The sequence below is a fragment of the Rosa rugosa genome, chromosome 2 (genome assembly GCF_958449725.1).
Source record: "Rosa rugosa chromosome 2, drRosRugo1.1, whole genome shotgun sequence".
NCBI lineage: Eukaryota > Viridiplantae > Streptophyta > Magnoliopsida > Rosales > Rosaceae > Rosa > Rosa rugosa.
Window position 1 is genome coordinate 11,398,392 of NC_084821.1, and position 113,477 is coordinate 11,511,868.

General features: G+C 38.9%; 14 protein-coding genes and 1 pseudogene across 18 annotated transcripts; 4 read left to right on the forward strand and 11 right to left on the reverse strand.

Moving 5' to 3' along the window:
• Positions 1-3,067: 3,067 nt before the first annotated feature.
• LOC133732725 (uncharacterized) lies at positions 3,068-4,633 on the forward strand. The gene is made up of 2 exons (XM_062160309.1): positions 3,068-4,148; positions 4,241-4,633. The coding sequence occupies exons 1-2, from the start codon at positions 3,299-3,301 to the stop codon at positions 4,606-4,608; spliced, it is 1,218 nt and encodes a 405-aa protein (XP_062016293.1). The 5' UTR covers positions 3,068-3,298; the 3' UTR covers positions 4,609-4,633.
• Positions 4,634-5,907: 1,274 nt separating this feature from the next.
• On the reverse strand, positions 5,908-9,108 carry LOC133730128 (zinc finger CCCH domain-containing protein 66-like). 2 transcript variants are annotated; one of them, XM_062157787.1, is made up of 2 exons: positions 8,921-9,108; positions 5,908-8,487 (listed from the first exon to the last, which is right to left on the reverse strand). In XM_062157787.1, the coding sequence occupies exon 2, from the start codon at positions 8,458-8,460 to the stop codon at positions 6,334-6,336; it is 2,127 nt and encodes a 708-aa protein (XP_062013771.1). In that variant the 5' UTR covers positions 8,461-8,487; positions 8,921-9,108; the 3' UTR covers positions 5,908-6,333. The 2 variants fall into 2 exon arrangements, with proteins under 2 accessions (XP_062013771.1, XP_062013772.1); XM_062157788.1 differs by having other exon boundaries at positions 5,908-8,507.
• A 7,054-nt stretch (positions 9,109-16,162) lies between these two features.
• On the reverse strand, positions 16,163-21,909 carry LOC133728144 (protein SMAX1-LIKE 7-like). The gene is made up of 3 exons (XM_062155557.1): positions 20,265-21,909; positions 18,428-18,674; positions 16,163-18,238 (listed from the first exon to the last, which is right to left on the reverse strand). The coding sequence occupies exons 1-3, from the start codon at positions 21,458-21,460 to the stop codon at positions 16,355-16,357; spliced, it is 3,327 nt and encodes a 1,108-aa protein (XP_062011541.1). The 5' UTR covers positions 21,461-21,909; the 3' UTR covers positions 16,163-16,354.
• Positions 21,910-40,304: 18,395 nt separating this feature from the next.
• Positions 40,305-43,388, forward strand: LOC133730159 (uncharacterized). The gene is made up of 6 exons (XM_062157806.1): positions 40,305-40,401; positions 40,850-40,954; positions 41,222-41,583; positions 41,812-41,907; positions 42,572-42,631; positions 42,714-43,388. Exons 1-6 carry the CDS (start codon positions 40,311-40,313, stop codon positions 42,903-42,905), a joined length of 906 nt encoding a protein of 301 aa, XP_062013790.1. The 5' UTR covers positions 40,305-40,310; the 3' UTR covers positions 42,906-43,388.
• Positions 43,389-44,551: 1,163 nt separating this feature from the next.
• On the forward strand, positions 44,552-47,120 carry LOC133730157 (putative serine/threonine-protein kinase-like protein CCR3). The gene has a single exon (XM_062157803.1). It carries the CDS (start codon positions 44,767-44,769, stop codon positions 47,065-47,067), a length of 2,301 nt encoding a protein of 766 aa, XP_062013787.1. The 5' UTR covers positions 44,552-44,766; the 3' UTR covers positions 47,068-47,120.
• A 14,632-nt stretch (positions 47,121-61,752) lies between these two features.
• Positions 61,753-66,760, reverse strand: LOC133730158 (phosphoinositide phospholipase C 2-like). Of its 2 annotated transcripts, XM_062157804.1 has the most exons (9): positions 65,912-66,478; positions 65,628-65,824; positions 65,364-65,499; positions 65,035-65,196; positions 64,410-64,606; positions 64,143-64,260; positions 63,874-64,026; positions 63,665-63,751; positions 61,753-62,147 (listed from the first exon to the last, which is right to left on the reverse strand). In XM_062157804.1, exons 1-9 carry the CDS (start codon positions 66,221-66,223, stop codon positions 61,845-61,847), a joined length of 1,665 nt encoding a protein of 554 aa, XP_062013788.1. In that variant the 5' UTR covers positions 66,224-66,478; the 3' UTR covers positions 61,753-61,844. The 2 variants fall into 2 exon arrangements, with proteins under 2 accessions (XP_062013788.1, XP_062013789.1); XM_062157805.1 differs by lacking the exon at positions 65,035-65,196 and having other exon boundaries at positions 65,912-66,760.
• Positions 66,761-68,098: 1,338 nt separating this feature from the next.
• Positions 68,099-71,678, reverse strand: LOC133734100 (phosphoinositide phospholipase C 2-like). Its single transcript, XM_062161745.1, has 9 exons — positions 71,223-71,678; positions 70,945-71,141; positions 70,688-70,823; positions 70,355-70,507; positions 70,057-70,265; positions 69,800-69,917; positions 69,527-69,679; positions 69,325-69,411; positions 68,099-68,667 (listed from the first exon to the last, which is right to left on the reverse strand). Exons 1-9 carry the CDS (start codon positions 71,529-71,531, stop codon positions 68,365-68,367), a joined length of 1,665 nt encoding a protein of 554 aa, XP_062017729.1. The 5' UTR covers positions 71,532-71,678; the 3' UTR covers positions 68,099-68,364.
• A 290-nt stretch (positions 71,679-71,968) lies between these two features.
• LOC133730345 (F-box/LRR-repeat protein 25-like) lies at positions 71,969-73,785 on the reverse strand (annotated as a pseudogene).
• A 4,045-nt stretch (positions 73,786-77,830) lies between these two features.
• On the reverse strand, positions 77,831-80,874 carry LOC133732826 (F-box/LRR-repeat protein At3g26922-like). Of its 2 annotated transcripts, none has more exons than XM_062160415.1 (4): positions 80,801-80,874; positions 78,934-79,884; positions 78,652-78,804; positions 77,831-78,579 (listed from the first exon to the last, which is right to left on the reverse strand). In XM_062160415.1, the coding sequence occupies exons 2-4, from the start codon at positions 79,867-79,869 to the stop codon at positions 78,289-78,291; spliced, it is 1,380 nt and encodes a 459-aa protein (XP_062016399.1). In that variant the 5' UTR covers positions 79,870-79,884; positions 80,801-80,874; the 3' UTR covers positions 77,831-78,288. The 2 variants fall into 2 exon arrangements, with proteins under 2 accessions (XP_062016399.1, XP_062016400.1); XM_062160416.1 differs by having other exon boundaries at positions 78,367-78,560.
• A 633-nt stretch (positions 80,875-81,507) lies between these two features.
• Positions 81,508-83,821, reverse strand: LOC133730346 (FBD-associated F-box protein At2g26860-like). Its single transcript, XM_062157959.1, has 4 exons — positions 83,458-83,821; positions 82,366-82,970; positions 82,064-82,222; positions 81,508-81,980 (listed from the first exon to the last, which is right to left on the reverse strand). Exons 1-4 carry the CDS (start codon positions 83,819-83,821, stop codon positions 81,693-81,695), a joined length of 1,416 nt encoding a protein of 471 aa, XP_062013943.1. The 3' UTR covers positions 81,508-81,692.
• A 2,819-nt stretch (positions 83,822-86,640) lies between these two features.
• On the forward strand, positions 86,641-87,201 carry LOC133730347 (NDR1/HIN1-like protein 10). Its single transcript, XM_062157960.1, has one exon. The coding sequence runs from the start codon at positions 86,641-86,643 to the stop codon at positions 87,199-87,201; it is 561 nt and encodes a 186-aa protein (XP_062013944.1).
• Positions 87,202-87,807: 606 nt separating this feature from the next.
• LOC133733804 (F-box/LRR-repeat protein At3g26922-like) lies at positions 87,808-90,839 on the reverse strand. 2 transcript variants are annotated; one of them, XM_062161440.1, is made up of 5 exons: positions 90,602-90,838; positions 90,343-90,453; positions 88,719-89,672; positions 88,407-88,565; positions 87,808-88,301 (listed from the first exon to the last, which is right to left on the reverse strand). In XM_062161440.1, exons 3-5 carry the CDS (start codon positions 89,646-89,648, stop codon positions 88,014-88,016), a joined length of 1,377 nt encoding a protein of 458 aa, XP_062017424.1. In that variant the 5' UTR covers positions 89,649-89,672; positions 90,343-90,453; positions 90,602-90,838; the 3' UTR covers positions 87,808-88,013. The 2 variants fall into 2 exon arrangements, with proteins under 2 accessions (XP_062017424.1, XP_062017425.1); XM_062161441.1 differs by having other exon boundaries at positions 88,191-88,327; positions 90,602-90,839.
• A 12,933-nt stretch (positions 90,840-103,772) lies between these two features.
• Positions 103,773-105,499, reverse strand: LOC133734358 (F-box/LRR-repeat protein At4g14103-like). The gene is made up of 3 exons (XM_062161994.1): positions 104,549-105,499; positions 104,239-104,397; positions 103,773-104,158 (listed from the first exon to the last, which is right to left on the reverse strand). Exons 1-3 carry the CDS (start codon positions 105,482-105,484, stop codon positions 103,874-103,876), a joined length of 1,380 nt encoding a protein of 459 aa, XP_062017978.1. The 5' UTR covers positions 105,485-105,499; the 3' UTR covers positions 103,773-103,873.
• Positions 105,500-107,811: 2,312 nt separating this feature from the next.
• LOC133730348 (FBD-associated F-box protein At4g13985-like) lies at positions 107,812-109,412 on the reverse strand. The gene is made up of 4 exons (XM_062157961.1): positions 109,340-109,412; positions 108,526-109,241; positions 108,204-108,365; positions 107,812-108,108 (listed from the first exon to the last, which is right to left on the reverse strand). Exons 1-4 carry the CDS (start codon positions 109,410-109,412, stop codon positions 107,812-107,814), a joined length of 1,248 nt encoding a protein of 415 aa, XP_062013945.1.
• A 626-nt stretch (positions 109,413-110,038) lies between these two features.
• LOC133733512 (F-box/LRR-repeat protein At4g14103-like) lies at positions 110,039-112,935 on the reverse strand. Its single transcript, XM_062161134.1, has 4 exons — positions 112,678-112,935; positions 111,047-112,010; positions 110,756-110,914; positions 110,039-110,682 (listed from the first exon to the last, which is right to left on the reverse strand). Exons 2-4 carry the CDS (start codon positions 111,992-111,994, stop codon positions 110,398-110,400), a joined length of 1,392 nt encoding a protein of 463 aa, XP_062017118.1. The 5' UTR covers positions 111,995-112,010; positions 112,678-112,935; the 3' UTR covers positions 110,039-110,397.
• Positions 112,936-113,477: the final 542 nt, after the last annotated feature.

Below are 113,477 nucleotides of genomic sequence, written 5' to 3' on the forward strand. Positions count from 1 at the left end.
AAATCATTTTATTTCTGAATAAAAAAAATTTTATGCACAATTAAACAGGGTTAATGGGGTGAATAGGGTTGTCTTTACGTTGGAGGCAATATTATGGGAAAGTCTGGTAGTTTGTGATTTTTCCTGGGCATAAGGGGGGAGGGTCGTGAAGTAGTTTCATATAGTATAGGTAGCAGAATGCATTTCCTGAAACCGGAGTTATAGGTGCATAAGGCATTCGCTGGACGATTTACGTACAAATTGTGAACTTTCTGGATAATAGGTACCTAAATTAGTTGCGTATATTAAAACCCACTAGATGTTAAACACCTGAATGGTAGGCAAATTTATTCAATATTACCTAGGGTTTATGCTACCAAAGTTAGTCAATATATGTAGCACCTGAATAGTAGACAAAATTATGCAATTTTACCCACGGTTTATTGTACCTAAGTTATTCCCTGATTGATAGACACAAAATGTAAACTCATAAATGATAGGTATCTAAATCACTTGCGAATGTGAAAACTTATACGATATTTGACACCTGCACGATAGGAAAAAGTACACAATTCTACCTATGGTTCATCTAGAGATACCCAAAGTAGCAAGTGAACGAACTGTGTATTGAGTGGTGACGTGTGAGAGTATTTCATAAAACTTAACTAATGGAATACAACAACACAACTAAAACACATAACTTCCATAGTAATAGCTGAAATTTCATACGAGACAAAAGACAAAAGGATGTTTAATCACTACATGATAGGAATACCTCCACAAAAGGATGTTTAATCAGATTGAGAAATCTACGAAATCTAATAGGAATATCTACACAACCACATCTACTTTAAAATAGCAAATATAAAGATCAAATCTGAAAGGAAGAGATATACAATAATTAAGGCAATTAATCTTTTTAAATAAGGAATATCTCCACAAACATATCTCCTAAAATATGGCATCAGTTACATACAATAATTAAGGTATTAATCACGTTGACATATTTAATAATAAGATTATCTACACAAACATATCTACTAAAAAATGGCAAATATATAGGTCAAATCAGAAAGGAAGAGATATACAATAATTAAGGCAATTAATCGTTTTTAAATCAGAAAAAATAAATTGATGGTATTAAATTCTAATTTGTGTTTATAACTGATACCATATTCAAATTCAAAAAAAAAAAAAAAAAAAACACCTATATTTGAGGAATATTTTCCTTCTTCAACGAGAAGGGTAAAATAGTCAAACTAAAAAAACGAGAAAAAAACTTAATTATAGACTTAAAACCTATACGGTAGGTTTAATTATATGAATGGGTGTAGATTAAAAGAAAACATAGGATTGGGTTTCTCTTAAAAGGAGCTTCATTTTTTTGGTTTTTTTCTAATTTTCTCTAGAAAGACCCATTTTTTTCAATGAATTGCTTCTTTGTTCTTAGTTTCTATCAATATCTCATACTATGAATTTTTTGGATTCTCACTAGAGATATTTACTAACAAAGGGCATAAAACACTAGACTCCAAAGCTAATTAATTGGTAACGGCAATTGCACTTCATTCTCACTCTTCCCTTTAAATAGAATAAATCATAGTTCTTTCATTACTCACGATCATTTTGATGATATGGAGGTCATTACACCTCTTCTCCGCAAAAGTTTCATGTATAGCTTGTGTTATCTTTATACAATCATAACCACTGCAAGTGGCCTAGTGGTTCTTGCCTAGTTGGGTGTGCTCTCCAACCTAAGTTTGAACCCCGAAGCTGTCAAAGTGGTCAGGCACTGTGCTGCAATGCATAGTTGGAGCATTTCACATGCGCCGAAGGGGTTTATCTTAAGCCTAAAAAGCCTTTGGAGGTTCCTCTTGACAAAGTCAAAAAAATCTTTATACAATCATAACATGGTCAGATGGTCTATACATCAATATTATGAGCAACCTAATTACACTTCCTGGGTGTGTCGAACTGAGATGAGAGATTATATCCCACGCAATATTTGAAGTTTTGAACTGTGCAAAATGTAACAAAGCCTAGGTCTTACATTTCAATGGAAGAAGACATAGCCAGAAACAAAGAATGAGCACCGACCATCCCAAGTTTGAAATAGCTAGCTACAAGCAACACAGTGCCAAACCTTACTGAGTGATTGTGATTTGTGATGGACTTGGGACCAAAGGTGGAGGAAGTTGACATCACAGCAATACCCGGTCGGGTTGAACACTGAAATAGCTTCCGGCCCGACCCAACACTGCTGTACACGTTTTCTCTGAGGGGGGAACTGAGTTTGAAAACAAGGCACAGAAAAAGATGAGCATCTTCTGCTGCAAATCCCCAAAAACAATTTCATCAACGAGACTTCTCCCTCGAAACCCCACGTCATCGTCATTTCTCCAACCCAAATAATAATTTTTGTAACTTCTAAGATGGACCACAAGTCCACTATTCATTTGTAATCACAAATAGCAGAAATTTCTCTTTATTCTTTTCTTTTTTAATCTAAATCACATGTGTTTCGAGCTAACAGTACTTTCAAAGTATTTAATAATTAGCTACTAAATATACATTTTTTCTTCGGTTTGCAAATTAGAAGCTTGAGAACGAAAAAATGATTGTCTCTCATGTTTAGTAAAAAGTATTTCGGCACAACGAAATACCAAAAAATAAGAACATTGAAGCCTTTAAGGTTCCATTGATTCGCAAAATGAAATTGATGGGAACTATTTCATGTTTGTCCCACAAGGATGTCCGTTTGCGATTTTACAACTCAAATGCTACTTAATAGTGCTCGGCGATTGCCTACCTCACTGAAGAGTGAAGACTATAGATCTAAGTGAGCATAGAGAAGTTTTGGGAAGTACCAAAATATAAAAATTGGTGTGAAGCAAATTAGGAGTTTGTCATAGTAAAAACAAAAGAAACATGGTACCCAACATACCTCACCCTCCAATAATTTGAGTCCCAAATCGCACAAATTGACATTACCACGCGCGTGGAAACATATTCCTGAACAAACCAACATCATCCTACTTTGTTGCCCCCATTTCAAATCCAGATCCCGCCACTTTTCTTCACTCTGTCTTCAGTCTTCACCACTCTTTTTGCACTTTGCTACTACAAAACAAATTTGAATTTCTCTCTCTTTTCTTCTCTGCCATTGCTTTTTCTTGTCCCTAATACTATTTCTTTCCACTTTTTCCAACTTGAAAGTTGCAGCAAGCCAGCAGCCCTCCACTAACCCAACGACTCAAAATTACAGTGTCTATCTTCCCACATAACAAAACCCTTTGCCGGTTATCGGTTCAACTTCGACATGAAGTTGCTATCTTCTTCTGAATCCTCTCCTTTTTCTTCTTTTTCTTCGTGTTCATCATCCACCATCACCACCACCACTACCACCACTTTTGATCTAACCAATTCAAAAGGTGCTAGTAATGGATGCATTGCTGGCATTTTGCGCAGAATTCTCTGCTATGGTAGCTTGCCTACATACCCTTCTGATCATATCCCAGAAGAAACCAATTCTGTCGATCAATCTCAAAATGATCGAGCATTCAAGTCGAAAAACAAAACAGAGGAAACAGAGGCATCTGCCACTCCAAGCTTAGTGGCAAGGCTAATGGGGTTGGAGTCAATTCCAGATGCCAACTTGGTCTCCACCCTAAATTCAATATCCTGTAGCCGGTCTCTGAATTCTGCAGACCGGCTTTCGGGAGACCATGATCCAATTGAGGCACATGAGCGCCGACGAGTCAAGTCGTTTAGAGAGATGCCAACATTTATTGAAAATGAGGAATTCCTTGTTCTTAGCTTTGAGAATGGGAGTGAAAGAAAAGAAAGGAGATCGAAGGGGAGGAAACGTGAGACGGGCCACGGAGAATTGAGGAAGAAGAAAGCAGGAAAGAGCAGAAACAAGGGAAATAGAAAACAAAGAGGGTTTGAGAAGGAAAAGAAGCAAGTTCAAGAAGAAAAAAGCAGAAGGGTTTTGAAAGATTTGAATGGGAGGGAAATGCTAAGAAGCAAAACCTCTCATAAACCCAAGAAAGAGACCATCTTTGATATGCTTAAGAATGTAGAATCTGATTGTACCTCGGAAGATTTAAGCCCGGTTTCTGTCCTTGATTGTGGTCAGTTTCTAGTTGATAACGAAGTTCCTACATCAGGTTTGTCCCCTCAATTAAGCTTGAAATAGTTGTTCCATTCAATTATATATAAATTATAGCATGTTCATTAACCTTGACATTTTGTACACCAGAAGAAGATCCAGTCTTGGCGAGTTCATTTCCGAGAAGAAAAGACGACTGTTTAACTTGTGATGCAAGAAAAACAAAGAAAATCGAAGGCATATGTCTTGGAACAAAGAAAGAGTATCATACTGCAGAGTACTTTGAGATTTTGGGTGAAATTTGTACTCTGACTGAAGCTGAATTGGTTGGATCAAATTGGAGCGTACACAAAGGCATCTGGAATAATCATGAAGGTTCTGCAGGAATTGCTGCAGATTTCGAGTCACAAATTCTAGGCCAATTAATAGAGGAGCTCGTGGATCAACTCGCTGATTTTCCTACTGAATATTCAAAACCTGTAAGATTTACGACCATTGTAAATTTGGTATTACTATAAATTAAAGCAACATACTATTGTATCACTTCTTTTACTGTACTAACAAGCAGCATAACTCAAAAGGGTTTGAATTCAAACTCATGTTTTGTGACTTCTAGCACTCTTTGTGATTGAAAAAGGATTTCAAGTTCAAACTTCAAAGTTCAGACATATGGGGTCGTTTCTGGCCAGGATACCTTAATCAAGCCATGTTCATGACTGAAAGTCATGATACTAGACTAGTAGGTCTGTCACAAAAGGACTAGCTCCCACTCTTTCCGTTCCAACTTTTTCTTTTTTCCTTCTCTTTATACGGTAAATATATATGATTGTAAATTTCATACTTTTAACATATCCAAAAACCGATAGCATTTGTAAACTTAACCTCTGTAGTTTATTAGCCTATTGTTAAAGGACGTTTGACAACTAATAAAGCGAAAAATCTATCATAATCACCTGTTTTTAACCTTTGGATTGACATAATCTCCTTTTCCTTTAGAGCATGGATTATTTATCGCCTGCTCATTTGAATTGTATGACTGTAGAAAACCTCATACCATTTACTCCTGCAGAAGCGCATGAGTTACACAGGAGAGCGCACATTAACAATCCCCTAAACATGTGTTTTGAGTGGGTACAACACAACTGAGGCATATCAAAATTATTAGAGGTGGTGTTAGAGACTTATGGGCCAAGCAAAACATCACTGGCTGAGTGGCTGGTGGTACTAAAGCCACACTACTCTTTCTTTTCTAGTGCTGATACCACTAACAAATATTTACCAAAAACGACAAATACCCAACCGCACCCAACAACAAAAGTAGACAAAGACGAGAGAAAGTAGAGCTAGTAAGTCTTGCCATTTTTTGTTTGTGCTCAACAGATAGATTAACGCCATGACAGTTACCACAAACCAGGGATAGAAAAGTAAGAGAGAAGTGAACGCAAAAGAAATTGGTTCTAAAGAGAGAGTGCAGATGAGAAGAAGTGAGCAATCAAAATGGCAAATGCAACCCAGTGAGGAGAAATGTCTGAAATGAGCAAGTAGTCATATAAGAGTCATAGTAGGTCGGCCATTTCCTGTTTGTGCTCAACAATATTCACTAGTTGGAATCAAAGGAAGACAAATGATATGCAAAATTCCGAAAGGAAAAGTCACAATTGCCACTTACTGATCTAAAACAGAAATTAAAGCAAAGCATGTAATCTATGTCCAATTGGTTCTAATTAGAAAGTGCAGATAAGAATTTTGAAGTCCAACAGCTATCTAAATGGCATTCCAGTATGGTGAAATGAGCAAGAGTTCTCAAGACATGAAAATCTCAAAAAGACATCTTTATTAAGTAGGAAAGTGTACAATAGAATCAACATGAGAACATACAGTTGGCCCAATTGATATGAACATCATCAACCAATGACTAATGCATCAGTATCTGTGTAACAGGCCAACAATATCTAAATTAAATATATAAATGACAATCTCATTGATGAAAGGCGATCACAATTCAAGCATCTTTCTGGTTGAGATTCATATAGAAAGTTCAATGAAGATTACAAAATAAAAAGAAATAGTAAGTGCAGAACTTGCATCCTGCACGACTTATCTTTTTTCTCCGTCGGGTTATTTCCCCCATTCTCCAGTTCCTTTGACCTAGATATGATGAATATCAATAAAAATTTAACAAATGGCAAAAAAATATAGTTAAACGTTAACCAAGGAGCAGTCCGTGGAACTTGAATTAAATTTTAAGCCACCATCTGCTCCTGCTCTAAGTACATCTGCTGCTCCACCCAAGCAGGGAGTATCTCTGAATCTCCATTGTCGAGGTGACACTGCTGCTGCTGCTGCTGCTGCTGCTGCTGCTGCTGCTGCTGCTGCTGGTCTTCAAAACCAAGTGGTCCAGGTCTCGACGGTCCTGGTGCATCCTTAACAAGGGTGTTTACCCAAGATACATCAGGCTCATCAACAGTTGGAACGCTGTTTCCATTGTTTCGATATCCAAAAGAAGCAGATTTCCTCAGCTTATTCAGTTCTTCCCCCTGGATACCCCAGTCTAGCTTTCCATTAGGAGAACCCCAATTTGAAAGGTTGGAGGTTTTTGGAGTTCCAGAATCAGCGGGTGAGGAAAACCCATAATTGTGGTTTGCAGCACTGCGCTCAATGAAGCTCTGGCTCCGCTGCTTTGCAAATGCAGCTGACCTGGAACTCAAAACTGCGGCTGCACCAGATGCATCATACCCATGCAAAGGAGAACCCCTAACAGGAGATGAAGCAGGGCTGCCTGAGTAGCTTGATCGGAGTTGCATGTTCATGTTTTGGCGCATCTGGATACCAGTTGGAGATTGCAACTGGGATGCTGTGGTATCCCGTGAAAGCCCCTGTAACTGAGACAACATTGCAGGATCAATTGATCCAAAAGCATCTTCGAGGTTAGTGGGCCTCACTCCTCCAATCCTATTCAATTCCCCTATTCGATTCCCAGAGGCAGCGAAGGCTGAAGGACTAGATAAGCCATTATTCCAGCCGGATGAGGGACTGGACAACTCATCTATCAAGCGCTGCCTGCGACGATGATTTTCCAGGCTAAGGAACTCCATGTCTAAATCCATATCTCTAGCACTTAGAGTAGACTTCAACCTGCTACCTGGGAGATGCAAGGTGGGGGGCGCAATATTTGGCTGATTTTGCCACATGTTTCCATTCATAGGGGAAGAAGCACCGGTTGGAGTCATGGGTGGAGTTGAAACAGAAGGAATCAGGGCAGAAGGAGAGTTGAGGGAAAGTGGACTCAATGATCCCATGTCCAGAGAAGCACCAGCAGAGAATGATCTGGGAGAAGGCACAGCTGAACCTGTTGAAGCATAGAGGGGACGAAGCTCTTCTGTCTTGTGAGCAAAGAAACAGACCCTTCTTGTGCATCCAGTCTCATCCTTGCAAAGACGGGTGCGGTACTGCGCAGGGTGAAGCCAACATTCAAAAATACCATGTGCATATTCACAAGCATCCCCTTGCCTGCAAGTCCCCTTTCTGAACTCTGGGCAAGGAACGCAGCTATAATGATATTTCCTTGGATCACGCCGCCTTGCATTTTCCCCTGGGTGTACAAATGGGCACTCTGTCCAATCGTGTGAGTAAGCCCTAGAGCAAGGCTTCACCTTGAAAGTATACATTCTAAACTCATCTGTGCTATAAATCCCGTTCTTGATGTCAGGAAGGGAAAGATCAACAGGATATTCCTTCCTCTCCATCCCATCCTTTGAGGCACGAGGAGTTGTGATCTCTTGCTGATCTTCACCTTCTGCTTCACTAGCCATCGGCTCAGAGAAATCAAAAGCTTCATCAAAACCCGAATCGCCCTTGAGCATGACTTCCAAAGCTTTCTTCCTCGAATTGAAGGCTGAACTGTAAGCAGGTGCGATCAAGTCCCCTGCTTGGTTTCCATTAACATCAATAGAACTGGCATCCGCAGAAGCAGCAAGCAAGACCTTGACAACCTCAGCTGCAGCACCAGAGCCACCAGCAGCAGCACAGTGAAGAGCCGTGGCTCTATCTGAACCGCAGGCTCTATTAACATCAACCCGACACGTTTGGAGGATATAATTCAACACATTCATGCTGCCAAACATAGCAGCAATCATAAGCGGTGTTCTCTCCTCAAACCCCATCTTCTTGGAGCCAACACGCCTCCCATACCAATAACTCACCTCATCAACATCATGACCATCTTCCTCCACAGCACTTTTGAACCCATCAAGATCATCGGCCGCCGCTAACTCCACCAAAATCGAAAAGCTAAACCTCAACCCTTCCTGTTTCTCATGATCCATGGTCGAGTCAGTGGAACAAGGTTTCCTCTTTGAACCGCTGCACATGGAAATCGGTCTTCAACAGCTCTCTTTCTACAAAATTACAGCACACCCTAACAATTATAAATTACCTTCTTTTCCAACAAATATAAAATCCAATTTTATAAACAGGATTCAAGAAAGGTGTACTAGGCATACGATTCCAGAATAAATATGCTACCCAATTTCAAGCAAAAACGAAACAAAAATCCGTTACAAACCCAACAACCAAAACCAAAAAACAAACACACCCAAAAACTGGATAAAAATGAAAGCACATACAACTACCCTCTCCAGTTTACCATTCAATTTCAAAAGAACTAAACTTTTAAACTCCCCAACTTCTCGATTATTCTCAATAAAGCCACAAACTTTCACAAGATTAAAGAAAACCCAAGTAGAATCCAACCTCAAATCATCCAATAAACCACAGTAACCAACAAAAAAGAACTGAAAAGCTTCAGTTTTTACAGAAGCAGGGGCATACCTTAGAACCAAGAAAATGGAGGAGACGCAGAAGTCAAGAGTGGGTTCAGAAAAAACCCAAAAGCCTTGTTTAAACTAGCCGGCCAAAACTGTAGCAAAGACAAGTACTTTTCCTTTTTTTATTATTATTTTTTTTTTTTTTTGGAGTCAAAAAGATATGAACACACCTACTTCTTCTTCGTCTTCGTCCCCAAATTTCTTTTTCTCTTTCTTATAATTTTCCTGAGAAAAATCCCGAAATCTTTTAATATTCCGGGGGGTGGGTCCCGCGGGGGTTTTAATATCAGACCGCCTTCGAGTGACGGGTCGCCACGTGTAGGGCGATCGTCTGGAGCCGACCTCAGGGAAGGAAAGGTGCGGTGTTCCGATTGAGGATGTTTGACGCTTTAAGGTGCTGTTTGTCATTTTGGGGGGGTGACGTGGACGCACAAGCACCGTCCGTGAGTGGTGGAAAAGATGAACCAATCTGCGTCACTGGATCATGATAAGTGCACCGGCCCGTCACTATAGTAGATATGACAGGCGAAGATACTCCTACTTGTCTAGTCAATCTTTGGTGCAGTCTCATCCATCCACGACGATCTCTTCGAACAATTCTTAAAGTTCATATGTTCATCTTTTTTTCTTTTTAATCAAAATATCAAATCATATGTTCATCTTGTGAATAACGCTTTAAATCTTATTACAAAATAAAATAAAAAAACACTCGATCAATAATGTCATTCAATTGTTTGAAATATTTGAGTATTTTTAATTAATATTATTATGGTTTTTTTGTTTATTCAAAATATATATTTGTTTATAAGATTTGCTTGATCTTTTTCACATATAGTTTTATTATGGGACTCAAATTTAACTTTTTTTTAAGAGATTGAGTATGATTATATGGAATTCACTTTTCAATTTCATTAGACAATTTAACCGTTTAACTTGTAAGAGCATATTTAGTAATACTAGTCATTTTTTTGTCAAAGTAGTTAAAGAGTCATTCAGTTTAACCCTAGCCGCACACAATCAGGAAGCGGAGGCAGCAAAAAACCCAAGAATCTTCTTCTTATCCAGCGACGTCCACGGTCAGCATTGGCACTTGCCTCGTTGGCGTTGGGATGCTGCTAGATGGGAATATTTTTGCTATTCCCTTTGGCTTCTGAGATTGCAGTGTTTGAGGTTTAGACAGCAAGTGGACTGTTCTGCTCGGTTTCGAAGCTCTTCAAAGTTTTGGAGCGGTCGTGGGCACTACTTGATGGAATATTGTCGGCAGCAGGGTCTGGGTTTTACTCGGTGACAACTATGGCGTTTTTTCGAGGGTCTTGAATTTGGGTCTGACTGTGATGTTCGAGCTTCGTTGGGGTCTTTTGGATGGTGGCATCTTGATTCCTTGAGGTGGGGGTGGTGGAGGTACGCTCACGGTGACGGTGGCATCAGAGATACTCTCTGGTGTGCGTACGGTAGTTTCTCTGCAAAAGGGTGGAGGCTTGAGCTGGGTCGGGCTACTCAAGTTTGGGCTTTGGGTGCTGTTTGTCTTTAGGCCTTGTGGGCTATTATGTTCCCTATTTTATTTAGGGATCCCTATGTTAGTAGTTTAGTATATTTTCAATAATTCTCTAGTGTTTAGAGAACTATGCACTTCTAGCGCCTCTAGAGTAATACTAAAGGAAGATTTTCGCTATGTCTACGTATTTAACTGTCTAATGAATGAGTCTATAGATATGTACCATTGTGGGTACTACCACTATCTTCTTGTTTACTGCGGAAGGGTATGTAACGATCTATTCTGGCTTGTGATGCAATATATTAGCACCTGATTTGGGGTTGATTCAAAAAAAAAAAAAAAGCAGTTAACGAGTCATTATGGTTAGCCGTCACTCTATTTTAGCTGGATTTGAATTTATATTATTTATTAAATAAATAAATTATATTAAATATATTTATAAATTACATAGAATGACTTAAAATAAATATTTTAAATTAACAAAAATAATAGAGACCCTTATCTCACTCTCTATATCTATGAGTAAGAGAGCTAATTAGTTAAAAGAAAAGAGTGGAGTCTGGTGAAACTGTTAAAATTGATAAAAACTAAACATGCTATGCAAAATAACTAATTAGTCAACATAGAGAGTTTGCTAAGACTGACTAAGTCTTACAAGTATCCAAACATAGATCATTTTTGCAAAGCTCTAGCTGAATTGAAAATTATTGAGACATTAATAATCCTAATTTATGGTTATGAAATTAAAATGTTGATATTGATCAGATTTAGTACTTTCATTGATTGATTCTAGTCAGTACCTTAAACATTTTAAATCGATTCAAATTTTGCAGATGTAATCTACCGATGAAGATTTAGCATGTGAACAGCTAAATTGTTAAAATAATATTAAAATGAATTACTTAATCCAAATAACCCTTTTTAAAACTATTTGAATTGGATCACTAATAGATTTGAACGATCATGTTAAGATTCTCGAAACGAATCGAAGTTGGCTGTTATCATTGTGGGTTGGGAGTGCGTGTGTGGTTATCAAATTCTGTTTTGGATGTTGATGCTCAATGAGACTTTGAAAGAATCGACTGATGGCCGAATGATAGGGGCCTGTTTCGATGGTTTCTAGAAGCCTCCCTTACGCCTGCAAAACCGAATTTTATTTTCTCCTTTGGTCCGATTAAATTATTAATGGCGCAATATTATAAAATAAGGGATTCATGACGTAAGGTACGTTAATTGAGCAAAAAGTCCAAAAACGTGGGCCGCTTAGTGTTTATTCTTTTTTTCTGGAATAATTATATATATTCAATTTTTTCTCCTTTTCAACATTTTGTACAAGAGTCCTTTTCAAAAATTAAATTATTGGTTGCAACATTGTTGTTTGAGATAATCGTAATGTTCTGCAGTCTAGTTGGGAAACATACACGATCACATCGCATTCTTAGTTTCTGTAATTTCTTGTGTTCTGTTATTTAGTCTTTCCTTCATTCTCTTTAATTGTCTATGCACATTCATTAGCCTATCATAATAACATTTTATAATTTTTACCTCACTCGTTTTTGATGTAAGTGAGTTTTAAATCTTTAACCTACACGATATAAACTAAACTAGCTAACCAATAAACCGTGGCTCATTGACATATTATGTTCATATATGAACATGTGGCGGAATATTATTTAATTTGGTCATATAAGTTTCATTTGTGTATGTGGCCAGTGCTAATTTCACCTCTAATTTTAAATAATTTTTGTATGAATATTGGAAAGTACAATACGGTGAAACTTGTCGCTATTAATAATAATTGTTATGAAAAAAAAAAAAATGACATGTATTGATTACTTATAGATGTACAAGATTTTTCTCTAAGCCTCGTGCATTAAATGTTCCTAAATGTTAATTACAGTTGTGTCAGATCATCTAACTCATCAAAGTCTAGCTATTGACATTATGTCATTAGGTTCAATGATAAAAAGTTGTCGTGGTTCATGTAGTTGTTGCAGAATTTTGTTTTTTCTTTTTCTTTTATATCTCCACCTTATTGTATCCTATACTTTTATTAGGCACGTGAGATTTAAACTCGTAACCTCTACATTAATAATTTTATTTATATAATTCCTTGAAAATCATTAAAGAAAAGTCTCTCTCTCTCAGAGAAACCCTAAGGCCGCCTCGGGCTTGCACTTTGTTCTCTCCGGCGGCGCCCGGACGTCGGAGATGACCTATGGCCTCATCGCTGTCATCAGGTTTGCTGCCGGACGGGAAATCTGCTGTCCATAGGGCTGTTGAAGGGCTTTGCTCTGGTTTTTGGTCAGGGAGTTCGGCTGGGATGGTGGTGAAGGGTGAATCGTGCGTACGGTCGGGTTTATCGATCCCCGCGGCTGGGTTTTGTTGGATCGGCGGTGCCATTCGTTGGCGGCATGCGATTGCGACGCTTGGCTCAGGATCGGTTGTTCTGGTTTGATGCAGGTCGCGGCGGCGGCGTGAACTCAGGATGGCTTCCATCGCCGGGCTGGTTTGTTCTGTGCTGCTGCAGGTCAGTGAGGGCGGCTTGGTCGCGGCTGTGGTGAGGCGGATTTGGAACATGCAGGTCGGGCATTGTGGATCGGCTGGAGCTTGGCCGGATGGTGACGTACGACGGGGTTGTGAAGGAAGGTGGACTACTGGACTGGACCGAACCAACTTGACGGGTCTGGAGCAAATTTCCCTTTGGTGGACTACCCCTGTTGGGCCGCGAACTGTTGGGCTAGGGTTTTGCCCTAGTCCATGGCTATTTGGGCTAGGGTTTAGGCCCTTAGCCCAACCCTATGTTTTTTTAGCGTTTTTGTCTAATTACACTAAGTTCCCTTGTTTTTGGAACCTAAAAACCCTATGTGGTTGGGGCCTATATTCTATGTTTCCATTTATTCATAGTTTCTAGGCTCACTTTAAATGAGCGGTTAGTTCGAATATAAGTGGTCTATTCTCTATGTATCACAGTAGTTCTGCTACAATTTCTTGATCTGTCTAGTTGAAGGCAGCAGAAGGATATGTAATGGCTATCTTGGCATGCGTCAATGAAATCCACATTCCCTTCAAAAAAAAAAAAAAAAAAATTATTTATATCAGATAACTAACATGCCACAACTCACAAATTTGTATTTATTAAAAACTGGCAAGTGACAACTCCTTGGTTTTAATTTAGTTTGATGATATTTTTTTTTTTTTTTTACTAGGCACGTCATGTAGATGCATGGGACTAATAGTACAATGTTTCTTCTTGGTTAAGGTTTTGAATAAGCAATGCTTTAATCTAGTCATTCATTGACACCTCAATTCAATTCTAGGGTATTTGATTTAATTCAATGCAAAAATATAGAAACTTAAAATAGGTAGCATGCCTATGGCCCCCCCTCTCCATCTACAAGAGTTGTTGGATGTTAAATTAGTTTTGGAAATTAAGTCGACCCAATGTTGTGGAAAAAGAAAACTACTACTTCCTTCTCTATCTCTTTTCCTCCGTTCGTTCATCCCTTCCCGACCGGTCTTCGTGTTCGCTCTCTGCCCCGGCGGTGGGAGGCATGCTTTTCTTTCTTTTTTGTTCCTTATTCCCATCACTCTAATCCTCCTAACCTTTAGATGGAAAAACTACTACTACAACACCCATATTTTAGTAAATAACAAATTAACAATCAACATTTGCGACGATAACATTGAGGAACCATATGCATAAATAGAGACAAGAGTAAGGATCGATCATGTTAGCATGGTCAACGTTCAAATTTGTCATATGATATGTATTTGGTTTGGATCTATATATTATGGATCGATTAAATTTTTTTACATAACAAATATCTTATAGAACTTAATCTCTTCTGAATATTTTAATAGACTTCTCATTCTCACACTTATATTCGAGTAAAATGTTTTGGATCCACTTTTTTCTTTGTTCAAAAACTTATTCAAGACAAATGGAAGCAAATTATCCAGTAGTACTCTAGCTAGAGTCATTTTATTTGTGTAAGAAAATTATAGGATATTTTATCGTATTAGTACGTAATGGTAAAATAGCTTCATATGATAGTATATCATCAAATGTACATTGTAAACTAGCTTGAAATTAAAGCAACCTGATTTACATTCTATACGAGACTAATTAACTTAATCTACCGATGCAATAATGTGTTGGAATTGATGTTTAACCATAACAGGGCTTTCAAGAATTGCCCAATGCAATTATGTAACTACAAAATATATAGACACTTCTCAGTGCTCATTGAAGAGTCGTATGTTATTTAAACTTTATGGACATAAACCATAAATATCATCATACATTGAAGAGAAGCAAGAGCATGAAGTTGAGCTCCAAGACAAGGACTAAAGACAATTCATGAATAATTGGATAAGCAGAAAGACCCAGTTTCTGGATGCTACTTCTCATTTCTCAAAGAGAAAAATTCCATGTCCAAAAAGAAAAGAAGAGAGAAAAATTCCAAGGAGACAATCCGACGGTCCTCCATTTCCTTCTATGGCAGAGTGGACACTGCAACGGCTCAAATTGTGTCCCAGATAGCCAGAGCCAAATTTGACTAATAGAAAGTTGAAATTTAGCACTCCCCTTTCAGATTGAAAAGTCCAGGCCCGAATACGACCCCACTGAGGAGTAAACGACATCAAAGATATGTGGAAATTTGTAGGAAATTCGTGGTCCACGAAATAAGCAAAGAAGAAGGGGGGGTCTGAATCACTTGGTGTCGTTTTCTGCGGGTGGAAAGTCTCTGTGTTGCGATCACTGTTTTCACACCACTTCCTCTTTATCGGTATCAAAGTTTCCGATTCCAATTCAATGTTGGTACAAGGACGGTGGATTTGTTTGGCTCTTCTCCTTTGGTTTTCGCTTTCTTTGTCGAGCGTTATTCGATCATGCGGAAAATAAAGTCTTGAAAAGTTTTAGAGGTACGTTAATCATTCTAAAGTTTTTGTAATTTATTGAGCGATTTTGATGTGAAAAATGAAGTTTCGAGAAATACTAGAGGCACCAACTATTATTCTAAAGTTTTCATTACTTACTGATGTGATTCATGTAATCAAATAAAGTGACAAAGCCCAGATAGCCTTAGTGGTCAATTATAGCAATTCTTGATTTGTTTCTACTCCTGAAATTATAAGGGATGTTATTTTAAACGATTGTAATAGTGAACTGTTTTAATGAATTTTTTTTTTTTAATTTTAAAGTTAAGATTCAAGAATTTAGAGTAATAAAGAGAAGAACAAGTAATGCAAGTTACTTACTATGTACAAGATCGAATACGAAAAACAATCCATCAAGATTTAAGACGATAAAAAGTAGAGAAGAATCTTTAGTTAGAAGATCAAATAGGCTTTCCGTGAATTCTTTTTTTGGAAGAAAATCATCTTCAGAAAAGATAGGCTCAATTGTTCTACTTTCTCAGAAAGTGGAATCACAATCATTTTCTTCCCAACTTTCAAATGCTGGTTTTTCTTTTTCATAAAGTAGGGAATATATTTTCAGTGGAAAGTTGGATCAAAATCCTCATGGTAGTAGTGGGGAGATGTCACAACTATATATGCACCTTTCTTCTTTCTTTGCTCTTAAGTTTTTTTCTTTTCAAAACAGGTAGGCTGCAAGCCTTCAGCACTCTTCAAATTTAGGCTTTGAACATGTTATACAGGAAAGCCCAGCAAAATAATCATGAGTATCGAGAAACTAGATTTACTAGATGATGAAACAAACAATGTAGGATACAAGTTACAATATAGGGTACAAGTTACAACCTTGACAAGTAACTCTCCAAGATCTAGAGGAATTTGTACATTCTACAAACACAGAATGATTTACCCAAAAAATCATGTAGATTGACTAGAAAAACAAAGCTTTTCTAATGCCAAGTGCTATATGCTAAGAGCTACATTATACATGTAATTACATAAAGCACAGTAAGCACAAAATTAGTTCAGACTAATTCTAGCAGGAAGGCAAACACCGGGAGTCTGCTCTTGCACCGAAAGTGCTCCACCGGCAACCAATTTTATTACAGAATGAGCAGTGAGACGATACCTCTGACGTGTTTCAGCAAAACTTCTGGAGAGAACCTGTTCAATCCACTCCTCCACTGCTTTCTTCTCGTCTGATAACCAACAAGCTGCAAGTAATTGAACCATGACTCCAAAGTCAATCTCCAGCTGATACTCAGATCCCAAGACTTTCTTAAATTCTTGGTTGATTTCCTTTACTAATTTCTCAGCAAGAGCGTCGAACTTGAATGGCTTCAAAACCACTGCTTCATCAACTTGATCAAGGAAGTCTTCCATCCAGGCTTCTGAGTTTTCGGAGATGGAGTCACTGTCATAATCTCCACAGTTCATTCCCTCGTCTATCTCGTCAACAGGCAGATTCAAATCCAGAAAGGACCTTGATGCCTTGTTGCCCCTTTTCTGTAACTCTGAGGTTTCCTCTATGGAGGCACTGCTGTCAATCAGCTTTCTCTTATTTACAGAAGATGAGTTTAAGCTTCCTTCTCTTGGTGCAATCCTCACATTCATGCCCTTCGTTTGGCTGGCATCCCCAATATTCAGTATTTGCATTTGACACCTCTTGGCACCAAGTACCATCTCCTCTGAGAATTTCACGGGTTCATTCTCCAAGTAGTGATTTTTGCTGCCCTTTTTGGTAGCTGAAGTCGTTACAAAGATCATGTTGTTAATGCTGATTTCTCTGCCGTGAGAGTCTGGAAACTTGCCAGTCCTAATGGCCTGGGACAAGTTACTCTGGGCCAGAAAATCAGCCTTATCTACATTTTCAAGGAAGACAACTGAATGGGGTCTCCTGCTTAATTCCCCAGCAACATAATCTACAGCCGTCTTACCCCTAAACTTCACATCATAATCATCTTGGGATTCCCATTGAAAAATAGAGTCAGATTGGCATCCCCTCTCCCCCATATCAACAGAGATTAGGCTTTCCCTAGTGCCAAACATTAACTCTGCAAGTGCTATAGCAATTTTCTTCTTTCCAACCCTGTCGGGTCCAATCAAAGTCAACCATATATCTCCTCTGCCTTTTGAACCATGATGCCTTCCACCACCAGACCTGCACCGGGATATAGCTTCACTAATGGTGCATATTGCTTCATCTTGCCAGCAAACCTTTTCTGTGAGAACTCTCCTAAGTGACTTGAAATCTCTTGGATCAAACTGCCCACCAAAATTAGATCCAGAGCAGGAAGAGGACTGGGCTATTTGGTGCGGACTATTCTCACTTAATGCATCAAATTCAGCAGAAATGGAACCAGAAAGGTGTCGGAGACGCTCTCTATGATCTTGCAACTTGGGACTTCTTGGTCCCTTTCTAGTTGATGCATATAAGGTTCCCAATCCTAAATCTGTGGTCACCGAAGTGACAGATGAGGATGATGTGTGATCAGTGGGAAGATTCATAGTGGGGATTGAGAAAGGTGAACGGCAGGGGCTTCCCAGTTCAAGTTGCTGACCCTTTGAATCTCTGATCAATTGCTTGGATTGCATACCAGCATACTCAGCATCAGAAGCTACTTGCATTACCAAGTTCTGTTTTGACAGAAAACTCTTTTGCATGTCCATTGGAAGGCAGTGATGTTTTGCACTTCGGCTTTCCTGTATAGATGAATCTTCACCGCTGCTTTCTCTTCTATCTGCAGCAGTATGAGAGCCCTCAGGAGATGCAACATGAGACCCAGCTTGACAATTGTCCATTTTAGGGAATGGTTGACCATGATGAATTTTTCGGCAGATATCATTCCATTTCTTTTGCAGTCCCAATACTGTTTCACTCAATGTCGTATTATCTGCTTTGGTCTGCAGTGAATAATGGAGCACACTCTTACTCATTTATTTTCACAATATATTTGATGAATAACAGATAAATCCAACCGATTACGAGAAGCATGTGTTTAGCTCCACGTATATGTGAGTGCATGCATGCTTGTGTGCACAAACTTTATGCCAACTTGAGCCATAGAAATAAACTTTAAAGGGCTTACACACCTTTGCAAGATCCACTCCCTTGCCAGGGTCAAGTTCAATCGTTTGCAACCAAGAAGGTGAGCTAGTTGAGCACTGATCACCAACTGTAATGGCTGATCCATCTTTCCGAATAGAAGCAACTTCTTGCTCATACTTCTCTGTGCATTGATGGCAGCGTATAAAAGATTGATTCGTGCTGCTCAGTGGATTTGTAAAGTCAGATGGTCCAGAGAAGAATCCCCCAAATGGAACAAAGGACCCCATCAAGCTGTAAGTATATCATGAGTATGGAACTGTGAGATCCAACGGGCACAAAATAGTCAGAAGCTAAAGCATATGCCTTGAATCCTACATTTATACACGTAAACATGCACACATGCACAGCTTGCAACAGCACTAGCAAGTTAAACAGCATAGCATACAGCACATACAACATAGGGTACATACTACACACGTATATGGATTAAAGTCTGAAACTAGTGAATTCAGAAACATTAACCTTATACTGATGGGATCCTCGCCTTCAAACCTACAGTACTATATCTAGATAGAGCAAGTAAGAACAGAGAAATTATAGCTGCTTGCTGCAGAAAAATCATAGTGCTAAACCCAAAAACATTACACTCAAGTGAAAGTTGCCGTACACAATAGTTGGAAAAAGTTAAAAAGTACCAACAAAATGACTGAAAGGCATGATAGAAACACACTTTGAGCTCAATAAAACCAGCCCTGCAAATTTGGCTAAGAAAGAGCTATCCACAGTAATTTATCATCATGAAACTTCAAGCAGGATAAAAGTTCCGACAAAAAATTTTCCACTGAAACTTGACTTGCATATGTAGTTTACTTGTTCAATAATGCTCTGTTCTCTAGAATATAAGAATGACATTTTCATTAACTGAAAAAGTGATCATTGATTTTGAACATGATTAAAAAAATAAAAAACAAAAACAAAATTCTTGATGACCACTGGAAAATGTTTCTCATAGAAAACTCTTGCATAATGTTCAATCTTATATATCACATGAACAAGCCCTTCATCTCAAACTCGAGGCAATAATATCACTGACCCTGATTATGGTCAGAAAATGGAAAATTATTGATGACCACTGGAAAGCACATTTCACACAGCAAAATCTGGCACAACCATCAATCTTATGTAGCATGAAATGAGCTTTTCATTTCAAGCTTGAGGCGATAACTATACTGACTCTGAAAATGGTTAAGAAGTGCATAATTCTTGATGACTACCGGAACACACGTTTCTCATAACAAAATGTTGCATAATTATCAATCTTCGGTAACATGAAATGGACCTTTTATCTCAAACTTGAGGGGATAACAATTACTGATGTTGAACATGGTTAAAAAATGAAAAATTCTTGACTCCCACCGGAAAACATTTCTCATAGAAGAATCTTGCTCAATTGTCCATCTTATATCACATGAAATGAGCTTTTCAGCTAAAACCTGAGGTAATACTTATTGTCATTCAGAAGAATGTACGTCTCTGATGTACTGGTAAAATATTATATTTCATAAAATAAATGAAAACAACCGTGACATTATAGTACAGAATCATTGATAGTGTAATATAATGCACCAACAAGTAGATGACAAAACAAAAAAGACTACAAGTATTAGTAATCTATTCAGCAGAAAAGTTTTTATTTTATTTTTCTGGGGTCTAAAAGGCCAAAAGAAGTTGTACAACCTAAAAACCAGAGTGAGGAAATGAAGCAAAATACTAGTCTTTTCTAAACAAACATCCAAATTTTCCCACATTATACACATAACAATAACAACTCAAACTCAAAAAAAAAGGAGCACAAAACCAAAACTAGAGTTGAACCAGCACCTGGATTTAGAGTAGACTCCATCGACTGAAGCTTTAGAAGAGCTAATGGGAAGGAGATGAAGGTCCCAATCCTTCTCGATAGCCGGAAACCGAGCCAAAAGTTTCATATACATGTCGTAACTCCCCGCCGCGCCGATCAACCACAACTTCCCACAATGAATCTCCAGCAACCCCTTCAACTGAACCACCACAAAGCTCAAAGCATCACTCAACACCCCGTCATCAACCAAGGCCTTCATTTCCCCAAAGTTGACTATCACACCAGCTCCTCCATCTCCAGAACATTGCTGAGCCAAATGACCCACCTCCTTCAACTTCAACCCCATCTTCTCTTCACTCCCACCCTCAACCACAAACTCCGAAATCTCCTCTTCGATACAAACTGCACTAAAGCTACTTACCTCAGGAGGCAAAAGGGAGGAGGCTCTGCCTTTCTGTACCGCTTCAATGAACCTTTTGAGAGCTTCAGCGGCGGAAACGCCGATCAGTAACGGATTTTTCCCGCTCTTTCTAACCAACACGTCCCCGATTCTCTTGCAGTTCTCGTCCTTTTCCTCGAATCCCGAGAACGGGAAAGGGAATCTCCGACGCGCAGCGGGGTCCGAGTCCGTTAGGTTGCATAGGAAAATGGGCGGGCACAGAGTCCGAGGCAGCCGATTGGATTGCGGCGTCACCGGCGGGTGAACAATCGCGAGCTTTATGTCACAGCTCCGGAACCCGGCCTCCCCGAAGACCCGACTCACAATCGGGTCGTCGAGAATGGACAGCATGAAGTGCTTGAGCTCGACCTTCAGAAGCGACGCCGTCTGCTGCTGGCTGTGGATCTGGTGCAGGTGGAAGCTCTCCGGGTGCCGCCTCTGGTTCGCCTGCGACCGCTTGATCGCCGCCATCAGCGAGTTCGACACCGGCGGCTCCTCCTGCGCCTTCGTCGACGACGGCAGCCGGTCCAGCGACACCCCGACGGACAGCTCCAGCGCCCGGAACTGGAGCCGCGGCGTGTACGGGTACGCGCCGCTCCTGGCGCGTGAGCAGGCGTCGCGGAGAGCAGAGGACGGCAGGGAGAGCAGAGCCGACACCGCATGGAGCGAGGTCGTCTGCGCGTGGCTCCTCCTACGCGCCACGGCCACTGCGTCGTCCAGCGCACGCGCCGCCTCCTCCGTCAAACATTGCCTGGCTGCGCCTACCGGCGTCGGCATCGCCGGCTAGCGACTTATATATATATAAATAAATAAATAATACCCAACAAAGAAAGAAAGTGAAGTGTCCTTTATATATAAAGAACGAGAGTCTTTGCGTCGAGATTTCGAAGGACTCTGACCTCTGAGCAAAACCCACAAATAAAATATAGGCGAGTGTGTGTGTATATAATCAGAAACTTTTTGAGAATAAACTATTCGAGTGGGGGAGTTGGACAGGAAGAAGATAAAGAGAGAGAGAGAGAGAGATTTTGTTGTTGTTGTTTTAATGTTGTTAGCTGAATGCTGCGGCTGTAGAAACAAACAGTAGTTGGTTGCAGTGGCAAGTGTGAGCTATCAAGTATGGTATCTAGTGGTGGTGGGGGCGGGGAAGGGGTACGGGATATAACACCAACACATTGTGAAAGAGAGCATAAGCATAGATTCTCTCTTCCCCTTTCTTCTTCTTCTTCTTCTTCTTCTTCTTCTTCTTCTGCTTTCTGATAGCTAATATTTACTTTGGGTATGTTTTTTTTATTTTTTTTGGTATACAAATGGACGAACAGGGTGAGGGATGTGTCACGGCCGTCGCTGTCGTAACTTTGGAGAAAAGAGAGAGATAGAATTAGAGCCTATGAGGCCCTTCAAAAGCGAGAGAAAGCTTTGTGTTTTCAATGCAAGGTAGCGGATGGTTAGAGTAGATGACTACGTTTTGATTTTGGCTAATCTCCATTTTTGGTATGCTCGCGTCGATAACGTGACCGTAATTTATGCAAAAAAGTCTTTGAATTAGGCGGTGAATTTGGAGGATTTGAACTTATCATCGTAACAATCATTGAAATTGAAATTTAGGTAAGCATTAAGGCGGAACCATAGCAACTAATTTTGAGAAAAAAAAATAAGACGTATTGAATTAATATTGCACACTACAACTCAGACATTAATTTCACCATTTTCCTCTTTTTTCTTGCATACGAAAATTAGTATATGTTCCCAAACCATGGTACACATAGTGGTAGGTTGATGTCATTGGCTCATCTGCTCATACGATTTGTATTTATTTCTAATTGGTCTCTTAATTTAATTTAATTTCACTCATTACAATGTCATGTGGTACTCCAGGACCATAGAATAATTACTCTTCTTACATGTTAGATGATACTATAGTTAGAATTACTTTTTTTTTTCTTTTTTTTTTTTTAATAGGTTAGAATTATGTTCTAGAAACTTATGAATTTGAAGTCTTAACCCTCATTTTTCTATGTAACAGGGCCACATAATTTAATACCAGACATAAATGTCGATGTTTGTAGACCTGAATCCAATACAACAAGAAGTTAATCAAGCATCACTTTCGTTCAAAATGAATTTCGCCATTAGCAACATTGTTGCATTCCCTTCTTGGTCGGAAGCAAGCTAGACGGTACCACGTACATACATGCATATATACTTTCGTTCAAAATGAATTTCGCCGTTAGCAACATTTTTGCATTCCCTTGATTGGAAGCAAACTGGACGGTACCACATACATGCATGCGAAGTTACGAGCTCGAAACCTTTTACCACCCTAATAAATATTTGTTACATGAGGCTTGATTTATATATGTTGTTGCATTTGATTTTAAAAAAAAAAAAGCCACACGTTCTAAGTTGACGTATAACTAAATTATGTGACTTTTCATTATGACTGGGTAAATCATACTTATCTCTTAATGACGTACGTCAATCACAAAGTGTAGATAAATGGATAATGGTTCTGAAGGGGAAAAAAAAACTTCAACTTGCATTATACTAACACGATTAAGAATTTAAGATAAACATGGACACACCATAATCGCATCAAGAAAAGCATGGGGCATTATATTATATATATATATATATATATATATATATATATGAGATCTTGAGGGAGGTGGCCCAATATTAGGGAGTCCTCCTCAGAGAACCCCACTCGACCCACTTGGCACAGAACATCCAAATCTTGGACCCTGCTATCACGGGCATAGCTAGGGTTCCTACGGTATTCTCTTTTCAGCTTTTCAGTTTTCTGCTCTAAACCGTAAACCAGTTATCAAACATAAGCTCAGAACCCATATATATGGTAGATTCATTGGTAGGGGATCGGTTCAAACCTGAACCCATGGTGAGCGGAACCATGAATAATGATATCACAGCCAAAACCAAATAGTTCTAGTGATGGGAAGAGATATGCGATCTTGAGATTGGGAAGAAAAGGTGTCTGATTTGACATGCGTTTTTGTTTTTCTGTGGGATGTCTTTTCATTCAACAAACCCTAATTTTCCCTTGTACTCCAACTTGGTCTTTTGCTTGTGTTTTCCTTCATGATATCCTCATTCAAAGATGTTAATATTATACCATTTTCGAAAAGTCCAATTCTAGTTTAGATTTCCAAATCTACAAGAAGCACAACTCACCGGTTAACTTTTTGGGTTATCCATTAATATTAATATTTGTTATACTTTTAACCGTTACTTAGGGGGGTGTATTGTATTTAGATTTGTGTGGAGTTTTTTTAAATGACAGACTTTTTCAAAAGTCCATGGACTCCATAAAAAGTTCATAGACTTTTATTGATTTCTTAAAACCATTGACTTTTAGCACATTTTTTTACTGATTTACAAAAATCTACAGACTTTATATGAATGACTTCTATAGATTTCACAATACTTATAAAAAAGAAAAACCAAGCTAGTTTATTAGTCAGAGAACAAAATACGATGCGGTAGCTATGTGAACTAATGTCTATTAGCGTAGAAATCAGAGAAGCTCAAATAATGTCATGAAAGAAATATATAAGAAAATGAAGGAAAAACTTCCAAATATAATCAACCAAATTAAAAGGTACCAAAAAAAGAGAAGGGGAAAAAAAGAACATTGATGAAGTTTCATGCTAAAGAAGCAAACGTCTTTGAAACAATGATATGATTTATTCTTCTCCTTCATTTTCACTTTCTTGATTGTCAGTGTTTTCATTGTTGACATTTGGTTGGGCATCTGTCCACATATGAGTAGCAATACTCATTCTCCATTCATTAGCTTTTTCTCTTTGCTAATCTTGGGTTTGAAAATCATCCCTATTCAAAATTATCTTCGTGATTGTCTATTGGATCTTCTTCTGGTTCAGGAGGAAATTCATCTGAACGGCATTCTGATAAGATGCATTATTTCAAAACGTGTACGTGTTTTTTTTTTTTTTCCTTTAAACATGCATTAAGCATACAAAAGGAACAATTGGGTACATAGACAAAAATAGCAAATTTTGATACATTGTTCATATTGATTATTACCCAGACAGCTTCTCTCTGATTAATTTTTCTTTGTTTCATAATTCATTGAATTACATTTTGATCCACACTTGTTTGTTTTTTTATATCATGCCATACTATATGACTATAAACAGTACTCATGATATGATGATAAATTACACAAATCAAACTCTCCCATAACCCCAAAACCCGATCACGAACTGTTTCCATGGGAGGTAATTATAATTCCCATAGCTATATAACCCTATCAATCTCGTTTGTGACCAAAAGTTTGATCATCATTGATATTTTGCAATTGCAGAGTCACGTCATAAATGTCCACAAGAACATCAAAATCCAAATAGTTAGGAAAGAAAAAAAAAAAAGAAATGTAAAAAGTTCAGCAAAATAAAAAGCACAATCCTAAAGTTATTTGAATCAAGTAAATTATCCTTTGTGTCAAGCTACTATTCTCATGAGTAATTAAGAGCCATGTAACTGGTGTCGAACTACTAATAGCTCACATAGTTGTTGAGTTGAAAAGAGAGATGTGGAGACACAAACTAGTGTAATCCTTTACGTTTAGTGTAGTACTTGGACTTGAGGAATAACTGAATAGTGAGGAGCATATAGATTTCTGCATACTTAAGTCCCACAAGTTTCATTAATTGTTCATGAATGAGCAGGGTAAAATCACACACACTATTTTAGTTATAGAAAATAAGGTTTGGCATGAAGAGAAAAAAAAAAAAAAACATGTGGCTTATCTACCCAAACTTAAGAGCCACAAGGGCAAAGCAGTTGCAAAACAAAGAGAACCAGGTTGATATAGGACGGCAACAAATACAAAAGAAACAGAAGCCTAGAGAGAAAAATAAATAAGAAGAAGAAACAGATGCAGCAAACAATTAGGACGACAATAGCAATAACAACAATAACGCAAGATGCAGAACTATGATCGAACCGTAAAAGCATTAAGCATATACGTATAGACGACAAATTTGGGTTTTAGGGTTTTAGGAGTAGATGATAATATTTGGGTTATTAGGGTTCCAAGCATCACAATTGAAAAACAAAAAAAATCAAATTCAACAACAACAATGAATAGGTATTAGAGGTTGATACCACAAAATATTAGAGAAAAAAAAAATCATGAAAGAGAGATCATGGAGGACCAACCTCTTCACGCGCAGAGAGAAGAAGTTTGATAAACTTTTCCACGCTCAAAATCTTTGCTCTGGTGGTTGGAAAAATATTGGAATTTGGTATTTATACTAAACACTACAAAGTCCATGATTTTCCATGATTTTCTAATTCCGTATGTATGAATGATATTTTGAATACCCCTAAACTTTTATTCATTTTTAAAAGTCCTAATTGAATACCCCTAGATTTTGGTGGAATTCATAAAGATTTTTTAAAATCCTAATTGAATACACCTAGACTTTTATGGACTGTTAAAAGTCTCTATTGAATACACCCAGACTTTTAAATTCCATGGATTTATTTAAAAGTGCCAGTAATTCCATATACAATACACCCCCCTTAATAAATAATACATGTCACTTCAAGTCTTCAACATAGAAATATTTTTTTTTTTTTTGGATCAAATCATCATCCATACTTCATTCAAACAGAAGGAAAGTTACAAGCAGGGATGCAAAGTAGTATAACAGCCAAAAGACCTACTTCTAACTCAAGTCCGATCATCTGATCTGAACATACCTTCCCAAATTCTACAAACAAAAAATGGAGCTAAACTCTCCAGAACACCAGTAAGGCTACAAATGACCAAAATCCAGCAAACGGGCCACAATATAGTTCGAGCCAACGTCGGCATACCAATTGAGTCATGGCTCAGACCCAAGAAGGAAGAATGTGCCCCAGTCATCTCTGCCTCGTTGGCTAGTGAATACAAGGGATAGATTCTGTTCTAAAAATCGACATCACGATAGGCGTTGGTGTGTAGGAAACATTTGAAGCACAACAAGACCTAAAGAGGGTCAACCACCGACAACAAACAGAAAACTAAAATAAAGTAAAATTGAAACTGAAAAAAAACTGAAGAAACAACATGCACACGCCAGGTCCAGACCCAAGCTAGATTAGAGCTAAGCCAATTCCAGAATCCAAATCCATAGAAGGGTCCAGATCCAGAATTAGCTCAAACCCAACCCAAACATCTGCCCAAACTCGCTTCAAACCCCTGCTGCAATCCAGATCTGCCATCACCTTATTCTAACCCTTGCCGCTAGCATTTCGATCCCCGAACAAAGAGCCGACATCGCCGTCGATGGACCACAGCAGATCTGTGGCCTGTCCGCCTGACACAAACACCAATGGGACAAGTCGTCGACTTAGATCGAGATCCAGAACAAAAAGGATATCCGATCTAAACAATGGCTGCCCAGACTGCCCGATCTGAACAACCGAGTACCAGATTGGGATTAACAACCCCCAAAACAGCCCCCTTTCTCCCTGCCGTCACCGGATCTGAAACTGAACCCCATCGCTCGATCCGCAGACCTAGTCAGCCTAGCAACACCATCTTCCTGCACCACCACATCCCAAGGAAAGCAGCACCGGTTGAAGTCTAAAACGGCGATCGCATCAAGGATTCTCCTCTCCCGGATCGGAGCGCTGCGGTGAGAGCACCGACAACGTCCAACTAGGAGAGAGAAGCGTCTCACCCTCGCTTTTCTTTTTTCTCTAGGCGCGTTCTAAAGCGCGAGGACAAGGACAGATTTCTTCAACATAGAAATTTGGGTACATCCAAATTACTATGCATAAAATACATTTACCCTAAGATGTTTGGGTATTACAAAGAGCCATGCAATGTTTTATATTTAGCTTGATCTGACCTAGTCATCCTCTGCTAGGGTTTCACTGCGTTGTTTAAATCGGATTGACGCAATTTGAACCTTCTCAGTTTGACTATGGAGATCTCTTTTCTTAGTGGTTGATTTTCTCGCCTCCTCTGTTTTGGAAGGGCTATGGTGTGCTCGTCGGGGGCAGATGGTTTGGGTGGCTGGCTTGGCCATAAAGATTAGGGCGATGGTTTTGATAGTTGGAGCTTGTATCGGAATGGCACATACATGGTGGACTAGTTAGGGTCGATCAGACTTTATTGACTCGAGGACGCACATGATGAGACCTTTACACCATTGTTTGATGGTGGTGATTAGCGAGGGGTGCTGTTTGGCTCCTGTTTTGTTGCAGCTGGTCAACAGTCTCTTTTCTGCGCGGGCGTGCCAGCACCGTTCGGGTGCGGTCGTTGGGGTTGTCCCTTGACCTGACTTCTTTTGAGCGACTGTAGACAAGGAGAGCACCAACCTCGTCGTGGGGGGCTTCTGTGCCTCGTGGCGAGGACTTTATCTTGTGTTACCAAGTCGATACTCAACGTTGTAGGTTAAGCAGAGCAAAATCACCGGGAAGTAGAGAGAACTTGCTAAAGCGTGACTTTAGCTTGGCTGGTTTGCGAGGGCGTTACCCTTGCTTAGCTGGTTCCGTAACCGTTGTGGTCGCGGTACTACAGTCGGCTCCCGAGGAGACTAGGACCGAAGCACATTGATAGAGGGTTTGGTGGCACTGACAGTCGGCTCTTGAGAAGACTAGGACTGGAGTGTGATCACCAGTAAGAGAAGGAGAGGAGTTGCTCTTAGAGAAGGGTTGCTCTAGAGAGGCTTGGATAATCTTAGAGATTGTTATTGAATTGTGTTGTCTTTTGTTACTTGTTGTAGCCTCTATATATAGGCTACCAAGCCATAGTGGTTGGCCTTAAACAAATCATGATGGGTTAGGTTTGAGCACTTAAAACACTAATGGAATCTTAGGTTTAAGCACTTAAAACACTAATGGAATGTTAGGTTTAAGCACTTACTGCTCCAATTTTGCTGCAGCTATATCTCCACCAAGAACTCAAAATGGGTCTTCGACTTCTTCATATCAAATGATCCAGAATGAGTGTAGATCATTGTGACAAATTTTCAGAGATTTCTTCCGTGTGGTTGGGCCGGAAATGCTGCTGGACTCCTTACAGGTCCAGTTTTCCAGTTTTGCTTCTGCAGAAAATTAGACTGATTGTTTGAAGGTTTTCCACTCATAACTAGCTCTAGAACTCTTCATAAGAAATTATCCTTGGGATGTCTAAAATTAATCTGGAAAGTTTTAGCTCATTTAGATTTCATTTGGTTAGTCTGCCGCCCCTCCTTCCCTGTTTAGCTCGGTTTCTCCTAGCCGAAGTAGGAAAATGTGCTAAAGTTGACTTTTCATTTCCATGCTTCCATCATTTCCTTTTCTTGCAGCTCGCATAATCTTCCATAGTAGGTTTTATTAGCCTCTAAATAATATATTTCGAACTTGTCGACAATATATAGCTTGAGCCACTGACTTTGGCTCAATTTCTCCAAGACATGCCTTGTCAGTCCAAAATGCTCATTTTGGGTCCAAACAAGTGCTACTTGATCTACGAATTTGAATTTAGGATGTCGGAAATGAAGGCTTTAAGTGGGGAGTCGTGGATCTGGTTTGTTTTAGGCATATCAGATAGTCGGCGTTAAGGCTTTAGACTGGGTGGGGTTTACTGGTATTCCAATGCGGGGATCTGCTCGGCTTCAATTGATTCTCCATGCTTACTTTCGTCTTCTCTTGATAGATTTGAGCATGTGGATCTTCTCAGTCACGATTAGGTTGCAAAGAAACTTAGGCCTCTTTCGGGGCTTCTAGGTTCCTTTGTCCGGACTTAATCTAAAAAGGTGGGTGTGTTAACTCTCCAGGAGAAACTACCTAGCGCTCTGTTAGGGTTTAGGAGCGCGGACCCCATTCGCCTATACAAGCTCCTTAATGGAGACACTTTTGGGCTTCAGCGTACTTTTCCTTGGCCCAGTTTCACTAGAGAAGGAGATGTTATGTTTTTCGTTGATGGTTATTTGGTCCAGCTTGGTGACATGGTTTCGTTGGGTTCCCTCAGTGGTGGTGCTCTGCGTGGCCCTTCATTTTGCAGGATAGGGTGGCTAGAGCTGCGACTGGCAAGTCGTGGGATTGCTTATAGGTGGCACGATAGGCCTTTGGGTTGTTGAAATCGTGGAGTGGAGGCGTGAGATTGATGCAAGTGGTCATGGTTTGGATCGACTACAGAAGGGACATATTTGGCCTGAGTCACTCACCAGTGATGATGTGCTTGACGGGTGCTTAACAGGCGTGATGCCTTGGTGGTTGGGTTATAGTGGTGGTGACAGGCTGGTCCTTTGGGCTACGGTTTGCCTTAAGCTAATGGGCTGGATTGTGTTCTTGGGCTTCCCATTCGATAGTGTTTGGGCTTAAGTTGTCGAAGCTCATTGGATGGGGAGGATGTTGGTAGTGCTACTATATTAATTGTTAGAGATGACACCAAACTCAACTCAGGGTTAAGGAATGTCGCCAGGGGCACCTACAATGTCTATGCTATTTTATTTCTTCATATGTAGTAGAGGGAATTTTCTGGACATGCTTCATTTTTAGCTTAAAAATGTTGAATTTCTTAGGTAACGACTCTATCTGAACAACTTCTACGAGGGGGTCATCATGTGTAATTTTCCTAAACTTCTATTTAGTTGACTATTCATCTGGTAAAAAATAATAATAAGTGGGTTTGTTAGGGGTGTGCTGTGTAATGTACTCCCTTTTAGGGGTATGGTTAGATGTATACTCTAAGTAATGGCTCTTTCTGACAGCCCCTCAAGGACGGGTCAATATTATACTGCTAGTTGAATTGCATAATGGATGACATTTTCAACTCAAAATTGATAAAAGAAATTTTAGCAACTCATGTTTATAAACGATCACAATAGCATTTGAACTATATAATGCGTCAGCTGAATGCTTTAAGTTTATAAAGGACTAAAATAATATTTCAACTATTTTGATTTGTTCACCACTTTGATACCTCGCATCAAATATCGCCAATTGTGTTGGTGGTTTATATAACTTCAAATCTACCGTTTGTTGTGATAAAATAAATCTATGAAAAATGGGGAATATCATCATATTTAACCATTGATTGAGGTACTAAAGTATTGGACCAATTGCATAGTTGAGGTATTACTCTGAGGTCCAAATACAAATTTAAGATTTTCCATAAATAGATTAAATTGTTGGAAAAAAAAATTAAGGGAAGGAAGTGATAATAATGTTGCAATTTAACTACTAGATTTCTAAATTTGACCTTTTATAAAGCATTTACACTCGTCTAATAAAATTAAAATTCTTAGGTTAGAACACGCCGACATGCGCTTGAGAAAGCAAAACAGTTTCCTCTCCTCGTCCTACAGCGCGCCCTTACGACACCATCATGGGACTGGCTGTTCCGACCTTGATTGGGTCTGTTGTGAGGCGTAGGGTCCTCGATAGGTGCAATCTCGATCTGTTGGGAAAGATTGCGGTGGCTGGCAGTGTGTCGAGGATAGGGAAGAGTGCGGCGGCTAGTGGGGCTCGGATCTTTCTTGGTTGGTTTGGTTGGCGATTTGGAGTGTTGTCGCAAGGTCTGAGGCGGGACGGTGGTGACAAGCTCCTGTCGTCAGGGTAGGGATCTTTTGGACTCCAATTGGATCAGAACGACCCAATCTGGTATGGGTTTAATGGATCCGAGATGGGGAGCCGGTGGATTGGGATTGGTGGCATTGATAAATGGTGTGACGGGGATGGTGGTGCGAGGGTGGTTGCGGTCCGGCAAACGTGGTTGTGCAGCTCGGTATGCAGTTGTTCGGTGGTGGCCTTGCTGGGTTTGGGCCAGGCTTGGCTAGTGGTTGATCTTCCTGATTCCTTGGCAAAGGCTTGAGCCTATTTTTTGGGCCCTGCTTGGTTTGGCTTTTTATTTTCTGTTTTTAGTTTTATTAATTTTTGTTGGTTAGTGTTGTCACGTCTTTAGAGTCTAATAAGTCCCTGCAAGTATTTTGTAGAGTTAGTCGGGCTAAATGCATGTGTATGCACTATTAGTGCCTTGTCTGGCCTAGCGAAGGGGCGTTCCATTGTCAAATGGTCGCAACCTTCTAGTGGCAGGATGAAACTAAGTGTCGTCAGATTTATTTTTCGGCGGCAACATAATGGGAAAGCTGTGATTTTGGTAATTATGCTTCGTTGTAATCGAGTTATCTTTCCGGTATGTAACCGCTCTATCAAAACAAATGGAGTAGCCATTAGTGTACTTTTTGCTAATTGGTGCTTGTTAGAATACATGTATTTTGTAGAGACTCTTAATATTATTTCAGATGTTCTCTAAATATTTATTATAATCAGGAGTTTAGGCTCAATGTGCCCCCTTGTATTCAGCAATTTCATTAATTAAAGCTTGACGGCAGCCGCACTAGCCATTCTTTTAAAAAATTAAAAAAAAAATAAAGTATTACTGTTATTATCTTCAAATTAAAATATCATTATCGCTCTCTTAATTTTTGTTTGGTCTGATTATCGCTCTCTTAATATTAACAACCATTCACAGCGCAAGATGGAAGATTGATGGCCCTACAAGCTGATTCTATTCTAAAAGTTTTGGCAATGTCATATTTCCAGGACATAAACCTACCCTAGAAGCAAACTTAAATTACTCAAGGAGCAATAATCGCTATCAACATCTTTATTCATATACGAACGAATCACGAATGAAAATCACCCTCCATTTTCTTTATTTCTTTCTTTCCTTCTCTCTCCTATAATGTTGGAGTTGATGTTAATGGATCCAATGGCTCTTCTCCCACACATCACCGTCACTTTCGTCTATTAGCCATTAACCTTTCACTAACTAAAGAGTCACCCGACTCACCCCACCACACAAAAAGCTCTCTGCTCGTGACAGCTTCTTTGGACTTACATGGCAAACCCTTAGCATTAGTTACAAGTGTGTTCACGTCCCAAAAGGATTCGTAAAGATTTGCACACCTGTTCTAGATATTTTTTTCTTCAGTTAACAGGAATGTTAATAACTTTATATTTTTATATTAATTGTTCTATATTTAGTTGATGATTGCTAAACTATTTATGGTTTAGTCTGTTTTTGTTTGTAGACAAATAACACTCTAATCATGAGGCTATGTTGATTGCCTATAAGGGCAAGTTCACCCGTTAGGTCACCAGGTCACCCACTATTCACTACTTTTTAGTGTTAATTTCGTGCCCTGGGTCACCCGGTACAGTGTTCTGGGTCACCATGGTGACCTGCACAGTGTATTTCGTGCCCTGGGTCACGAGCACAGTGTATTTCGTGACCCAGAGAATGAAAATATACACTAAAAAGCAGTGAATAGTAGGTTACCTGGTGACCCAACGGGTGAACTTGCTCTAAGGTCTAGTCTGTTGGTTATCTAAAATGACCAACACTGTAAATGATACGAATTCAAATTTCACTAGCATCATGAGATGAGCGTGGTAAGGTGGAGTGGGTAGGGTTGGGATAAAAAAATAAACAAAGACTATATTGATTGAATATGAAGATGGTAGAGGGTTTAGGGTTTAATTTGAAAAGATAATTGACTGAGAAGATTGGAAATAAAATCTTATTAGCATTTCTCTTACTTTTGTTATAGTGAAATGGATTGAAGATTCTTTTTCATTGAAGAAGACATGGAATAAAATCCTTGATACCGATAATGTTTTTGTTTGTTCATGACGAAAATCATAACTTGATTGCCTCAAAGAGCCATTTGATAAGCTAAGAAAAGATTATTGCATGTCTCTTGTTCGTAGTTTTGTTTTTGTAAGATTCGTAATCACACCTTCACAGTGCCAAAATTATTAACTAAATACTATACCGACTTTCTCAAAGTCTAATTTTAACTTGCTTTTTCATCATTTTTTGGCACTTGGACAACTCCAAGACTTGGTCTGCTTAGAGATTAATTAACTAAAAAGGGCTTAACACGGTCAACAAAAATGTAATATATTTAATCAACGAAAAATACGTATAACTGATATATTTAAACATAAAATGAAATTCACATGGATCAACGGTCAAGAATGGCACATAGGCAACTTTCACTAGCCTTTCTCTTTAGGTGAAGCCTAAGGGCATGCGCAAGTGGTGGGATTTGGATGCAATTTTAGTGGCTTTTTCAGTTGGTGGCGACTGGTGATAATAATAGAGAAAGCGTGTCTCAATGTGACTGAGATTGAGATGTGAGATTTCTCATTTGAGAGAGCATATACTTTTTGTGCATAGGATTGGTTATGAATCTCACTTTCTATGTAAAAAGTGGCTTTTGCTTAATTTGGAATACCTGCATTTGTTCCACTTCCAGTTCCATTTGCGTCTTTCTACTAAAGCTACTCTCTTCTTCCTTTTCAAACGTTCCACTTCCAGTTCCATTTGCTTCTTTCTACTAAAGCCAGCCAAACCTGCCAACCAACTATTTTGGGTCGTTTAATTACTCTTTTGCCAAAATTTCCCGAGTTGTCTACTACTATATAAATTCTTTAATGATGCAAATTAGAAAACCTGAATTCCCCAACGCAAGAGAAAAGGAAATGGATTGGTCTGGTCATCTGGGGGGGGGGGGTTTTCCAAAGAAGGGATTTAAAGAAATAGGTTGGGGTTGCAAAAGTGATGATTTGACTATTCCTTTATGCTAAAAGTCAGAGGGGTCTGCACTCAAATCAAATTATTAATTGGAACGACAAGGACCATGGCATCATTCCAAGTGTGTTTGATACTTTATTGAATAATGGACATGTACTCAAGCTGCAACCAGCCAGGTGGGTTTATCAAGGAGCAAAAATGCTGCCAGGTGCTGAAGCTTTATGCTTAAGTAATCACAAAATCTCAGATGATTAGTTCTAACTTTTTACGAAAGAAAAATATAAAAATGGAATTTTTTTTTTTTTTTTCCGATTAGAAATAAACATATTATAAACAAGAATCTCTTTCACACCCTATAACTAGGCAATCAAAGAAATGAGCATTACAAGCTGATAGTGGGAGGGAATTATCCCTCCAAGCGTATATTAGCAGTTGATTTATGCCTTCTATTAGCAATGGCACCAATAAAGAAGTCGGCTTCTCTTTTCATATGTCTAATACGAAAACTATGGAGATAAGATGATAATCAAAAATTTCAAAATATAATGAGAAGTGAAATAAAACAGGGAAATATTTGATCATGGAATATTGCAAACATAATTTTGTTTGAAGTTATGAAAAGTGATATTGTGCGCCGCATTTATTAGTTTCGGTTAATCTAGAATCTCATTATTTAAATTAAACTAGTCAGGTGTTTACTCTCTGTGTATATTAGAGATAAAAAAAAAAAAAAACTTGAAAAATATTATATAGTTTTTGTGAATGACTTGTTTACATCGCTTTTTCTGGAAAAGAATTCGGGTATGGTGAGCAGGAAAATTCTGTGGTATATTAATATATCGTAGACAAAGCTATACTGGTAGATGAATCTTGGTTAGCAGGCCATGTTATCTTAAATATAGTACAGATAAATTTAGTCTTTCAAAAAGAGAAGTTAGTTGCTTCCACTCTAATATTGCAAGCACAAATAGGCTTTTAGGCTATCTTCACCCCTCTATGCAATCTCGACTCTTTTACATTCCTTTTATTGTTTAGACTGATCTGATTTGAGCTTAATTTATTTATTGGACTAAATTCTGCTTACTACCCTATACTTTCAAGGGTTCATCAGTTCAGTCCCTGCACTTCTAATTGAATCAGAAAAGTCCTTACACTTTCCAATTTCATCAAATCGATCAAATCCGTCACCACTTCGTCAATTTTCAGGGAAAATTTCCAAACTACCAATCTGCATTCACAACACTTGTTTGGGTCCAAAATGAGCATTTTTGCCTGACAAGGCACATCTTGGAGAAATTGAGCCAATCTCAGTGGCTCAAGCTATATATTGTCGACAAGTTCGAAATATATATTTAGAGGCTAAATAAAGCCTACTATGGAAGCATGAAAAGTCAACTATAGCACATTTTCCTACTTCGGCTAAGAGAAACCGAGCTAAATAGAAGGAGCGGCCGCCTGACCAAATGAACTCTAAATGAGCTGAAACTCTGTAGATTCATTCTAGACAGCCCAAGGATCATTTCTTATGAAAAGTGCCAGAGCTAGTTTTGAGTGGAAGGCCTTCAAACAATCAATCCAATTTTCTGCAGAAGCAAAACTGGAAAATTGGACCTGTAAGAGGTCCAGCAGCATTTCCGGCCCAACCACATGGAAATAAATTCTGAAATTTTACCACAATAATCTATATTCATGGTGGATCATTTCATATGAAGAAATCGAAGGTTGAATCTGAGTTCTTAGTGGAGATAAAAATTGAAGGATAAGGGAGCAGAAAATGACTTAAACCTAACAAATTCCATTAAGTGTTTAAGTATTCAAACCTAACATTCCATTAATGTTTCAGTGCTAAAACCTAACCCATTATGAGTTGTTTAAGGCCAAATAGTGTTGCTTGGTAGCCTATATATAGAGGCTACAACTAGTATAAAAAAAACAGAATTCATTCATCAAAACATCTCTAAGATGATCTAAGTTCTCTCTAGAGCAACCTCTCTAAGAGCAACTCCTCTCCTTCTCTTTCTCTTATCGGTGATCACACTCCTAGTCCCAGTCTTCTCAGAAGCCGATTTTCAGTGTCACCAAACCCACTGTCAACGTACTTCGGTCCTAGTCTCCTCGGGAGCCGATTATAGTACCACGACCACAACGGTTACGGAACCAGCCAAGCAAGGGTAACGCCTTCGCAAACCAGCCAAGCTAAAGTCACGCTTTAGCAAGTTCTCTCTACTTCCCAGTGGTTCTCGCTCTGCTCGATCTACAACATCGAGTATCGATTGTGATTTTCAAGAAGCTCAGTAAAAGTCCTCGCCACGAGGCATAAAGAATCCCACGACGAGGTTGGTGCTCTCCTCGTCTACAATCGCTTGATAGAAGTCAGGTCAAGGGACACCCCCGACGACCGCACAGAAAAGAGACTGTTGACTAGCTGCAGCAAAATTGGAGCCAAACAACACTGACGCGTCGACGGGCGGCCTAGCGATGGGTAGTTTGGGAATTTTCTCTGTGAGAAGGTCCCACGTAGCATTTTAACAGCGAAAATTGACGGAATAGTGACAGATTAGATCGATTTGATGAGATTGAAGAGTGCAAAGACTTTTCTCATTAAATTAGAAGTGCAGGGACTGAACTGATGAACTCTTGAAAGTACAAAGTAGTGCACCCAAGATCAAAAGCTATGCTGATCAATCACCAATTCATAATATTTCATAAAGGATATATATCGGCATGGGGTTGAGCCTCTCAGTTTGACTGAATTTCAACCTCATTTAAAAAAAAAAAATTCCTTTATCTATCACTTTCTAATAAGCAATATAAGAACTAAATTGAAATGTTTGTTTTTGGTTACGTTCAATTACTAAAGCGAGCGAAACTAAACGCACAAGGTCAACCAATGTAAATCAACTAGTACCGCTTCTTCACAAAAATCTTCCTTGATAGCATTCAAGGGAACCAAGCATGTGCATCATCCTTGATTTTAATCTCGATGAAGCGGACTTTGAAGCAAAAATCCTTGAACGAGTATCATAAACCCACCAAAACATAATGTTCTAATTTTTAAGCTGCGTTGGATGGAATCAAATTCCATATTTTATATTATAAACTATTGAAAAATTCTACAATGTGTGTTAACGTATGACATACATACAATTGCCTTAAAAGTGGTAAAATGAGTCATCAAAATAGTAATATTAGTCCTCAAAGTGGTAACATGAGTCCTTAAAGTGATAAATTTCTTAGTTACCACATGAGTCCTCAAAATAGTAATATTAGTCCTCAAAGTGGTAACATGAGTCCTTAAAGTGGTAAATTTTCTTAGTTTACCATATGAGTCCTCAAAATAGTAATATTAGTCCTCAAAGTGGTAACATGAGTCCCTAAAATAGTAAAAATAGTTGATGTATGAGAAATGTTAACATACCATAGCTTTACCCTAAACTATTAATCTCCCATCTTCATTATTTGGGATTTTGGGGAAGCTAGGTTTAAAGACTTTAGCAAAAATTGATCATGAGACGTGTCACATAGGCTCCTGATGGACAAAACACTAGTGTCCTCTTGGTTCCCAACCAAATGCTAAAGTTATTTCAATCAGATCATGAAACTAGTTTGGTTTATATTCAAAGTTTCAAACACTTGGTTCATCTCCCTTGGTGATGCAGATTATGAAGTTAGGGGGACATTCATGGAGTGTGGGGAAACTGGGATTGTCCAAACTCCATTTCCAAACAAAGTGAATAACTCACTAGCCATTAATAAGCAAGCAAATCTACTGTGTTATGCCATTACAAGAACCCCAAACTTGAACGATAAGATAAGGGTTTGATCGTGATTTGACACCATTGTTGAAGTTGTCCTTGTAAAAAGGAGTTGAACGGTGACTGTAAAGGGCAAAGTGGGGAAGATAATGGAAGATCTTAATGGGTCAGTGTGGGGGGACCGAACTCTATAATCTTCACAAAGAGAGAGAGAGGTCACTTAAATATATGATGGATTTCCAAATTATGCGATATTCTTCATGAACATATTCAACCTCCCACTCATTATCTGGCTGAATAATACTAATCACCATTGCATGTTATCTCTTAATTTTGATAGGGATATTTAGGTTAATTTGGTAACATTGTTTCTTTTTCCTTAGCTATGTGTATAGATGTGCCATAGGATAATGCATATGATATAAGTGTTCTTAGGTTCGCCCAATTTTGGGAGCAAACATGCTTGTTTTTTGCACTTTTTTTTTTTTGAATCGAAAGAGGTTATCTAATTTTATAGTTCAATAAGCAGTATTAGAAACGACATATCTTAGAGGGGCCGACAAAGAGAAAATGAGTGGAACAATAAGATCCTCATTTAAAAGATGCTTCAAACCATGAACAATTCAAATTACAAAAGTAGGGTTAAATGCTTCTATTCTAAAAAAAAAAAAAAAAAAGGAAAAAAAAAGTAAATTAGAAGACAATTTGTGTAGGCATAAAATTTCATAGATTTTATTAGGCTTAAATTTGTGATGTAAAACATCATTTTCTAATACGCACTTTTACTTACAACTACATCTAATCCATACATATTTTCTTATTAAATATTAATTTTACTTCGATACTTAAATTACGCATATGCCCTCTAACTTGTGCCCTCATGTGAATACCAATTATTGGATATGTATGTCTCCGCAAGACGTAAATCATGATAAATAACCTATATAAGTTTGTAATACTAAATCCAACATGAAACCCAACTAGCAACAGATGTAGAGAATCAAAATCTCACGTAATATCAAATTATCATAGACATAATACTTATCCTAATCGATGGATAGCAACAAAAAATGGACAATCCATAAGAAAAGATTAGCATACAATCCGGAGACCAAAACGAAGTTGTGGCTGTGCAATCATCAATAAAGTTGAGTCTTTTTGAATGTACCTAGCAAATATCTAAGTATAACCAACATATTTTTTTTACACCCAATAAAATCATAGTATTTCTAATTACATCCAATAAGTTTCCAATAATACCCTTATTTTTAATTCAAAACAAAACTCATTACACCCAGCAAAACCTTATTAGAATGAAGAATAATATACCCAGCAAATCCTTCGTTCTTCTGAGATTCTAATATTTGACTTGCTCTGATCATCAGCATTCATCTTCTCATTGTCAGCCAACTGCACTACTATTGTTTGGCCGCCATCAGTTTCCACCTGTTCCTACTCCTTCCCCTTGCTTAATTTGTCATCATCAACAGCATCAAATATACCCTGCTACTTAACAAACAATTATTAGTTAATGCATCAGAGACAACATATGAGAATTAAGTATGACGTACGTACCCAATATGCTTTGGACAATTTCAATACCTTCATCTCATGGGAACGCTCCTTCTGGAAAGTCTCAAAGCACACCAAAAAAAAAAAAAAAAGTCTGATTCTGCATCCCCATGTATTTCTCTTAAGGGATCTTACTTTCTCCTTTACTTGGTTCAAATCTCCACAGTTGAGGCGATTCTTTATGTATTGCATAAAAGTCCTTACTTTATATTCTCTCGCGTCTCCCTGAAACGAGATCAGATATCCTAAAATAACAATCCCATCGTCTTTGCTCCATGTTATTCCTGTACAAGACGATTTGGTGTTGGACTAACTACAACAACTACAACTGGAGCTGAGGAAGTCTTGTTTTTTGAGACTTGTTCCTTGTCAACATTTGAGAAGAACGAAGGATTTGTTGTGGACTTGTGGAGTTTATCTTCAATAATAATTTAGGTTTTGCTGGGTGTAATAGGTTTTGTCGGGTTTAATTACAAATAAGGGTATTATTGGAAATTAGCTGGGTGTGAAAAATATGCTGGATATACTTAGATATTTGCTAGATATATTTAGAAAGACCCATAAAGTTTTATGTGGACATTTGCCCATATTGTAGAAGAACACATGCATCAAAGAAAAATGAAAAAATTTGGTTAGATTTCTTTCTTGTTAAGGCCCAAATTCTCAAGCCCAGTAATTTATTTCTTGCTTGTTAGGCCCAATTTCTCAACCCATTGGCTCTGTAACTTTTGTTATGGTTGAAGAAGCCCTAAGAATACAATACCCTCTCTCTCTCTCCTCCATCTCTGCCTCTGTAACTCTTTCGTGCTCTTCAGTCTCTCCAGGTATCTTTTCTGTTTAAAGTTTTGATCTTTATGAGTTGGGTCTGTGAATTTTCAACTTTTACTTCTTAATTTTGAATCTGAGCTTGTTTTGCTTACTGGGTATTTCCGGATTCTTTCGTTTCTTCATTCATTTCGCTTGGTTATTTGTTTAAGAAAAATTTTTGGGTTTAGTATTGAGAATTTAGGGAGTTAAGAAGTTTAGATATTGGTTCAGAAGTAAAAAAAAAAAGGTTCTTTCTTTTACTACTCGCTTTTGCTGCTGGATTTAGTTTCCCCTGTTCGCATATATAATAGGCTCTTCTTCCGATTTTGCATGAAAAGAAGACCTGTTAAGATTTCAGGTTATCGTTATTGATATGTTGTCATACAATGATGTACTAAAGTTGTTGATGCTTTATTGAGCTCCATTACCAAGTTGCACACCCTCACTAACTTTGTTTTGTGGCAGAAATGAAAGTTTTTCGATTTGCCCTGCGATCTCTCAATGATGGTGTATCACGCCGGTTTTATCAGCTGCAGAGTGTGAGAAGTCTTTCCACATATGTACCCCCAGGTATTTTTCGGCATAACTCCATGCTGTTGGTTCCAATGTCCATGAAATATGGATAATTGATAATATTGGCACTTTGCTTGAATCTTTGTGGAATTGTAGAGAATAAGGTTTTGGGTTTGGGTTTCTTTGGAGGTTCAACTTGGCGTTTGGTTTGATTCACTTACAAAATAGCTTTGTATTTTTTTTGCTGTGATCACTTAATGTACATGAAAATAAAAGCTCAAATGCTTCAATCCTGATCATGCTATATCATATTTTTGGCCTCAGGTGGTAGAATGGATGATAAGCAGAACTCTAATTCCTTTGAATCTGCTGAAGTTTTTGAGGCGAGGATTTTCAGTGAAACTTCTGAAGGAAATCCCAAAACAGAGGCCTTTTTTGCTAAACTTAATAGTCTCCGAAAGACGACTCGTGATGGACATGCTTCAAATCCGCCTGGAGGAAATGGAAGTGGTTCCCATGTACTCGACGGCTTAGATGAAAGTTTTAACACATTGTCAGATGGAATGGATGGAAAATTAAAGAGAGCAGCCACGGACATTCAATATGATATCGAGGAAGTTGATACAGATGGTTATACCTTCAGACCAGATATGAGATATCAACTGGGAGGGACTTATGATGTTAAAGTATGTCAAGGAGCAACTTACCTCTTCGTTGACACTGTTTGCAGTTCTGTTATTGCATTGTTGTTGTTACTAGTATTGGTCTCCAGTGTTATATCCTGATTCTGAACTTTCTTGTTTGGTGTGTGGCAAATGCACACAATTTAGCCTGTCCTACTTGACCACTGAACCACATGTTTTTGATGTACTCTTTATATATGTCTGTTTCATTTAAGATGTGGCTGTCTGCAGGATCTTGATCTTACTAGGCCTGGAGTTCATAAACCTCCCAGAAAGATTGATTTTGAAGTAACTACAAAGGAAGTTCTTCGAAAAGCTGATTTCAGGGTATGCATACCTGTCAGTTTCTGAATACATTAAATTTTAAGGAATGCATAAAGACTATATCTCTACAATTAGATATGTAGTATTCCAGTTGCTATATATGGGAGGTCGATTCTAAGTAATTGGTTTTATTGTTGATGCCCTGATCCCATATTCCCTGCTCTACATGAATAACAATTGAGACTTGTAATAGTGCAAGGGAGGGTGAGTCTTGATTAAGCCCAGATTGTAGAGTAGAAGTTTAGTGATTGTAGTTTTTGATAATACTGGCCTATTGGTTGGGTTTATTCTACTTGATTGCCCCAGATTGCCTTACATGTTGGAAATATATTCAATTTTCTTCACCACGTCATTAAATTGCAACTAAGTTGATTGTTAGACAACTTTAAATTTGGAAAGTAGATGGTGGGTATAAAAGGCTTCAGAAGTTTCTGTTGAAATTACTGTTACTCTCATGCTACCACACATTTGTGGAATATCGGTTTTAGATCTCCCTTTTACGCCCTGAGTATCCATTGAAGCCTGAAATCTTGTTTTGCTGCTTTCACTAGTGATTATATTTATAAAGCCTTTGAAAGTGCCTTTAAAATTTCAAGTTCATTTCTGTATTCTTTTATTTCCGATGCTTTGAACTGTGTTCTTACATTAAATGCGCTATTTTGTGCAGAATGTGAGATTCCTTGCAAATTTCATAACTGAGGCTGGAGTTATTATCAAAAGAAGCAAGGTAAGAATGGGTGCATGTGCAGTGAGTTGAACTTTGTTGAACCTTCATTGTAATAATTTGTGTTCTCCTGCACCTTGTGTAGACTAAGATTAGCGCCAAGGCCCAGAGAAAGGTTGCGAGAGAAATTAAGACAGCTCGAGCTTTCGGTTTAATGCCTTTCACAACGATGGGGACAAAATCATTTGTTTTTGGAAAGACTATGGAAAATCTTGGTGAAGACTTCGAATACGAAAGTTATGATAACCCTACAGCTGATGACGGTCTGGGATACTAAAAGCTTGCTGTAAGGGGCACGAATATGTAGAACATTTAGTTGACAGTGCAGCTACAAACTGGCCCTACCCTGGAAGAGTACACAAAAAAAGAGATAGAAATGATGGGAAATATGGTACTTGGTAAGCTGAATCCCACTGCCTGTAACTCCATGTTTTTGTTATTATGTAGGTCATTCAGTTTTCATTTCTAGTTGGGAATTCACAGTCAATGCCATTTTCCTGAGTATGTCGAGCTAATTGGGATCCATGTTTTTTTCCCGTTGTCTAGCATAAGTCTGGATTAGAGTATGCCAGTTTGCTGAACTAAGATGAATAAAAGCAATGACATAGCCAAAGAGCAATTCTTTGATTCTAGGGTCAGAACCCATATCTGAATTTGTATGAACTTCCCTTTTCTTTCCACAGTTTTCCGGTCATTTTGGAAAATTAAGTTTATCCGAGATTGTGCCCAAGGAATGAATGAGTTTTGCCATTACTATAAAGTCCAAGATTGTGCTGCGAGGAATGTGATGAATTGATAGACCATGTAAGGTTATTGTGTTGGACTGATTATGTGACATGAATGTTTCTTCATTCTTAATTTTATGATCCTCTAACAAAATGTAAATTCATCGGACAAATGCAGCAAAAAGCATGTTCAATACGGACAGTATTTCCTCTAGCAGTGTTTGTACACTAATTTCCGAATGCAGTGTCATTGAAATATAAATCTCGTGATGTAACAGTTTGATTGTCATGCTATATACAGTTTATGATTATTATTCTGATAGCTTGTTATACATCTACTTGTAGTTTTTTTTTTCCTTTATTTTTTCTCAAGTATTTTTCTATGTTAGATTTGCACGTTATTCTGATCGTACCTAAAGGAAACTAATAAAAACGATTTTCCTGTAGTTTTATTATCAAGCTATTTGTCATTTTTCACCAGCATTTGTATTTTATAGTGGAGGGTTAAGGGTTCTTTTCATGGTTCAATTTTCTGATGAATTATTCTCATCATCCATTAATTTAAAAATAAAGAAGTAGAACACAGAAAGACACTCAAGACCATATATGGTAAACCATGTATCCCTCTTATTACCCCTGAATATTTCTCTAACACTTGGAGATTTGATTCTGTTACACATTGGAAGAAACCAAACTAGATAGGTGACAAAAATAGGTCTGCTTTATCGATTCCATCTCAATTCAAAAGAATCTAGCAAAGCCAAGTGTGATTATGTCCTGTACTCTTAAAGCCAGACACAAATTTGGGCTTTGCCTTTAACTTTTCACGAACTTCTAATTTGATAAGATTTTAAAGACATAACCACACATTTCAACGATAAACTTAAAGTTCAAATTGACAGTCTAACAATGTTAGATCGTAAACATAGCGAAAAGGTTTCGTACCCTTGGTGAACTAGTGAAACATTGCCTCATCAGTAATGCCGATATTTATTTTGTTATTTTACCGTTTAACGAATTTGTTTCAAAACAAAGCAAGCTTGTTTACGAGTTTCTTCTCATCTTGTCGTGCACAACGCAACCATCTCCAGCACCACATTAGATCTCCAAAGTCATAAGCTAACTAGTGATACATTGTCAAATGGTCAAAGCCTTGGGAATAAAAGAAAGATAAAAAGACTCGTTCTAAAGTCTAAACAATGGCAGCAGAGCGAGCACCGATATACAGTGAAAAAGTTTCAATTGCCAATGGCTGTTTTCCCTCTTTAGCTGGGGAACAACCACAAGACCCCACACGCTTTACATCTTCCATATTCCTCTTATTTTTATTCTTGCTTTCATCTCTCTTTCTCTCTCCTAATGAAGAAGAAAAAACCAGAAGCTTTCAGTTCTCCATGACCCAAATTGCCTTAGATGACACTTGTATATGTCTTAATCTTCCTCACAACCTTCATATCTTCGCTGCCACCCAGCAGTGTGGTTGTCAATGGCCTAGGATTAGCATCCACCACTGCCATAGCATATGGCACGTCAACTCTTTGTGGCATTGTAGCTAACCACCAGACGCAGTTCATACACTGCTACCAAAACAACCGGACTATTTTAGTCCAACCCTCTGTCTCTTTTCAAGCAATATCTGGTGGGAAGACCTTCTTCTGTGGTCTCCGGTCCGGTGGCTTTAGCCTTCTTTGCTGGGACACCAGCTCTGTTAGCTTCAATCCTAGACGTATATACCACAGTGACGACGTAGCGTTGACTGATCTTACGGTTGGTGATGCTCAAGTTTGTGCCAGAGAGGTCAACTCTAGCACAGTCAGGTGCTGGAGAGGAGGGGCTTTGTTTCACTCACCAGGGGAGGCATTGAAGTTCAAGACAGTGACATCTGGAAGTGGGTTTACATGTGGGATTTTGATGAATGGTAGCAGAGTCCTCTGTTGGGGAAATGGTATTGGAGCTGATATTCAAAAAGGGTTCGAGAACGTGTTAATGTCAAGCTTAATTGCTGGAGAGTCTCATGCTTGTGGCTTGAGGAAAAATGGAACTTTGGTCTGCAAAGGGAACAATGATTCCGGGCAATTGAATGTACCTTATGGGGCCAAGTTTTCAGGCCTTGCATTGGGAGCAAATTTTACTTGTGCTATAAGGCAAAGCAATGGCTATGTTGTATGCTGGGGTCACAGTGATGTTGTTGGAAATGTTTCGTTTGAGTCGATTGTTGCAGGTTTGGATTTTGTATGTGGACTAACAAGAGGTAATCTATCAGTGATTTGTTGGGGACCAGGATGGTCTAGTTCTGAAAATGATGTTACTTTGGGATCGATCATTCCGGGTCCATGTGTACAAACTCCTTGTAGCAGCTGTGGTGTGTACCCAAATTCGGAGACTCTTTGTGGTGGGTCGGGGAATATATGCAACTCATGCCAGACCGAGCTTCCAGTTGCAGTGCCTTTGCTTCCAACAAGTCCACTGGAAAAAGGTTCTTCATCATCCATAGGAAAAAGTAAGCTTTTGTTGGTTTTTGTAATAGTTGGATCAGTTGGGGCTTTTGCTGGATTTTGCACTGTTCTTTTCTGCTTATGGATTGGACTGTGCAGCTCTTGGTTCAACAACCGGGAGTCTGAGCAACTCACAAGTGCTGCTGACCCCAATGTAGGGGCTCTGGTTGAGATCCAAAACGTTCCTAATGCTCCATTTCAGCACTTTAGAAGTAGTTCATCATCAAAGCATGCAGACAAGACTGAAGCATTTGTATTAGCAGAGCTTTCTGCTGCCACTAAGCATTTCTCAACCCAAAACAAGATTGGTGCCGGGAGCTTTGGTATTGTATACAGAGGCAAGCTCTCCGATGGTCGCGAAGTGGCCATCAAGAGAGGAGATACTAGTACAAAAACCAAGAAATTCCAGGAGAAAGAAAGTGCGTTTGATTCTGAAGTAGCATTGCTGTCTCGGCTTCACCACAAGCATTTGGTGAAGCTAGTGGGATCGTGTGAAGATAAAGACGAGAGGCTTTTGGTTTACGAGTACATGAGTAATGGCTCGCTTCATGATCACTTGCACAACAAGAAAAATGTGGAGAAAAGTAGCAGCATTGTGAACTCTTGGAAAATGAGGATGAGAATAGCATTGGATGCTGCAAGAGGGATTGAGTATCTTCACACTTATGCAGTGCCGCCAATAATTCATCGAGACATCAAGTCTTCTAACATTCTCTTGGATGCAGACATGACTGCAAGAGTATCTGATTTCGGGCTGTCAATGTTGGGGCCGGCATCTGATCAAGAGGTAATGTCATCAAAGGCCGTTGGGACAGTAGGGTACATTGATCCAGAGTACTTTGTACTAAACGTTTTGACTGCAAAGAGCGATGTCTATGGCTTCGGAGTGGTGTTGTTGGAGCTTTTGACAGGGAAGAGGGCTGTTTTCAGTGACAGTGAAGAAGGAACAGGTCCAATTGGTGTTGTGGAATATGCAGGGCCAAGGATAATGGCAGGAGATCTGCAAAGCTTGTTGGATAAAAGGCTTGGGCAGCCGGAGCCAAATGAGGCCGAAGCAGTTCAGCTAGTAGCTAATACTGCTATGCATTGTCTGAGTTTAGAGGGGAAAGAAAGGCCTAGTATGACTGACATTGTTGCCAATTTGGAGAGAGCAATTGCCCTTTGTGAACAGGAACCTGTTAGCTTCTCTACATCCGCAATTTCCCTTCCTTCACTGTAAAATTGTCATCCAAAAGCCACATTCATTTATTTATTTTTCTCATTACTTCCTTACCGATTTTTTCTTTCCCTATTCTCAATAGCAAAATCATGCTACTAGTAAAACTGATACAGAGTTATCGTGATAATTGGATATAAATAAGCAACACATGATGAGTAATTGTGAAAAGCGAATAAAAGGACGTATTAAACAATATGATTAATTTTAGTTTATCCCCTGAGGTTTGGGGGTGTCATCATTTCACCCTCTCTACTCTCAATTTAAATTTTTTACCCCTTAAGCTTTCCAATTTTAGTGTTTCGTGTCCAATGTCTCATTCTCAGTCCAATTTGAATGTTAAGTCTGACAAAGGAGCCTACTTTACTGGCTAAAATTGTCATTTCAAAGAAAAAGAAAAAAAACACCACGAAAATTGACCAAATCTTCTTCTTCTTCGATTTCCGGCTACCAAAATCACCGCCTCCCTCAAACAAGGCTCTGTTGCTGGGTTCGACGTCTCACCCTAACAAACGCTCCTCATCAACCACCATCAACTCTTCTTCTTCTTCTTCTCTCACATCCCATCCTTTGATGAAAAAGGCCAAGTCTCAGTCTCAGCCAGACACCAAAAAACGACCTCCACCACCAAACCCACCCCGAAAACAACGACAACAGTCGCCGTACCCAGCCCGACAATTTGTCCCGCAAAAAGACCCAGCCGCCTCAGCTCGACAAGAAGCAGTTCGTCATCAAGCCCTTTAAAGGTTCGGACTTGATCCCAAAGCTCGAGTCTTTTCGGGTTTATTTCACTGTTCTGTAATTGTGTTGTGGTTAATTTTGGGTTCATTGTGTTTGGAAATGGAAGGGGGGGGGGGGGGTGAGATTGGGGGGACAGACCTGGCTTGAGGGACGGGGGTGAGGATTATGGCTTGTTGGTTTGGAGGGAGATTGATGACTGGGGTTCGAATGGGGCCGTTGTTAGGGGGTGGGGAGGTGTCGGGCCACAACAGCGGCGGAGGAGGTGTGGCCATGACAGTACAATGGGTGCCCAGATCATTTATGGGCAATGATGAGATTGGCGCGTGAGCTGGTTTCCAGCGTGACCGGACGACGCGGAGACCGAATAGGATTTGTCGGAGACTGGCGAGCATGGTGGTGGTAGAGGTGAGTTGCGATGTGTAGCTAGGGACCAGTTGGTAGAGGAGAGAGAAACTCATATCTACTCTCTCTCCTCTCAAGTCTTTATAAACTGAAACCTAGGAGTTGAATGGCTTGATTTTGGAGAGTGGCGACAGTGGATAGAGATAGATACAAAAGAAGGGAGATGAAGAATGGTTTGGTTTTGGGGAGGAGGATCAGAGGAGGAGGAGGAAGACAACTGTCTTTACTGTAGCCCAATACATTCTGGCCTTGTATCTTTTATATCCTATCTTTGTCCCAGCTTTGGGTAAGAAATGAATATGCAATTTACGTAACTTTTCTTGCTTTCCCTTCTCTCCTCCCAACTTGGGTTTATCAACTGGTATCAGAGCATGGCTCGGACCATGCAAGCTTCTGCTCCCTCCTCCACCCCAACCTCCACCGCCTTTGTCCAACCACCACCCTCTCCGCCACCATTCACAACCCTCGCATCTTCCTCTTACCAACCAATTGATGAATCTAAACCCTTACAAAGAGCCGAATTTTATCATTCACTAGCTCTTCTTCAGGAAGAGTTCCATCAATTCATGGACTCCATAAACCACAATCATACAGCCTTCCAAACTCATATCACGGCCCAAATGCCAGCTTTACAAAGCACCATGGTGCAAGCTCTCACCAGACACAACACCAACCCATACACTCCACAGTCCCATCTACACCATCATCAACCCCATCCTTTGCTCTTCCGCCACCACCTCTTACACCGGCCAATCTGCCACCCATCACACTTTTGGTGGGTCTATACCACCACCAGCCATCGAAGGTACTCCTTTTCCTTCCCTCACTGCCCAATTCTCTACAATCCAAGGCTCTTCCCCACACACACCTCCAGCCTACCCGACTGCTCCCCCGCATTACTCTACTATCACTTCTTTCCCTCATCACACACTACCTCCAAACTCCACCACCACCACCACCACAACCCAAACCCACATGACCTTGCCAGAGTTCAATATCCCATTTTCAACCACCAATACATTCCCCAGATATCAAATCCACCACCCATACCATGAACCCCCATTCTTCAGACCACCAAAAATCGACTTACTTCGCTTTAACGGTGAAGATGCCGTAGGATGGATTGCACTAGCAGAGCAATACTTGAGAACCCATAAGATTCTACCATCAGAACGGGTCACTATTGCAGCTTTACACTTCGGAGCCAACGCATGTGTATGGATGAATTCGTTTGAACAACGAAATCCATGTATCACTTGGGAGCAATTTGTACCTGCCTTCCTTGCTCATTTCGGTGCAGGCTCGAATTACGACTTCAAGACATCGCTCTCTCATCTGCAACAAACCTCCATGGTTGATGCCTTTATCGCAGCTTTCACTAAGCTATCCTGTCGAGCACCAGAATGGACTGATGACCAGCTCCTTCCCATGTTCTTGGGCGGTCTGAAGCTCGCGCTCCGCCACGACTTCGTGGCCATCAACCCAACCACCTTGACAGAGGCGCAGCGCCTAGCAAGGTGTTACGAGGCCAAAGTGTCAGACACCCACTCCTACACTGAATTCTGAACAAACTGGGTTTCACGTCCAAACAATTGGTCACAGTCATCTCGATTCAACAGTGTTCAGCCATACTCCTCCACTCTCTCACTCCCTTATCGTTCCCACAACAACTCCTCCCCACCTAATCCAACACAAATATGATGCCCCGGAAATTCGTTATTATTTTTCGAGGATTTTCCGGGATCTAATTTGTGGGTATTGGACGGTTTCGTGGCTCGTGGACGGAGCGGAAGTGTTTCAGACGAATTATTATTCGAAAGAATATGATTTTAGGGGGGTGCAAATGTTGACTTTTTATACGTTAAGATTCTCCGAAAACTTCCTTCACGAAAGTCATAAAGCACGTCGATACGAGTTTGTAGAAATGTGGAACGCGGAAATCGGAGTTTGTATGTGGAAGTTATGGTATGCGAAGTTTTGGATATTTTTGGAAATCACTAAAAATAGAAATTTCCCTTTCGGGAAATTTACTATTTTCATTTGGGTTTCTATTTCCGAAAATCAGAACCTCCGTTCTCTCTTTTCTTTGAGTCAGACCCGACCCGAACCAGGAAATTCGACTCGGCTTTTCTGGCGATCTCTAGCGGCAGGACCTGGACATACCGACTCGCCTCCTTGTTCCGGTCCTCCTGATGGTGGCCTCTAGCATCGATTCTACGTCAAGGTGGTGCAGCAACGCGGCGAACTCGAATGCAGTCGGACCCGATCGGAAATCCTTGCTCCGGCGACGTCACTACTTCAAGTTTTCTGGGTTGAGTTCGTAGGAGCCTCCTCAAGCTATCCACAGTGTTTGTTCTGATCGATTCACATCGGAATCGAATCAACTCACGGTGAACAGTTCACGACGGCTTGTGGCGGCGATAGGCAATGATCTGGGCCGAGTTGGCTTGAACCCCAGGTATTAAAGTTGTTCTATTTGGTGTTCTTGACATTTTGGACGGTTGGATTAATTTAGTTTTGAATTTTGGCCGGTGGTGGTTGTGCCACCACCTGTGGCGGCGTTTTTGCGGTCTTTTGGCCATGTAAGGGATAGTTTCTGGTTTTATATATCATCTACTCGTCGATACGAGCATTTTGATATATAATACGTAATTTTTGGAGATCGTATGAATACGTTGTGATTTTTACGGTTTCGGACCGTTCGATGATTCTATCCGTGAGGATTTGAGCGTTCGATCGACTTGTGGTTTTGACATATCGATCGTAGAAGTATTCCAGAGACATTGGGTGGTTTCGGATGTGGTTTCGCCTCGATTGGCGTCACTTTTGGGGATTTTAGTTCAAAACAGGGGTTTCGAACTTAAATCACTTGGTGATTCGTATTCTGATTTGAGACCATTGATGATTAGGTGCTTCTCAAGGTGATTTGGACGAGTTGTTGATGTGAGTGTTAGTTCGGTTCTGTATAGAAGACGCAGCGGAAATTTCGAGGTGAGTAATCTCACAATGTTCATTTACGAACCAAGTTACCTTTATCGTTTTGAGAGTTATTTAGTTAACTGCAAACTATAGTTGGTATTAGTGACATTCCTGAGTGAATGACCACGTGTGTGTGTGTGTGTATATATATATACGTGAAATATGTATATTCTTATGAGTTGATGGATGAATTAAGCAATAGGGATTGATGAGTTTCATTCTATTGTTTTGGGGCTTGACTTTTCGGGAAACATTGTTTTAGGAATTGAGAATTTCTATTGTTTGAAAAGTGTCAAGATTTGGTGTGAGTTGCTTAATGTTTTGATCTAACGACCGGGGGTCGAAAGATCTGAGAGTCACAAGTGGTGATTTCTCCTTTTGATTTGATTTAACATTTTGGGTCCAGTGCAACTTGCTTAATGTTTTGATTTGACGACCGGGGAGGTCTGATAATCGGAGGTCACGGGGTGACATCTCATTTTGAGAGTTGAGTAACTTTTGGTCCTGAGTGACCGCTTTGAAATGTTTTGATCTAAAGACCAGGGAGGTATGAGGATTCGGGGTTGCTGGGAGTGACCTCAGGCATATATATTGGGACTTCACGCCTTTGGCCGGGTTTGTGGATACGATCAGTTAGAGTTCTAGTCTGTTGCCATTGTACATCATGGAGGGTAGCGGGGAGCTATTTGATGCCTATGAGTACGTGTTTTAAAAGGGAGTGTCGCGGATTCTTTCTTTTAAATGTCAGGGGAGGACTTGTGTATCATATTTAATTGTCAGAGTTTCAATTATTATGATTTTGTCACGGGGTGACTTTTGTTGATTTGAGAACATGTTTTAAAAGGGAGTGTCGAGGATTCTTTCTTTTAAATGTCTGGGGAGGACTTGTGTATCATAATTAATTGTCAGAGTTTCAAGTTATATGATTTTGTCACGGTGTGACTCTTGTTGTGTTCTTTAGGGGAAAGCATATTGAATTGTCAGATGTTCAATTAATATGGTTTTTATCACGGAGTGATTTGTGTTGTTTTCTTTTAGGAAAAGAATGGTTTGTTTTGGGAAAACATGGTGTGTGTTCCTTTTTACGAGTTGATGGGTTTTCCTCATTGGGCGAGTTGTGCGTGTGTGTTTTGAGTTACTCATACGAGCTTTCACAAGCTTACCGGGTTTGTTGTGTGGCAACCCGGTGCACTATTCAATGGTTTAGGGGTTAATCCTGCAGGTCAGGGTAATCGTGGTTGAAACTGAGGTAGCGTGCTAGCAGCTTTACGGTAGGAAGCCAATTTTGTGACTTTACCATTATTAAGACTTCCGCTTGTAATAAGCTCTGAGGAGCATTTACTTATTATCTTGTTGTGACAATTTAATTTGTAAACTCTTGTAATATATAACTCTGCGGAGCGTGTATATATTGACTTTGTGGGTTCAGGGCATCAGTATGTACTTAGTTTAAAAGGAAAAAGTTTTCCATGTATTTGTATTGATGGCTGAATCATCACGCATGTATAATTATGAGATTATATATATCGATTTTTATTTATGTTTTAAAAATCGGGGCGTGACAACAAACCACTCCACCACCAAACCCTCAACCAAATCAAAACACACTCAACCACCCCACTCGCATTCTGACAACCTCAGAGCAACGTACGTGAGCGCAGGTCCAAGGGACTGTGCTTCAACTGTGACGAACAGTACACCCCCACCCACATTTGTAAACGCCCATTCCTAGCCATCCTAGAAGCTTCCCACCCCACTCCCAATGATGAGACCTCAGACACCCCCGAGTTTCATGACTGCACCCCCATATTGGAGGACCCACAATCATTCACAAAGGAACCATACCCGTTACATGCCATTACCACAAGCACAGTGGGAGAAGTAATGAAGATGAAAGGTACCATTAACACTGTACCTGTTACAGTATTCATAGATTGCGGTGCAGCTTCAAATTTCTTGAGTCCCCAAATGGCAAAATCTTTGGGTCTTCCCACCGAAGCACCGACCGGACTCCGATTCACTTCGGCCTCCGAGGAATTTCTGTCCCCATCTGGTACGTCCCCGAATGTCACCGTATTGATTCAGGGATATTCGTTCACCGGTGAATTCCTCCTTCTTCCGGTAGCCGGATGCGACAAGGTGTTGGGAGCACCATGGCTTAATACTCTTGGCTTGATTGGATGGCAGTTCCAGGAGAAAATCATGGCCTTTTTCACTGATGGTCAATATCACATTCTCAGAGGGAAAACCAATCGCACTCATCCTTCGGGTCAACCCGACTTATTGGCTCTACTACCCTCTGATCAGTGGGATCCTTTAGCCCAATCTCCTATTAGCCCAATAACCGCACTACCAACAGCTCCTCACCCATTCATTCAAACTCTTTTATCCACATACCAACCCATTTTTGAACAACTGGTGGACTTACCACCTCCAAGGCCCCTTGATCACAAAATACCATTGCTACCCAATACAAGCCCCATTAATGTAAGGCCTTATCGATACCCATACTCCCAAAAAGCCGAGTTAGAGGCCCAAGTTGCGGATATGTTATCTCATGGGTTGATCTGTCCTATTGGTGAAGAAAAAGGAGGGTACATGGCATTTTTGCGTCGACTACCGCTTTTTGAATGAGGCAACCGTCAAGGATCACTTTCCAATTCCGGTTGTGGATGAATTGTTGGATGAACTTCATGGTGCCACTTATTTTTCCAAATTGGACTTGCGATCCGGGTATCACCAAATTCGCATGTATGAAGAAGATATCGCCAAAACGGCTTTTAGGACACATGAAGGCCATTTTGAATTCGTGGTAATGCCATTTGGCCTTACCAATGCTTCCTCCACCTTTCAAGCTCTAATGAACCAAGTGTTCAAACCGCTTTTGTGAAAGAGTGTTTTGGTATTCTTCGATGACATCTTGGTATATAGCCGTGACTTAAAATCCGATGTTCTTCATCTTGAAGAGGTGTTCAGAATATTGTGGGCCAACAACCTACATGTCAAGCTGTCCAAGTACTCATTTTGTCAAGACAAAGTGAATTACTTGGGCCATGTAATATCTGCTGCAGGTGTATCAGTCGACCCAACAAAGATTCAAGCTATAGTTGACTGGCCCAAACCCACAAACACCAAAGCATTAGGTGAATTTCTCGGTCTCACATGCTACTACCGTCGTTTTATACGACACTATGGCATCAAGGCAAAGCCTCTGACTGAGCTCCTCCAAATTGACGGCTTCCAATGGAACCCAGGCGCCAATCATGCTTTCATGGAGCTGAAAATCGCCCTCACTTAAGCCCCAGTCCTACAATTGCCGAATTTCACTAAACCTTTTATGGTGGAAATTGACTCCTGTGGTCTCGGCATCGGTGCCGTTCTCTCTCAACAAAGGCACCCAATCGCCTTCCTCAGCAAGCCCTTATCTCCTCGCAACCAATTGCTTTCTGTTTACGACAAAGAGATGCTTGCAATCCTTCATTCAGTGGAGAAATGGAGGCCATACCTTCTAGGAAATACATTCACCATTGTTACCGATCATCAAACCCTCAAGTACATGCTTAATCAGCGGATATCCACTCATTTGCAGCAAAAGTGGCTTGCCAAACTGATGGGTTACAACTACAACATCGAATATCGTCTGGGTTCCATGAACACGGTGTTGGATTTGCTGTCCCAAAAACACGAGATGTGTAACCTTCAAGTGTTCTCGGCTCCGGTGTTTGACTCCCTACATCAGATCGATCAGGTTTGTCTCAAGGACCCTGCAATTCAGTCCATTATTGCTGGTTTACAAAAGGGAATTGAATCCAAGAAGGGTTTTAGTTGGGTCAATAATCGACTGCTGTATAAAGACAGAGTCTTTGTTCCAGCCTCTTCTGATTGGCGTACAAGAGTACTCCATGAGTTTCACTCTTCACTTCAGGCGGGTCACTCAGGTTACTTGAGCTCCTATTTACGCCTTTCTCGCAATTTTGCGTGGCCGGGAATGCGTAAGGATGTCAAATCCTTCATTGCTGAGTGTGACCAATGTCAACGTCAAACCTATGAGACGGTTCGACCATCGGGATTGCTGCAGCCCCTTCCTATCCCGGAGAATACCTGGTTCGATATATCGATTGATTTTATTGATGGTTTGCCCCCTTCTGATGGAAAAAATGCAATCTTTGTTGTGGTAGATCGACTCTCAAAGTATAGGCACTTCATCCCAATTTCCCATCCTTACACTGCCACTCAAATAGCTGAGGTGTTTATGAAGGAGGTTTTTAGACTCCATAGCATGCCTAGGTCCATTGTCAGTGACCGTGATCCGGTTTTCCTCAGCCATTTCTAGACAGCATTCTTCAAACTCCATGGTACTAACCTATGTCATAGCTCCGCCTACCATCCCCAAACGGATGGGTAAACTGAAGTGGTTAACCGCTCCTTAGAACACTATCTAAGGTGTTTTGTTCTTGACAAACCTGCCTCATGGTCGGGTTTACTTCACTGGGCTGAATGGTGGTACAATTCCACCTACCACTCCACTATTCGCATGACACCGTTTCAAGCTGTATATGGTACACCACCTCCCTCTGTTTCTATGTATGTTCCAGGCTCTACTTCGGTGCAAGTAGTTGATCATGCTCTTCAAGATCGTAATATACTGCTCCAACTACTCAAGGACCACATGGTTGCTGCCCAAAATAGGATGAAGACCCAAGCTGATCATCACAGGACAGAACGGGAATTCAAGGTTGGTGAATGGGTTTTTCTCAAGTTACAACCATATTGCCAATGTTCCCTAATCAAAAGGTCCTCCCACAAGCTTTCTCCTCGCTACTACGGGCCGTTTCTGATCAAAAACCGTATTGGCAAAGTCGCGTACAAACTTGACTTGCCAGCTCCATGCCGCATTCATCCAATCTTTCATGTATCGCTTCTAAAACAGCGTATCGGTGATGGCACACCACTAACTACATCCTTACCTGACTTTGATGATTAGGGGTGTGCAAAACATGGTACAAACCGGCCAAAACCGACCGATAAATATGGTTTGGTTAAAGTTTTTTAATTTTAAAAATTGAAAATAGGTTCAATACTGAACCAAACCATTTATGAACTGGGTTGGTTTGGTTTCTCTTGTACTTAAACCGCGGAACCTGAACCGACCGGTATGTTTGAAACATAAGAGAAATTTTTTTTTATTTTTTATTATATATATATATACACATAATAAATATATATTCATCTGTCCGGTTTGTTCTAAGTAAGTTTTAAATCTCCAGTTATAACATTATTCTTAAATGATATACTATCATATTGAATTCAAGGCTCAAAGGCCTAAAACCTTAGTATATAATCGCTACAATTTTTTTGATCATTTCATATCACATCTCTGATCTCTCAATCTCTCATTCTTTGACCTTTAATACTATCATATTAAGCTAGTATTAATGGCTAAGTCGTTAAATAAGTGAATCACTTTGAATCTAATTTAGGTTTTAGTTTTGGACTATATGTTTTGGATTTTAATTATTGAATTTTAAATTTAGATAATTTTTAAATACTGTTTAGTCCATATACTTTGTCTCTCTCATCGTTTTAGTCCCTGACATTCTAATTTAATCTAAAAACTCCCTGACCTCACAATTTCTCTCTAATAGGTCTCTTCCGCGTCAAATTAGGAGTTGACCTTGGGTGAAATGTCCAATATACCCCTATGTTATTTGTTTTTCCTTTTTAATTTCTTTTTTTCCTTTTTTTTGTTTTTCCTTTTTAATTTCTTTTTTTCTTTTTTCTTTTTAATTTCTTTTTTCTTTTTTTTATTTTTCTTTTTTCCTTTTTAATTTCTTTTTTTCCTTTTTTCTTTTTTGTTTTTTGTTTTTCCTTTTTAATGACTATCATATCCTGCTGCATCAGTAGCGCCACGTCGGCAAACCAATCCAGATCGACCCGAAACCCCAATTATTGTTCTCCACGCCGGCGGCCATTTTTCTTTTCCATCACTATTATTATTCTTCACTTCTGGTTTTGGTCAACTTGGCCATCAAAAACCACCATTTCAACCAGACCCAAAATCCAAATCACCATTTTGAGAAAGACCAAAAAACCTCAGAGTCTGAAAAAATGGTAGTTTTCAGTGAAAAGTTTCCAAATTGAGGCCTGATGTGGAGAGAGAAAGTGGGATTTGAGTGGGAGAGAGAGAAGTAGGCTGTGAAAACAAGAGGGGAGTGGTTGAGCGGCGAAGCGGCGAATTTCTGAGCTGATTGGGATCTGCTTATGTTTGAGAGATGGCGTCAGCGACGATGGAGACGAGGGCGGATCCGCTAAGAGGCAACGGAGGGAGATGGCTTCAGAGAAGGTGAAGAAGTGATCGATCAGCTCCTAGCCTCTTGCTTTTGCTCGATGTCCATCTATACACCGCCAAACTAGGTCTTTGCTGGGTTTGGTTTCAATTTGGGGAGAGAAACAGATGGGTTGTGGAGTTTGATCGGAATGGGATTGGTGGGTTGAGGAAGGAGAAAGTAGGCAGAACGAAAAGAAAAAAAAAATTAAAACGGAACAAGAAAAAAAGAAGAAAAAGCAAAAAAGAAATTAAAAAGGAAAAAGAAAAAAGAAAAAAGAAAAGAAATTAAAAAGGAAAAATAAAAAAAAGGAAAAAAAGAAATTAAAAAGGAAAAATAAAAAAAAGGAAAAAAAGAAATTAAAAAGGAAAAAAAGGATAAGGAAATAACATAGGGGTATATTGGACATTTAACCCAAGGCCAACTCCTAATTTGATGCGGAAGGGACCTATTGGAGGGAAATTGTGAGGTCAGGGAGTTTTTAGATTAAATTAGAATATCAGGGACTGAAACGATGAAAGAGGCAAAATACAGGGACTAAACAGTATTTAACCCTTAATATTATATAGGTGAAAACCGCCTAACCGACCAAACCAAACCATCTTTAATTGGATTAGATTGGGTTGGATTGAGCTTATTTTTTTTTATGACCGGTTTTCCAAAATGCCTAAACCGCTCACTTTTGGCATTGTTAATGTTTAAGATTCAGCGGTGACTAAACCTTGGTTAACGCAGGTCCGGTGGGCGGACCGCTACTTGTAATGTAATCGATACTTCCGCTACCTGTCAAGTAAAATACAAAGGGCGTCAAAGGGAGACCGCGCTGGGCGGTCTTCTCTTCTCCGATCCCTAAGTCAGTCAATGTATTTATGTTAACAGAATAACAATAGGTTAGTAGTAAATGCGTAATTAATGAGGAGAGAGGAGAGAACCTTTTATAGGTGGGGAAGAGGCTGACCTCTTCCATGTTTTCGATGTGGGACCAGGGGCGAAACCAAATAGAAGGCTATATGGGCTCAAGCCTAGACAATATTTTGGGCTAAAAACCTCTAAGTATATATAGATATATATCTACCTTCAGCGGCCCATACCAGTCAGAGAAAAAAAAAAAAAAAAAAAAAAAAACAGTCTCCCTCACCTCCTCGAACTCTCAGCCTCGCCTAGTCGCCTCTTGGACGCACAGCGGCGCAGCAGCCAACAGGTCGATGAGATGCAGCCAGTTCTTCTCTTCATGATATTGAGTCGAGTTCTTCTTCCTGTACTGATTTTCATTGCAGACTTGCAGTCATCTTCTCCCGCTTTCCCCATCCAAGCTTGCTTTGTTTTCTGAGTTGCTCCAAAACAGAAGGTCTTTCTTTTCTTTTGAGCTAAGTCTCTTGATTGGTTTAATGGGTTTGTTGATGGAATTAGTGTTCCTGATCAATTCTCTCTTCTTTGGTTTAATGGGTTAAATGGGTTTGTTGTTGATTTCTTTTCTTTGCTGATCAATTCTTTTCTTTGGTTTAAGGTACGGTTATCTTTTCTTCTATTCTGCTTTGTGATTCGTCCTTCCTTTTTCTTATTCAATGGCATGCCTTCTTTTTCTCTACTCTAGTAATCAATAAAATGGTCAATCTTTCTCTGGAAATATGAGAATAAGGTAAATGTTTGAATGATGCAAGTATGTTCGTTTTGAGAAATTTGGTATCAAGATGGTCAGTTGGGGTCTTATTCCAAGTTTACCATACAACTTTGAGTTCAGTAATGCACTGTATCCATTACTTACTGCTTCACATTGTCTTTTGAAAAAGGAAACCTGCAGAAAAAGTTGCTGCAGCTGGATTTTTCGTGGTGGTTCCCGATATCTTTTATGGCGACCCTGTGAATCCTGATAATCCTCAATTCGACGGAGAGTCCTGGTTTAAAGCTCATAGCAAGGTTCGTGACTTTTCTTGAAAGGAGTATATATGTATAATCTTTGGAATTGGTAAGTAGGAACTAGAATCAAGATGAATTAGGAGGGGAAACATAAATTTTCCTAGATTTTGAAGGTCAATACAATTATGTACTGATTGTCTGCAAGTGAAGCAAGAGTAGAACAATCGGGGGTAAAAAACCTATTGAAAGATTCTCAATTTGGACCGAACAATCAAACATGATTCCACCTAAAAAAAAAAAAAAATTAGTGTACTTCTAATTAGCCTAGACAAGTCTCAGATCCTGGTTCCGCCACTGTGTGGGACTGATATGCTTCAGTTCCCAGCTTCTGATGCTATCTTGGCGCGGCGCGTCATTGGTGATTTGGGGGTGAGCCGGGGCTCAGGCGGTAGCCTGCTTGGCTGTGTTTCAGTAGGTCACTCCGTTGGTGGGAGTTGGTACCGCTGGCGGTAGCATGAGCGTGGCTCATTATAGCTAATTATGCTTGGCAAATGCTCATGTAAGTACAGGCATAGAGATGGTTTGGAGTCAAAACCGATCCAATCCAATCTGTGTGCAGCCCTATTGATGATCAAGGAGAACTCTTGTGGCGTCCGGAACGGATCCTTGACATGGCTGTGTCCCGCAAAAAGAAGCGCAATGTCACACAATGGCTCGTACAATGGGCTGGCCTTCCTGCTGAGGATGCCACTTGGGATGAAGCTCACACCATCAAGCAACGTTTTCCTTCTTTTTGTGCCTGAGGACATGCCACATCTCAAGGGGGAGGGACTTGATAAGTTCTTCCCTTCTCTGTTCATGCCCTCTCTATTTTGTTGACTATTTTGATTGTATTAGAGAGTAGACAGCTGTCTTTATGGTAGCTCAATATATTCTGGCCTTATATCTTTTATATCCTATCTTTGTCCCTGCTTTGGGTAAGAAATGAATATGCAATTTACTTAATTTTTCTTGCTTTCACTTCTCTCCTCCCAACTTGTGGGTCTATCAATTTGTTTGACATGGAGGACATGCTCGTACTTTTTGTAAAGGATAATTTGTTGGAGTGTGAGACATGAAGATCTGTTAGAGATTGCAATCAGATCAAGGGTCATTTTGGTCTTTGCAATCTTCACATCAGTAGTTTCTGTAGCAAACCGCAGTTCTAGAATAACACGGGCGAAATAAGTTTTTGACTTTTTGTCCCCCCCCCCCCCCCTGTTTACAAAACGGGGCCTGCGGCGGCTACACCGTTTGAACAGATTATTAATTTCTAGTTAGTCGTTAATTAAATAATTATTGAATTAATTAGGCAACAATTTTGCTATTTGGTTCGTGAGTCATCACTGAAAAATAGATTAAAAAAATTGGATCCTGTGTGATCAAATATTCAAATATGAACATCGAGTCATCCTGTCATTGTTGTATCGAGTTGTCTAGCATTCTAGCCAGCCTAACCTAGTACAGTATAGGGTTTACTAAACTTTACAAAATATTAAGGTCAATTGCTAATCTCAGTGGAAGAAGGATCTTCTACTTGGTGTCGTGTTTATATAGTGTCCAAAATGATAATACCCTTAGGAAATTATGAGTTTTACATGGTTTCTTCATCTTGGCCACTAGAATTTTCATTTTACGTTCCAAGCTTTATAAGCAAGAGAAAGAAAGACGTTATCAGGTTTGAAGCACTGAGTTACTTGAAGCATCTGCCAATCCAATGCTTATGTGTTACGTACTCGGTTGCTCGAAGCTGAGACTGACCAACTCACCCATGTCCTTCTCTAATTTTTAACTACAAAAGATATTGTTTTGGAGACGGAATTGGAATTGGAATTGGAATTGACTACATTGATGCCCTTAACTTGGGGAGGTATTGGATCTTGCTGCCGTTTGAAGTGTTAGGTAAATAGATATGTATCAATGCATGTACAAACCAAGAGCGTGTAATAATGTTGCATATATCATTGCCTGTTTCATATAGCTTTATAAATGTGCGTTAAGAATGCGCCCCTTTGACTCGTAAAAAGCATAACAAAGTACAAACTTATCAAGTATGTTTTCCCTTTCAGATGAAATAATGTATGAAACTTCAACTCATCTAGAGGATTCAAAGTATCAAACACATGGTGATCAGCACATGTTTTCCCTTCGAGACCTTAAGTTATTTTTAGAACAAGGTTTTTTCTTTTTTCTTTTTCAAGTCAAATAGCCTAAATTCAAAAGTCACATGGTGGTAGTACGTTTAATACCAACAACAAGTCTACCCATGGATAATTTTTTTATTTTAATGCCAGAAAATTTGTAGCAGACCTTCAATTACTTGCCTTAACACCTGCATTCCAGGTTTTGATGATGGAAACAAAATGTGCTGTAGTTCATTTAGTTTTCACATGTACATAGATTACAATAGAGGCAGAGTATGAGAAACCATATACTTCACTCAGGACTTTCAAACTCAAATTTCATAAGAAGCTTCACAGATTTATACCTTACCCCTTTTTTATCATGCAGAGGAACTGCTCTGAACCCAGTTCTAAGCTCTGATATTGGCAGACATATTTGGCCACCAAAGTCATGATTTCCAGAACTGTCGTACTCTTTAACTTCAATTCTAAGCACAGCTAGTTCTGGAACACTCAATGGGAAGTTGAACTCCTGATTCCACACTGGAATCCACTCGTCTTCGATTGTCTTAGTCTCCTCCATTAGTGTGTCCGTTGGGACTCCAGCAATTCCAACCTACAAACACAACGTTATAGTGTAATATTCTGTTATTACATATGTGGAATCTTATGCTGTCAGACTATTAATCCGAATTAATTCAAATCAGTGTCTATATGATCAATAATCCAGATTTTGGATTGATGAGAGAACTTACGAAAGTTAGACATTATAGTACACAGTTACTACTTGCATGGTAATGTGATGTTTTGCCACCAAAATATTATGTCATGAGACTGTTTTGATTTGAATCTTCAATATTTCAAAAAGGGTTTATTCCATTAGAGGTACTCTTATTGATGTCAGAATCTACTAAGAAATTAATGTTTTCCTAATTAGGGATGTATATATGGTTACTTAATAGTTTCATGGTAAACGATTTTTTGAAAGCTATATAAAATTATGTTATGAGACTGTTAATATGGATGTTACATGGATCCGGATTATCTGCTATAACGTTATATTTGCTAGAATCTGCTTGGACTTCACTATGATGTTGCCACGTCATAAAATGACAATCCAACAGTTTAAAGTAAAAATTCTTAACCAAAAACTTCTTTGATAAAGTTTCTCCTCATTATTTTTGCATCACTGAAATAAGTTGTCAACAAGTTTTCATAACTTTCTTTTGCACAGATTGTGGAAACCTCAAGCAAGAACAATAGGAAAGAACAGGAACAATATATATATTCATTGTGTTTCATTGAACAAAGCAACTAACATCAAGAACTAATGTCTCTGATTCAGAATCTAAAACCGCCAAAAGAATGGAAAAAAATTATGTAAAGTATATATCTTCCTCAAGAAGAGTTGAGAACTGAACCCATTTCCTGAGCAAAACTAGAAACCAAAGAGATCTTATAGAACTAAAGCAGGGGAGAGAGAGAGAGAGATTTCCTTCTCTGAAATTGGATCCTAGTCTCTTTCATAAATCATTGTAATCATACCAGCAGATGAACATGGTAACGCAGCGCCTCATGATATATATAGGACCTTAATTGCTCTTTGTTCCTTGAATCTCGCATAATAGAAACTTGGGTTGAATCACAAATAACAATTGGCATAAACTGCTAGATCAAACATGAAAAGGAAAAGGGAGGTGATATTATCTGGTGCATCCCATCGAATTTGGGTTTCCTATAAATTTTTACTTTAAGCTGTTGATTGCCATTCTATGATGTGGCAGCATCACATTGAAGTCCAAGCACATTCTAGCACATATTGTTATAGTAGAGAATCTGGATGTTACATTCAAATCATAGGTTTGTCTACAGTAATTGCCCATACATTAGTAGACTAGCTAGTTTGACATAGGTAGACTAGTATAATAATGAGGTACACTAGTTCGAGACTAGTCTACCAATGCATAGAGCTAGTCTATCTCTATATCAGATTAATCTATCTTGATGTAACGATACCGTGTAGAACTTTCTCAAACCATAGTCTATTCAATCAAATAGTTCAGATTAACATTGTCATAACATTACTTTCCATTTTTAGGAACCTATATTAGAATGAACGTTTCATTGACTTACCCTCACAAAAAAGTCCGGTGGAGAGAAGAGATCAAAGTGTGTGCGGTGGAAGTCTGAATGCCATCCTTCACCCATGTAAACTTTAACCTGTTTATCCAGAAGAGAGAATATGGAGCTAGACATGCACTTCCTTGAACATCATATATCTAAATAAGAAGAGTAACTGAGATGGACACATGGTTACATGTTTAAACAGATATTCAACCCACCTTCAAGATTTGCCTAACTCGGTACGATTTTTCAGGATTAAAAACCTCATTATCTGGACTGCCGGTAAGTAAAAATTTAGGTTTTTTCACATAACCACAACCTCCATTAGCTCTGAACATTCCTTCCATAATATGAAGGTGCTTATCATGTCCCTTTGAGAAAAATAAATTGGTTTAGGTGAGGCAGAAGCAGAACTTCCAATACAAATAAAAGCTGATCATGTATGAAACTAGCTAGGAAATCAAATTACAAGTTAAAGAAGTCTAACTTGCATATTGAATGCGACCATTTGAGCTCCATGGCTCCATCCAAGCATAGGGTCATAATTTGATGAGTCCACACGTGTACCTTTGGGATATATCCTTAACAAGTTTCGTTGTGTAAACCTAAAAAATGAGTTCGTAGAGCAAATTTGATGATTTAGGTGGTGAAAAACAATAAGAGTAATATAAATTCAGACATGGTGTACCCCGGAACTTGAATTGCCGGAGTGTTACAACATTGTATACATCAAGCTAAGGAATGTAAACATTACCTAACAATATCTGTTCCACGAGTTTTTGATGCACGTTCCAGTTGTTGCTCGCTCAAGCTAAGACGTCTGACTTTCTTGGGATCAATATGCAACATATCCAACCCTCCTTTCGGTTTTCCAGCATGGATTGCAATTAACTGCTTATATTGTAGATCAGCATTCTCCTCATCTTCATCCCGATCATCTTCGTCATTGTCCTGCTTATTTTCAAGTGTTAATAAGTAGTACCTTAAGGTCTCGTTTGGTTTGCGGAAAGGAAAATAATTCATTTGTCTTTCTCATGGGAAGAGAAATGAGATTTCCGAAGAACTTTCAATTCCGATATTTGGTAACATAAAGAAAGTTATTCGAAAATTGTTAAAAAGTTTGTATTAATGCAATAAATTATTGTGTTATGAGTAATAAATGCAAGGAAAGAATGAGAGAAAGTGATTCATTTGGAGTATGGAAGAAATCATTTTCCAGCATATTTTCGTTTGCTTCAGGAATTTTTTTTTTTTTTTTTTTTTGCATCCCAAAGGCAAGAAAGAAATAACTTTTTTTTTTTTTTTTTTTATACTTACTCTCCGCAAACCAAATGGGGCCTAAAAATAGAAGTAAACAAATGTTTATACTTCATATGCACCTTATCAGTGGCTCCAGGGTCCTTGCGCCTCTGACGTTCATTATGCTCTGGTGGCTTGGTCGAGATCAAAATCTTTCTCTTTAACATTTCAGGTGAAGAGAATTCCATTAAAAATTCCGAGTCAGGGACGTAAAGCATATCTCCAAATGTTTCAGTCACCATCTACAATCTCATTTGTTTTTTTCATCAGAAAATGGTAGCATGTACCTCGTTTACTTTCTACCAAAGTTTAGCAGTGAGTTTCAAATGTGTCTCATCTCTATCATAGATGTCATCGGTAGATGTGATGCAATCAATTTGTGATGGGAAAGGGTATACGCTTTAGTTACCTTGGCCACTTTAGCTTGAAGAGGTGAAGTCAAGTGGTCTTCAAATGTTATAACAACAGGATATTCAGAAGCAGTAAAAGCATTGTCCTTAATAGCACGCAAGCATTTGATGAGTTCAACAGGACGAGTCAAAGTCCTAGAAATTAGAAAAATGTTCAAAGAGATCATGTATTAACTAGCAACATGCAATTGCTAATATTGGACAAAATTAATATCATTTTCGTAAATACATGAAAAGCAACAACAAATGAAACTAATACATACCCTCCATGAAGAACCGCGACGCCATTCTTTTTAGAATTAGGCCACAAATCTAATTCAATAACTCGAACACCTCGTTGCAGTGCCTGGATAATTGGTTTGACACTACTGTTACTGCTGAGTTGATTTCCAGTCAGGTATGAGTTATGGCCAGTGTATAGGAAATAATGAGCCAATGGAGCTTTCATATTATGATTCACCTGATCAATCCAAACATATTTTAATATATACATTAATATTCAGAAATTTACTATAATTCCTGAAAATACAAATAAATATGAATCTACCTCTGAAAAAATTGGAGGGTTAAGATCACCAAAGAGATATCGAAAGAAGGCATCAAAATGGAGGCCCTTTCTTTGGAACATGTTGAGATGCTTGAGACTGTTGAAAATGGCCTGAGCATCTTCTTTGGTGGCCTCACTTTCTCCTTGAAACTCAACCAGAAATCTGTGAAGGCCATCGAGGGACATGATGCTATTTTCGGCGTACTTATCAAAAATTTTCTTGATATCTTCAGGCGGCTCCGCCGCCATGAACCTGAATATTCTTTCGAAACAGCAGCAGACCTTGAAAGACTGTTTATTAATGTTGGCCATCTTTGCCAATAGTCTCTGTTGGCAATAGTTTCTCTAGATTCTCTTTACATAAAGAGAGAAATGAAGATCAGAGTCTTTTGCTTTCGAATTTCATCCATTTACATTAAATGTTCTAAAGAGGAATCTAAATACACATCGACAATTGATAGTCGTTGTAGTGGATTTGAAATTCGTAGACGTCTGACTTTATTTTTCAGTATTCCAAATTCCCTCTCAGGCACGGAACAACGGTGGGGGTTGGGTTATGCTGCAGCCCAGCCCAGCCCAGTTTTTTTTTTTTTTTTTTTTTTGAAGGAAAAAATTTATATGTATCGAGAACCAAGCTTCAGGCCATAAGAGCTTTTCCTCAAACCTCTCATGTTTCTCTCTCGGCCATGCATGGCTCTGCGGACTGAGTCTCACACGTTCCTCTGTAGCTCGGCTCCCCGCAGCATGCCCTCTGCCACCTCCTCTCCAGCGACCTATGAACTCCCTCCTCCGCCGATCTCGTCTTCCCCAAGAGGCTTCTCCAAAGCGGCGGAGTTCGTGATCTCCAAGGTGGACATTGCATTGGCATGTTGTAAGTCCTTATATCACAAGATGTTCTTTGTTGTGGGTTGCTCTTCTTTCGGTTGTTTTGGTGCTATAATAGTAACGACAGATTAGGTAAAACCTTTTTCTATATTTAAAACTCAGGTGAGTAAGTAATAGTAGCCACAATTTCTGTAAAGACTTTAGATCTCCTCCATTGATATGCTAACCCGCCTCTTTCTGTAATCAATGTCACACAAACGATCGATATCATTATATGGTAATTCCAATCTCACCCCAAACTTTTTCTTTGGCCAAAAGTGAAGAGATTGCTTCTCTGATCTCATATATGTATATGGGTCTCTCACTTTACTTTCTCTTTTATCATTGCCAAAAATATATGCTCAGCACGAACAGAATATAATTGAGGGGACCCTAGCTGCTAATATAATTGAGGGGACCCTGCTGTGTGACATTTTGAATTTTTCTCTAATATCTTCATCATCCTGCTAGAGCAGAACATTTCTTATCTGCTTGATTGATCATCCCATTTGTTCGTGTAAAACATGTTAGCTGATTTGGTATTGTGTTTATATAGTGTCCAAAATGATACTATCCTTTTGAACTTATGAGTTTTACATGGTTTCTTCATCTGTCAATCCGACGCTTTTGTGTTACTCAGTTGTTTGAAGCTGAGATTGACCAACTCACCCATATCCGTATCTAATTTTTTAGCTCCGAAGCATATTATTTTGGAGACGGAATAGGATTTGCAATTGGCTACAGTGATGCCCTTAAATTGGGGATTTCTTGGTTCGTGCTAACGTTTGATGTGTTAGTAAATAGATATGCATCAATGTACGTATCAAGAGCGTGTAATAAAGTTGCATCGACCATTGCGTGTTTCATGGAGAGCATAGCAAACTTATCAAGTATGTTTTTCCTTTCCAATATGCAATAATGTATGAAAACTTTCCTTTCCAATATGCAATAATGTATGAAAACTTCTAACTCATCTTGAGGATTCAAACACATGGTGATCAGCACAATAAATTTCTCTGAGACTAGTGAGTGCAAAGAGTAAATTGAAAAGGAAAGGGCAATCATTCACAACTCATTTCTCATTAATTGCCAAAACAAGGTGCAACAGTTACATATTTAAAGGAAAATGGGACCAAGTCCTTGAGCTAGGAAAAGACGCGGTTCAGGACCGCCTACTATGAGGAAGAAAACAAAGTTGCTAGTTGTAGTACGAATGTACGATGGTGATTGAGAGAATTCTGGAGAGTGCTTGAGTAATGGGCTGCTAATGTAGAATGGCCTCTGATAAGGGTTGGTCTCAAGTCTCAATAGAGACCTGAAGTTATTTTTAGCACAAGCTTTTCCTTTTTTCTTTTTCAAGTCAACTAGCCTGAATTCAGAAGTCCCATGGTGGTGGTTTAATATAAACAACAAATTCTACACATGGAGAACTTTCATATTTTAATGCCAGAAAATTTGTAGCAGACCTTCAATTACTTGCCTTAATAGTATTCCAGGTTTTGATAATGGAAACACAATGTGCTGTAGTTCATTTAGTTTTCACATGTAAATAGATTACAGTAGAAGCAGAGAATGAGATACCATATACTTCACTCAGGACTTTCAAACTCAAATTTCATAAGCAGCTTCACAGATTTATACCTTACCCCTCTTTTACTATGCAGAGGAACTGCTCTGAACCCAGTTCTGAGCTCTGATATTGGCAGACATGTTTGGCCACCAAAGTCATGATTTCCGGAATTGTCATACTCTTTAACTTCAACTCTAAGCACAGCTAGTTCTGGAACACTCAATGGGAAGCTGAACTCCTCATTCCACACTGGAATCCATTCGTCCTCGATCGGCTTGGTCTCCAACATTATTGTGTCCTTTGGGACTCCAGCAATTCCAACCTACAAACACACGTTAAAGCGTAATATTCTGTTGTTACATATGTGGATTATTATGTTATCGGACTATTAATATGAATTAATTCAAATACGTGTCTAAATGATCAATAATCCAGACTAATAGACTGATAACAGAACTTGCAAAAGTTGGACATTATAGTACACATTTACTAATTGCATGGTATTGTTCTTTTTGCAACCAAAATATTATGTCATTAGACTGTTGATTTGAATCTTAAATACAGTTTATTCTATCAGTAGTACTCTTATTGATGTCAGAATCTACAAAGAAATTAATGTTTCCCTAATTAGCTAGACCATATAGTTAATAGTTTAATGGTAAATGGTATTTGCCACTTATATAAAATATTATGTTGTCAGACATTTAATATAGAGGGTCTTACATTCAAATGATAAGTTGACATAGGTTGGCTAGTTTCATACTCGAAAAAAAAAAAAAAAAAAGTACACTAGTTCAATACATAGATACACTAGTTTGAGACTAATATATATCGAACTAGTCTACTTTAATGTATTGATGTATTAATGTACCGTAAAGCTTTTTTCTTTATCTATCCATCAATATTCTAGATTAACACTGTCATAACTCATAACATTACTTCCCATTGTTAGGAATCTATATGAAACGTGTCGACTTACCCTCACGAAAAAGTCCGGTGGAGAATAAAGATCAAAGTGTGTGCGGTGGAAATCTGAATGCCATCCTTCGCCCATGTAAACTTTTACCTGTTTATCCAGAAGAGAGATTATGAAGCTAGACACTTTTTAACATCACATATCTAAATAGTAAGAGTAACTGACGTGGACACATGGTTACAGGTTTAATCAGATATCAACCCACCTTAAAGATTTGCCTAACTCGGTACGATTTTTCAGGATTGAAAACCTCATTATCTGGACCGCTGGTAAGTAAAAAATCAGGTTTTTTCACATAACCACAACCTCCATTAGCTCTGAACATTCCTTCCATAATATGAAGGTGCTTTCCATGTCCCTTGGAGAAATATAAATTGGTTGAGGTGAGGCAGAAGCAGAACTTCCAATACAAGTAAAAGCTGATCATGTATATATGAAACTAGCTAGGAAATCAAATTAGAAGTTAAAGAAGTCTAACTTGCATATTGAATGCGACCATCTGAGCTCCATGGCTCCATCCAAGCATAGGGTCATAATTTGATGAGTCCAAACGTGTACCCTTGGGATATATCCTTAACATATTTCTTTGTGTAAACCTAAAAAATGAGTTGGAGCAAATTTGATGATTTAGATGGTGAAAAACAATAAGAGTAACATGAATTCAGACATGGTGAACCCCGGAACTTGAATTGTGTTCAACATTGTATACATGAAGATAAGGAATGTAAGCATTACCTAACAATATCTGTTCCACGAGTTCTTGATGCACGTTCGAGTTGTTGCTCGCTCAAGCTAAGACGTCTGACTTTCATGGGATCAATATGCCACATATCGAACCCCCCTGCTGACCCCCCTTTCGGTTTTCCAGCATGGATTGCAATTAACTGCTTATATTGTAGAGTAGCATTCTCCTCATCTTCTTCTGGATCATCTTGGTCACTATCCTGCTTATTTTCAAGTGTTAATCAGTGATACCTTGAAAGTAGGAGTAAGGAAATGATTAGCACAATGTACAGTACTACTTCATATGCACCTTATCAGTGGCTCCAGACCTCTGAGTTTCATGATACTCTGGCGGCTTGGTTGAAATCAAAACCTTTCTCTTTAATATTTCAGGTGAAGGGAATTCCATTAAAAATTCCGAGTTAGGGACGTAGAGCATATCTCCAAATGTTTCAGTCACCATCTACAATCTCAATTTATTTTTTTCATCAGAAAATGATAGCATGAACCACGTTCACTCTCTAACTATATCCTTAACAAAGGTGTGTAGTGAGTTTCACATGAGTCTCATATCTATCATAGATGTCATCAGTAAATGTGATACAAACAATTTGTGATGGGAAAGGGTATATGTTTTAGTTACCTTGGCTACTTTAGCTTGAAGATCTGAAGTTAAGTGGTCTTCAAATGTTATAACAACAGGATATTCAGAAGCAGTAAAAGCATTGTCCTTAATAGCACGCAAGCATTTGATGAGATCAACCGAACTAGTCAAAGTCCTAGAATTTAGAAAAAGTTCAAAGAGATCATGTATTAACTACACGATTGCTAAATATTGGACAAAATTAATATCATTGTTGTAATAATAGGAAAGCAACAACAAATGAAACTAATTCATACCCTCCATGACGAACCTCGACGCCATTCTTTTTAGAATTAGGCCACAAATCTAATTCAATAACTCGAACGCCTCGTTGGAGTGCCTGGATGATTGGGAAGACACTACTGTCACTGCTGAGTTGATTTCCCGTCAGGTATGAGTTATGGCCGGTGTATAGGAAATAATGAGCCAATGGAGCTTTCATGTCATGATGCACCTGATCAACCAGACATATCATATACATTAATATTCAGAGGATCACTATAATTCCTGAAAACACAGGTAAAAATGAATCTACCTTTGAAGAGATTGGAGGGTTAAGATCACCAAAGAGATATCGAAAGAAGGCATCAAGATGGAGGCCTTTTCTTTGAAAAATGTTGAGATGTTTGAGACTGTTGAAAATGGCCTGAGCATCTTCTTTGGTGGCCTCACCTTCTCCTTGAAACTCAATCAGAAAGCTGTGAAGGTCATCGAGGGAGATGGTACCATTTTCGGCATACATATCAAACATTTTCTTGATATCTTCCGGAGGCTCTGCCACCTTGAGCCTAAATATTCTTCTGAAACAGAAGCAGACCTTGAAAGACTGCTTATTGGTGGACATCTTTGCCAATAGTTTGTGTTAGCAATAGTTTCTCTAGATACTCTTTATATAAACAGAGAAACGAAGAACATAGTCTTTGCTTTCAGAAATCATCCACATACATTATATGTCTAAAGAGGAATCTAAATACACATCAACAATTGATAATCGTTGGAATTTCTTGGAAGATAATAAATGGATTGAAATTCTTAGGAATGGCTTTACAGCCAAGTCAGAATCTGTGCTCATGCAAACTTTATTTTTCAGTATTCCACATTCGCTCTACTATTTTTGTTATTATTTGGTAATTCCAATCTCACCCCAAACTTTTTCTTTGGCCAATAGTTTGTGTTGGCAAAAGTAAAGAGATTGCTTCTCTCTCTCTCTCTCTCTCTCTCTCTCTCTCTCTCTCTCTCTCTCTCTCTCTCTCTCTCAGAGCTTGAACAGAATATTTCCCATTTGCTAATATAATTAAGGGGATCCTGCTGTGTGACATTTTCTCTAATATCTTGATCATCACGCACCATCGCAATTTTTAGCAAAGCCTTTAATGCATAAAGCTCATCTTTGTTTCCACTAAATTCATAGACATATATCTCTTGAAGGCTTTTCAAGAAATCTGAGGACAGGCTAATACCCTATATCATCAAAATTTAGCAATTCTAAAATCATGGAAGGAAAAGTGGAATTGTGGAAAACAAAAAACAAGGAAACATATTCTAGTGATTAGGAAGCTACTCCCTGAATGTAAAAGCTTGAAGATAAGGACAGTTTTGGAGCATGGTCAATAGTCCTTTACAGCCAAGATCTACTTGCAGCGGATACAATACCAAAGTGGTTAGATTATAGAACAAGGGCATCTGGCAAGAAGTTCTGGAGCATTGGTCTGAACCACCTAAGAACAAGATGAAGCCAATCAGCAAGACGTGATTTTAGCCCAGCACTTGTGGCACAGAACATTGATGCGAGACATGCATTTGCACATAGACATAGACAAATTAAATTAATTGTAATCAACAAAAGAGAAGAGAACATACCTCAAAGGAAGTATAACAGATAGTTAGGTCCATCACATTAGAAAGGCCTCTAAGGAGCTTATACAACCGATAACTAACATGTCTGACCCTCATAGAATTAAGAGATACATGAGCTTCACTTGCGGATGAGTTATAAAAGGAATAGTCATCTAGGAACTCACCCCAGTAAGAAAAATATGTGAGACTAACTCCAAATACCATAATCTGGCAACCATCTGAACCTCTTGAAATTTGTGAATCCCCTTCATCTCTCAAAAGCTTGGGAGCACAAATACTCACAAACTAGAGATTCGACCAATTCCAATTATAAAGATATAATTCCTCAAGCACCGGCCAACCAGAAAACAGCTGCTGGCTTGAGAAGTAATCAGAAAACACCACCTCCATAAGTGTCAGGCTCCTTAAACTTGAGAAGCAAATAGTACAAGGGACTTTGAAAATACAGGGCAGATCAAGCACCAGCACTTTCCGTGTGGCAGACGTAAATAGAGAATGAGGCAACAAAATTGGTTCCTTCAAGCTACACAGGTCTATAGAAAGATTCTCAACATTGCGCCGTACTAAGGAAGAGATCCATGCATTAACACGAGATGCATCTTTAAGCACAGGAAACAAAAGACGGAACTGTTTTATATCAGCAGAGCCACGCAGAACAAGTGCTCTTTCAATAATATTCACCAAGGGGATCTCTTGGCATCCAACCATGAACAAATTCAAGATTGGGAATTGAAGTCCATAGGTACTCCCATCTTTTAGACAGTATGCTTTTCCTGAACTCCTGATTGCAAGAATGCAAGGAGAGAATTCTTTCAATAAGCACATCAGTTAAATCGGTTAAACTCTTGCTGCCTCCTTTAATCTCTTCTCTGCCTTTTGGGTCTTGCCATTTGAGAACTTACATCCATAGACCATAGTTCAGATTTCTATCTTCCATACTCAGATAACATAAAATCCAATTATAGGTAGCCAAGGACCTAGCAGTTTCACAAATTTATTCCATCTTAACAATGAGATACATAACTATAGCCATGCAAAAAGGGCGCCAAACTGAATGTAATAACCTGTTTTTTTTAATCAAAGCAGTAGGTGGCAAACACCTTTGTTTAAAAGGAATGGTTTTCCTTGATTCAAGGCCGATGTCTTAATCATCATACATGATTATGCATAATTGATTAACCATTCAATCATACTAGCAGACAACTCTCCCTCACTCTCTCTGTCTCACGTCTGAAAACCATCCAAGAAACAGAGCCATATTCTTCAAGCTTGTTCTCCCTCCACCGACCAACAATCAACACGAGACCACTCCCTATAGCTTCACCCCAACCTTGTACAGCTGCCAGTGGCAGCCTTGCGCCACGGCACGGCCGGAAAAGGTGGCGGAAGCACGGTCCCGTTTTGAGCCGTTTTGGTTCCAAGCTTGATATCTCAAGCTACCGGTCACCACTCCTCGCAAAACTTCATCCTCGTGCTTGCCTTAACCTCCTGAAGCCCCCAGAAGCAGACTTGCACGGCGGCGCAGCCCGTAGCAGCAACTACAAGTCAAACCCTGCCAAGAACGAAACCGGAGCTATCGATCCAAATATCTCGAGCCACAGGACGTAGTTTTGAGTGATTCTTAAACCACTGAACTCACCTTGACGTTCTGAACAACTTTCATGAAGGGATCGAAGTGAGTTGTTGAAGTTTTTACGTCGAAATCGAGCCTTGCCGGATTCTGCAAAATTCTGGAATTTTTCCGACCACCGAAGCTTTCGATAGGTATATCTCGAGCTACAGACCATATTTTTCTGTGATTCTTGAACCAGTGAGTTCTTCTTAAGTTTCTTAACAACTCTTCAGAAGGAATCGAAGCCTTAAATTGAAGTTTTTACGTCGAATTGGAGCTCGCCGTTTTCTGCAGTTTCTCGCCGGATTCTGGAAATTTTCCGGCCACCTCGACTGTTCTACGTAATTTCCGACCACTTCCTTTCGTTTTAAGACTTCATGCTAGTTATGAAAGTGGATCAGCTCGTCATTTGGAACAAGTTTGTAGTTGACGACTTTTGCATCGGAGGTGGTTGACCGCCGCGTTGACCGCCCACTGACCGCCCCTTGTGGCGGCGCAGTCGACCATATTTTGAGTTTTTATTATCTAGGTGATGATCTATGCATCCTTACGAGCGTTTTGATATATTACAAGGTCATTTTAGAAAACGTTGATAAATAGTGAATTTATGTTGTGACGATTACTATTTAACGTTTTTACGTTTTATCTTAAGTTTACGATCTGCGAAGATCTGACCATCGATTTTACTTCAAATTTAGATATGTTGATCGTATGACTGACCCGATGACTTTGTGTGGTCACGGGCGAAGATCCGACCGTTGGATCTTCGTATAAATATGAAATAGTGATTTGGAAGGCGATTCGTGAGAATCCGACCGTCAGATTTTCATATAATTTTGTGGAGATGTTTGTAAGGACGATTCAGGAAGATCTGACCGTTGGATCTACGTGATAATTTAGGAGGATGATCCTAAGGGCGATCCGTGAGGATCCGACCGTTGGATCATCGTATAATTAGGATCCGACCGTTGGATCATCGTATAATTAGAATCCGACCGTTGGATCATCATTAAATTAGAATCCGACCGTTGGATCATCATTAATTTAGAATCTGACCGTTGGATCGCTGTTTATGTGTGGGTTTTGAATGATTTGCTAAGATAAGATCGTGTTGGATTAGGTGATTGACGGATCGATTTGGCGGACAATTGGTGAAATTGTTGGTTGAGCAGTTTCGGTGTTTATTGCGTTGAATTGAAGACGCAGCTGGAATATCGAGGTGAGTAAACCTCACGTGGTTCATATTACGAACCGAATGCTTTTAATTACTTTATTTTATCGTAATTGTGTGAAAATATTTATGGAATAAATATTTGTTTTAAAAACATATGGACTTGATCAACTACGGTCCATAGGTAAGTAAAATGATTTTAACTATACAAATGAATTTCATGATTTTTATGCTTGGGCTATAGTTGGTATTAGTGGTCATTCCTGAGTGGATGATTACGTATATATATATTTACGTGATTATATATGGAATGGTATGACATGGAGATGTGTGATTTTATAATGATTTAATTGATGTGAAATCGAAAACATGAATTACCATATTCATTTATGATGATAGTGATTGGTGAAATTATATTGGAAATTTATGGATGACGTGGTATTGAGTGATGATATGATTGAGTATGGATTGGTGATTTTTGGAGTTGTATTTTGAGTACATATATACACAATAATAGTACATATCATGGAATTATTGATCCTATTGCGTGAAAGAATATTATTGTACTCGATTTTGGTTTTAGGGTCAACATAGTGACCAGTATGGGGAAATCGGATGCTCTAATACTAGGTGGATGATGGGCTACGATTGGTTGAGTTTAGGGTCAACATAGTGACCAGTATGGGGGAATCGGATGCTCTAATACTAGGTGGATGATGGGCTACGATTGGTCGAGTGTAAGAGACGCTCCAACCCTTATTGGGTGATGGGCTAAGTTGAGTATGTGTATCGGATGTTCTAACCTATGTTGATGAACTACGATATTGACAATCATGTCGGATGCCATAACCTAGGCCAGGTGATGGGCTACGATTCAGTTAGAGCTCTAGTCTGTCAGTCACCGTATTTGTATAAATACGCTTTCGGGGTTTTGAGAAGAAAGATGTGAGTTTAGATCCCGTATAAATCTTTGGTGATTTAGAGTGGTGATTTTAGTGACTGATTTTGGGGATTGTGGATTGCTTTGTGGTTGTTGTGATGGTTGGTTGTTTGAGTGGTGATTTTAGTGACTGATTTTGGGGATTGTGGATTGCTTTGTGGTTGTTGTGATGGTTGGTTGTTTTGCTTGAGTTAAAAGAATTATGATTTAATAAATCAACCGTTCATTTCTTATTTACTCACGAGCTTTGCAAAAAGCTTACCGGGTTTTGTGTCGTTGCAATCCCGGTACACTATTCAAACGGTGTAGCGGGTAATCCTACAGGTCAGGAGAATCAGGAGGGTGATCGAGCTGCTTAGAGTAGCTGCATTTGTTTTCATCTGAATTTCTTTTGAGAGGTGTATTATGCTCATCTAGAGCTTTACATTTTTACCTTGAAAGAGTGAGTTGTAATAATTAACTCGAGGTTTTCGAGACTTGGATTTTGAGTGGCGTGTGGTGTGGTTTGTTTCTGAGAAAAAAATTCAGAACGGTTAATTGATTGAGTTGTTGTAATTCATGTTTCGGATTATTTTGAATTTGTTATTCAAAATTCGGGGCGTGACACTGAAAATGGGACTTTTCACTAGGGGTGGGCATTTTGTACCGAAAATGCGGTTACCGACCCGAACAGCACCGAAAAAACGGTTCGGTAACCGCACCGAACTAAAACGGTGTCGTTTTATGATCACATCGCACCGAACAGTATAAAAGCGGTTCGGTTGCGGTTTCGTGTCATAAACCGCCCGATTTAAACCGACCCACACCGAATTTATTTTAATTAAATTTTATTTATTTATTTATTATTTCTCTATTGATGGAAATGTTGGTTTTCAATATATAAGAAATCCATTTTTGATTAGGTTTTCAGTTTGTAATAAGTTGTTTTGTTTGCTTGATCATTGATATATATGTGTGTGTGTGTGTGTGTAATAAGTTGCTATGGTCTTTCTGCATGTTGCTTGATATTTGGGTGACATTTGCCAATTTGTGTGGACTCTAAATGCATTCAAAATTTATTTATGCCTTATTGAAATTGTTAGGTAAAAATAAGCTTGATTTTGGCCCTCTCTTTCTAGTTGAAATTAATAAATCGCTCCAAACCGAAACCGATCCGCACCGCGCCGAAAAATGGTGTAACCGAAATAATCGGTTCAGCCCTTTTGTAATGCGGTTACGGTTTGATATATAGGCCAACCGAAAAAAACGGTTTGGTTGCGGTTTGGGCCTCAAACCGAACCGAACCGCACTACGCCCACCCCTACTTTTCACCGCGTTAAAAAATGGGATAATGTTTGTTTAACACCAGTACACCACCAACACTTCACAAACAAAATGAGTTAGTATTGGATTGTTCCACAAAATTAACTAAATAGGTCATGTTGAAATATGGGCAAGTATTTAAAACGAAACACGAAATAAACATAAATCCATGAACACAAATTACCACTATGAACATAAGACCGTTAAAAGAACCAACACAGTACAAACTAGTAACACGTACGTTAACATAGAGGACTTGATTAACAGGTTGCCTATTGATTGATTTGATTCTCTTGAAAGCTTATTGATGGGCTGACAGCATGAACAAGTGACTATCTTGGATTCAATACGAACTGTAGCTTAATAGCTAATCAACAGTACCTCATACAACCCAGCTAGTCCAATTTGCTATTATAATTGGGTGACATTTTCTAATGAGCAATGGATAAGCTGAGAAAGCCACTAGCAATCAATAACACTCCAAGTTTCTTCCAGACTAACATCAAAATGTGAACTATATAAAGTTCCATATGACTTGTTGCTTTGTAGCTGCTAATCAGCAGCACCCTTTGCAATCCATGTTCTAGCTACATCGAATTGTCTCTAGGCTAGTTTCGGTTTAGAAAGATTCAACTTGGAGAACTCAAGTTGAAAGCTAATGTTCAACCTAAGATAGATCAAAACTGAAGCATCCTGAAACTAGAGTAGAAATTTGAATCTCAACGAGGGCACAAACAAACAACTTTGCAGTTTTCTGACCCTCTGGGGAGATCTAATAACTGTTTGTTAATGTCCTTCATCGTTTCTGGTTCCACTTGAACACCACTGCACCAATTAATAGTCACCTTTTTCAAGACCATTGCACATTTTAGCAAGACCATTGCATGAAGCTCATCCTCATCTCCACAAAATTCTAAGACATCAATCTCTTCAAGACTATTCAAGAAACATGGAGGCAGTGGCTCCAACATCCCATCATCTTTTGCATCATCTGAGTACAGACCAATCCCCTAAAGCATCAAAATACAACAATTTTATCAATACAGGAAAACACAATTCAAGAGTAAAGATTTTAAAGTTACCTCACAGAATATAAGATACTTAAGACAAGGACAATTTTGAAGAAAGGTCAATAATCCGTTGCAACCGAGATCTACTTCCACTCGTTCAAATATCAAGGTGGTTAGATTATTGAACGAGGGCACAAGATGTTCTGAAGCATTAGTCTGAACCACCTAAAAACAAAGCAAAATGAGTTAGACTAGCCATTCGTAGCACAGGTCATTAATGCAACTCATGAAATTTGGAAAAAGAAATTGATGGAGCAAATTAACAATTGTAATCACTAAAAGAGGCAAACATACCTCAAAGGACGTATCACAGATGGTTAGGTGCTTCACGCTAGAGAGCCCATTAAGAAGCTTATACAACCGGTAACTAACATGTTGGACCCTCTTGATAGAATTAAGAGATATCAGAGCTTCATTTGCTGATGAGTTATAAAAGCAATAGTCATCTAGGAACTCACCTGTGTAAGAAAAATATGCGAGTCTAACTCCAAGTACCATAATCTGACAACCATCTGAACCTCTTAAAATTTGTGAATCCCCTTCATCTATGGTAAACCTCAAAAGCTTCGGAGCAGAAATACTCACAAAGTTGAGATTTGCCCAATTGCAACCATATAGAAATATTTCCTCAAGAACTGAGCAACCAGAAAACAACTGCTGGGCCGAGTAGTCGTCAGAAAACACCACGGATGAAAGAGTTAAGCTCCTTAGGCTTGAGAAACAAATAGTAGAAGGAACTTTGAAAATACAGGGCAGTTCCAGCAGGAGCACTTTCAATGTCGCAGACGTAAATAAAGAACGAGGCAAAGAAACTGGGTCATTGAAACTGTGCAGAGCTAAAGAAAGATCTTCAACATTGCGCTGTAATACAGCAGAGATCCACGTATTAACATGTAATGCATCTCCCAACACTTCAAATGAAAGAGTGAACTTTTTAATATCAGCAGGGCCACGAAGAATAAGCGCTCTTTCCACAGCATTCACCAAGGAAGTTCTCTTATTCTCAAACTTCCATTGAATAAACTTGAGATTGGGAAGTGATTTCCATATGTATTCCCATCTTTTAGATAGAATGCTTGTCCTGATAGCATCTTTGGTTGGAAGCAGGGAGAGAATTTTTACAATAAGCACATCCGGTAAATTGCTTAAACTCTTGCTGCCTCCTATCATCACTTCTCCTCCATCCAACTTCTGCTCTTTATATTGTACCATTCGAGAACTTGCATCCATAGTCCTATCTTTTCCCTGATATAACATAGAAACCAATATTAGGCAGCAAAGGACCTAAATTTTTTTTAAAATGGAATACAGTAATAGTTAACTAGTGCATGGTTGCAGATTTCACTATGAATACAGAACTATAGCCCTCCTTTTGGAATTTCATTTTGATCATGTTAGTATATACTATACGAACATTGTAATACATGTACAAGAATACATTGTATCTCCAGGTTGGCATGATTCTAGTAGAAGAGGAACAGGTGGAAATATCTGTGGGGTGACCATAAACAGGGTGATAGAGATGGCTTAATTCTCAAGCTAATCCAGTAGTATATACAGGGAAGTAGATAATTCTGTGATTAACAAGAAGAGAGAGAGAAACTAATAGAGAGGTGAGAGATTGTTGTATTTGAGAGATAAAGAAAGAGTGAAGAGTGTGTGATTGATTCATTGTACTGATATGATTATATTCTGAGTTCATATCATGGAAGATTATTAAAGATTTCATTGTGTTCTTCAAGATATTCATACTCATTGCCATTATTCTATGATGGTATTAGCTCACGTTTCTGATTCTGGGCAACCTAAACTCATCTGGGTTTCTTGGAGATTCGATCATCTGGGTTACTTAGAGATTCGATCATCTGGGTTTCTTGAAGGTTCAATCATCTGGGTTTCTTGAAAGTCCAATCATCTGGGTTTCTTGAAGATTCAATCATATGGGTTTCTTGGAGATTCAATCAGTCTTTGGTGAAAGTTAAACTCCGAGTGAATGTATATACAAAAGAACGAAGCACATTTTTCCCAAGAACTCAAGAATTAAACTTTCAGTGAATGTAAACACAGAACAATACAATGAAGAACAGCAAAGTTCAACGATATAAAGCAAACCCAGTTAATTAAAATCAAGAAGCAATCCATATAGGAAGAGAGAACTTACCCAGAAACCGAATGATGAGCAAGATGATCGCTCTGGAGAGGGAGAAAAGGAAACGTTTAGAGCCCAGAAAGAAACTGAAAAACCCACCACAGAAATGAAAAGGGGGTTTTAAAGAGGTTTTGAATATTTTTTTTGGTAAATAAAATTTACATCTTGATTTACGCGGGGAAAAGTGAAAAGTTTTTACGCGGCAGAGAAAGAAAAGGCGCTGCATGATTGTTTGACCCGAATATGAATCCGAACCCATGACTTACAAAAATACCAACTTCTTGGTGTTAATTAAAATGCCTTTGTTAACTTGGTTGTTCATGTACTGCACCAAGTGCACCAAAATCTTTAACAGTGATTCAGTTTAGGATTTTTTTTTCTTATGAACAAAAAGATGAAAATGCAACTTGGTTGCTTGTGTTTTGTTATGGTTTTGTGGGAAATATTACTTTATAGCGTTGATTTGTTCGACAAAATTACGACACTGTAAATCTCTTAATGGGGTGAAAATTCGAATTCCAAACTTGTTCACCAAAAAAACAGAAGAATCAGGACACTACAAGCCAGTAACACATTACCAATGTATATTGATTTGAAATAAACAAGAGATGTAGTATTTAAATAGGAATCTTGACCCAAAAAAAAAAAGTATTCAAATAGGAAACTTTAAGTTCAGAAAAATTTGGGGGCAATCAGTTTACGGTTAACAATGGAATGGAAATAATCAGCAGCAGGCTATTCATCTCTCATTCTCTCTCTAGCCTAGTTCTGATATTTCTGCATGGAAGATACAAGATCATAACAAATTACAAAGCCAAAGTAACAGAAGATCATTGCCCATCAGCAGGTTACAAAACGAAAGCATGTTGAAGCAAGTTAAAAGTCTAGAGTACAAATTAAAAACTCAGTACTGAAGAACAATTTCACAGATTTCTGACTCCTTTGGGAAATCACTCAACTGTCTGCCAACATCATTTATCTCCTCTGGTCCTCCTTCAAGAGACTTGGCGAAAGTTACAATCACCTTCTCCAATACCATTGCAGTCTTAAGCAAACTCTTTACTGCATAAATTTCATCCTCATCTCCATAAAATGCATAGACTTTAATCTCTTTGAGACTTATCAAGAAACAAGGAGGCAGTGGGTCCAAAACCCCATCATCATTTGCATCACCAGAGGACAGGCTAATCCCCTGAATCATCAAAGTTCAGCAATTTTAACAATATTACAGGTAAACACAATTCAAGATAAACATTGTAATGCTTATGAATTTACCTCACTGAATACGAGAGTTTGAAGACAGGGACAGTTTTGGAGCATCCTCAATAGTCCTTCACAACCAAGATCTACTCGTACTGAATCCAATACCAACGTGGTTAGATCATTGAACAAGGGCATCTGGGCAAGCAGCTCTGATACATTAGCCAGCATGACCTAAGCACACAGGGTGCAGCCAATCATTAGGACCAAAAACTTTCCAAATCATTCCTTGTATAGAAAGGTAATGCAACACATGCAATTTGTAAACAGTAATTGATAGCTCTAACTGAAAATTAATGATAGATAATCATACATACCTTAAAGAAATAAGAACAGGTAGTTAGTATCTTCAGACTAGATAGCCCTCTAAAAAGCTTATACAATCGGTAACTCAAATGTCTCCACATCTTAGTAGGACAAGCATTAATCTCAGCCTGATTTACTGATGAGCTATGAAAGGTATATTCATTTAGGAATTCACCCGCATAAGAAAAATATGTAAGACTGACACCAAACACCATAATCCGGCAACCGCCTGCATCTTTGGAAATTTGCAAATCACTTTCATTTATGATCAATCTCAAAAGCTTTGGAGCACAAATACTCACAAACTTGAGATTCCCCCAATTGCAGTTATGTAGAGATAATTTCTCAAGAACTGGACAACCAGAAAAGAGTTGCTGGGTAGAGTATTCATCAGAAAACACCACAGACCTAAGTGTCAATCTCCTTAAACTTGAGAGACAAACAGTAGAAGGAACTTTGAAAATAAAGGGCACATCTAGTTGCAAGTCCTTCAGTGTTGAGGAACTAAACAAAGAATGAGGCAAACAAAGCGGTCCATTCAAGCTATACAGGCCAAGAAAAAGCTCTTCAACATTGAGCCTTACTATGGCAGAGATGTAAGACTTGATATGAACATCTAATGAATGCATATCAAGTGTAATAACTATTGTTACCTAAAGAGAAAGTAATCTGAGATAATATGAGAAAACCTATTCCATGATATTCGTATTTATTTGTGAATCTAATATTTACGATTGGGAATCTAAATGGCTTGGTAACCAAGCAAGAATATATCGGATATATTTTGTTAGATACAGTAATAATGATATTAAGTAACCTGTTATGGGCAGGTATTCATTGTTTCTGTACAATATAAATACAAGGTCCTTGTGACCTCTCCAAATACGCAAGCATACAGTTCTAGCCCCATAGATAGTAGCTTCTAAATTGAGAGGATCACAGAAGACCTTGTTGCAAGATCGATGGCCTTCTCCACCACTGCTGGTATAATTCATGTTCATAACCGATTCTGTTATTGTCTTGCTATGCTATGCTATATATATGATCTTCATCTTGTGTTTATTAATTGTGTAACTTCAGGTGTAGTTTATTTTTCCGCTTACAAGAGATCCATGGATTAAGAAGAGATGTATCACCAAGCACTTCAAAGCAAAGAGTAAACTTTTTTATATCAACACCACGACGAAGCATAAGTGCTCTTTCCACAGCATTCACCATGGCAGTTCTCTTATTAAGAGTCCCTTGAAAAAAGTTGAGTGTGGGAATTGATGTCCATAGGTATTCCCATCTTTTCGAAAGTATGCTTGTTCTGATAGCATTCTCTGTCGAAAGCAAGGAGAGGATTTTTTCAAGAACCACATCAGGTAAATTGCTTAAACTCTTCATGCCTCCTTCCATCTCTCGATTCTCTTCTCCCCCATCCAACTTCTGCCTTTTGGGTTTTAGCATTTGAGAACTTGCATCCATATATAGCTCCACCTTGTCACAATTATGCTGAATGATCTCTTGCAATCAAAATTCAATTGCAAAAATTAAGAACCTACAAGTTTTGAAACTTTTATACACTTCAACTATGGCATCGCATCACAATTACAATCCCACTTCAATATGAATATGATAGTGCAATATTTTAATAACAATTCTAACAATCTTACACCAACCATAATATGTCAGACGGAAAATCAATTTCTAGTCAGAAAAAAATCCTTTGAAGAACAACAATTGAAGGGAAAAAAGAATGAAGCCCAACTTAAAGTATGGCAAAACAGAGTTGCTCAAATTCAAGAAACCATGTATTTCATAAAGGAGAGTACTTCACCTAAAATGGATGACCCAGAGGATGGCCGCTGATGAAATGTATATGCTTTGTGGTCTTTTTTGGCAAAATAGGAAATGGGTTTGGAAGAGGCGACGGGAGAGACAAAGAAGAAGCAGAGCCCAGCACCTTGTGGCTCACCGATTGGTTTTGACGGTGGAAATTGGTGGCTGCAAAGGGTTTCACAGTTCACGACCAACTTATTGGGTGTTTAGTATCGACTTTGGGGAGCGCGGGAAAGTGGATCTCTTTCCCTCCAAAACTGCAGTAATGTGACTTAATATGCAATTTCCTTTCTAAACAAAAAACAAAAAAGAAAGAGAAAATTAGATATAAACCGAAAAATATAAGCTTCTATTGAGAAAAACCCATAGATATTTTTCTTTCAATTTACACCCATTTTATATAAGCAAACCTTCCATATAGAGTATATGTCTATAATTAATAGTTTTTCTCATTCTTTGACATACCTAATATGCCCGTCTAATTATGGAGAGTTAAATTAAGTATCTTGCTTAATCTTATCATCCATTTGAATTTGAAATATTAAGCTAAAAAATCAATTCATTTGGACTTTAATTATCATAATCAATTACGTCCTTAATTTCTTCCTTACTTTATATTTTGATTACTGACTTGAGTATATATTTCTACATATGCTCATTACAATAGTAGTTCATTTCCAGCACAAATTTCAATTCTTGTTTTCCTTATATGTAGGTATTTTCTTTTCGAATAGATTTTCAAGTTTCTTTTCCTTGATGGGGTCAATTATTGTTTCAAAAGATGGAAAGAGATTTGGATTCAATCACGGGGAGAAAATGTTTTTCTTGCTTGAAAGAAAGGGCGAGGGGCAAGCAGGTATGATACTTCTCGCTTGTGTCTATGAAGAACAACTAAAGAAATGTTCTTAAAGAAAAGAAAAGGATTATATTCAAGATGGGGTCAAGAAATGGGAAAAAAAACTTTTGTTATTGTGTTTTCACTCCTAGGCTCACATTCGGTGCCTCTCTATATTCTCGAAAGATTTCTAATTGTAAGGTATGTATCTTGTTCTTGGATTACTTTCTTCTTTTTTTTAGGTATATTGTCATATTAATCTCATGATAGCTTTTTACATTCAACTACTACATTTCTAATTTACCTACTAAGTAATTAGATGAAAGTGAGGCTTGAATACCATAAACCTTCAAGCTAAAAAAAGATCGTATCTTCTACAATCATAGGTATAATATAGTAGAAAACCTAATAAAGAGGTATGATACAAAAAAAAAGAAAGAAAAAAAATTGTAATATAGAGATGTCTGTGTCATACAAAAAAAATTAAAAAAAAACCTCCTATATATCAGATACATACTTGAAATCAAATTAACTAGAAAAAGTGTTTTGATGATCAGATACCTAGCTTATTATATAGGTATACCCATATAGGTATAATATAGAGACTTACAACCTAATAAACATGGTCAACTCGCAATGATAGAGTACCTAAGAAAGAGGTTAATGTTAAAAATGATTCTAATAAATAGGTTGATATGAAAATTTCTAGAAATCAAGTTAGCTAAACATACCTGTCTAACTTTAGGTTGTAATTTAAAAAAAAAAAAAAACGATCTATTAGTTGGGTTAAAAACTTTAAACTTCTACCTTTAGGTTAGGTTGCAAGTAAAACAGAAAGTTACTTTTAAAATAGAAAGTTTAAATTATCAAAAAGTAAAAATGTGATACACTTAAATCTATATAACTTTTGAATTCAGAAAATTATGCATGTAGAAAAAGATCCATAATTCTAGCAATCATGATGAATTTAATGAAAATTGCGATAATAATGGGACCAATAAAAAAGATCTACAATTAAGGTATTAAAGATCGATGACGTTAATTTTGCTAGTTGATTTATGTTTGTCAGATTTAAATTATGGCAATTTGTGTAATTCTTTGAAAAATGAAATCTAATATTTTATCCTAGTTGGCAATAATTTGGTGTAGATTGAAAAGAAATAATAGGTGGGTTTTTTCCATTAAATATTCTAGAAATTGGGTGTATAATGAAATGCCCCAAAAAGAAATAAAAAAGAAAGAAAGAAAACAATAACATATTATTAAGGGAAATGTCCAAATACCCTAGTTCATATACTATATCTTCCTTCATAAGAAGTCGACTTTGTTCATAAATTAATATTGGAAGAAACACATAATTCAATTAGGAATATTTCTTCTGAAGCAAGTTTTATTCAAAATCTCATGTAGAATATTCTTGTATATATATTACTTCCCATATCATCCTTAATTCGTTCCACTTTTTTCAATTTTTCTAAGCCTTCTTGAGGTGTCTTAGATTTCCTAAAGATTTACCTTAGCATATATAGTTAAGACAGGAGAGATTGAAACCGAAAGACACTATAGATTTCCAGGTCCCTTTGGTCTTCTCTCTTGAACAAATTTTTTGGCCATTAGTTTTGTCTCAACCATGAGACGTGACCAAAAAGGGTGTCTCGGCATCCTCTTCTGCCTTTCCGGCATAGGCCTTATCGTACTCATACTATGCATCTTCTTCGTCTTTCCTCCCGCTCCTACTGTCAGAATCACTAATGCCTCTCTCACCCAATTCAAACTCAGCGAGGAATCTCTCAACTACAACCTTGCACTAGACCTCGCCATCAAAGACACCAACAAAGTGTTTGCTATTCACTACAACAGCATCGAACTCGTTGCCAAGTATGGGAAGGAAGGGTTTGCTTTTATGAGTTCCCCGCCTCACTTCAAACAACGTTACAAGAACACTACCATTCTGCACACAGTTCTTCAAGGGCAGCAGTTGGTGAGGTTTTCGGAAAGTGAGCTCTCCCGGTTTAACTTGGAGACTGTTGCTGGAGTTTACAGTATTGATGTGGTCGCAACTATGCAAATAAAAAAATCTGTATCCGCAAGGGTTTACAAACTTGAATGGATCTGCAGACTAATGCTTCCTTTGAGTTCTGACCAAGCATTTTCCAGTTTCAAGGCTATAAAGTGTATTAATTCAATTTAAGGCTTGTAGCCTTTTAGGGATAGAACCGTCTAGTTCTAAGCTTACCATCGTAGCTGAGTCTTTCTTCAATTTTTAGTTTTTTTTTTTTTTTTTTTGCTTATTATTAGTTTTTTTATCTGGCTGTTTATTTTAGGTTAATTTTAGTTTAAAGGGTTGAAAGGACTGATTTTCTTTTGGGATGATCATCTGTTGATAGAAAGGCTTTTTTTTTGAAACATTATTATAGCTTACAACAAATAGTACATCAATTGAAATCAGGACTTTTCACTCCACTAAACTTGATGATACTGAGTCTTTTGGAATGTGTTATTCTTTAATTCCTATCAATAATGTTTTTGTTAGGGTATTTTTTTCACTTTGTCCTTTTGAGTCCCACTTGATCTAGTGAGTAATGACATTAGTCTCTTGTTTGTAAGTGAAAGATTATTGATTCAACTGAAACAAATAATTATTGTGGATTCTCAGTTGGTATATGATAATAAAGAATAATAAGAATCTTCTGAAAAAAAAAAAAAAGAATAATAAGAAACTCTTTAGCTATTGCTAAAGAGCTAGCTAGTAGCTGGGCAAATTAAAAGATAGGATAATAAAATACGATTATGGCCATATATGTCTAGTTGAAACATTAATACAAATTGTAGCTTGAAAATTAATATTGTAGCACATTCATCTCTCATTCTCTCTGCAGGATACAAGATCAAAACTAAATTTCAACCCAACATTAATAAAGTAGATGATTGCACATCTGCAGGTTCAGAGGCATGTTAAAGCAAGTTGAAGTCTGACGTACAAATCAAAAACTTGCTAAGGGCTCAATCACAATCAATTTCACAGCTTTGTGACCCTTTTGGGAGATCTGATATCTGTTTGTTAAGATCCCTTTTCTTCTCTGTATTTCCTTCTAGGGTACCGCGGTAGCTTACAAACATATTCTCCAAGACAATTGCATTCTTTAGCAAAATCCTTAATGCACGAAGCTCATTCTGGTTTCCACAAAATTCACTGACTCCAATCTCTTTAAGACTGGTCGAGAAACATGGAGGCAGTGGAATATCCAACATCCCATCATCTTTTGCATCATCTGAGCACAGCCTAACCCCCTAAAGCATTAAAACACCAATTTTATCTACATTAAAAGGAAAACTCAATCAAGAATAATGGATTCTAATATACAAGAGAAAACACGCAAATGCTTTTGAAGTTACCTCATGAAATGACAGATCCCTAAGACAAGGACAGTTTTGGAGTATCCTCAATAGTACTATACTATCAAGTTCTATCACTCTCCCGTCGAATATCAAGGTGGTTAGATCATTGAACATGGGCATCTGGGCAAGAAGTTCTGATGCACCAGTTAGAGCCACCTAACAACAGAAGGTGAAGTCAATCCTCATGATCAAGTGATTTAGACACATTCATGGAACAGAATGTTAATTAATGCCACATGAATGCAATTTGTAAACAGATATTGATACATCAAACTTAAATTGTAGTCAATAAAAGAGAAGCAAACAAACCTCTAAGTTCTGATGAAATATAGTTAGGCTCTTCACAGTAGAGAGCCCTCTAAGAAGCTTATGCAACAGGTAACTATTAAGTCTGGAGCCCTTTGTATCATCAATACTAATATGAGCCTCATGTACTGATGAGTTACACAAACAATAGTCATTTAGCAACTGACCTGAGTAATAAAAATATGCCAGACTAACTCCAAACACCATAATCTGACACACATTTGAACCTCTGGAAATTGGCAACTCGCTTTCATCGATGCTCAACCTCAAAAGTTTAGGAGCACAAATACTCACAAACTTGATATTCTCCCAATTGCACTCCGAAAAAGATAAATTTTCAAGGACTGGGCAACCAGAAAACAGCTGCTGGGTTGAGTAGTCATCAGAAAACACCACGGAGCAAAGAGACAATTCCCTTAGACTTGAGAAACAAATAGTAGAAGGAACTTTGAAACTACACGGGAGATACAGGTTCAGCACTTTCAATGTGGCAGAAGTAAGTAGAGAATGAGGCAATGAAAATGGTTCCTTGTGGCTATCCAGCTCTATAGATAAGTCTTCAACATTGCGCCGTACTATGGCAGAGATCCACGCATGAACACGAGATGCATCACCGAGCACTGGAAACCTAAGACGGAACTGTTTTATATCAGAAGGGCCACGTAAAAGAAGTGCTCTATCTACAACATTCACCAAGAGAGATCTCTTAGCATTCCCTGGATAAAATTCAAGATTGGGAATTGATGTCCATAGGTATTCCCATCTTTTAGACAGTATGCTTGTTCTGATAGCCTCTTTAGTTGGAAGTGAAGAGATGATTTTTGCAATAACCACATCAGGTAAATCACTTAAACCCTTTCTCTGTCCGACCATCTCTTCTCCTCCACCCAACTTCTGCTTTTTGGGTCTTTCCATCTGAGAACTTACATCCATAGTTCAGAACTTCAGACAGTTTCCCTATATAAACCAAATAATGTCAGATTAGACATTACATGCTAAACATATTGAACAAGAACGAAGTACAGATATTCAGCATTAAGGCCAAATGCCTAGAATAAAGACTGCAAATGTCGAAGAAGAAATTGATGGCTAGGGGGATGAGATTGCTTTGAGAACAAAATTCAGCCAATGCAACGTGGTGAACAATAATCATAATGAAAATAATGTCCACAGCTTTCAGGACCAAGTGAAAAGGAGAGCATCAAACAAACTACATATAAACCAGAGTATATATTCAGTAAAGAAATATCATTATAGCGATTTGTTTTCCATTTGAAAAATGATAACAATAATAAACCAGGACAAAAAGTTTATTGCTAGAACTCGAAATGGGCAATAGTTAACGTCTCTATGTCAGGTTTTGTGGTGAGCATACCATGAAAATCATTTAAATTCTTAACTATGCTAGCTACTGTGATGATATACTAAACATCAAACATGTTAAACGTGCTATTAAAAAGGAAGCACCAAAGCAAATTGAAAAAAAAAACAACTGTAAATATCGAATTGAAAACCCAAAAACAAATCACAATGCAAATAATCAAACCCAAGATTCACTTCGCAATAAGATAAAGGCCTGAAGTTCCTATGATTTTATATATAGAGGAGCACAGATAGCTAAGACCACCTGTTTGCTAAAAAGATGAGACGATTCCGCGATTTGATTCTCAGAGAAAACTTGACAGCTCAGAAATATGATTTCCAAGTTCACTGGCTTCCTCGGTAGAATGTGTACCTTCTGAATCAAACACAAAACCAAGAAGAAACAAAGCTAAGTGAAGCAGTAGAATGAAGCTCACTGAAAATGTAACAAAATGAAGCAAAGCCCAGAAAACCCACTTGCTCTAAATCACGAAAAGTTCCATTTCCAATGAGATAAAACTTACCCAGAATTGAGCGCTTTCTGTAGTCGTAATGAAATGAACGTGCGGTTTAGAACTAGGGATATGGCTATATGTATAACAGTATAAGAAATTTCTGGCCAATAATGTTGTTTGAACATTGAAATTTGAGAAAGGGCGGGAGCGTCCAAACTCTGAAAACTTTTCCCTCCAAAGTAGCAGAAGACGACAAAAGCAGATCCACACAGTAAATAACAAAGTTACTACTTACTACTACAAAATGTAGTAACTTTGTTGTGTATAAGTGTATAACTACATAAGTTGGTGAAATACTGTAACTGGTGGTTAAAGCCCCACAGAGCAACATGAAAAATTTAACTGAAGACCAACATGTAATGGCCCGCGATTGGAGTAATTATTCATCAACTGAATACCAACTAGTAAATAGATCGTACATAAACAACTTTAGCAGAGAAAACTACGACAAGTATTCCACCACTAACAGACTCCTTTAACGGAAGGGATATTCTAATAGAGGGTAATTTCTGTTAGCGTGAGTCATGGCTTAACGTTTTGTAATTATTTCGTAGTTAGTACTTACCTGTTATATTCCTGTAATATTCTTTATATATCTCCACTGTGAGATGAATCAAATATCTGACAATTCATTCTCTAAATCTCGTTATATTTGACTTGGTATCAGAGCAAATATCCGAAAAAGGACTTTGTCTCTTTTTTTCAGTCTTTTCTCAATCCGAGGAAGACAATTGGGTTAAAACCCAGTTTTTTGGTCAGGCTCTAAAACGACGTCGTTCAGACGTCCTCTTTTCCTTTTTTCGCTCGGCTTCGTCTTCAGCCAAAGACCGCCGTCCTTTGCGAAACCCAAATCATTCCGTCCTCAGATCGTTGACGCTCTTCTCCCAGATCTTTAGTCCAGACCGGCCTCGTCTCTTGTCCAAGACCGCCTTCGTCTGCCTCCGACACCAGAGATCGATCTCTTCGTCTACCTTCGTCTGCCTCAGATCGCCAAACCTCTTCAGTTCGTCTTCCCCGACCGTGCTCCAGTCCACGATCATGCCCTCGACTCAGTCCGGCGTCGCAAGTAAGGCCCGCTTCCGGTCGCTCCCCTCACTCGGTCAGACCAGCCAAAGTCGGGCAACTCGGTCAACCCGATCACTCGGTCAACTCGATCAGCCTAGTCAACCCGCCTCACTCGGTCAATCCCAACAGGTTACCCAAAAAAAAAAAAAATCGCTACAATTGTTGGAATTTCCTATCTTTTTTCGCTGCATACTCTGTGATTTTTGCTATTGTAAAGTTCTGACGGGTGGTGATAAAAGTGAAGGTCAGGGTTCTAAGGCCAATGAGGTTCAGAAAGTTGAGGTCTCTGTCAAGAGCTCAGAAGGTGGTTCTTTTGGAGGTACCAAACTCACTGGTACCAATTTCCGAACATGGAAGAAGATTATGTCTGTTTATCTTCGTGGGATACACAAGATGGGGCATGTGACAGGAACAATCAAGGTTCCTAGTGAAGATGATGTGGAGGCCTATGCTAAGTGGGAAGATGATGATGGGTTTGTAATGTCAATTTTATTTAGAGCCATGACTGATGATGTGCTATAGATGGTAGAGGAATGTGAAACTGCTGAGGCGATATGGAAGACGTTGGGAGATCTTTATACAAATGAGTCTAATTTTATACAGGTTCATGAACTGATGTGCAAAGCTGCAGGAATGCAACAGAATGGGCAACCAGTGTCAGTGTTTTTTACCAAGCTGAAGAATGTATGGGCTGAGATTGATCAGAAGCGTCCTTGCAAGATCAAGACTCAAGAGGATATTACATGGTACCAGAAAGAGAAGGAACTTGAGGGGGTTCATGCATTCTTGAGAGGACTTAATGCGAAACATAATAGTGCCAAGGGAGAGTTGCTCAGAATGCCAGACCCTCCTAACTTGACCACAACTTTTATATATATTCGTAAGGATGAATCTGAGCAGGACAGTCTCAAACAGGCACAAGTTGAAGTTTCTAGCCTGGACATTCAAGCACCAGCACCTTTACTCCAGCAGCAGCATTCGGTCCCACTTCATCAACAAGGACCTCCACCAGGTTTTGCCCACCGCCCTCGTCCTTAGTGTTCTTATTGTAATGATATTGGGCATGTTCGAGAGACTTGCTGGAAACTGAACCCGCATCTTAAACCTAAAAAGCAAGGTTATCGTCCTAAGGCGAAAGCAGCTACTGTTCAATTGGTTCAAGAACCAGATTTCTATGGAGTGGCTGGACAGGATCATCATATGGAAGGTGGGGATATTCCTACAGCCTCTATAACTGGTCGTGGTAAGATTGGTATGGCTTTAAAGGTTTCTAACTTTGTTGGTTCTGATACATGGATTATTGATTATGGTGCCTCTGACCATATGACTTATGATAAATCATATTTTACTGAATTGTCTTCCCCACCAGTGTCCTATGTCACCAATGCCAATGGTGAGGCTTTTCCTGTGTTAGGGTCAGGGTCAGTGCGTATTACTCCCACTTTAGAACTTCATAATGTGTTATATGTGCCTGACTTGTCTCATCACTTGATATATGTTCCACAGTTGAATACCGAGTCTAAATGCTCCGTAACCTTTTATCTTATGTATGTGATTTTTCAGGATCTTCTCACCAGGGAGTTAATCGGTCGGGGGTATCTGAGGGGCAGGTTGTTCCATCTGGATCAAACATACGCATGGGAGAAACCAGGAGCACAGTCCCGCGCCGCTTTGACTTCGAATTCTGATAAACTAAGTGAAATTTGGTTGTGGCATTGCCGTTTAGGGCATCCATCTTTTAGTCTTATGAGAAAAACCACGCCTACTCTGTTTATTGGTGTGGATGAGTCTGCTTTACATTGTGAAACATGTGTCTTGGCCAAAAGTCATCGTGCTACTTATTCTCCTAGTATTTCTAATAAAAGTGTTATTCCTTTTGAGTTGATTCATTCTGATGTTTGGGGACCTTCTAGAAAACCCACTGTGTCCGGTATGAGATATTTTGTGTTGTTTATTGATGATTGTACGAGATTGTCATGGGTTGCTCTTCTTAAAACCAAAGATGAAGTCTTTCCAGCTTTTCAAACTTTTCGTACTCTTGTTCAAACACAATACCATAGCACCATTAAAGTCCTTCGTTTTGACAATGGGGGAGAATATGTTAATCATGTTTTCCAAGAGTTTTTCAAAACCCATGGGATTGTTCACTAAACCACATGTCCACAAACACCAGAGCAAAATGGAGTGTCTGAAAGGAAAAACCGTCATTTACTTGATATGGCTCGTGCCCTTCTCTTTAGTGCTCATATGCCTAAGTATCTTTGGGGCGATGCTATTCATGCTTCCTCCCATCTTATCAATCGTCTTCCATCTAGTGTCCTTCAGGGAAGAATTCAATTTGAGGTTCTTGCATCTCATGTTTCCTTACCCTCATTTCATAATCTTCCAGCTCGTGTCTTTGGTTGTGTTGTTTTTGTCCATATTCCTAAAAACCAGCGGTCTAAGTTGGATGCCCGATCGCTTAAGTGTGTGTTTGTGGGCTACGGAGGTTATCAGAAAGGGTACAAGTGCTATCATCCACCAACCAGAAAGTACTATGTCACTATGGATGTTACTTTCTTTGAGGACATGAGTTATTTTTCCTTCTCAGATACAGCTCTTGAGGGGGAGAATTCATATTTTGAAGAGCTGTATCATGGAGAGGGGGAGGAATCAGAAAGCGGAGAAGAAGTCACACAAACAGGAGGTATTTTGACGGATCCAGTTCAGAGTATTAGCTCATCACCTCCAGAAGCAGAAGCTCCAGACACCAGTTTCAATCATTGAAAATGCAGTTGAAGATACAATTGCCCCTCCTGCCCTCACTTCTACCTCTGACCCACAAATTCCTGGTACTGAAGATCACCCATTTGAGGTATGTCTACCCACTGGTACTGGCAATAGTGAGTCTAATGTTGAGCAATATACGTTACCAAATAGGACCACTCGAGGTCAATCAGCCAAAAGATATGAACCTACTCTTACTGCCAAATCAAAATACCCAGTAGCCAATTATATGTCTACTAGGAGGTTGTCTAAGTCACATGAATCATTTGTGAATCAAATATCTGCTGTATCAGTACCTAACAGAGTGCAGGATGCATTGGGGGATCCAAAGTGGAGGAAGGCAATGGAGGAAGAGATGGAGGCGTTGCAGAAGAACAATACTTGGCAACTTGTGCCTCCACCACAAGGCAAGAAGGCTGTAGGTTGTCGTTGGGTGTTTACTGTGAAACATAATGCAGATGGATCGGTGAATCAGTACAAAGCACACCTTGTAGCAAAGGGGTTTACTCATACGTATGGTATAGACTACTGTTTGGACCCAAAATGAACATTTTGGCCTGACAAGGCATGTGTTGGAGAAATTGAGCCAATGTCAGTGGCTCAAGCTATATATTGTCGACAAGCTCGAAATATATATTTAGAGGCTAAATAAAGCCTACTATGGAAGCATGGAAGCATGAAAAGTCAACTTTAGCACATTTTCCTACTTCAGCTAGGAGAAACCGAGCTAAACAAGGAAGGAGAGGCGGCAGACTAACCAAATGAAGTCTAAATGAGTGAAACTTTCCAGATTAATACTAGACATCTCAAGGATAATTTCTTATGAAGAGTGACAGAGATAGTTTTGAGTGGAAGGCCTTCAAACAATCAGTCCAATTTTCTACAGAAGCAAAACTGGAAAACTGGACCTGTAAGAGGTCCAGCAGCATTTCCGGCCCAACCGCATGGAAGAAATCTCTGAAACTTTGTCATGATGATCTACACTCATAGTGGAACATTTTTTATGAAGAAGTTGAAGGCTCATTATGAAGTCTTGTTGGAGAAATAATTAAAGGAATAAAGGGGCAGAAACTGACCTAAAACCAGCTCAATATTCACATGTTCATGTTTCCTACCCACATGAAGAAAGCTAGATGCTTTTCTTTTCTTCCTTGGATATATTTCTCTACTACAATCTCTTTAATAGATCATCAGCACTTTCATGTTTCTGCACCTTCATGCTTTGCTTTCATTTCATCATTTCTCTATCTTTTCCATATTTTACAAATCACTTTCATACTCCACTTTCATTATTTTTCTTCCACTCATCATTCCACTTTTCTTTTTCTTCCCTCTATAAACACCTTCTCCTCTCATTCTAAACACACACATTCACAACATCAAAACATCTCTAAGATGATCTAAGTTCTCTCTAGAGCAACCTCTCTAAGAGCAACTCCTTTCCTTCTCTTTCTCTTACCGGTGATCACACTCCTAGTCCTAGTCTTCTCAGAAGCCGACTTTCAGTGCCACCAAACCCTCTGTCAACGTACTTCGGTCCTAGTCTCCTCGAGAGCCGATTGTAGTACCACGACCAAACACCAACACCAACACACATTCAAAACATCAAAACATCTCTAAGATGATCTAAGTTCTCTCTAGAGCAACCTCTCTAAGAGCAACTCCTTTCCTTCTCTTTCTCTTACCGGTGATCACACTCCTAGTCCTAGTCTTCTCAGAAGCCGATTTTCAGTGCCGCCAAACCCTCTGTCAACGTACTTCGGTCCTAGTCTCCTCGAGAGCCGATTGTAGTACCACGACCAAACACCAACACCAACACACATTCACAACATCAAAACATCTCTAAGATGATCTAAGTTCTCTCTAGAGCAACCTCTCTAAGAGCAACTCCTCTTTTTCTCTTTCTCTTACCGGTGATCACACTCCTAGTCCTAGTCTTCTCAAAAGCCGACTTTCAGTGCCACCAAACCCTCTGTCAACGTGCTTCGGTCCTAGTCTCCTCGGGAGCCGACGGTAGTGTCGCGACCACAACGGTTACAGAACCAGCCAAGCAAGGGTAACTCCCTAGCAACCCAGCCAAGCTAAAGTCACGCTTTAGCAAGATCTCAATACTTCCCGGTGATTTCGCTCTGCTCAATCTGCAATATTGAGTATCGACTTATGAACAAGAAGAAACTTCAACAAAGTCCTCACCACGAGGCACAAAGAATCCCACGACGAGGTTGGTGCTCTCCTCGTCTACAATCGCTTGATAGAAGTCAGGTCAAGGGACACCCCCGACGACCGCACCCGAACGGTGCTGGCACGCCCGCGCAGAAAAGAGACTGTTGACCAGCTGCAACAAAATTGGAGCCAAACATTTTGGCACGCCCGGTGGGACAAGGTTAGGATTTTTCTTTTCTTTTCTTGAAGACATTCAACCACCGGGCTTCAAAACAAACATTTTGGCACGCCCAGTGGGACCACATCTGAAGTTTTTCTCTTGAAGCACATTCAACCACCGGGCTTCAAAACCAAACATTTTGGCACGCCCAGTGGGACAAGGTTAGGATTTTTTTTCTTTTCTTGAAGACATTCAACCACCGGTCTACAAAATTGGAGCCAAACATTTTGGCACGCCCAGTGGGACAAGGTTAGAATTTTTTTTCTTTTCTTGAAGACATTTAACCACCGGGCTTCAAACCAAACATTTTGGCACACCCAGTGGGACTACATCTGAAGTTTTTATCTTGAAGCACATTCAACCACCGGGCTTCAAAACAAACATTTTGGCATGCCCAGTGAGACTACATCTGAAGTTTTTATCTTGAAGCACATTCAACCACCGGGCTTCAAAACAAACATTTTGGCACGCCCAGTGGGACTACATCTGAAGTTTTTATCTTGAAGCACATTCAACCACCGGGCTTCAAAACAAACATTTTGGCACGCCCGGTGGGACTACACTAGAGTCTTTTTGCATTTGTTCGCCATCATTGAGATGCTAGGGGAAAATCTTTACCAAAAGAAATTCCTAAAGTAAATAGATGGTCAATGTTGCCACCATTGGCGATACTGCCATTAATGATGAGTTTATGCCTATTCCCATCCCAGAGGGGGCAAGCATTGATGAACAGCTGGCGATCATCATGGCCAACATCGAGAGGCATAAAGAAAAGCGAGCCAGGGACATGGCCAGTTTGATCGCAAAAACAAAGCAGAGGTTTCGCGATTGGGACCAACAAATTGAGCAGAACGCTCGAGAAGCTAGAGAACAATTCCATAAGCCTTTCTTGAGCAGCGACAAACAGACCACTCAACATGCCGCGAACATCACATCTGAGTTAATGACCTTACGTGAGGAAGGTTCTACCTTGGCTAATTCGCATCAAGGCGAATTCGAACGTCAAAAACCTGCACGCGAAGAGGTTGTTTCTGAGACTAACTTGCCTATAGGTGGCAATCAACCTAAGGGTCTCACTGGTGAGTCACAGCCTTACACAGAGGCTGTGCATGGAAAAGGTCATCAACAAGATTGTTCTTTTGACAATACAATTATCTCTGAACAAATATCTAATTTCTCCACTGATCAAGCCAAATACGTGGCTACTGATCAGATGCATGGGGGGCAAGATATGACCCATGATCATCCCTTTGATCAAGAGAAGATGGCGACAGTTGGCGACAAAGCCGATCTTGGGACACTGTCATCTCCCGAATTACAAATGAAGATCATGCCTCGTCAACCAACAAAGATACTTGGGGGGCAAGATTACCCTTCTCACGAGCCAAATTCTTCCAAATTCTTTAACGAGAAGTGTCTTTGTTCTTTTCCTACAAGCTCTCACAGGAGGGATTTTTACCCTACAAATTTTGATACATCGGAGCTTGGAATGAAGCATAGATGGCCTCCCCCGTGGTCTTCTAGAGGCTAGCCAAACGTGTCGCTGCTAGCTCCTTGCTTTATTGTTAATTTTCTGTCAGTTTTCAGTTTTTTACCTTTATAAAAAAAAAAAAAAAGTTGAATTTGGTAAGCGGTTGTGAATCATAACGGAATAGGTGAAGTCTCTTTTGTTAATATTGGCCTAAACTCCTTTTTGGTGCCTAGTTCAGGTCCCTTAAGGTTAAGGGCGGCTTTTATTAACACTTGTTAAACTGTCTTCACACTTATGACCTTTCTCATCTTAGTAAGTATAGCCTATGTGAAATGGTGTCTAGAAATGGGACAACGTTCATGACAGGTTCTTGAATCCAAAAGTGCATGCAAATGGGCCTAAACCACTATGTGGGAGTAGCTCATGTCAAAATGGATTCTGCCTCTCTTGTTCGCCCTCCCCCATCTGGCCATTTCAGTAAGGTTGCCCAAAGGATTTGAAAGAAAATTTGTGTCTAGACGACTATACTTGGGCCGCATGTCTAAACCTTGATTCACAATGTCTTATTAAAATAAAATAAAAAAAATACAAAAATACAAAAATACAAAAAGAGTTTCAAATTTGTGTGTCGCGGAGGATGCAAAAAATTGTGTTCTTGCCTAATAGTGGCTGGAACTTGCTAATATACTTAAGAGGCCATTGGTATTGGTCTGGGCACATATACAAGAGGCATTTAATATGCCTAGTATGGTATTAGCAGTGGAGGAGGTCAGATCAATATTTTTGCCAATAATTGTGGCGAAAGCTGGGTTGCTAATTGTTGGCAGCGAAGTGGTTTTAATTACATGGCCTCGCAAAAGATGGTTCGCGAAGGAAGACTGGCGATTAATATATGTATGCTCACTATGTATAATTAAGAAGGAGAGAGGCCACTGTTCAAGTAATTTTTGTCAAGCCAATACAAGTGGCTTTAGAGCAACGACATTATAAGAGCAGTGCTGATTCAAGACCTCTTCAGTCAAGACGAAGACCTTTGACTTCGAGGTCTGGGGGGCAATGTTTGGACCCAAAATGAACATTTTGGCCTGACAAGGCATGTGTTGGAGAAATTGAGCCAATGTCAGTGGCTCAAGCTATATATTGTCGACAAGCTCGAAATATATATTTAGAGGCTAAATAAAGCCTACTATGGAAGCATGGAAGCATGAAAAGTCAACTTTAGCACATTTTCCTACTTCAGCTAGGAGAAACCGAGCTAAACAAGGAAGGAGAGGCGGCAGACTAACCAAATGAAGTCTAAATGAGCTGAAACTTTCCAGATTAATACTAGACATCTCAAGGATAATTTCTTATGAAGAGTGACAGAGATAGTTTTGAGTGGAAGGCCTTCAAACAATCAGTCCAATTTTCTACAGAAGCAAAACTGGAAAGCTGGACCTGTAAGAGGTCCAGCAGCATTTCCGGCCCAACCGCATGGAAGAAATCTCTGAAACTTTGTCATGATGATCTACACCAGTAGTGTTCCCCTGGTCAGCAGCTGACCATGGGAAATTTGGTCACTCACCGTCCGATTTCAATCGGACGGTGAGTGACCAAATTCCCCATGGTCAGCTGCTGACCAGGGGAACATTTTTTATGAAGAAGTTGAAGGCTCATTATGAAGTCTTGTTGGAGAAATAATTGAAGGAATAAAGGGGCAGAAACTGACCTAAAACCAGCTCAATATTCACATGTTCATGTTTCCTACCCACATGAAGAAAGCTAGATGCTTTTCTTTTCTTCCTTGGATATATTTCTCTACTACAATCTCTTTAATAGATCATCATCACTTTCATGTTTCTGCACCTTCATGCTTTGCTTTCATTTCATCATTTCTCTATCTTTTCCATATTTTACAAATCACTTTCATACTCCACTTTCATTATTTTTCTTCCACTCATCATTCCGCTTTTCTTTTTCTTCCCTATATAAACACCTTCTCCTCTCATTCTAAACACACACATTCACAACATCAAAACATCTCTAAGATGATCTAAGTTCTCTCTAGAGCAACCTCTCTAAGAGCAACTCATTTCCTTCTCTTTCTCTTACCGGTGATCACACTCCTAGTCCTAGTCTTCTCAGAAGCCGACTTTCAGTGCCACCAAACCCTCTGTCAACGTACTTCGGTCCTAGTCTCCTCGAGAGCCGATTGTAGTACCACGACCAAACACCAACACCAACACACATTCAAAACATCAAAACATCTCTAAGATGATCTAAGTTCTCTCTAGAGCAACCTCTCTAAGAGCAACTCCTTTCCTTCTCTTTCTCTTACCGGTGATCACACTCCTAGTCCTAGTCTTCTCAGAAGCCGACTTTCAGTGCCGCCAAACCCTCTGTCAACGTACTTCGGTCCTAGTCTCCTCGAGAGCCGATTGTAGTACCACGACAAACACCAACACCAACACACATTCACAACATCAAAACATCTCTAAGATGATCTAAGTTCTCTCTAGAGCAACCTCTCTAAGAGCAACTCCTCTTTTTCTCTTTCTCTTACCGGTGATCACACTCCTAGTCCTAGTCTTCTCAAAAGCCGACTTTCAGCGCCACCAAACCCTCTGTCAACGTGCTTCGGTCCTAGTCTCCTCGGGAGCCGACGGTAGTGTCGCGACCACAACGGTTACAGAACCAGCCAAGCAAGGGTAACGCCCTAGCAACCCAGCCAAGCTAAAGTCACGCTTTAGCAAGATCTCAATACTTCCCGGTGATTTCGCTCTGCTCAATCTGCAATATTGAGTATCGACTTGTGAACAAGAAGAAACTTCAACAAAGTCCTCACCACGAGGCACAAAGAATCCCACGACGAGGTTGGTGCTCTCCTCGTCTACAATCGCTTGATAGAAGTCAGGTCAAGGGACACCCCCGACGACCGCACCCGAACGGTGCTGGCACGCCCGCGCAGAAAAGAGACTGTTGACCAGCTGCAACAAAATTGGAGCCAAACAACTACAATGAAACGTTTGCTCCTGTTGCCAAGATGAACACTATTAGGGTTCTGCTCTCGTTTGCTGCTAGTTTAAACTGGCCACTCCGATAGTTTGATGTCAAGAATGCATTTCTTCATGGAGAGTTAGCCAAGGAAGTGTACATGAGCCTTCCACCTGGGTATGTAGTTGCTTCTCATGGTGATTTTGTATGCAAATTGAGAAAGTCTCTGTATGGTCTCAAACAGTCGCCTCGTGCTTGGTTTGGGAGATTTTCACAGTTCATGCGGAAGGTTGGTTACAAACAGAGCAACTCAGATCATACCTTGTTTCTCAAGCATCAACAAGGGAAGGTAACAACTCTAATTATTTATGTGGATGATATGGTAATCACCGGCAATGATACTGTTGAGATGGATAGACTGCAGAGACAGCTAGCCTCTGAGTTCGAGATGAAGGACTTGGGTGAACTTAAGTACTTCTTAGGAATTGAGGTAGCCAGGGGGAGAGAAGGGATCTACCTGTGCCAGAGGAAGTACGTTCTTGACTTGCTAACAAAGACAGGTTTGTTGGATTGCAGACCTATTAATACTCCTATTGAGCAGAATCATTGTTTAGCTGAGTATCCAGATCAGGTACCTACTGATCGAGCTCGCTATCAGAGGTTAGTTGGGCGCTTGATTTATTTGGCTCATACTAGACCAGATGTTGCATATTCAGTGAGTGTGGTGAGTCAGTTCATGCACAACCCGAGTGAAAGTCACATGGATGCTGTTATGAGAATTTTAACGTACCTGAAGTCAGCTCCAGGAAGGGGAGTATTGTTTTCTAAACACAACAACATCCTTGAGGTTTGTGGCTTTACAGATGCAGATTGGGCTGGAAATATTACAGACAGGAGGTCAACATCAGGTTATTTTACCTTTGTGGGAGGTAATTTGGTTACATGGAAGAGTAAGAAACAGAAAGTTGTGGCACGATCTAGTGTTGAGGCCGAGTATAGAGGTATGGCTCACGGAGTGTGTGAATTGTTGTGGCTGAGAAATCTGTTACGTGATCTGGGTTTCAAACTCAAAAGTACTATGCAGTTGTATTGTGACAACAAGGCAGCCATTGACATATCACAGAATCCAGTACAACATGATCGTACTAAGCATGTGGAGGTTGATCGTCACTTTATAAAGGAGAAGCTAGATGCCAAAATTATTAGGTTTCCTTTTATTCCGACTGAAGAGCAACTTGCAGATGTACTTACCAAAGGAGTTTCCAGGAAGGCGTTCTATGACTCACTAAGCAAGTTGGGCATGGTTGATGTGTATGCGCCAACTTGAGGGGGAGTGTTAGCGTGAGTCATGACTTAACGTTAGGAATAGAATATATTGTACTTATTTCGTAGTTAGTACTTACCTTTGTATTCTTGTAATCTTCTTTATATACCTCCACTGTGAGATGAATCAAATATCTGACAATTCATTCTCTAAATCTCGTTATATTTGACTATTTCTACCTAGACTCTTCCTAGAAATTCCAAGTAAATTAACAAAACCGAAAAACTTAACAGCCTCCCTTAAACTGAAGTCCTTTAAGGCATCGGCTTACACAAGAAACTCCAACAGCTTACTTCATGCCGGAGTTTCTTCTGTAAACTGATGTCTTAAGGACGGATTCAGTTTAAAGGAAAGTGTTAAGTTTTTGGTTTTGTTAATTTGTTTTGAAGTCTGTCAGCGTGCTTTTTCTCATGCACAAGCAACAAACTCTGCAGCTCCTTCAAACAAATTCTCCATACCCTTTTTGACTTGCACCAGCAAGAGTCATGGTACATAATTGTTGTCGGTCGTGGCCATGATTGTTGCTGGTGCACGTCACAAAAGCTACTGCTTTTCTTTTCTACCTCAAGCCCAGTGGGGGCTCTGATACCAAATGTGAAAAAATTAAAGACTTTGAACTGAAAATACTAGAGAAAACTAAAGAAATTGAAGTGATTATTCATTGAGTGACTCTTAAATAGAGCGTCACCTAAACAACTTTAGCAGAAAATCTAGGACCTCTAATACGCTACTAACAGACTCCTTAACTCCTTTAATTAGAGTAGGTAAAAGCTACTGACTCCTAACAAATTGGATAACAAGAATAATTCAAAGTAAATCTACTGAAAGCTTAATGGGAGCCTAAATACCCAGTTAGTCCTTGACACCCATATTCGTCAATATAATAGGTGGCTTGTAGCAAATGAACCCTTTCCATGAGTAGGAAAAGTGGTCAAGGTACAAAACCATTGTACAATGTCATCTGATAATTGGGGCAGTAAGGAAGAGTGGCTAAACTCACAAGTCTAAAGCAAAAGGATTCTCGCAGGAGAGATGACTAGGGGTTCCTGAGTTGGGCAAAAGGTAGAGGCAGGGTTGATCATTATTGTTTGGTTGGAACCTACATATTGAAGTTAGTAAGGTATTAACTTCAAGAAAGTATTTGGATATTGTAAAAATATCCATTATACAGCACATAGAGGATTCAGGACAAGTAATTATCAACCAAATGAGACAGAAGAGTATTGCAAACCAGCAGGTTAAACTTAAAAAGAAGGCAATGAAGTCTGCAAGTACAATTTTAATACGTGATCAAAGGGATCAAACAAGAACAACTTCACAGCTTTCTGACCCTTTTGGGAGATCTGATAGCTGTTTGTTAACATCCTTTTTCTTCTCTGATCCTCCAACAAAACTGTGCATGCAAGTTAAGATCATCTTCTCCAAGACCATGGCATTCTTTAGCAAAATCTTTATTGCACAAAGATTATTCTTGTCTCCATAGAATGCATGAACTTCAATCTGTTTAAGACTAGTCAGGAAACATGGAGGCAGTGGCTCCAACACCCCATCGTCGTTAGCATCATCTGAGGACAGGTTAATCTCCTAAAACATCAAAAGATCGCAATATGAACAAAATTACCAAATACACAACACTAGAAAACAAAATGTGCACATGAAGTTACCTGAAAGAATATCAGAGTTTGAAGGCAAGGACAGTTTCCAAGCATCCTCAATAGTGCTTTGCTACAGGGAACTACTTCCTCTGCTTCCAATTTCAAAGTGGTTAGGTAATTCAACAGGGGCATCTGGGTAAGCAGTTCTGTTGCATGAGTCTGAATCACCTAAGAGATCGAGGGTGAAGCAATCTTCAGGACCAAGCAAATTTAGACAGGCCATTACTGGCATAGAAAGTTAATGCAGCATATGCCGTCTGTAACAGAAATTAATAGATCAAATTAACATTTGTAATCAATATGAGAGGAGAATACATACCTCAAGGGAATCAGAATTGGTAGCTAGGGTCTTCACACTAGATAGTCCTCCAAGAAGCTTATTAAACCCATAACTCATATGCCTCGACTTCTCATTAGAGCAATGAAAAATATGAGCCTCATTTACTGATGAGTTATTGAAGCAATAGTGATTTCGGAATTCACCCGAGTAATAAAAGTTTGTGAGATTAACACCAAATATCATAATCTGGCAACCATCTGAACCTTTGGGACATAATTCAATGTCTTCATCAATTTCCAAACTCAAAAGTTTTGGGGCACAAATACTCACAAACTTGCAATTGCCCCAGCTGCATTCTCCTAGTATCAAGTCCTCAAGGACTGGACAACCTGAAAACAGCTGCTGGGTTGAGCAGTCATCAGAAAACACCACGCATTGAAGTCTCAAGGTCCTTAAACTTGATAGACAAACAGTAGAAGGAACTTTGAAAATACAGGGCACAATTATGTCCAAGTACGTGAGTGTTGCAGAAATAAATAAAGAACGAGGCAGTGAAAGCTCCTTATAGTTAGACAGGCGAAGTATAAGCTCTTCAACATTACGTCTTAGCATGGCAGTGATCCACCGATTAACACGAGATGCATCATCTAGCTGCTCTAACCCTCTAAACAAAAGAAGAAACTGTTTTAGATCAGCAGGGCCACGAAGAATTAGTGCCCTGTCCACAGCAGTCACAAAGGAACATCTCGTTTCATTCATCCCTTGAATGAACTTAAGTTCGGGAAGTGATGTCCATAGGTATTCCCATCTTTTAGACAGAATGCTTGTTCGGATAGCATCTTTTGTTGGAAGGAAGGAGATAATTTGTTCAATAAGCACATCAGGTAACTTGATTAAGCTCATGCTGCCTCCTTCCTCTTTTTCCCCAGATAACTTCCACTTTTTGGGTTGTCCTGTTTGAGAGCTTGCATCCATATTTCAACAGGTCCCTAGCTGTGTCAAGCAATCTGTCAAATCAGACATAAATGATAACATGAAAACCAATCAATGTAAACATCTTAGATAATACTGAAGTGCAAACATTTGGCTATAAAGATTAAGGCCAAATGTTAAATGCTAAGAAAAAAGAGCATAAGCTCCAAAGAAATCTGGTGGGCTAGTGGGGTATAATCAATTTGCCTCTAGGACACAATTTCAAAATACAATTGATACAATTCAAAGTAATTTTGCTAAAAAATACAGTCAACAATAGTTCTGATAAAAATAATATCTTCCCTTTCAGGAAAGAGTGAGAAACACACAACCTGATAGACTAGAACAAACAAAACATAGAAACCAGAGGAATGTATTTGGTGTAGAAATCATATCATAAACATTTGTTTCATAAAAATGCAATTATTCAACACTGATTTCAGATCAAGAAAATTCAAAAATCAACCAAACCTCAATGACTAAGAGAAAAGGTAGTAGTTATTTTATTAATACCATACATAAACTATGACATGAAATAGCAAATAAAAAAGAGTGCATTATATCTTGCACAATGTAGTTCAGGGGGACTGTGCTTTTATGTCATGTTCTCTTGAATCTACCTCACTTTTTCCTCCTCATCAGTTTGGAGTTTTGTGCTAGAGCAGTAAAGCTAACTGAAGGCTAAACTAAGTAATGAAAATTGCTTCACAGATTTAACTTGATTGCACCTGATCTGTACTTTTGTGTCATTTTACATTGTGTTTACTTGAATCTGCTTCATTCTTTACTGATCAGTTAAGAGTTTGTCACAGAATAATAGCGAATTAATTGTTATATTTAGAAATGAACCAACATTGAAAACCTTAACTTAAATAAACCTGATCTGTAAAATATGATCAGGCGAGATAACTTTTGACTTATGGACTGAATTTTGATGCCATTAGTGGCTTAAGTTATGTACATTGCCCTTCTGAATCTGTGTGCCTATAACTTCTAATTAGAACGGGAGACAATAACATCTACACACCCATTTTTCTAATAGTCTTATCGTGAAGTATTCACTGATATAAGCATGCATATTAGTGTCACGGTGCACTAAATATTCAACATTGTGACTGAAAATTATGTAAATTATGTAACAGAAAAAGATAGAAAGATGGAAAATTGAGATAACCTGCTTTGTACGGCGAAGAGGGTTCAATTCTGAGAGAGAATATGAGAGCCCAGGGTTCACTAGCTGCCACAGAAGACTGTATATCTCCTGAATCAAGCACAAGACAGAAGATTTAAGTGAAGTGAAGCAATAGAATGAAGCTCACTGAAAATGTAACAAAATAAAGCAAAACCCAGAAAACCCACTTGCTCTAAATCACGAAACCATCCATTTCCAGAGAGAGAGAAATCTACCCAGAATGGTCTTGCTTATTTGTAGTCGTAAGAAAACAAAAAGTGGTTTGGATAATGATATTGGATGTTCCTATTATTGGAATTTTGAAAAGAGCGGGAGCGTGAAAATTTTGGGTTTCTCCCTCCAAACTAGCAGAATACGACAACCGTGCGTCGGAGAGTGTGGTAATTTCCTTGTAAATTTTTTTTTTTCCTTTTTCACGAAAATACCCACAGAATGTGGAAGAGTAATATAAGGCCAGCAAAAATAGAGGGAAAAGGCCCAAAGGAAAATGGAGAGAAAAAGAAAATAGATAAAAAAAAATAGAGAGACGATGACGGTTTCAACTCCTGAGAAATATCTCGTCGATATACAAGTTAAATAGTAAATGTATTTAGCCCAATTTTTTTTTTTTTAAAACCACTTAAAAGGAAATGGCAATAAAAAAGAGGTTTAAGGGTTATGTAATATAAAAGAGGGTTTTTAAAACATTTCTTCAAAGGGGTAAAGTAGGCGTGCTATATGATTAGAGCTTCAAAAGGGTGTCAAAATGAGTTTAGCACCCAGAATGAGACTTCACCATTAGAGTTGCCCATACAAGTTCATCATAGACCAATACTAGCAAGCAGCAACGTTATTTCCCCATTATCATCCACTCTTTCAGCATGACAGTATTAAACCAATTCTATCCAAAATAAAATAAAATAAATAAACCAATGACTGGGAAACCATATGACTAATCCACAGCAGTCTGTAAAGGCAGAAGCTCATTATACCACCAAATTGAGGCCTATCTTCTATCATTCTTCGCTATGTTATTTTTGAAATTTGAACGTCAAAACAAATTGCAAATCAAGTCACAAGAATATCATTCCACATTGGCATGTTTAAAAGGAAAGCCTGCCAAAACAATTTAAAGTTTATGCATATATATGGTAAAAACTCAAGGCCTCAACGAACAAATAAATTCACAGCATTTGGATGACCCTCTAGGTAAATCTGCTAATTGATTGTTAACATCCTTCAACTTCTCCGGTCCGCCTTCAAAAGAATCGGAGCAAGTTATAATCAGCTTCTCCAAGACCATTGCATTCTTTAAGAGAACCTTTAATGCAGCAAGCTCATCCCTGTTTCCATGAAATGCATGAACTTCAATCTTTTCAAGAGTTTCCAAGAAACAAGGAGGCTGTGGCCTTAACACCCCATCCTCTTCTGCATCTAGGCACCACAGTCTAACGCCCTAAATCATCAAAGTTCAGCAATTTTAACATGCATTACTGGGAAACACATTAATACATGCATGCAACTAACACATAGTAGCACTCATGAAGTTACCTCACTGAATACTAGAGTTTGGAGACTAGGACAGTTTTGGAACATCCTCAGTAGTCCTTCACAATAAATATTTACTGGATTTTCTTCAAATATCAAAGTGGCAAGATTACTAAACAAGGGTATCTGGGCGAGAAGTTCTGATGCATTATAAGTCTGAACCACCTAATAACAGGAGTACGTAGCCAATCATCAAGAGCAAGTGGTTTTGGAATAGACATTGTAGCAAGAGAGAGGTAATGCAAACGTGCAATCTGTATACAGAGATTGATAGATCAAATTAACATGCAATTGTGCGTTACCAATAAGACAGAAGCATATATACCTTAAAGGATGAAGAAGAGGTAGTTAACATCTTCATACTAGAGAACTCCCGAAACAGCTTATACAACCGGTAACTCACATGTCTCAATCTCAAAGTAGGAGTAAGAATCTCAGCCTTATCTACATATGAGTTATCAAAGTAATAATCATTTAGGAAACCGCCCTTGTACCGAAAATATTTGAGACTGACTCCATATACCATAATCTCACAACAACGTCCGAAAAGCTGTAACTGACCACCAGTTTCATATATGATCAAGCTCAAAAGATTGGAAGCAGAAATAGTCACAGACTTGAGATTCGCCCAATTGCAATTGATTAGAGATAATTCATTGAGAACTGGGCAACCAGAAAACAGCTTCTGAGTTGAATAGTCATCAGTAAACACCAGAGAGTTCAGAGACAATCTCCTGAGACTTGGGAAAGAAACAGTAGCAGGAACTTTCAATTTAGTAGGGACATATAGTTCTAAGTCCCTCAGTGTCGCACAAGTAAATAAACACGGAGGCAAAAAAAACTTTGACCTAGCCCCATCCAGAGCAAGAGAAAGCTTTTCAACATTGCGCCAGACTAAGCCAGAAGTCCACGAACTAACGCGAGATGCATCACCCTTCTTCACTGGAAACGAAAGACTGAACTGTTCTATATCTGCATCCCGAAGAATAAGTGCTCTATCCACAGCTTTCAAGAAAGAAGATCTATTATCATCAGACGACCCTTGAACAAAACTAAACTTGGAAAACGATGTCCAAAGGTACTCCCATTTTTTACACAAAACGCTTGTTTTGATAAGATCTTTTGTTGGAAGCAAGGACAGAATGTATCTAATAAGTTCCTCAGGTAAATTGCCAAAACTCTTGCTGCCTCCTGCAATCTCTTCTCCTCCATCCAACTTTTGTTTTTTGGGTTTGACTATCCGAGAATTTGTATATATATATATATATATATATATATATATATATATATATATATATATATATATATAGTTCAAAAGTTTTTCCTACTATACCATTAATCTGTCAGATAATACGTACATAACATAAAAACCAACTATATGATCGAACAAGTGCATTCAATTCCTCATACAGCCACTAATATGTCAAATGAGCAGCAATCATAGACAATCAAAACCTAGGATCAATTCCAATCAGCTAAATTATGAATTTACTATGACGAGATTAGGGTTTTAAATTAACAAGCTGTTCTATAAAAAGCAAAACGCGGAGACCGCAATTGTTAAGAATCACGATTTCGTTTACATCCAAAGAGAGACGTTACCTAAACCTGGTGCGCCGGATTATCACAATAGGGGGCCGCCTTCAGAGTTGCATGTGATTTGTGATCAGATAGAAAGAACGAGAAAGAATATGTGAGGGCTTCACTTGCTCATTGGACCATATATCATGTATGCGAGTATTGTTTCATGTTTTGGCCCAAACAGGACTTGCATTCTGTATCCAAAAAAATGGACTCAAATTTTTTTTCTTTTAATATTCAAAATACCAGAATTGCCCCTGTGAGTGTCTGCTTCTCATCCGCCAAATTTTACTAACGCAATCGTTCAAGCAAATTGTCACTTTGTTTGGGACATTACCAAAAGTGACTTTCGATCAAGATGAGAATTTAGCAGTTAGTTTTCCTGTAAAGTAGCATGAAGTATTAACCAAAACCCAAGTGAGATTCCCAAAACAAATTGCTCCTCCATAATAAACAGTACCAGTTGCAACCCATATCAGTTCATTAATCATTATACACTAAAATAGTAGCTACTTATTCTTCATGGGCTATCAGCTTGAAAGATTCAACATCAAAACTAATCATCAGCCAAATACCACATAAGATCATTGCATATCATTGAAAACTCCAAAAGGGCTCAACCAAGAACAATTTCACAACTCTCTGACCCTTTGGGGACATCTGATAACTGTTTGTTAACATCCCTTTTCTTCTCTGGTGCCCCTTGAAAATTATTGGAGCAAGTTATACTCATCTTCTCCAAGACCTTAGCATTCTTTAGCAAAACCTCTAATGCATGAATTTCCTCCAGGTCTCCGTAAAATGTATTGACTTTGATCAGTTGAAGACTTGCCAAGAAACATGGAGGCCATAGCTCCAATACCCCATCATCTTTTGCATAATCAGAGGACAGACTAATCCCCTAAACCATCAAAGTTCAGCAATTTAAACAACATTACAGGAAACACACAATAGAAGAGAAAACATGAAGGTACCTCACAGAAAATCAGAGTTTGAAGACAAGGACATTTTTGGAGTATCCTCAATAGTCCTTTACTACGAATATCTACCGGTGATGATTCCAATATCAAAGTGGTTAAATCATTGAACAAAGGCATGTAGTCAAGAAGTTCTGGTGCATTAGTCTGAAAATCCTAAGAACAGAGGGTGAAGCCAAACATGAGGACCAAGTGATGTTAGACAAGACGTGTGGCATGTAAAGTTAATGCAACACATGAGATTTATCAACATAAATTGATAGATAAAAGAAAGAGTTGCAAACATACCTCAAAGAAAGTATGACAGATAGTTAGGTTCCTCACACTAGAGAGCGCTGTAAGAAGCTTATAAAATCGGTAAATAAGATGTCTTAAGCTCTTAGTGGCATTATGACAAATGTAAGCTTCAGTTAGTGATGATAAGTTATAAAAGCAATAGTCATTTTGGAACCGACCCACATAAGATAAATCTTTGAGACTACCACTAAATACCATAATCTGGCAACCATCTGAACTTCGTGGATATTGCAGATCCATTTCATTTATGCTCAATGTCAAAAGCTTAGGAGCACAAATACTCACAAACTTGAGATTGGCCCAATTGCAATCTTGCAGAGTTAATTCCTCAAGGACTGGGCAACCAGAAAAAAGCTTCTGCGTCGAGCAGTCATCAGAAAACACCAACAACGTAAGAGTCAAGCTCCTTAGGCTTGAGAAGCAAACAGTACAAGGAACCTTGAAAATACAGGGCAGACCCAGTTCTAACTCCTTCAGTGTTGAAGAGGTAAATAAAGAACAAGGCAACAAATTTGGTTCCTTCAATGGTTCCTTGAAGCCATACAGATAAATGGAAAGGACCTCAACATTGCGCCTTACTGTGGCAGAGATCCACGAATGAACACGAGATGCATCACTCAGCACTGGAAATGAAAGACTGAACCGTTTTATATCGGCAGGGCCACGAAGAAGAAGTGCTCTTTCAACAGCATTCACCAAGGATGTTCTCTTATCGAGCATTGCTTGAGTAAAATCAAGATTGGGAACTGAAGTCCATAGGTATTCCCATCTTTTAGACAGTATGCTTGTCCTGATAGCCTCTTTAGTAGGAAGTAAACCGAGAATTTTTCCAATAAGGACATCAGGTAAGTTGCTTAAACTCTTGCAGCCTTCGTTCATCTCTTCTCCCCCATCTAGCTTCTGCTTCTTGGGTTTGCCCATTTGAGACCTGGCATTCATAGTTCAGACTGTTTACCTACAATACCAAATGATCTGTTAGATGTTAATTTATCATCATTAACAACAACAACAACAAGAGTTACTATCTCTAATCGATTTTCTTCCTGACTCTGTCTCTAGAGCTAGTGACTGAATAAAAGAAATGAAGTACTCAACAGGAAATGGATAATATGTACCCATGTATGTGCAACCATAAAACATGCAAGTAAAATCGTCGGAATCTGCAATTCTTTTAAGTCTAGCAGCTTATTATGGAGTCTATGGAGAAGTTGAGTTTATCTACTTTGTGCCAAGTCCCACTTATAAAGACCAGAAGCTTCAAAGTAAAATCTGGTGGCGATCAGTTTGCTTGCAATAAAATAATTAAGTTCAACATAATGTGGCCAACAAAATACAGAGAACAGTTATTCCAATGGAACTAACATGCACCCATTTCATGACACAGTAAATAGAAAACATTTGCTTGATATAGATGCAAGTATTCAATCATTACTCTAGTAAACCATTATTCTAATCAGCATAAATTCATCAATGTCAAACTGCATCGTATTTATATAGCATGCACCCAATCAGAGAAATAATCAAAGCACTAACTTATATACCATCAAGTAATCAGATCATGGAAAACCGAAAGGTTTACAACCAATCAGCCAAAACCCAGAAAACCCAAATGGAGAACTCACCCAGAATGAGGATAGTGCGCCAGGCGATGCAGCCTTATGATTGGTTTTCACTTTACTAATTGAGTTTTGAGGAAATTTTTTAGACTCAATCTTTCCCCTCCATTTTTTTGGGTCGTTTTGTCAAACTGGCTCGTGGCCACGTGGCAAATTTGGAGGGAAAGTGTAACCTGCTCCCGCCACTATCCAAAACTCACTCTTGGGACTCTTGGTAAATGGAACCTTGCAGCCACAAAATCATCAAACCCTAATTTATATCAGGATACTCTCTCGAGATCATCTGGGCACCATTTTAAGGTAGGCTCTCTTTTCGATGTGGATTGTTTCGTGTATTTAACCAAATGGGTTTTCTGGGTTTTGCTTTATTTTGTTACATTCTCAGCAGGATTCATTCTATTATACAATTTTAATTAAAACCCCAATTTTTTTTACTGTGAATTCATACTTGTAGTAATTAGTAATTCTTGCCATCCAAAGGATTTGTCTAACTAGAATTTATGCTTGACGTATTATGAAGTCAGGACTAGAGTATGACTATGGGAATTCTAAGATTTGCACTATGCTAAGAACGAAATTCCAAAACAAGGGAACTAGCATTTGTGCTGCACACTGGGGTGTACGCACAAAAACTAAACTGTTCTCAAGGATTGTAAGAAGATAGCAATCTAAAAAACAATGAAAAATAGAATAAGCAGAAAACAACATGCCAAGCAAACGTACAGAATAAGAACAAAAAACACAGAAGATGTTTGCGTAGTAAAAATCCTCAAAGTGAGGTAAACAACTGCGCGACCTTAACTCTT

Coding starts and splice junctions, on each gene's coding strand:
- LOC133732725 (XM_062160309.1), top strand. CDS start 3,299: ATGAAGTTGCTATCTTCTTCTGAATCCTCTCCTTTTTCTTCTTTTTCT. Junction 4,149..4,240: donor TAACGAAGTTCCTACATCAG/GTTTGTCCCCTC, acceptor TTTGTACACCAG/AAGAAGATCCAGTCTTGGCG.
- LOC133730128 (XM_062157787.1), bottom strand. CDS start 8,460: ATGTGCAGCGGTTCAAAGAGGAAACCTTGTTCCACTGACTCGACCATG.
- LOC133728144 (XM_062155557.1), bottom strand. CDS start 21,460: ATGCCGACGCCGGTAGGCGCAGCCAGGCAATGTTTGACGGAGGAGGCG. Junction 18,675..20,264: donor GGAGTCTACTCTAAATCCAG/GTGCTGGTTCAA, acceptor ATATACTTACAG/CTTGATGGGGTCCTTTGTTC. Junction 18,239..18,427: donor AGGGAGTGGATCTTGCAAAG/GTGTGTAAGCCC, acceptor TATTCACTGCAG/ACCAAAGCAGATAATACGAC.
- LOC133730159 (XM_062157806.1), top strand. CDS start 40,311: ATGGTTGAAGAAGCCCTAAGAATACAATACCCTCTCTCTCTCTCCTCC. Junction 40,955..41,221: donor TTCCACATATGTACCCCCAG/GTATTTTTCGGC, acceptor TTTTGGCCTCAG/GTGGTAGAATGGATGATAAG. Junction 41,908..42,571: donor TTCGAAAAGCTGATTTCAGG/GTATGCATACCT, acceptor TATTTTGTGCAG/AATGTGAGATTCCTTGCAAA.
- LOC133730157 (XM_062157803.1), top strand. CDS start 44,767: ATGACACTTGTATATGTCTTAATCTTCCTCACAACCTTCATATCTTCG.
- LOC133730158 (XM_062157804.1), bottom strand. CDS start 66,223: ATGGCCAACATTAATAAACAGTCTTTCAAGGTCTGCTGCTGTTTCGAA. Junction 65,825..65,911: donor ACCCTCCAATTTTTTCAGAG/GTAGATTCATAT, acceptor TGGATTGATCAG/GTGAATCATAATATGAAAGC. Junction 65,500..65,627: donor GTCGCGGTTCTTCATGGAGG/GTATGTATTAGT, acceptor TCTAATTTCTAG/GACTTTGACTCGTCCTGTTG.
- LOC133734100 (XM_062161745.1), bottom strand. CDS start 71,531: ATGTCCACCAATAAGCAGTCTTTCAAGGTCTGCTTCTGTTTCAGAAGA. Junction 71,142..71,222: donor ACCCTCCAATCTCTTCAAAG/GTAGATTCATTT, acceptor CTGGTTGATCAG/GTGCATCATGACATGAAAGC. Junction 69,918..70,056: donor CGTGGAACAGATATTGTTAG/GTAATGCTTACA, acceptor CTCATTTTTTAG/GTTTACACAAAGAAATATGT.
- LOC133732826 (XM_062160415.1), bottom strand. CDS start 79,869: ATGGATGCAAGTTCTCGAATGGTACAATATAAAGAGCAGAAGTTGGAT. Junction 78,805..78,933: donor TCTGTGATACGTCCTTTGAG/GTATGTTTGCCT, acceptor CTTTGTTTTTAG/GTGGTTCAGACTAATGCTTC. Junction 78,580..78,651: donor AGTATCTTATATTCTGTGAG/GTAACTTTAAAA, acceptor TTGATGCTTTAG/GGGATTGGTCTGTACTCAGA.
- LOC133730346 (XM_062157959.1), bottom strand. CDS start 83,821: ATGGATGCAAGTTCTCAAATGCTAAAACCCAAAAGGCAGAAGTTGGAT. Junction 82,223..82,365: donor CCTGTTCTTATTTCTTTAAG/GTATGTATGATT, acceptor CTGTGTGCTTAG/GTCATGCTGGCTAATGTATC. Junction 81,981..82,063: donor AAACTCTCGTATTCAGTGAG/GTAAATTCATAA, acceptor TTGATGATTCAG/GGGATTAGCCTGTCCTCTGG.
- LOC133730347 (XM_062157960.1), top strand. CDS start 86,641: ATGAGACGTGACCAAAAAGGGTGTCTCGGCATCCTCTTCTGCCTTTCC.
- LOC133733804 (XM_062161440.1), bottom strand. CDS start 89,648: ATGGATGTAAGTTCTCAGATGGAAAGACCCAAAAAGCAGAAGTTGGGT. Junction 88,566..88,718: donor TATTTCATCAGAACTTAGAG/GTTTGTTTGCTT, acceptor TTCTGTTGTTAG/GTGGCTCTAACTGGTGCATC. Junction 88,302..88,406: donor GGGATCTGTCATTTCATGAG/GTAACTTCAAAA, acceptor TTAATGCTTTAG/GGGGTTAGGCTGTGCTCAGA.
- LOC133734358 (XM_062161994.1), bottom strand. CDS start 105,484: ATGGATGCAAGCTCTCAAACAGGACAACCCAAAAAGTGGAAGTTATCT. Junction 104,398..104,548: donor CCAATTCTGATTCCCTTGAG/GTATGTATTCTC, acceptor TCGATCTCTTAG/GTGATTCAGACTCATGCAAC. Junction 104,159..104,238: donor AAACTCTGATATTCTTTCAG/GTAACTTCATGT, acceptor TTGATGTTTTAG/GAGATTAACCTGTCCTCAGA.
- LOC133730348 (XM_062157961.1), bottom strand. CDS start 109,412: ATGGAGGAGAAGAGATTGCAGGAGGCAGCAAGAGTTTTGGCAATTTAC. Junction 108,366..108,525: donor CCTCTTCTTCATCCTTTAAG/GTATATATGCTT, acceptor TCCTGTTATTAG/GTGGTTCAGACTTATAATGC. Junction 108,109..108,203: donor AAACTCTAGTATTCAGTGAG/GTAACTTCATGA, acceptor TTGATGATTTAG/GGCGTTAGACTGTGGTGCCT.
- LOC133733512 (XM_062161134.1), bottom strand. CDS start 111,994: ATGAATGCCAGGTCTCAAATGGGCAAACCCAAGAAGCAGAAGCTAGAT. Junction 110,915..111,046: donor TCTGTCATACTTTCTTTGAG/GTATGTTTGCAA, acceptor CTCTGTTCTTAG/GATTTTCAGACTAATGCACC. Junction 110,683..110,755: donor AAACTCTGATTTTCTGTGAG/GTACCTTCATGT, acceptor TTGATGGTTTAG/GGGATTAGTCTGTCCTCTGA.